Source organism: Netta rufina, assembly GCF_964035555.1.
Source record: "Netta rufina genome assembly, chromosome: 16".
Classification (NCBI taxonomy): Eukaryota; Metazoa; Chordata; class Aves; order Anseriformes; family Anatidae; genus Netta; species Netta rufina.
In genome coordinates this window covers 5,249,202-5,392,715 of record NC_140140.1, presented here as the reverse complement: position 1 = coordinate 5,392,715, position 143,514 = coordinate 5,249,202, and the positions used below count along the sequence as shown (strand labels likewise).

At 46.6% G+C, this 143,514-nt stretch overlaps 4 protein-coding genes across 7 annotated transcripts; all 4 read right to left on the bottom strand.

Annotated features, from left to right (window-relative positions):
* Positions 1–25,983: 25,983 nt before the first annotated feature.
* DHX35 (DEAH-box helicase 35) lies at positions 25,984–56,825 on the bottom strand (the record flags this gene model as incomplete). 2 transcript variants are annotated; one of them, XM_084296522.1, is made up of 22 exons in its annotated part: positions 25,984–27,796; positions 30,640–30,778; positions 33,018–33,089; positions 33,617–33,698; positions 34,417–34,546; positions 35,685–35,762; positions 36,360–36,454; positions 36,864–36,959; positions 41,171–41,225; positions 41,973–42,097; positions 44,287–44,497; positions 45,809–45,967; positions 47,067–47,163; positions 48,035–48,147; positions 49,682–49,741; positions 50,220–50,289; positions 50,880–50,941; positions 52,163–52,267; positions 54,233–54,310; positions 55,148–55,240; positions 55,592–55,725; positions 56,786–56,825. In XM_084296522.1, the coding sequence occupies 22 exons, from the start codon at positions 56,823–56,825 to the stop codon at positions 27,752–27,754; spliced, it is 2,139 nt and encodes a 712-aa protein (XP_084152648.1). In that variant the 3' UTR covers positions 25,984–27,751. The 2 variants fall into 2 exon arrangements, with proteins under 2 accessions (XP_084152648.1, XP_084152649.1); XM_084296523.1 differs by having other exon boundaries at positions 30,667–30,778.
* A 1,636-nt stretch (positions 56,826–58,461) lies between these two features.
* LOC311215426 (protein FAM83D-A-like) lies at positions 58,462–62,626 on the bottom strand (the record flags this gene model as incomplete). Its single annotated transcript, XM_084296567.1, has 4 exons — positions 58,462–59,555; positions 59,787–59,911; positions 60,512–60,679; positions 62,180–62,626. 4 exons carry the CDS (start codon positions 62,624–62,626, stop codon positions 59,165–59,167), a joined length of 1,131 nt encoding a protein of 376 aa, XP_084152693.1. The 3' UTR covers positions 58,462–59,164.
* A 2,754-nt stretch (positions 62,627–65,380) lies between these two features.
* LOC311215332 (protein FAM83D-like) lies at positions 65,381–70,908 on the bottom strand (the record flags this gene model as incomplete). The annotated part of the gene is made up of 4 exons (XM_084296436.1): positions 65,381–66,332; positions 66,690–66,814; positions 67,786–67,953; positions 70,462–70,908. 4 exons carry the CDS (start codon positions 70,906–70,908, stop codon positions 65,381–65,383), a joined length of 1,692 nt encoding a protein of 563 aa, XP_084152562.1.
* Positions 70,909–71,434: 526 nt separating this feature from the next.
* PPP1R16B (protein phosphatase 1 regulatory subunit 16B) lies at positions 71,435–129,415 on the bottom strand. Of its 3 annotated transcripts, none has more exons than XM_084296856.1 (11): positions 129,327–129,415; positions 112,907–113,309; positions 86,952–87,022; positions 84,878–85,023; positions 82,789–82,892; positions 82,397–82,521; positions 80,787–80,912; positions 80,377–80,452; positions 79,110–79,239; positions 78,223–78,391; positions 71,435–77,575 (listed from the first exon to the last, which is right to left on the bottom strand). In XM_084296856.1, exons 2-11 carry the CDS (start codon positions 113,151–113,153, stop codon positions 77,054–77,056), a joined length of 1,716 nt encoding a protein of 571 aa, XP_084152982.1. In that variant the 5' UTR covers positions 113,154–113,309; positions 129,327–129,415; the 3' UTR covers positions 71,435–77,053. The 3 variants fall into 3 exon arrangements, with proteins under 3 accessions (XP_084152982.1, XP_084152984.1, XP_084152983.1); XM_084296858.1 differs by lacking the exons at positions 112,907–113,309; positions 129,327–129,415 and adding exons at positions 97,186–97,698; positions 98,515–98,544; XM_084296857.1 differs by lacking the exons at positions 112,907–113,309; positions 129,327–129,415 and adding exons at positions 97,186–97,698; positions 98,343–98,448.
* Between the last annotated feature and the right edge of the window lie 14,099 nt (positions 129,416–143,514).

The following is a 143,514-nucleotide window of genomic DNA, read 5'->3' as shown; positions in this document are numbered from 1 at the left end:
AAAAAAGAAAAAAAAGCCAACTTAAAACAGGACTACTTCAAAACTGCATTCTTTTGCTATGCTGGCCAAGATGAGTCAGGTATAATCAGATCAGTACCAAGCTGGGGGTGCATTGCCAAAAATGTCAGGCAGCCCCTGGCAAAGATAAAGCAGCACAAGGACCAGTCTCAGCCTGGGGACAGCACATGCACGTACAGGAACATCAGTTTTAGCAGAGAGATCTGGTCACCCTCGATACCGCAGCCACCTCCTCCACTGTGGCTGCTATCTAGGGCAAGGCTAGGATTAGGATTAGGACTAGAGTGGGAGATGGTTTATGTCTTGATATTCCTCAGCCTTCCAGAGCCCAGCTTCCTCCAGGAGAAGATGCTGGATGAAGGATTTAAACTCATCCTGTTCTGCTTTGCTAGGTACATCCACACAGGCGGGCAATGCACAGTAACGTGCAATAACAGAAAAAACAGCAGCAGCAGCATGCAAGGAGTGTGCATAAAGGGAAAAAAAAAATGTGGAGACACTCATGCAGCTGAAGCTTTCCTTAACGGCATAAAGGTTCAGGTGGAGAGCTGAAAAGCAGGGGGTGTCAGAGGCTCATGAACACAAAGAGATCCAGGATCCTACAGGTCTACAAGTGGGTTCCTGGAAGTTCTAGCATTTCCCTGCACAGATCTGCAAGAAATATTTTTCCACTGAAATGGGATTTGGGATGAGTTCACACAATCCAAACATGCCTGTAGGTAACTCCCTGCAAAGTCAATCATCCAGTGAGACCCATAGCAGTGGGATAACTGAGCACGTATCCACGCAGTCATCGCAGCTCATCCGACACGAGTGACTCACTAAGCCCAGGTTACTTGGTCGCTTTAACTGATGTGAGCAGGCAAACTGATTCAGACAGGCATCATAACCATTGCTTATGTCCTGCTATCTCAAACACACTCCTCACAGTGCTATTTCACAGAACTGACACAAAAATACAAGCTGTGTGTGGTGAATAGATGGTGGATGCCCTCTCTGCATGAAGGGCCACGATGATGAAGTTGTCCCTGTTCTCTTGCATTTGGCTGCCCTTTCATCCTACCTGTCTCCTCCCTCCCCCTACCCCCCCTCCCCAAGAAGTTTCTTCTCAAATGTTATTGTATTTGCATCATTAATGTCACCATCCGAGTTCCTCAACCTGCTTACAATAGCCCTTAGATCACGATTTATTATCCAAATGCCAAGAGCCTTGTTATCACAAATGAACTTTGGGAAGCAGGAGAACTCATACATGATAGTCTAGGTTTATTTACTCAACTGACATCTTTTAACTACTAAAAAATGTTACCTCTTTAAATCATGTAGCCCCAGATATATGCATCTGCTTACAACCTGGTAACTCTGCTGACAGAAGATTTGGTGACCTTCCCCATCATAGCTGATGACCTCTGAAAACAGGACCCATTTTCTCAGGCTTTGTCTGAAATTGTTTTCATGTCCAAAAACTTGAGTTATCCCAGTCTAAGAAAAGAAAATCTGTGAAGATAAATTTCCTAAAATGCCAGGAATATATGCATATGGATATCAAGTTAAGCAAGCTGTCCCTCCTGCCTTATTTTGCTCAAAAAAGAAGAAATAAGGAATTATATGTTTTGATTAGCTAATCTTTTACACAAATTACTTAATTAATTTAATGTATGCTACTGTACAGATCATAATTCTATGACATATGATACAATTTTGTGAATAAACAGGTAAGTAGTAGCATATTGGTTGTATCACATAATAAATATAGGTTTTGGTCAAAACCTGTGAACTTAATACTTTGATTCACACATGTAAACTATTAGTTTGGGATATGGAGTATTGCTGCACACAATTTTAAACTTTATAGAAAAAAAAGCTTTCATACCATCAGGATTTTATGGTCCAAATTTTCATGGGGAGTACTTGACAAAAAGGCGTGAACACAGCTGAAACAAATTCACTTAAGATGTTACACACTTCCTTAAAACTGCATGTGTTTGAGAGTTCTGCTAGGCTACGGACCAAAACAAAAGTCACAGAAATCATTGTTATTCACTCTGAAATTTTATTTTAGCACTTCTGTTCCATACGCACACAGACTGAGTATTCTGACAGAGACCTGAAACATCAAAACTAACATCCATTGCAAAACTCTCACGTCCCATTTATGTGGTCAGACAATGCCAGCTGCTATCAGACACCCACCAGGTGGTATGATGTCCCATTTGAACAACACATTTTCAGATTCGGCCTGTTTCTCTGCAGAAATCATAAAGGCCAAAATCTGGTTTCAACTTGCTGTTTTGAAGAGCCGACTCGCATGCACAGGCAACTCAGAGTCCTGATGTGGTCTGACAACAGCCCTGATGCTCACAGACTACTGCAGCTTGCTCACCAAGAGGAGAACAGCCTTGGCTTGGCCAAATACATATACATATATATGGCATTTTTTATGATTTTTTACAACCACAGAGCTAGTCAGGACTTTTCAGATTATGATAGACATCTTTCCCTTCTTTTTTGACCTGATAAATACCCACCACCATCCAAGCCTCCTAGTGTCCCATCACCTCCTGTCCATCCCTTTAGCACCTGAAGTGCATTTCCTTGGTTCCAGTTGCAGAAGTTCCTACAGCTGCTGCCAGCTTTTCAAAGTGGAAATAAATTCACCACGAAAAGCCATTTCCACAGCCCAGGGTTCTTTCTGCTGTTTTGGCTTGCATTGGGTTTGCTGCAAGTGAAGCAACACTAGAGAAGGAGAGCAGAGCTTCAGATATTTCTTTTGCAGCTGACGGCAGCTGTTTGCCAATGCCTTACTTGGATGTGAGTTTCAGAATAATAAAAATACAAGTGAGGACTATAAACATAAGCACAAATATCTCAGGACTCAGAAAAAGCACAAAAGCAGGCAACGTTGCCACCATCCCAAAGCATTAAAAGGTATTAAAAGCTCTGGTCACTAGAGGATATAAACCAAATACTAAAGGATCTGTGACCAGAGATCTTATTACACAAATTGATTTGCTCAGCTCTAATTTTATAGATAAAGCTCAAAAAATAAATATGCCATGTAAAAGGTTATTGATCAGCTCACCTAGGGCAAGTAATCCTTGCATCGCTGGGTGCAGGTGGTGCACGAGCAGCGTGCCAGCTCGGTGTGAGCTTGGGCTGGGCTTTGTGGCTGTGAGATCCAGGCAGGTCCCGTGTTTGGCTTCAGTGGCCAAATTCAAGAAATCTGCCAGGTTTTCCTCTAAGTGCTCCAATAGAGGTCTTTCCCGACCTGAATGATTTTGTGATTCTCTAGGAAGAAATAAATAAATAAGTAAAAGGGGAAGGTGGAGAAGAAAGGGGAAGGTGAAGAGGGAAAAGTAAAAGTGGGGGGATTTAGGACAACACGGGTATCTGAGCAGGGTGTAAGGGCTTCAGCTGGGAGCTGGCACACGTGGGTTTTAGTGCCAATTGTATATTCCCATAAGATGTTACAGCAGCAGGCAGCCCCATGTGCCTCTCCTGCTGCAGGCACCTTGGGCGACCGGCCAGCTGCCCGTGCCTCCCACTGGAACTGGTTATTTACTTAGTGTGAAACAAACTAAATCTTCACATCAGCTTCCTGCAAATGGAGAGAAAGGGGCGGCGGGGATTGGGACATATCTCATAAAGTGTTGATTGCCCCTTTTGGTACAGGCTATAGGGCTAATTGCTGAGCCCTGGAATGATGGAGAACAGCCCCGATGTGTTGCTTCTCGCCACCATCAGGGATGTGCCAAGGCCAGCCCCACTCAGATAAACATAGATTCGGGTCAACCAAAGTACTTTGTGAATTGATAATTGTTTCAAATTGTTGAATTGTAAATTTAAGTGTTTCAAAAATCCAACCAATAAATTCATGGGGGAAAAAATAGGCAAGTTTCATCTTGACAGTTGCAGAATTTCACCATATTTTCATGTGAAATGAGAAAACATTTTGAAGTTGACTTTAAATGGTTTGGGTCTAAAATGGTCAAGAATAAATGGTTCTTCTGCCCTGTTTGCCAAGATTGTTGATTTATGACCAATCCAAAATTCTTTAACACCCTGTAGTGTCACAGGAAGCTTTACAATTAATTTGCAGCTCCTCACCCAGCCTTCACCCTGACTCTGACACCTCATGCACTCAGCAGAGGAGGCAAGAGCTCTTCTTGCAGCTCTAGTGTACTTTGAGGAAAAATACTTCAGAAGAATGAAGGGTCCGGGATGAGATGAAGGAGGGCAGAGCTGGAGGCACTCAGGGACACCGTGGGCTGTGCAAGGTAGAAGGGTCCTGTCCCGGAGCCCTGCAGTCTTTACGATGAGGTAGATCAAGAAACACATTGCACAAGTGCAGAGACCTTTCTTCTCACCGCTTGCTGCATTTAAACGGTATGCTGCTTAAATTTATCCTGTAAAGACAGAGCAACAAGACAAGCAATTAAACAAGGAGATAGGTCCTGTAGGAAGTTCTCTTACATCAGGTAAATGTAGAGTGAAGTCCTCTTACCTCAGTATTTCAAAGATGTGTCCAGAAAGTTTCATCCTTGGCCTCTAAAAAGAGTACAAACCTCCCCTCTCTGTGGTCCCAAATCAACAGCACTGTACAGAGGTCCCTTCCTCACCTAATCTTTCACTTAATTTCTTGAATACTTGAACTCAAACCATCTAATTACAGAAGTTTGGGAAATCAGGTAACACTTCCAGCATGCCATACTGCTGTTCTGCTACGTGTGCTGAGAACAGGAGCAGGGTGAAGTCATTGCCTAGTGAAATCCTAACTGCCTTTCCTTTCACACAGATGGCACACTCAGTAGCATTAATCACATCCTGATTAATGACTGACTTGAAAGCAGCATGCACACTTCACTAGAGGATCTCATAATGCCCTGCCACCATTAATGGATTTTACATGATTTCTCCACTTGGTTTTAAAAAGAGCAAAATCAAGCTAGGGAGATGCTGGCACTATAGGAGTGTATGAGTGAAAGAGCCTCAGCTCCCATGTCCATCCTGCATGTCAGAACTTCTAAAGCTTGGCTCGTGGCACTGGGAATAAGCAACCAACCATCGGCTTGGGTTACCCCTGTATAAACTCAGAGTGCTAAAAATAAATCTGCAAAATAAAAGCTCCCGCCTGGCGCACCAAAACACAATGGGCATCAAATTGCATTAGAATGTTTATATTGAGGAAAATTGCATCCTGCAAACTTAAATTATCTCTCTCCTCCCTCTCCCCTCCCACCTGCCATGGCCCATTTCCTATTATATTTTTCTAACAAACCAATAGATGCTTGAAATCACAGAAAGCCATAAAGAATTGGAATCAAATTAAGTCTACATTCTAACTGCATTAGGTGCTGTCAAGCATAGTTTACTCACTTTTCACAGTTCTATCTAGAGGCTAAACAATTTTGTACCCTTTCTCTACTAATCAAAACTGATTACTCTGATAATGGACCCCTGACGCTGAACACTTTATGAAGGTAAATTATGCCATATCGAACAGGAAGGGGAATGGAAAAATCACCCAGAGATAAATAGGTCTAAAGATGCATATATTGATCTCACACTCATTCTTTTTCTCTCTTTCAATGCCTGCAATGGTTAAAGGTTCAATCAATACTTTCAGTGCTGTAATGCCATCTTTTATAATACCATCATAATTGGCCGTTACCACAGCTTGCCCTTGGATTGGCTTGTGCTGGGGCCTTTTAGAGCTGAGGTCTTTTGTTTCTCCCCTTCCAGGGCACATAACTGGTGGGCAGGTTGAATGTGGCCCCAGCATTCCCCAAATTAGACCATCCTTGTACATCATGGCAAGGGGAGGAAAGAGATGCTCAGCCATCAGCTGAAGCTGCTGGGTAATTCAGCCAACAAGCACCTTCTAATTCATAGACCAAGCAACGTTCGAGCACAAGCAGATCTTATGGTCAAACATACTGATTTTTGATTGCTAGAGACAATATATCTTTACTGGAAATGAAATCCTGATTAGGTGCCTATGTAAGCTGAATTTCAATAATTTGGGGCTATTCTGTCAAAGGGCAAAAACCAAAGCTCTTTCCCATCCCCATCCCAGCAAATCCCAATTTAGGTCCCAGCATGGTGCCTTGGTGGCCTTCCCTGTGATGGATTTATGGTCCTGAGAGATGAGGGTGTTATGGGGAACACAATGTACAAATCCAGAAGATGGGGAAGCAGGAAAAGGTCTTTGAGGGGTTTTGTTGTCCTGTATTTGACTGTCAAAGCACAGGCTTCATGTTGGGTTTTGGCTACACTGGTTTACAAACACTCTCCGGAGTGACTACATGAGATACCACCAGTACTCTGAGTAGTGGCCCCTCCATTTCTGGTCCAGGCTCAGCATCTTCCTTCTCATACAAGTGAGTATCTGCAGAAAGGAGGTACTTACTGCTTCGTAATAGAACCTGAGAGCATGCTGCGTGGTGGCACATCAGCTGCTGTTTTCATCCACCACCGTCTGTGGAACACAGTACGAAGTGTTTGATGGCGATGCAAAGGCCTTGGCTTGCTGAGCGTGGCTCTACACCAGCAGTGGAAGCCTCTGCTATTACAACAGCCCCCCACAGACACAAAGAGCAATTTAAGCATGAAATTCTCCATAATCACAGCTTAGGGCATGATATGAGCTTGTTCAGAATTCAAGAGACCTCCTCTTGGGAATCAGGTGCCAAAAAATAATAATGAAGAAAAATAAAAATAAAACAAATAAGCAGCATCCAGCTTTCTGCATAGCTGCATAAAACTATATGCTCCATGGAATAGAAGTGACCCCTGATAAAAATCCTGCATTGCATCCATAAAATTCCATCATTGCATCTGTAAATACTCCATATTTAACTCCATGAAATAACAAGAGTCACATAGTACGTAGTTGAACTTTTTTGGTTCTAGATGTTTAGGTATAGCTCAAAATGAGGCAGGCAAGATTTCTTGCATCAAATACAAGCTCTGCTAGAGCAGGTACAAGCTGCTCTTTGCTATATGGTTGTAGTGAAGGAAATCCAATGGGCTTGTCAATACAGACATTTAGACTACTTGTTGCAAGTGTGCAGTGTTTAAAGAAATCACAAATGATTTTTGTAAAACATGAATAAAAGTGCTCACTTAACAGAAGTGTATTTGAACAGACATAACTGCTCTTTTTGACATATTGATATTTCTCATTTATGCACCTCTCCACAAAGTAGGAATTAATGACCCTCTCTCCACCCTCACAAAATTTTAATTTATTTCCCCACCTGTGCAAACCTCCAAGAGGCCACACTTTGCACTCCACCAAAACAGGGTAACTGATTCCAGATTAAATATATTTAAAAAAAAAATCATCAGGCGTCTATTTTCTACCCACCATTATAGCTGGCCTAGACAAGAGCCATAAAATGTCCTGCCCAAACTGTTGGGGCAACTGTGCTTTGAGGCAGTCACCACCATGCTCAAAGGTAATCTCAGATTACCTTTGGGTGAATGATCTCAAATTACCTTTGGCTCTAGGAAGAAAAATTGGCTGTTTAATCTGGTTTGATTCACTGAACTATCATGCTAAGTGGGAGATTTTAGTTGTCAAGGATGAGCACAGCAGCTTGAATCAAGATCTGAGAAGCCTTCAGTGTTTACGGCTCCTTGGACCTCCTGGAGCTGGCTCACTTTCCAAACAACTGGCTCAAGGCAAGTCTTTAGAAATCCAAACACAGATCCCAGCACCACTCTGCGACCAGAACAACACCAGGCATGGCCTCGGTGCCCACCCAGGTGCTGTCCAGCCTGTCCAGGAGAAGGGTGGGTGACACCAGGAGAAGGGTGGGTGACACTCATGCACCTGGGCACCGTGGGCTGACAGCCCGGGCTGCTCGCAGAGGTTCAGCAAGATAAATGCCCTCCTCCGCGAGACGAGATACCTATCCCACAAATCACAGCTTTCTTCCCCCTGCACCTTCCCTTCCCTCTAACCCGCTTCCATTACTCATCCCCTGGACGAAAATGCAAAGAGTAATAATAATTAGACAAGTACAAATAGCCGGACGGCGCTGCGGATGGCGTGTTCCACTAAATAAGGGGCCGTTACCATACCAACGGGCGGGCCGAGAGCAGGCCTGACGGCGCTCGCGGGCGCTCCGGCGGTGGCACCTCATCTGTTATCCCGCTCCTGGCTCCGGCCTCCCCGAGGCGTTGCCCAGGCCTTGCGCCCCATCCGTTTAAGTCAGGAGGATCTGCTGCCTCTTCCGAGGGACTGTGCCGAAAGGCTCCGTGTCTGCAGGAAATTAGGCAGCGGCGCAGCTTTGCTTCTGGAAGGACAGGGATGGAATAAGCAGGCTGAGCTCTTTCTGGGATGCTAATGCCAAAAAACTTCTAAACTTCGGTAAACTGGGAGGCCAATGTGGAGAGAGCTGGCCATGGCACGGGCATGGTATCAGCCTGCTTGGCCAGAGCACCTACTGCTACTTCTCCAAGGCTTGAGTTTGCTTTGCCGGGATAAATCCGGGCTTGTCTGAAGCACAGTCTGATAGGAACAAATAAACCAGAATCCTCAGTAGGAGCAAGGCCCTTAGGGAGCTGTTGGGCTGCAGAATCCACCCCCTGAAGTTAGGGAGGAGATGGACTTCAGGTCCAGAAGGGCACATGTAACAACCAAACTCTCACCTGCACTTCTTAACAGCAATATACAACCTGGCTAACTGGGGTCTCTCATAAAAATAATAATAAAAAATAATTTAAAAACAAAAACAAAACAAACAAACAAACAAACAAACAAACAAAAAAAACACAGAAGTTGTAACACCACTGATGAACCAGTATGGAGAAAGATGGGGAGGGAACAATGATCTTGATCCTTGTGACAGCAGGAAATCTGCTGGATTACTCACACTGCCAGTGGTAGGTCCAGCAAGGTGATTTGGGCTGAAAATCTAAAATACTTCATTATGTCACAGACACATAAGGGAGATCAGCTACAGATTCCTGGTGGAGCTCTGTGCCCTTATCAATAAGCACAGTCATCTGACGTAGCAGTATTTATAACACCAACCCAGCTGCATGAAGAGGTGGGTGCTCTAAAGGAGAGGAAAGCCTCTTTGTTTTAAGAGTAGACACAACAAGCTCTGTCTGCAATCCTGCTAGCACAGTTAACAACAAATCACATTCAGACATTTTTGGAAGAAGCCTGCTGCAGAGGAGTGATGCTTTTTGAAGGTCAGCAGCACGTACCTCTCCGTACATGTGTTGCTACAGGGCTGTCCTGGCAGGTGTTCCAGCTCCTTCACAATTTTTCCTGTCTGACCAAGTGTCTTGGCTGTTGATTTCCTAGGAAGTAAAAGTACTAAACCCAACAGGTCCAACAGATTATAAAACTAACAGTTTCTGCAAGAGGCACTTGTGCACTCAGTAGCTGCACACTCAAGATCACCAATCTTTTGAAAATCTTGATAATTGCTCCTAGTTCAGGTAATGAAATCTGTTCAGAACAAAAGGCCTGGACACACCATCAAAAAGGCACAATTGTCCCTTTCTGAAGGGCCAGAGGTACAAGAGACTGGAGGGGGGGCTCCTCCAGGGGGGCTTTGGCCACTACCTGTCCAAACCTTCAAACAGCTAACAGCAAAAGAAAAACCTCTGAAATTCTGGTTACCGGTTTTTCTATCATGCAAAAAGATGGTCAAATGGGAGAGAGGAAGAAGTCAAACATTTTGTTAAATTATTGAAACAGCATTTTTTGAACGAACAGTTGTTCCAACTCACACTCTGCAAAGGTAATCGATTTTTTCTCCCAAGTTTTTATTTAAGATTTTACTATGAGGCTTAGAGATCGCACATTGATTTAATTAAATTAATCTCCTTTTGCTTGCCGATCTGTCCTTGCTGCATGTAAAATAGTCCGTGTTCCAGCTGAAATTTGCAATATATTTCCAGTGGTAACCCTATCCATCACAACAAACACTATCTTCTGGTTTTAGGGCCTTCAAATATGAATTTAAGGTACAGATGTTTCTACTATCATACAGAAACCTCATGAAGACAGTAATTACTTTAACCTCTCCTCCTTATAGCTAATCTATATAAATCCCCTTCTCTGTCAGCTTCCTTTGCGGTCTCTTCTCTTCCCCCCACAAAACCTCCTCAGGAGGACTTGGCAGTTCCTGTGCTAAAATTATTCATGGTACACATGTTTTTAGGACAGTACATCATCATTACAACAGGGATCTCACGCATACCGTAAGTGAGCAAGTTAGCATTTGCTTCACCTTCCTTTCCTTACTCTGCAAGGGAGGTGGACAAAAGCCAGAGGGAAGACAAGCTGACAGAGCCAGCGGAAGCCATCTATCACAAAAGCCAACACGAAGGGCAGTTTTTCATTTTTCTTGCTGAGCCAAAAGGACAGCAAGTCCCATGCAACTGTGCTTTTCCAGTATTCACAATCTTAACAACCAGAGTAAAGGCAGGTAAAATAAAGTGCATGAAGGCAACAGTTTGTGTGAACAGATAATGATGCAAGTGCTAGGGTAATTTTACAATAACTCAAAATAGCTGAAACAAACCCTTCTCTGCTATTTCTGTCTAGTTCTGGGAAACTCCTGTTCCTAGACACATTGAAAATTGGAATAAAAGGGAATTTTATCAGTGAAAAGATCAAGCAGACCATTTAGTTCCTGACTTGCACTGTACCTTCTAAAGTATGTGAAACAACAAAGACTTTACTAGAGTGTACAAATCTTATACAGAAGGACTTACTCTAATTTGCTACTTCTTCAAGTAGCAAATCTTCTTCTTCAGCCCAGATGAACCTGCCATGAATTATTCATTTAAAATCCACATACCTGTAACTAGTCAGACTGGTGTCTAACCTCATTTCAATTGCTTCACTGCATTTTTCCCCACACAGTTGCTATTGCAAGTTGAAGCAAAAGATTTCCTCTCTGTTTCTCCTTTCCTCTGTTTCTGGAAGTTGCTTGGTTCCCAGCTCACTTCAGATATTTCCAGAATGCAAATATTACTGGAACACAAGCAGTGAATGAACTGCTGGGTACAGGGGGTTGAACTAGATGATCTCCAACAGTACCTTCCAGCCTCAGTCATGCTGTGAGTCTGTGACTGTGGTAATGTGCACACAGATGGGGAGTAACAAATGCAAAGCCTTCTGTCTGCTAAGGTGCAAGACAGCATGACTCTAGGGTGCAGGGAAAGTCTCAGGAGAATCAAGACAGCCACCATGAGTCTGAACATTTAAACACCCTGCAGCTGTGCAGGGAATGCGCAGTGCTTTCCAGCAGCCAATGGCCTGGAATATCAGAGTTCAAGTTTCCTGCTAGATTTTGTACCAGCAATTTGACTAAAAAACTTGCTCTAGAAAATACTATAAATTAAACTAGGGAGGTTTGATTTCAGGTGAGGCTGTACTTCAGTCTAGTTTTAGGTTAGATGTTAGGAAGAACTTCTTCACTGAAAGGGTTGTGAGGCACTGGAACAGGCTGCCCAGGGAAGTGGTGGAGTCACCATCCCTGGAAGTCTTCAAAAGACGTTTAGATGTAGAGCTTAGGGATATGGTTTAGTGGGGACTGTTAGCGTTAGGTTGGAGGTTGGACTCGATGACCTTGAGGTCTCTTCCAACCTAGAAAATTCTGTGATTCTGTGATTCTAATCTGTCAGGGGAAAAATCGTCCAGCAATGCAATTCCTAAATAATTGTTCCAAATTACATCCTTAATATCATGATTCTAAAAATTAAAAATTAAAAAATAACCATGCTCTCATATAGTAAATTAAAATCTCTCCTATACTAGGACAAAATAATTGTGGAGTACCTTGTTCTAAAACAACTGGGTTGATTGCAGAACACAGACACAGACTAGGTCGTGTTCAGGCTCTCCTGTTTTCCCTTAGCACTGTGCCTCTTGACAGCGGTTTCTGCACGTCTACTCGTTGAATTATTGGTCCCCATTTAAATGCCTGTGCCCTGTGATAGACCTGTCATTACCTGCGTCCCTCAGCCACATGGGATTAGAGGAAACTCAGCAATACAAACAGCCCTATCTTCCATATGTAAACTGATTCAAGAGCAGGTTAAGGCTCCAGCTTTGTGGGACATCACTAGCAGAAGATGAGCAATGGTACCACTGCTACAGTCAGGGAGAGGGAGCACCGCAAGGATGCTCATTTAGTTTTGCAGCTGCATTTTGGGGCATGACTGCAGTTAGATTCCTGAGCAGAGCTGGGTCAACTCCTGTGGTGTCCTGGCAGCACTTTCAGGAGCAGCCTGCAGAACTGCTGGCCCTCCCCAGCATCACTGGCTCCTTGCTTCCCTCCAGAAAATAAACCATTTGATTTGCAAAATCCCTCTTAATAACATAGCAAACCAAAGCTTTCCAGATCCCTGGCTGTGCCTCTCCATAAAGCTGCTTTGTCCCCTCTGCACTTAACAAGACAAAGAAGATGGTTAACAAGAACTTTTGCAGATACATTTTATTTTTATTTTTAAGACCTTCGCAAGCCAACTCATCTGCTCTCATGGACTTCTTGCTGATATGTCTCACTTTATTAGTGCCTTTGGCCTTGAGTGTCTCAGCTGTTTGATCAATACTGCAGGGGGTCAGTGATATTTTCTCACTTTTAGTGGCTCGCTGCCTTTAACTTTGTCACCTGATGAACAGCACTACCCCTGGAACGCTTATCTCATATCGATTTTCTCCAGGCTCCTGCTGCATTTCCAGATGTCCCACCATTTCCCCCCCTGTCACCACATGCCCATTTAATGTTAACTTATCCCCTTTCTCCTGGCTCCTCATTCTTACAGAGGCTTTCCCCCCCCTCCTCCACACTAGCAGATTGTCAAAAAAACAATTTCCTTTTTCCACCTGACTCATTGTTATCCTTCAGCCGTTTATTGTTTGTCAGCTGGGCGCCCTCAGCCCCGCACTGGGATGGGATGAGGAGAGGGGCTAAGCCAAAGCTGATTTCCAAAAGCCACTTGCAGCCCCATCCAAACCTACACCTGGTCCTACAGCCAGCCTCCTCCTGCCCCAGAGCTGCGGTGGGTACATGCTCAGGCTCGGCCGTAACGCACCAAGCAGGATGCACGTGCTCAGAGTCGTGTAGGGTTGGGAACGATGTGGCCAGGTGACAGGGACCCTCAGCCCCCACTGCTGTCGGGTGCTTCAGCCCAGCCTGGGTCTGGAGCAAGTGAGAGCCGCCTGCCGTGAGCCCCGGCAAGCAGCTTGTCATGTGCTGTGCCTCCCGATGCAGGGGAAGGGACTGACGGCTACCAAAAGCTCCATTTGTAACAGAGTGAGGGTTTTAATGCTGTTGTAACTCTGTCATACCTGATACAGACTGCTTTGCTAGTGGAAAGGACCACAAATCGAGGTGTCATCTCATCCCTGGGCTTGCACTGAGCTGCATGGCAGAGCAGGGTGCTGCAGGTTTACACCAGTAAGCTGTGGTTCTTTGCATGTTTTTTTCCTGCAACTGAAACCATTTAAAAGATCTCTATGATAACCTTACATATTCTGTCCCCTAGAGTTGCACACCTTCCCTTGGTTGGGCAAAAAGGATCATAACCAGAAAGTTTACCTTCCTCACCGAAAGTGAAACCTTTCCTCCTATCTCAGTAGCACAGAAAGCAAACCAAAATGCATTTCACATGGTATGGAAAACGAAGCAGCCCTGCCAATGGCTTCCAAATGTCTCTCCCTAAATTGATGTAGACTTAAGCTAAGCCAAAGAGGATTTGGGGAACCCTGCACACACAGGGTATTTAATCACACCACACACACGTTGCTCTAAAACAGCTAGAATGTGAACAAGCCTTTCCAGCCACATCACTGGCAGTAGGTAGCTGGTTATAAAACTAACAAGGTGTTGCCCGAGAAGAATCAGCTCACTCCATGCTCAATATCTGGGAAATACCCCAGGTACAGTAATACTCCTCCAGCCAGCCTCATTTCCAGAGCTCACCCCACACGTGCTTCCCCCTGCAGCTGGTAAGGGCAGAGTACTGCTCACGTCTCTAGCTGAGAAGTATTTTCTGTTCAGAAACAAATTTTAGACACTTTCACTTACAAATGTATCTAAATTTAAAATGAACTAAGAGCAAAGCAAAAACAAACAAACAAACAAACAACAAAAAAAACACATCTGGAATAATAAAAATATCCATACCATCCAAAACAGAATTTCTGATTTTGCATTCCAACAGAAAAATGCAAAGAAAAAGGTTTTCACCTGGTAGTTAACTTTTAAATTTTCAGCTTATCAAGAAACAAAACAAAAAGAAGTCCTCTCTCCCTCCCCCAAGACAATGACTTACACAGGTTTTTTTCAGTCCCGTTAGAGACATATCAGTGGGGGGAGTCTTTTGATTTCACTGGACCAGATCTAACAGGTTTCCCTAGTGTTCTCCTGTGACCATGACTTTTAGCCAGTAGATGTCCTGAGCCTGGGGATGCAGAGATGGTGAGAGGTGATGGCTTACCTTGTTGTACTTTTACTGTAGGTCACTGGCTTGAATTTCCCTATTTTTAGGCAAATGGTACGGTGAATTTGGGGAAAAACACTATATTAATAAGAGCAGCAAATGCTGCTGTACTGTACTACTGTGCAGAACAAAGGAAACTAAACCTGGTCCAATGGTGCAAAAGGAAGATGCTGCACTGAGCAGTGACTGAGGCCAGATCATCCCCCGCCAGGGACAAGCCAGAAGGGAGGATGTGCTATTAGACATCCAGCTGAACTCACACAAAGGAGGCTGGAGGTCGTGATGAAAGAGGTGACCACTGCTCTGCAGATGAAGCAGCAAGACTACCCCAGGATGTCAAGCAGGAGGGCCAGGGAACAATTTTTACCATTGAAGGTTTTCACAGAAGCTTCAGTTTCCCACTGGGACAAGTGAGAAAGGAATCGGAGGCAAAAAGCCCTCCGCCCAGCAGGAAAGCCAGAGTCCCAGGGGGTGGAAAAAGAGCGAAATGGCAAGTAGTGCTGAGAGGACACCTCTCCTCTCCTCTCCTCTACACAAGGATGCTTCACAGATCCTGGCCTCCCAACTTGCCTCTGCTAATGCCACTCAGTCCCAAACAGAGTTATGAACTGGTCTCTCCCAATTCTTTACTCCCGAAGCAGACTCTAGATGTTTATAGGGCTGCTGGGTGGTTTGTTCCTCTCCTGCCTGTGAGAAGCTTTGAAAACCTCCAGGTCTTGCTGTGCCTCCCTCCAAACCACTCTAGACGCTGGAGCAACATGGCACAGCCCTTCAGCATTTCCCTCAGCATTTCCCTCCAGCAGCTTTACCCATTTTCCCATCCCTCAGTTAGGTGCAGCCCTCTCTGTCTGCTGGCGTTAAACTCTGGGATTTAATATATATGTGCTCTTTTATTCATCTAACAAGTTTATTCCTTTGTCAGGTGCAGCCTCATATCAGAGGGCTGTGCCGAGATGGATACGCAGGGAATTTATTGCTATAACAGGCTTATTCTTACAGCATCTATTCATTTATGCAGACTCCCCTCTGTTTGGCATCCCTGTGCATAAACAGCAGGGGCAGCGAGCTCCCACGCAGCAGCCGCAGAGCAAGCCTGCATTGCCCTCCTGCGGCCAGCCGCTGGATCCCAGAGCCTGCACATTAATCATAGCAGCAGGAGTGTAAAATTCAATTTTACCTCTCCATTCATTCTGAGATGAGTTGAAGGCCGGCCTTGTACATATAAACCACACTTTACTTCATCAGAGCCCCGGTAACAAATGGAGTGTCTTCTTCGAGGAGTTTAACCATCAAAAAACACCGCGCCATTTAATTCCACGCGTGCCTAGGGTCAAAGAAGTAGCTCTTGGCATCAGCAAATGCTTCAGCCCTCAGCTGCGCAGTAAACTATGTTTTAGAGATTGTTCCTCAATACGAAATGATCAGTCCATTTATCTGCTAAAGCAGCCTGTCTCTTTGTTCAGTCTCCCAATATTTTTTCCGCTGACCTGATCTGGACAATAAACCAGAGTCATCTTAAGATATTCACCATTCAATTTGTTACTTGAGTGCCCCCAAGCCCGGCAGTCCCTGCTGCCAGCATCACAGGCTGCCCAGCCTTCGCCACCATGCTGAGTGCCCATGCTGTGCCCTGCATATGGTGATGGGCTCTTCTCTCTGTAACCACACAGTCCCAAGCCACTGCCGTGCCCCAAGGCCCCTGCCAAGTGTTCTTCTGTCCGCCCTCCCTTACACCAAATCCACAAGCAGTACTCACTCAAGTGCTGGCGTCTCTCTGCTCCATGGGGTGCTGCTTGCAGAGCTGCATTCACACTCCTTCCCCTAAGCTGATAAAACATTGGGTACCATCTACAAAAGAGTCTGACCTATACTAGGAGGCCCCCCTTTTCATCCTAAAACTCCCGGAGGTAGTAAGTTTTACCACCTTCTGCTGAAGGAGACTTAGAAGCACCACTGCAGGCTGCTAAGTGAATGCATCAAACACAGAGCCATCACACAGCAGGAATTTACTGCTAGTCTGTCTAATCCTATCGACACGACGAGTTTTGTAGCAGAGCATGGTGCTGAGGTACCAAGAGTTAAATCCAACAAGTCTTCCATGTCCTTAGCAAACATCAATGAAAGGTGTGACTGTGTTCATCTCCTTCGGAAGGGTCTCATAACGCATGTGCACAACTGTATCCCTGCTGGACATCAGCAAGCCACTGCTGTCCGAGTTCTGGGTTTCCAGTTTTGGAACTGGTTCATCTATGTCTACACCACCTTGCCTGCGGGATTTTAGAAACTCATTTCCAGGAGAGTTTTCAGTGTCCCGAAGAGCTGAGCTCCCAGCTGGACTACCAATACAAACTCACTTTTCCCTGGCTATCGTAGGTGGGCTCCCAATAAACAGGCTGAATGTCATGAACATTATCCTTCGGCATCAACAGTCCCTTTGCATTGCACAGAAGATTAGACACCTACACAAGGTTGTGGTGTCCACTACTGGAGCCAGATGTCCAGAATTTTGACTGCACAGATCCCTGACTCACCTCCAGAGCCCTTTCATGCGTGTAGCTGTAAATAACTAATGCAAGTTTACACTACAGTGATGGAGGGATTTAATCTTCAAAGATGTAAAAAGAGTCTCCAAACCACAGAATCATACTTGCTGCTCAGACAAGAAACTTCCTAGAAAAGCTGCTCCTCATAATCATTGTTTTTGATTCATTTGCCATTCTTCATTATGCATGTGCCACTGTGTTGTCCCACATCGGAATCCCACATTGCCTATTCAGCATGGCAAGCACCAAGATTTTAACAGCAGCCTGCTGATAGCTGGAGCTTTCTCAACGCTTCTCACCTCAGTTGCATCACACCAGCACTCAGCCAAAACAACACGGGCACAGTGAAGCAAATGAGCAATGCCTGAAGCCTCACACATGGCACTTCCATTTTGTTACAAAGGCCCAGAGAGCTGGAGCATGCACGGCACAGCCAGGGGAGAAGAAGCCTAAATGTCTGCGCAGTTGCAGAGGGGGCCATAACCCCCAATTTTCCATGGAGTCCAGCCTGCTTGCACAGAGATGTACAGATCACCTGCATCATGGGACTTGTTGGCTTCCACCAGGGTGCCTCCTGACAGTGTGATGATCCACGCTGGCTCACGAGCTGGTCAGCACAGAGGATCAGATACATGTATCTGCTTGGACTGTTTGCTAGCAGTGGCATGACTGCTCTAGGATTGACTTTTTCCATGGAAAATTCTAAAACTTTACCCATGTTTTGAATTTTCTCCCTAATTCTATTCCTTTTTCTTTTTTTTCCCCCAATGGAAAAGGATGAGGAGTATCCCTCACTTGTAAGTCTGCATCTTTCTGCCATGAGAAAGCATGAAGAAGAGAGATACACGTACATAGCAAGATGCTTTCTCCCACCTAACTACATTAGGAAAAGGGAGAGACGGAAGATTTGCTTTCTCTACTACTTTTCCTCCAGTGCCCACAAAGGAGGAATTAAAGGGTGACAAGGGACATAAATAACCCCAAAAAAATAAAATAGAAATTGAAGTGAGGGAAAAAGTGCAACTCAAATCAAGTATAGCGTTTAGAGATCAGTCAGCACTGAAGCACTGAAAAGTATTGGATGTCAGCAATCTGCTAATTCCTATTTTAGAAGGGTTTTCTCTCAAAATGTTTCAACTACCCTTGGACAGGAAACTCAAAACACACAAACCCACTTGCCAAAGACATTTCTGCATTCCAGAAAGCATCACATTTGTGGGTGTCAGTGTATCTGACAGACATTACAGTCTTGTACTGCCGTAGGAGATAAAATTTCACCCCTATTTACACTTCAGTAAAATGAAATACAAGAGGATTTCCCCAGTGAGACACAAAGTCAAGAGCTAAATTCAGATGTTCTAGTTCTGTTTCCAACTCAAAATTCATTCCAGGGAAAAAAAAAAATGGAGGGAGGAGAATGATACAAAGTGTTTATCCTTTAACTTTTGTAAAAATTCACAGAGCATCCCAAGCCAAAACAGTTCACAGGACAACTGGCCTCTGTAAAGGTTTGTCTCCCTTGAGAGCCATTGGGAAGACCTGCACCCGCAGCAGGTGCTCGTGCTGTGGCTGTCTCCACATGCTCCCGAGTGCCATCAAGGTCCTGGTCAAAGCGCTGTAACACTCAGCTCAACTCTTTTTTCCCCACACCTGATGAAGGATTTCTGGTAAAGCCTAAAGCACCTGTCTTGCCAAAAATTATTACTTCGGTACAGTGGCTCCTGAAAAGCTTCCCAGCCCTAATGGAAACTTCACTCAAATGACTAAGGGCCGAGCAGCTGGTTCACTTATATTGGATCTGCTCTTGCTACACATCTTCCCCTGCGTACCACTCCTCACAGGAGTAAGGGCCCTTAAACAGACATAAAAGGACTTGGTGACAAACAGTCTGAAATTTAGATGCATCTAGAAAAGGCTTTTGGATGGCTAGAGGGCAGGAGGCTATAGAGCAGAGTCGGAGCAGAAGATCTTATCAGCAGTGGATCTGCAGCCCTCCTCTGCCCTCCTTAGTCAGCTAACGATGAACATTTTCCACTCCGACCTCTTCTCTCATCTTTGTACGTTTTTCTTGTTGTGCAGCACATCCTCAGGAGGCCTTCAAATAGGACTTAAATTGAAAGGTGTACATGCAACGACGAACATGAATGCTCGATGTGCCTACACACATGGAACCTGCACAGTGCACGCTACGCGCGTGCTCACAAACCCTGGTCACCAAAAAGATCCAGTGATGAACTTGGGGTTCCCGAGAGGCATGAGTAGTACAATTTGCTATTTAAAGATGTCTGAGAAGTCACTTTTTTTCCCAGATGTTTTGTTTACAGGATGAGAGCCTGAACACATAGTGAGTGGAAACTCCTCCAGTTCATCTGCGTTCTCAATGAAGAGGAACATGGATCCGCCGTGACTGCATGGGCTCCCTCTGTTGTCAGGAAGGACACCCTGCTTGCCCTCCCTGCAGCAAGAGACACGCTCTGTCCGATCGAGAAGGGCACATGCAGGATTTAACAGCTGGCCTCCCACTACATGGCCTGCAGCGAGCCCTGTTGGTTATAACACACATCCAAGCCCTGGCACCATCTCTGTGGAGGTGCTCAGCCTGTCAACCAGCCAGTTATAAATGCAGGTTTTGTACCAGGACCACGAGAGGCGACCTCTGGAAGTGCTCCAGCCAGCAGGCCCCAGGCACGCAGTGGCAGGAGGCCTTCCACTGCTCTAAAGCAAGAGGCTCCAAGGCTTCTCGGATTGATCCCTTGTCACCAAAGTGCACCGCTTCCTCCTCAGTGTCTCTCCCTGCAGTGCAAAGGGTTAAACAGGCATCAGCAGACGTTTTCAAGAAGCCAAAGTGATTTTGAACAAAACGAAGCCATCCTCTTCCCTTGCTGGCCCTGACCGCCCTGCCTGCACCCCCAGGGAGCCACAAAACACCCATGTCAGTATCCTGACTGGCGTTACTGCTCCCCATGGCCACCAGGACCACACACTGCCTCAGCACACATTTCTGTGTCAGAGCAGCTGCTGTGACTGGCACCGTGCACAAAACAAGCCCGGCCTATGCCCACACAGCGGCAGGCTTCGTTCTCCTCCTATGCCCTGACATGTCCCCGTTCCTGCAGCGCCCAAAGGCACCTGCAAAGTTCTGTGCCCTGGCGTGCCAGATACCAAGCACCTGGGTGTGTAATCACACACTCAAAAACAGTCCTTGGCCTCCCAAAACTTTAAAAGACTTGGGGGAGGAGGAAAGCCTAACTCCACCTTGCAAGCAAGTCCTGTTCTTGGGAGCAGACCTGAACATTAACCCAGCTCTTCCAGGTCCCAGCATGGGGCACCACATCTGACATCATTCATTTGCTGGTCTCCAGCTTCAGCAGGGCTCGAAATCCTGGTTTCTCATCAGGTACTACAAAGAAAAACAGGAGTTCCTCAATATCCAGCCCACAAAGGACATTTCCTGGCACCAAAACACTCCCTGCCTGATGGGATTATCCTTCTGCCAGCAGGTATTTGCAATATACAACCTGGTTCTTGGCCTGCAGGCAGCCAAGAAGCCTTTGCAATTCTGTCTTCTTTGTCCTATTCCTTCTGCAAGTTTTGACTTCACCCAGCCAAGTAGCACAGGATGCACAGTTCAAGGGATCTCTTCCACCTAAGCCATTTTCCCCCACAGCACTCGGCTGGGGAGCAGCAGGCCACTGGGAGCACTGCTCAGCAAGGGTGAGAGCTGCAGTTGCAGCCATAGAAGGCGTCTCCTGCACTTACACTGCCAATGGCAAGCAAGGTTTTCCTCCTGTGCTGCTCCTTGTGCTACTGTGCACTCCAGGAGCTGCTAAAGAGGATTAAAACAAAAGTGAAATACATATTACACATACGTATTTCATATATATACATATATATGTGTGTTATATATATATATATATATATATATATACACACACACACACAAATCTTACATCATGATGATGATCCTAGAAAGGACAGTCAGGGATTTTTTTAGATGGTTTTTGATCTCTCATCATCAACATCATGGCTAACTGCAACCTCTGTACCTCGCAGACTCAAAAAACTTCAGCCCTGTGAAAGGCAATTTTGAAACAGAGCAGGCAGTCACTTTTGCTGCCTTTGTGGGAAATTGTATCTAGCATGCTGCCATGAAATGAACTGGATTTGTAGCTCTGAACTGTTGATTTTGTTTATTGCAGTAGTGGATGGAATCCAGCTCAGCTTGGAGATTTCTTTGTAGTGGATACAACTGCTGCTGCCCTGAAGTGTGGACAAAAAGGGAAGGAGATAAAGGCCAAGTGGGAGGGCAGGCTGGCTCTGCCTCACATCATGGAAACACCTACCTAAGACCTGCCACCACAGGGCATCTCAAAAACTTCATCCTGCCTCTGAGTGTAGACAGAAGCAGACACTTATGAAGAAATAGTGTGCCCGTACCCCATGTGTGCATATCTTCAAACATTTTGCTGAGCTGGCTGTATTTTGGACGTAGAGTGGTATTCTCAAAATGCCATGGACTTCTTGGTCTCTTCATCCTGCTCTGAGCCTTGTTCCTATCTCCAGAACCCATGGAGCATTCCTGTAAGAAGAACAAGCCCAGATGCATGGGCAGCCTCTCTTTAGGGTTTTCAGGTTTACAAAATTTTGCTAAAAGGAGACATATCTAGGTTGGATCTTAGGAAAAGGTTCTTCACTGAGAGGATAGCAGACCCCTGGAACATGCTCCACAGAGAAGTAGTCACAGCACCAGACCTGTCAGAGTTTAGGAAGCATTTGGACAGCACTGTCAGATATATGGGCTGAGTTTTGGGTGGCCCTGTGTGGAGCCAGGAGTTGGACTTGATCCTTGTGGGTTTCTTCCAACTCAGGATATTCTGTGACTTCGCATGTCCAATATTTCACAGAGGAAAATCAACCAGGTTAATGATGAGTTTTAACCAAGAAAGCTTCAACAATTTAAAACTAGAAGAACATTTCAGTATGCCTTAGTTACAAAAAATAATATATATGGAAAAAAAAAATGAGGAAAAGAACAGTATGGAGAAAGAAGAAAGGTCTAATAACCCAGATTTGCAGCCTTAGACTGAGACTTAGTAACATACCAGGAAATACCTTTAGTGAATATTGTCCAGCTATACAGCAGAGCTGTTCTGGTTTTGGCTGTGACAGAGTTAATTTTCTTCCTAGTAGCTAATATGGTACTGTGTTTTGGATTTAGGCTGAGAATAATGCCGATAACACACCAATATTGCAGAGCAGTGCTTGCACAGAGCCCATGGCTTCCCAGCTCCCTGTGCCGCCTTGCCAGCAAGCAGGCCTGGGGGGACACAGCCAGAGCAGCTGGCCCTAATGGCCCAAGGGACATCCCGTGGCATGGGGAACAATAAAACGGGCTGTTGGTGACACGCAGTTTGGGGACTGGCTGAGCATCAGTCAGCAAGCAATTGCATAGTGCATCCATTGTTTTGTACATTCTTTTATCATTATTTCTTTTTTTCCCTTCCTTTTCTGTCCTATTAAACTGTCTTTATCTCAACCCACCAGATTTACCTTTTCCCCCAATTCTCTCCCTCATTCCACTGGCAGAGGGAAGTGAGCAAAGGGCCCTGTGGTGCTTGGCTAACCGCAGGGTCACACCACAAGTGCTTATGTGCAGCAGTTTTCAGCTCCAAGGATTCTAGTAACTCATTATTATGAAAATATCTCTACTAGATAAGACAACTGCAAAATTTAACTTTATTTAAAATCTGAGAGCTCAAGCCAGAAGTTGCCACCAAAAAAAAAAAAAAAAAAGTGAGAAAAATTTTAAACTTCAGCTGTGGTTGGTCACTTGGGTAAGCTAAGTATAAAAGCCACTGACAAATGCCATCAATCTCCTTGACTTATTAGCACGCTCCCATCCAGCACACTCTTCCAAACCTCCAGCTATGGCCCACAATAAAAGTTGCCATTTTTATGGTTAAGAGTATAATTGAAAGAACTGCTATAGAATGTATTGACTTATGGGTTGGCTGTTGGGTTTGGTTGTTTTTAAACCAGCAGGGCACGCAGCACTGGGCTTTTTCTCTAATCTCTGCCGTTGAAATACTGACTTTCTCCCATATCCACAAGAGCGTTTCCCTTTCCCCTTCCTGCTCCCATTTATCACAAAACTGATTTAAGAAGAAAAACGTTTTAAGAATTGACCAATTATTTCTTCCCCCAGATACTACTACTCAAAACTGACGCCTGCCATCTACTGGCATTTTTCTCAAAATGCAGTCCAGCCTGGGGCAAAAATGCTCATTTCTCCAAGAAATCGTACAGAGTGGTGCAATTATTGACAGGAAAAAAACATGCAAGCTCTCGAGTACAAAAGCTCTGCAAGCCTGAGAACCAATGAGACACTGGACATAAGATCAGTTTTTCTGTATGTACTTATGTACGTCTTCCAGCTAGTTTGTTCCAAATTGTTTTTGTAAGAAAAACTTAAATCCAAACTCTTTGCCAGCTGCTGATAGTATTGCCACTTGATAAACAGCAATGAAAAATTATGGAACCACACTGATAAACAGTGATTCCAAGCTGCCTTCACTGGAGTTACTCAGAAGTGATGAACTAGTCCAGCAAAGGCCACTCACCAGAATGATGGGATGCCACCAGCTGCCGACGCATATTCATGCTCCCAAACGCGTGGGTTCTGAAAGGCTTGTGGAAAAAAGACACAACGAGTTTTCCTTGGTAAAGAAAGCAGTTGGAACATCAGGAAAGATTTTGACATTTCAGAACAGAATCACCCTTCAAAGCCAAAGGCAGTGTATGGCCTGGATGGTTTTACCCCCAGCATGGCCAGGTGGGTTATCACCTCTGCCTTCCTGCACCAGCAGCTGCAGGATGCAAACCAGCAGTGCAGGCCTCAGCTCCAGGACTGCGGGTCAGTGATCCTATCGCAAGATACAGACATCACGCAAAGGGGACAAGTGCAGTTAGGCTGCTCAGCTAATTAATTCCTAATCAGCTTCTGGAAGTTTAGGTTCCCACCAAGCAAGCCAGCAGCTCAGTAACCACTTGTTCAGCAGCAGTTGGAGGAGTAAACAGGCAAGGCACTGCACTGAGTCACTGGGTGAACCAGCGATGAAGAAATTTTGCACCTATTTGCACCTTCCCTACAGATATCTCTGCCTCTCTGCACTTTTCCCTCCTTTATTCCCTACAATGGGGGTTCCTGACAGAATCCAAGAAGCTGGCCCAGCCCTCCCTTGTGGTCAGAAATGTCTTTCCAGAATATGGCTGGAATTACCAAAACAATTCTGACGTGTTACAGCCCTGTCCTCCCTCATGTACCCTCCCCATGGTAGCATCGCTGCCCTATTTCTCCATTTGCTGGAACAGGAAACTATTCACTGCTTGCACTTGCCCACAAGCTAGAAAAGATCTGAACCACGGGATCCAGAATGAGTCACACAGTTATCTGACTCTAATAAACAACTTTTCAGATTAAAGATGCACACAACCTGACTTACTGCTTTTTTCCCATGCCCATATACCAAGTGCTTAGCATAACATACACAAAATCAATCCATCTTAAAAAAAAATCATATCTTGAAGTTTAGAGAACACTGCTCTGTGCATGCCTCAGTTATGTATTCTATTATCATATTAATAATATTATTATATCAATATCATATCAATTATGTTATTATAACTATTATAATATTATTTTATTATCATAAAGCAGAGTATTTTTTATCATAAAAAGTATTTAATCTTAAAGCACTGAGAAGTAATGGCAGATAAGTCTCCCTAAGCACTGTATTTACACCTTTAATTTTAGTCAACAAATGGTCTCTTTCCTCAAATTAAACAGACAGAGCTGTGGCTGTGTTCCTCCCATTTAGCAGAATTTATTTTTAGGCTATAAGAAATACATTTCAATTAATAATGTCTTACCTGAATTTTTATTCTGATTTAGCACCATCTTATTCCACCACTGACAACACTGAAGCCATGACATGAGCAGAAACACTGACAGCACTTCCCACTGAACTTCAGTAATTTGAAATTGATGGATTGTAGGCTTACTTCTGAAAAACATTTATCTCCTTGTCAGTGGTAGCATGACTTCTATTTCAAACAGCATTTTAATTCAAGAGTGATATTTTAACATCATTCCCTACAGGCCAGATTTTAAGTCTTAAACTGTTTCATAAACTTCCTTGCCTTCATCTTCAAATGCCTCCAACCTCCCCCACAACAGCACACCGACTGTTTATCCAGCAAAGAGCCAACAACAAGGCAGAGTTGCCCCATCTCCTTAATCAAAGTTATTTAAAGCATAGAGCTACACAGACAGCTAGCAGAGAGCTGCAGGCCACAATTTTATAAAGTAAAGACATTTTCAGTCCTTTCAAGTTTTGGGTCTCTAACTTCAAGCACCTTCAAAGAGTCCACCTTTCTTGATGAAAGCAGTGCTTTCTCTCTAAAGATACCTTAATATGGACACTAAAAACACTTACTCTTGCCTACATCTCTAGTATAAAGTCTACGTGTTCAACCCGTGTGTGCACCTCCGGCAATCCTTCCATAGTCTGTAAAACTACCTACCCACTGTGAAGACAAGTCTCCATTTCTGTTTTTGTTTATAAGACATATTACACTCGTTCTTATAGAAGTACAATTGCTTGCAGCATGTTACAAAGCTTTTACATCCCTGGCTTCTGAACTTGGCAGGAGTCACAGTCATACCAACAGAAAATTTTGCAGATGTAAAGCCAGGCTAAAGTACACCTGGAGAAGAGAGTTCAGACCCAATTCTCAAAGCAGCAAGTTCTAGTGGCCACCCTCTGCATGCCGAGCACCACCCAGACCAGCACCGTACAGCCACCCAGTATGCTGGGAAACCACCCTGTAGTCAGCCTGAAGTAATGCACTCTCAAGCTTCCTTGATTCAATGGTTTTTATTTTTTGTAAGAATATTTCCAGAGGACGGAGCGACACAGACACTTGAAAAGTCTTCATATTTAGTTCATTCTCTGATCCTTTGACAGAAAAAAACCTGCAAGTTGATTATGTTCAATAAGCGCCAGCAATGCTCTCAGCTCTGACTAGGAGACAGTCCCTGCCCCAAAGAGCTTCCATTCTAAGAAAGTAATACAAAGGTGAGGATCCCAGGGAAGACAAAGAAGGTGGCGTGGTTTGTCGTGCTGCTGGTGGCTTACGTTGAGACTGGTCCATCTTTTTGTGCTGGCAACCAGTATGGAGACACTGCACAGACAACACGTTGCACATGACAGAACATGTTCTTTCTGCAGGTGTTTGTAAAGGAGAAAGTAAAGAAGCTCTCACAGTTTTCAAGGCAGTCCTGTTATGAGGAAGGCATTTACTCTACATAGAAATTTCTGCCTATTTACATACTCTTGCTTTTTTTTTTTTAAAAAAAAAAAAAAAAATCACAGCTAATGTGCCCAAAATATTCATCACATCAATTGCCTTACAAAAATAAAGTTTTAGAACAATATGTTGTGCCTTTCTAAAATAAATATTGATAGAGTAGGAAAAAATAAATACATGTATACAAGCTATTTTATTAAAACACAAAGAATACAGTTCTTTACCGAAAAGTAGCCATGGAATTCTGGTTAAAGCAGGAAGTGTTCAGAGCATCCTTCTCTTGCAGTAACACATGCAGTCCCAGGCAGCAAAGAACAAATCCTTTTTTCTTATTTACATGTGTATATATATATATATATATATATATACACACACACACATACACATACATGTGTGTGTATACATACACACACAGTGTTCCCTTTTAGGAAAGTACAGAACATATTCATCTTTGCTGAATGAGACACTAGAAAACGTGTTCCCTGATGATATTTTCTGGGATTTCCAAGCCAAAAGAGGCTAACAGCTTTTTCTTGTTAGAAATAAGAATAATAAAAAAAACGTAAAGCCCCATCTGCAAATCTGAATAACTGTTAACAAATATATAGTTCCTTGACTGAGAAAAAGAAAATAATCCTTCTTAGAAAGGCTGAGCTGTTTCTCTTCCTCCCCCTCCTCAAATAACTATTCTCAAGTACGGAAATGAGACATTTTAGATATTATGCTACTTTCTATAGGATTGTTACAGCAAAGGAAGCAAGGGGCAGCTCAGCTTCAGGCAGGAGACTTTTACTGCTTGGGAGCACAAGCTGCACCAGTTCGGGATGGTCCAACATGAAATCAACATTTCCATGGCAGTCCCTTGTATTTCAAGGGCGACTTCCTTGCCCTGAGCTACCTGCTGTCAGGAGTCAGTCTCAGTTTGGCCGGTAGTAGTCACAGTGCTCTAGGTAATAGGAGGCAGGGTACCCTATTCCCCACTCTCATAAGGCAGCCGTACCACTCCAGGAAATCAGCTTCCCTCTTGAAGGCTTTTTTGTGGTCCTGTATGTCCTCTTACTTTTGTTTATTGTTGTTGTTGTTTGCCTATTTATTAAAAGGAGCAACATGCCTAGATTAACAACAGTGGTCAATTAGGCAAAGAATAAAATGTCCACAATGCAAGCTCTACATAGGTTTACAATGTACTGGTCATGCATAAACCCCTACAGATCCTGGCAGGCATTTAAACATTTAACTTTATGTAGGATCAAATTGGTAATGAACTAACTGCTGAATGGACTGTAGCCAGCTTCAGGTCATTGGTAGGTTCTGCATCTGCTGTCACAAGTCATGTCAAGTCAGTGGTCATCCACTTTAGCTCTTTTGGCTTTCAAGGAAAGATGCTGCAAAAAGAAAAAAAACTTCATAGCACATACACCACAAATAGAAAAAAGTTCAACTAGAATGTTTTCAGTTATTAATCATAAAATTAGATAAATCCTTAGACAAATATTACCGTTCCCAAGCCCTGCTTATTATTGACAAAGCTAAAATAAATACATGAAATCCATTAAAAAAAAAAAAAAAAAAAGAAACCCACATGCATCCCCAAATAGTATTTTGGCTCGATATAAAACAGCATCTTCTAGTACTTCTGTATTGACTGCAAGCATATGAAAATTCCCCAGCTGAAGCAACTTGCCAACATGTGAAAATGCACATAAAGATAGACGTGCTCCAAACAATGCATCTGCACAAACACCAGGAACACATACACGAAGTATAAGATTTTAACAAGCATTAAATCTGCAGCTGTAGTTTCAGTAGAGCTTTGAATCTATTTCTCTTAAAGAAAAAGGCACGCCAAAAAGCGCAATGGAAGAACACCCTCCAAAACCACTGCAAAAGTTGGAATGAAACACAATTGTCTGAAACTGTAATCAAAGTGTAGAAAAAGTCTTAGCAGAGAATCTATTCAGTTCTAATTTGTGTGGTTTTTTTTTTGTTTGTTTGAATGATGTAGGAATAAAAATCCTAAGATTTCAGAAATATTTAAGCAGAAAGATGTGTTCTTCAGTATAAGTCTGAATGACTATAATTCAGCATAAATTTTTGTGCCTTGCAATTGTTTGCATATACAAAATTTACTTCTATAATTCAAACCTTTACACAACAGATATATATCTGATTTTCAAACATTTTTATAAATACATCCAAGCCTTTTGGCTGATGAAGATAAACAGAGGCTGACCAAAGTGAATAAGTTTTTGAAAAAGTTTTCCTCAAAAATAGCACCACCTTTGGTTACTTCCATTACTTTAAGATGAATGCAATGCTTACTTCATCCTGCAAACAGATCAAATCTAAAGAATGGCAATACTAAGAGTTAGGTGATTTTATGGAGCATCTGCAACAGTGGTAATGGTGCCTTGGAAAACATGTTCTCTCAGTCAGGTAGGTAGTACAGCTCAAGACAACTCTTATTCGCTTACAAAAAGCAATTCTATGAGTCACTGAATCACATTTCCCAACACCACCTATTTAAAGTAAAACCTCACACTGAGTTTTAGCCCACAGAGAGGTCATTTCCTAATGAGATGTTGTGTTACATATGGGATGTTTCAACACGTAAATATGTGAGTCAAAAGGATGAATTATTCCAGGAGCAGATTAGATAAAACACGAACATTGGCTCATCTTTCTACACCATGCTTGCAGAATGTGTCTAACAGCAGCTAAAGACTTGAGGGACTACCCTGCAGGGTCATTACTACCTTTGTCAAATGTATTATAGAGTAAAAGGCAAAAAATACTCAGCTACTTAATAAATGTATTTATAGACGGCAAATGTCTGGATAACCAAGATGAATTCTTCAAGCTCAGCATTCATAAAAATAAGAAAAAACACCCTCTCAAGTCAATTGTATGGACAGATGCCAATTCTGGTGTACACTGAAACCACATACATATGTTCTAAGACAATCCATGCAGCACAATGTTTTTCTTTTTTTTTTTTTTTTTTTTTTTTCCAAAAAACACAAGAAGTAAAAGAAAGCAAGCCTGAGATTCTAAGAAAAAAAAAGCGTAGCAGATGTATAAATCAAACAAGCATTTTTGCAACCTGGCTGCTCATGTGCACAAACAAATCTCATTTTGCATCAGTCTGATAGGCAAGTGCATTTTTTCACTCAGCGTTTTGGAAATAGTTCACTAATTCATATGACTAATATTAATCCCAATGGGAAACTCGTATGCAAGAACAATTTGACTATCTTGCCTGTACGGTATCTACATGCAATATGGTATCAGAAGCTTTGGCATAAATAACATTTAGATAATTGTGAAAACTGGGTTGGCATTAAGTATTATCAGTGAATACGTCTTGATTGATGAATTTGCATAGGGCAGAGTAGCTAAAGAATGATAGGAAAAAGTGGTAACTTAAGAGATATCTGTGAAGAACAGGACCACACACAGGATGGTTGAGGTTGGAAGAGACCTCTGGGGTCCATCTGGTCCAACCCCCCCGCTCAAGCAGGGACACCTACTGCAGATTGCCCAGGGCCAAGTCCAAGCAGCTTTTGAAGATCTCCAAGGAGACTCCACAACTTTGGGCAACCTCTGCCAGTGCTCTGTTACACGCACAGTAAAGAAATACTTCCTGAAGGTTAGACAGAACCTCCCGTGCTCCAGTTTGTGCACACTGCCTCTTGTCCTGCCACCGGGCGTTACTGAAAAGAGCCTGGTTCTGGCTTCCCCATGCCCTCCCTTCAGGTATTGATTAAATTGATCAGATCCCCTCCTGGCCTCCTCCTCTTCTTCTTCCTCTATGTATGTATATAGTTACGTATATCACACGTTACAGAATTTAAAATAAAGGTTTGCACAAATAGCAGCTATTCTTTGACATTTCATGTTTTAACAAATCAGACCTGACTTTTGCAGCTCTGAATCATGAGCAGAAGGCCTGGGATTTGCACAAACATTTGCAAAGCATACAGAGACTTAAAACTGTGAAAAGCATGACCTCTGCCAGTCCTAGTGCTGCTCCCAGAAGTAATACCAACCACCTACATTCAAGTGTAAAATAGTTCAAGGTTTCATTTACTGGAAGAATATACTATTTTATAACTTCAAAATCATGCCTGTTGGTTGGATAATTTTTGTATCGTTACATAGATGACAGAAAAAAAAAAAAAAGCACTTAAAAGTTCAGATACAAGAGCTGTTAATACAGCAATGGTACCGTTTGGGCTTTATGCCGATTCCGTACCGTTCCTTGCTGGTAAAAATGAGGTGCCAGTTCCAAGAGCCATGCTGATTCAATGGCTGTCACATCTCTCATGTAGTATTTGGCAGTCTGTATGACTTCATTGTAGACTACCCTAGGAGAAAGAAAAGAAAAAAGAATGTACTATAAAGCAATGAGGGAGGCAGGTGTATAATGGCATATTTAAATAGTTTCTCATACAAGCTGCTAGAGGTAGTATTCACAGCACAAAGAAGTCTATAACTTGTATGGTCTCTTACCTCTTTCCTTCCAGTTGCTTGGAGTGCTCTACATGAAAACAATTTCTAGACTACCATTAAAAACAATTTCACATACTACCACGACAGACTGCTACAAGGTATAAAAATAATGGGGCCAAGGGGACTTAAAGCAAATCCTTTGGAAGACAGAATATTACTTATTCTGTAATATCAGGAGGAAGGTTGTCAAAGGCACCAAAACCCTGTGCCCGTAACAAGCTGGGCACAAATACAGCATGACTACCCCTGGTGTCTGCAAGCAAGCAAGATAAGGATTTGGAAAAGAAATCACCTTCATACCCCGATAGGAAATTCAGAAACGGTCACATGGACTCATTCATTACTGCCTCCATGAACAGAGTGTGCAACCCATTTCTGAAGATAACCTTCTGCAGGGAAAGTCAATTTTACCAAGGAAGCACAAACCCACGCTCTGAACAGTTAGTCACCAAAACCAGAAGTTATTTGCCTTCTATAAGCATAAAGCTGCCACAAGGTTTGTGGTCTCTCGTTAATTGATATTTTGCTCTCAAAGCAAATAGGAAAGAGTCCAAAATTCTCTGCCAAATGCAGCCAGACTCATGGTAACCAATCCAACTAAAGAGAAATCAAAGGAAGAGAAGCAAGAACACACTATGAACACACGTAACAGATCAAAAACTGAAGTTCTCAGCACAGGAGGTGCTCTGAGACAGAAGTAGCACTGAAAGCAGGGTTGCCAGGTAAGTTAAACCCCTGTCTTAAAAGATGTCCTTAGCGAGTAGGGTGTTGGGGTTGGCAGTGACAATACCACATGGCCTTGGAAGACAGCTCCAAGAAATTACTGCTGCCACCAAACAGCCAGTGAAGCAAACAAGAGCTTTCAGGTTTTACCAGTTAAAGCTTCCAGCTATCCACAGTTCTGATTTCTGGAAGTGCCCAAGGCTAGGATGGAGATTCTGCTCTGACCTCACTTGAAAACTGAACCCTGCAGTACTTGAGCCCTCTACTAAGAGATTGCAGAAGGTGTGTGCTGGAGCAAGGAATTCTTCCAATGCTTTTCTACTACTGGATTTTCTTTACAGATGATTTTCTTCTCAATTTATTCTTTTTACTGTCTGTCACTCTCCCGTAACAGAACCTCTTTCAGAATGTCATCTTCAGCAAGCTATAAAGTTTCAGAAGTGTATCTGAAAAGCATTCTTTTCATCATTTCAAACAGTTTGTGTCTTATTTTTAGTAGCAATGACAGGAGGTTAAAAAATAGCAAAAAAGGAAGAGGATCAGGCTGGTTTCATTGGCAAAAATTACTTTAGCTGCACTCTGCTCAACTCAGCCCTGAAGAATCGGTCCAGTTCACACCAAGTGAGAGCTGGACTCATTTCTGTTTTGTGAGCCAATGTAACCAATGGCTAAGTTCCAATCAGTTACGCTTCTGCAAACCATACGCACAAGGCGTAGGAAGCCAGTTCCAAGATAACAGATAACACAGGCCAAGTTTACCCTTCAAATTCTCACCTACAGGACAAGAGTCCAAATACATCAGGTTCATCATGTTGATCTGGCAGTTGGAAGCACATTTCTAGTTATCTGAGCATTTTTGGCATAAATGGAACTGTAATATCCCAGCTAAGAGGAAAGTAATACTATTAATGTCATCTTTTAAACAACCATATCTCATCTCAAAGGATTCTGGATCATGAAATTTATATCTAAGCCCTCTCCCAGGAATCCAAGTGCAAATACTGCAGCACCTATTTGATAAAACATTTACTTACTAGGTTTAATAAAAGCAACATAACTCTAGCCACATCTAGGTACAGCGACCACTCGGAGAACAATTTGCAGTGCAAGACATGGTGCCTATTAAAAGGGTCACTTGCCTCTCCTTTCCAACCTCTGCAAGCTTTTTGATTGTTAAACATCATTTTATTTCCCTGATTTATTTGGATACTGCCTACAAAAAGTTGCAAGGGAAACACCAACCAAATTATCTCTGTGAGAACCATGACCTGTGTTTATCTCTCTCTCCACAAAAAGTCATTCATGAAAATGTCTGGATGCTCAAAACATCTTCTAAAGATCACAAAGCAAGTGCAAGTTGCTTTAACTTACCAGCGTGGAGGTTTCTCTGCATACAAGACTGAAGTGGGGTGGATATGAAGCTCATGGTCATCACGGATAGTCCTTGAAAGCAAGATACTATTTCAGATCATGCACAGATTTATCATTTAACATTTGGTTTCTTCCATCCACAGTACAAATGTTAACAAATGGCAACAGCGAAAGAACTGGAGCAAACTAAAAACATTCACATTTAATGAACAGCTTTCAGCTGAAACCAGACTTAAATCCTGGCAAAAGGAAAAAATTATAGATTTCTTCTAGATCATTAAACTATCTATATTAAATGAAGAACTAGTGTTTCAGGCTTTTATTCAGTGCTCTGAAGCACTACAAAGACACAGTACTTGCTTGTATTAACACAAATAATTCCTATTAGTACCAGCTTCTTGCTATCAATAATTCTAATCATATTTGCCAAAAAGAAGAGAGAAGAATTGAAGTAGTTTGAACACACAAGCCTTCAAAGATGTAGTAAATCAAGTGCCATGTTTCTTACTGCAAGTGCCTAGAAGAGCACCCATTTGTTGATTTATCCAGTCAAAACTTTTAAACCAAGCAACAGTTGTAATGAAAGTACATATATTTACCTGTAAGCACCGGTAGAGTGGAATTTAGCTGCGTTAGCAAAGAATCCAGAAACTATGCATCTCAAAACAGGATCTGGATCACCTGAAGATATTGATGAATTTGACAGACAAACATTAATGTAAATTAAAAAATAAAAAAAAATAAAAAAAGTTTGATTCATCAATCAAACTTTGATAGCAAAGGCTTGAAAGAAAACCCTGCAATCTCTTCTGACTTCAATTTCACAGCAAGTCAAAATTACTGTGAAAAAAAATACTGTTGCCACCATGAAGATAGTTTCACAGTCCTTAGGGCAACCTTGTGCGACAGCAAAGCATTGAAGTCTGATTTTTCAGAGCAGTTAGAGACAAGTTTTGGGAACTAGTCATAGCACCCACATCCTCACAGCACAGCTGGAAATCAGATCCCAATGTCCATGCATTTTGAACATAGTAGAAAGAAATGTGTTTTTTGAGAAGTCAAATAGGTCACCCCATTCCTTCTTTTATGATTTTTGTAAAATCTGTCCTTTAAATATATAATCAATGGTGATAATCTCTTGCTGGAAAACTTAACTAATGAAGACTGGACTAAATTCAAATCATAAAAACTGGCTACGTTGCTCTTTTAGAGTCATTTTTATGAGAAAAATATGCTTTTAATTAATGTTATTTTTAGGCCATAGAGAAAAACAGGTTACAAGAAAAGCAAAAGGCAGACTAACAATTTGGAAACTATCCTCAAAGCGTATCGGACATGTGTTTTTTTTTTTTATTTTTATTTTTATTTTTTTTAAAAAAAAAAAAAAGCAAACTTTCACCTTCACTGGACTTCTTTGGAACTTTAAAACGTACAAGAAGCTTTTTCAGCTGCTCTCTTACAACAGAAGCTCTAACAAGACCTTTGTAGTTTAGAAAGTGCTCCTGACACCACTGAGAGCTCTTGCTGTGCTGTAGAATGAGAAGAAAAAATTACAGTGAAATACCTCCAGCAAAACAAAAAACAATCTCTCTTGGATCACGGTCTCATTCTGTTTTTCTCTCCTACAACACTATTTATTGTTCTTTTCCCTGAAAATTATCTGCCTACACAGCAACTAACATGAGTTAGTAATCAACAGTAATTACAGAACATGTTTGAAGCAACTTCTAAATGGCAGCAGAATAAACACTGTGAGGATATGTTCAAATAGCTGTTCCTCATTTCTTGACATGTGGTCAAAGAGAAAAGCATCAATTATTTAATTTTCACACACAAATGCATTATATCATAAATTAGTCTGTTTTTAATCTGAAAATGTAAACAAACTTTTCTGTTTACTGTTTTCATTAGTTCAAATGTTTTCACTACTTCTCCAGAAGCCAGCACTTACTCCAAGAATCTCTGCAACTGGCTACTTCTGAGAGAATTATGCAGGTACAAAATCTAAAAGGCAAATTTTTCGTTGGTACCTGAGCTTTGGTTAGTACCTGGGAGCTGGGGAGAGGAAAGTCACTTTTTTAAATAGTAGAGCTGTTATACTGGTTCAACTCAAGACTGTTGCAAGTATATTACAGATGTGCTTTATACCAGCAAAACATACTTCTCCCCAGCAGGTATAGTACTTCAAAACTAATAGGTAAAACCTCAGCTTACAGAAAAGTACTAAGATTGCTGTTAAACCTTAAGGTAAATACATAAAGATACTGAAAAAGAAGATGCGTTGATCAATGAGGCAACTATTTTAAAAAATTGCTAGACTTGGATGCAGTTTATCATCAGTAAAACTTGGATACGTTTATAAAAAAGATATGGTAACATGAATTTCACTGAGAATTTGAATACATGTTTTTCCTAGACCTGTTCAAAAATTCCAATGGAGACAGTTCTCCACAGACAAGAATTTTGTGCTGTACCCAAACCAGAGAATTTTTTCTATTTCCTGTTCAAGATCTATGGCAAAATACAAACAAAGCAGAACTATCATTTAATAGATTTGGCAAGTCCTCAACTTTGAGGATGCTATATCCAGAACTTCCAGAATCAGAACTGGGGGATGTTCGAGTTCCTTACATTTCTGCAAATCCACATACACTTGAATCAACTTACTTTGACAAAGGCTTCATAAACATTAAGCATAGTGAGGTGATCACCTTCTTCCACAGCAAACTTTCTGTGTTGCCTGGCCTGAAAAAGAAATATATTTTTTACAGGCAGATTGATTTTTTGCAATGATCATGTCTAATACCCTCAGTTCCCATTATCTCCACGTTGACTGTCAAAATTCTTACCATAAAGAATAGTAGTTCTAGGCAACATCAATATTCTACTAGCCCACCTACATTGAGGTGGCGTTCTAAAACTTGAATTAGAAAAGAGAACTGAAAAGGAATGCCAAAAGTATGAGAAGGATGCATTAAAATTAGGCTCTTACTACCTTTTAAGAATTTGCTACATCCTAATACTTTTGTTTGTTTGTTTCTCTCAAAAGGAAAGTGACTTGGGGAGGTTTTTAAATTTTGTTTCTTTTTAACCCATCCTTTAACAAGCCCTCATGCTGGTCAATATTGGATTATAACCCTCTGCATTTCTAATCCTCAGAAGGAGGCTTTTATCACTGACAAGGAACTCCAAAGTTCCCCCTGTTAATCAGATTCTCCTTTTGCCTATAACCAATAGGTAGAGTTTAAAACTGTTTCATTTTCATGTAAACTTGCAGTATGCAACGAGCATCAGTATAATACCTTACATATGGAACATACAAAACAACACAGTTGAACTTACAGCTTGAGATTTTTGATTTGGAGGGATCATAAAAATATTTTGAATCTGCATCATGGCAGCAATTGTTAAAATTTCCTGGGAGCAGCCAAAATTTCCTGAGGAGTAAGTGGAGATATTTAGTACATGAAATCTTCTATCATTCAACTTATCACCATACAAAATAAAGAGGAAAAGAAGCATGATGTATTTTGAAAGCATACAAAAATGCAATATCTAAACTCATGGATTTTCTTCACAAGTATGAAAATGAACGTTTTTAATGGAAAATAACAAGACAAATATGTTAGACTTAACAATTATTGACGTGTTAATTGGTTTAGACACTATCAGAGAGGACCATGAGTTTAACTACTCTTTTTACTAAGCACCACGCCAAGATGAAACACTATATTTCAAGTTTAGCAAATGTCTAATACTACTCTACAGTTACTAAAGGCAGTATTCACTACTCAACACAAGACTATGAAGAAAAGTATGAGGTGGTTTTATATTTTTTCTTCTTACCTGATTCCAGAAGCATCTTTGCAAACATAGGATTCAGAGGAAACTCTGCTATTCTTATTCCAAGAGGCTCTGTTAAACGGCAGTGCATATCCAAACCTGCAGCACATTAATAAATGTATCTGTGATACAGGCAAAAGTAGCGCAGAAAGACTTCTTTCGGAATTTTAAAGCATACAGAAGAGCAGAATTAAGAGCCAAAATATAGCAAATACACCTAGGAATGGAAACAGTTTTCTGACTTATATATGCTTAGGTCACAGAGAAAAATAATTCAATATAATCTGAACCAGAGATGCACAACTGCTGAAGATTCTCTGCAGTTTATCCTGCCTCATGCATCAGTTAGTGAACTGGCAGCCACGTTTCAACTGCAGCCTCTTTACTGGAGCTGAAGCAGTACAGGACAGAGGCATGGCAGCTTGATTTCAGCGCACAAGAGAAGCCACACAAGAAGACTAAGAGGAGTACAGGAGCAAGACTTTGGAGAACCACAGATTGCGTAAATAACCATAGAGTAGTCTGAGGAAACATAACTGCGACCCAGGCATTATATAAGCATGGTATTTGTCAGACTGCTTGGTGGCAAGAAAACCACAGCTGTACTTCAGCTGTGTTTCTGTGTTTCACAAAGAAAACCAAAACCACAAATCATTTCAAAGGAGAATAGCTCTGAAAACTTGTGTCAGCATACCTAAAGCCATAGATACCTCTATCGCAGTTACTTTCTTTTATTATTTGATATACTTTTATTGAACTTCTTATGACAATGTAGTAAGTCCCTCACCACACCCCTACACTAACACTTTGAGACATTTCACATGTCAAAATATTTTCCTCAGAAGCAGGCACAACAGTCAGCTTATGTTAAGTGATAAAGTTAATGTATTTAAACACGAAGTAAAAGAAATTGCAAAAATTAAGATATGATTAGCTATCATTTGACCAGGACAATAGAAGAGGCTTAAGTGCTACCACCATTAATACAGAATCATAGAATATCCTGAGTTGGAAGGGACCCATAAGGATCATCAAGTCCAACTCCTAGCACCACACAGGTCTACCCAAAAATCCAGACTATACGACTAAGGGCACAGTCCAAATGCTTCTTAAACTCTGACAGGCTTGGTGCTATGACTACAGCCCTGGGGAGCCCGTTGCAGTGCACGACCACCCTCTCGGTGAAGAACCTCTTCCTGATATCCAGCCTGAACCTCTCCTGCCTCAGCTTGACACCATTCCCATGGGTCCTATCACTGGTCACTAAAGAGGATTGATCAGTGCCTGCCCCTCCACTCCACCTTGCGAGGAAGCTATAGACCACGATGAGTTCTCCCCTCAGCCTCTTTTCCAGGCTGAACAGGCCCAGTGCCCTCAGCTGCTCCTCATATGTCTTCCCCTCTAGGCCCTTCACCATCTTTGTAGCCCTTCTCTGGACACTCTCCAACAGTTTCACATCCCGGTTGTAGTGACGTGCCCGGCACTGCACACAGTACTCGAGGTGAGGCCACACCAGCACAGAGTAGAGTGGGACAATCACTTCTCTCAACCAACTAGCGATGCCGTGCTTGATGCACCCCAAGGTACGGTTGGCCCTCCTGGCTGCCAGGGCACACAGCTGGCTCATATTCAACTTGCTGTCAACCACAACCCCCAGATCCCTCTCTGCAGGGCTGCTCTCCAGCGTCTTGTTGCCCAGTCTGTACGTAAAGCCAGGGTTGTCCCATCCCAGGTGCAGGACCCGGCACTTGCTCTTTTTAAACTTCATGCGGTTGGTGATTGCCCAGCTCTCCAACCTGTCCAGATCTCTCTGCAGTTTAATATCTTAGAATAAGTAGCCCTTCATTTAGAGATATTTAACTGAGTTCCCAAGTATGGAAGAGGAGAAATTAACATCTTTTCAACTTTCTACAGGTACACCAAGCCATAATCCATTGGTTTCTGCTGAATTCTATAAATCTTAAAGCAATTACGCATGAATATATACAGCTTGTGCACAGATGCTTTTGTAGCAATATGCCTGATTATAAACCAAATAAATCTGAGCTCTGCTTAAATATAAAGATATTGCTAAGATTATTATTTAATAATCTTATTCAATAGATAGTAGAAATTATTCAAGAGTCTTGTGATTAAGCTTCAAGTAACAATCAATAGTAACATGTGATGGGCTGAAGGAGACAAACAGTTATTTTAAGCTTAGCTGGAGTGGTTGTTTCTGATAGGCAATAACTTACACAAATCTTCACCAAGATCCTGGATCTGAAGTAAAGCTAAAAATTAAGTCACTTTTTGCCTACTTATCTGTATTCCCCTAAATTATACTTAAAACTTATACCAGCTGAGACCTATACTTAAAACTTATACCAACTGAGACCTTCAAAGGGGCATCAAAGAAGGCTAAGAGGTGCTCCTGATGTAATCTGTTTGCATCACTGTAAAAATAATCGGTCTGAGAACAGTGATGTGTTTATCCAACAGAACTATCTCAGCCTTAACAGCGTTTGCTCTGCACGTTTCTCTGTTGGCACTGCAGTGGCACAATAGGGTCCTGACCCTAAACTGCACATTTGCATGCTGTTACAATGCAAATGATGAAACACATGTTCATACTTGCATAAGGGATTTATTCCTGACTGCACCTGCAAACTCTTGGGCAGCTTCAACTCTGCAACTTAAAAAAAAAAAAAAATCTATAGTAAGCCACTGAAAACCTTACACTTCAGCAAAAAATTGAGAGTGAATCTATATCACGCACTACATTCCTTTCCATCTCAGACACCAACATCAGCATTTCTCTGCTTTGCTACAAAAGCTGGACAGCCAACAAAGTAACAGCTCTACACTTTCCTGTGAACCTACCACGAGCATAACACTTTTGCCAAAACATCAAACAGCTAATCAGTGAGTTTATTGACCTTTCCTCTCCATTTCCCTAAGGTGGCTTTGGCTGCAAATTCATCCTTGCAACACACTTTGGAGCCAGTGTGCAGGTACTTGTTCCAAGCTTGAAATGGCTGCCAAGAACCAAGTGCCTTGAGTGAAACCTTCCTTCACAAGATGGAAATGAATCAGCACAGAACAAAATCACAGCCAAGAGAGCTACAGTTCCATGAGAATTAGAATTGTGCTGACTGCCAAAACTTACAACATGGCATTTGTAAGTGACGTAAAACCAGCTCCAAATGTCTAGAAGCTTCCAAACTTCACAGTCTTTTTTACACTACCCTTTTCCTAGTGTTTACATTATGTAGCAAATACTCTTAACTTAGCATTTGCAGTTAATTAAAAAGTAGAGCAGACTTTCATTTTGATTACTTGTTCCTGCATCAATTTCTTGTTTTGCTTTAAGTTTGCTGCACTCAAAAAGATTAAATAGCTGTCAGAAAAGAACTGTTCTGATAAACAAAATTAGGTGACATACATTCTGCTAATCACAACAAAACAAAACTGAAAATTGTGTATAAAACTATTGCTAGGGTGTGATTTTAATGTTAGCAGTATTCAACAGGAGCGTAACAAATACAAACCAAAATGAACACGTTTAACCTCTACCGAATTTGAGAACATGCTATGAATAGTAATTTAGAAAATATTATAAAAAGATGCTCTATTAAATAACTAATAAGAAGTACTTTGAATTATATTCTCATGGTTTTCCATGTGCCTTAGCATGGTTTCCAGGAGGTTCTGTCCCATGATCTCGTCAGGCACAGAAGTAAGACTGACTGGCCTGTAGCTCCCCAGGTCTTCCTTTCTTCCCTTTTTAAAAATAGGGGTTATGTTTCCCCTCTTCCAGTCAGTGGGAACTTTCCCAGAGTAGCTCAACTTCTCAATAGTCGCATCTTCTCACAAAAGTACTAGGCAATATGCCTAGTACTTACATATACTTATAGCTACTAAGTATATAAGTACTTACTAAGTATATAAGTACTTACATATACTTATAGCTACTATATACTACTTATAGCTACTAAGTACACTTTTAAGCAACCTAAACGGTTAAATTCTAGTTTTATACTCCATTTAACCGATTTTTAGTTGCTCCCATAAAGTTACTGCTGCTTTTTGCTTGCTTACCTGTGTAGAATAACCTTACAGTAAAAGAAAGTACATTTGGAGGAGGCTGAAATACTTTTCAAGAAAATAAAAAATAAAAAAATAAATATTTCACTGGTCAAATCTGCTATTTCTCTTACTCTATTCTCAAAAGCAAACTCAATTAACATCCATCCAATCACCAAATCCAAATCAACAATGTTTTTCATAACTTCTGTAAGATAACTAAGTAAAGCAAAGTATATTCTCACCTCCTAAAGCATACAGCAATTCCAAAGCTTGTACCATTGACTGTGCAGGAGGTGGCTGTGAAGAAAAAATTGCTTAAAAGTTATCATCACAGAACACATGAATTTCCATAAAAATTCTTCCACAAGATCATTACATTTTAATTATCTACTTTCTTTCTTAAGCAAAATGAAAAGTTCTCAGACTCTTCCTGTCAGCTTTCCATTAACCACCAGTGCTGCAAGCCAAATCCATCTCAACAGGCTCATCATGATTACTATGACACTCTCAAGATCCTATCAGTATACAGAATTAGGCCAAGCTAGAAGAGGCAAACTTTCTTTATCCAGAAGTGACTGCCATAACAATTGCTTCTTAACTTTCTCTTCTAATGCTATCGTATCAGATTTAGTCATCAATATAAGAGTAGCTAGAAACTTCACAGAAATATAAAAACTGGTATTGCTCTTTTTAATGAGACAGATTTAGTTCTGTAGATATTTCTTTTCCCCCTGAAAATTTAGTGTAAAACAACTAGTTAGTATTGCAGAACCTTACAAGTGTTTTTCTTTCCAAGCTGTTCTCAGCACTTCTAAGAGCAAACTCCAGAAAACAAACAGTTATTTCCAAGTTGCCACACACATTACTCGTACTAGCTGATTTCCATAGAGCTATTTTACTGCCTGATAGTAGGCAACGAGGCATGCTTTCCAAATTAACAGGGCAATAATTACTGGTTAATGGTTCTATGGGTTACCAACAAGTCATCTCACGATATCTGTTCTCACTGAAGAAAGATGACAGACTCCATTTTCTAGGACTCACTGAAAGAAAGGGGAACCTGAGCACGTTGTCAATTCCCAAAGCCTTCAGTTGCAAGATGACGGGTGCAAGATTACTGCGCTGCATCTCAGGAACAGTGGACTTTGGCAACTTCTCAAAGTCTTCCTCTGTTGGAGGAGAAAACAAAGCCATCTGGGATTCAACTCTTACCATGGGCAAGCCAACATGATAGAACTGTACCCATTTCAAGTTCAAATTCAATTTTAAAGACCAAACAGGTGTTAAAACAACTAACTCAAAGTTGATGTTTCTCCAATTACTGTATTTAAAATTACTTTAGTGTGAAAATTCTGTTTTATCTACACTGCTGATTCTGTACTTGACCCACATTTCAATTGGAAATTTAAATTCTTCATAAAAATCTGGAAATACTTTATTTTTCTTCCCATAGTTTGATGTAATACTATAAAAAAGTTTTGATTTTAAAAAGGGGACAAGGAAAAGTTCAAAACAAACACGTTCTCAATATAAAAATACTATTTTTAGTAACTATACAAGTCAATGAGGTTTTAAAGTGTAAAAAAAAAAAAAGGCATTGTTGAGTGAATTTGTTTTTCAATCCTTAGTTGTTATTTTCAAAATAACAACTAAGGATTGAAAAAGTTGTTATTTTGAAAATAACAACTAAGGATTGAAAAACAAATTCACTCAACAATGCCTTTTTTTTTTTTTTTTTTTTTTAAAGCATACTTACTATAAATTCTAAGCATGGAAAAACACTTCATGTAAGGTCAAAACCCCCATAACCTCTCTATTCATCTCTTCTACACACACATTCCTATGCTAAACTCACCCCAAATCAAGAGAAGAAATGCATTATTTTTACCTCACTTATTTTTCATGTCCAGACAGAAACTTCCTCCATTTCTGATCTTTCTCATACCTTCACTAAGACAAAGGTAGCTTACCTTTTCTGTGCTTTGGTCCAGTCAGTGCACCTTTTATTTATTATTTTTTTCTTTAATGTTTCTTAAAACACTCATCATTAGGCCATCTCTGGGGCACACGAAAATAACTTAAATATAGTCATGTAAGAGATTATGTTGACAGGAGCACTAAAACCACAAAGGTTGACTAATCCTGGGACACAGTATCATCATGGCCACCTACAGAGTAAAAGTGCTCAGTGCCACTGCATATGTTGTAAGAGATCACAGTGGTATCACCTGAATTCTTAAACAATGCTCTATAGTTCCACATGGAAAAATGCTGCAAACCTCCATGGGAAAAGGTGCTTTGAAAGATGCAAGGACCACACATGTGAAAGACAGCTATGAAATAACTTTTTTTTTTTTTTAAATAAGATGTATCAGCAAGAAAAATGCTCTGTAGTACATCCAAACAACTACCTCATGAATTGCAAGCCGATCTCACACAGATTTATTTTAACAGTATCACCAAGACCTAATGACAAATTATTAATCTCAACAATCTACTAAGCACTTGCTTTAGTCTGCAGGCTCTTGTTCATTAAAACGTCTGCTAAATTTAAAGCTAAAGCAATTCCATTCACTCTTGTTCTTCACTGGACACACAAATTTAGGTAATAAATCACATCTTTGTTTAATGCAGCAACTGCTGGAAAGCACATGTATGTTGCAAAAAAGATATAAGCCTCAAAGCTGCAATAAAACTAGAGGGAACCTCATGCACATAAGCAACTACCATGCTCAACTGTAAAGCCTTTTCTCATTAAACAGCTGAGAATAGAGACAGTTGGATTGCAGCTTTCTGCACACTGCCAGGTGGCTGACAGATTCATTTATAACAGTTATTTTTCTACAGTGCCAGCCTAAATAATTCAGGACAGCATTTGGGGTTGGCACCTATTGCTCTGAAAAAGAAACTGCATAAAGAAGTTTTTCTCAACCATCTGATGAATCCTTTATTAAACACAGAGTCTAAAGGGAACTTTAGTCACAGAAGAGAGTGTCACATGTGAAGCAAAGCCTCAGAAACCAAAACAGGGGTAGTTTTTTTTTCTTTTTTAACCAAGAAAGGTAAACTGAGTAAACTTGTCACTCTGAAAGGTGTCAGCAAGTGCAAGCCTGAAATGTTGATGCAACCTCATTGCACTTTCCCTGCTCAGTTTGTATTTCTGTTTCATAAAAGCAATTCAGTTTCCAATGCTTAGCATATACAAACAATGCACTTTTAAATATGCCAAAGGAATAATGAAGGGAAATTTCTGTCTCTTGCTGAAAGAATAAAATGCAGTTTTGGTTCCCTTTAGCTAATGCTAAAACAAAACACAAGTCATACCAGCAGGTTCATCTTCCCTACACAAATTACTGACCTGTAAACAGTCTGTAACATTTTCCAGAGCGGTTCCGTCCGGCACGCCCTGCTCTCTGATTAGCTGACGCTTTGGACTCTGGCACCACCACAAGGCATTCAATGGCTGTTTTTGGATTATAGGCCCGAAGCTTCACAAAGCCACAATCAATTACAAACGTAATTCCATGAATTGTGATAGAAGTCTCAGCAACGTTGGTGGCTACAATCACCTGCAGATATGAACACAAGGAGGATACTGTGAGATGCCCCAATCTCCATTACACTCTCAAGCCCTACCATCAGTGCACCAGGACTGAAATACAAGCCACCATTTGAGATTGAAAGATCTCAAACATGACTGTTCCAATCAACACACTCTGCAGCATAAAAGGATACAGCAGATGCAGCAGAAATAGCTGTCAGTTTAAAGTAAGCCCAGTTTTTTGTTTTTTGTTTTTTGTTTTTTTTTTTTTACAGTTTCACAATTAATTTCTTATTCAGATTTATTCTCCCTTCATTAAAGCAGTAGAACTTGGCTGTGTTTACAAAGAAAACCATAATCTGACTGTAAATTGAATGTTACTATGTAGTGAACTAAAATATCTTCTCTCTGCTTCTCAGTTACAGTGACCTATTACTTGTAACACTGGTGCAGGGCAGGAGATAAGAGGGGGGCAGAGCTGATTCATTGTTCTACGTTCAGTATTCCTGCAGAGATGTCCCAAAATATTAAAAAATAATTGCTCCCTGCTGACAAGGGGAATTTTAATCCTTATTTCACCTGAAAATAAAAAAAAGTAAGTCTTGGCAATTAATTGACATATCCAGGAGAGAAAATAAGTACTTATCTCTCAATGTTTTCCAACATCAGATGAACAGCTTTACTCATTAGACTCCAGCAGGCACAAGAAGTATAACAACTCACCCCTGGGTAATTGTCAGCTTATCTCAGCCCCAACACAGGCTCTGCCTAAGCAGAAAGCACTAATAATTGTGACCAATTAGATGATAGTTCTGTGACGTTAAACATCCAAACAAGACTTTCAGAAGTCAAAACAAAGCATTTTCTATGTAAGCCAAGCAAGTCTTAACTTGTATCTTAAGTGAAAACAGAGGATTTACCCACTGTCATTATTTTTTCCTTTACTAATAGAAAATAGACATAGGCTGTCCACAGAAAGGAAAGAAAACAGGTGAAAGCAGAAGACTTCAGAGCGTAAGAAGCTGCAACTTGATATAAGCAAAAGCTGCAAGTGGATACAGATATATGTGGCATGTAAAAAGGCTCTTAAAAATTGAGAGCTGAAGTAGACAGGAGAGCTAGAGCTAACATACCTAGGAACGATAGAAGATGAAAAGGGAAGCCAGAGAACATGTTCTCGGTTCGCATTATGAAAATGACAGGCACTATCAGGAGATGCAAAAAAAATCTTCCTCCATAGAAGTTCACAACAGTCTTGTGATGTGAATACTATATATGGTACCTGTGAAACACAGACGCCCTTCTGGGTGGTAGAAATGAAGACAAATTACAACTGTACCTTCCTGACATTGCGAGAAACTCTCTCAAACACCTTCATTTGCTCCGGATAAGGCAGCCCAGCATACATGGGGAGAACACGGAGGTGTCTTTTCATTCCAGTACGAGAAAGGGCCCGAGCCTGTTCTATAAGCATAGAAACAACAGTCTCCACTTCCTCCTAGAACCACAGCAAGACAAAAAAGGGCATGAGGGAGTTTTCACTTTAGTATCATTCAGCTATCACCTGTAAAGAAAACGCACAAAAGTAATCCTAATATAGTTTTAGTTGTTCAAAATCCAGGACCACATGAATAGCTCCCTCAACTTTGAAATATTCTTATATTAATTGCCATTTATATGAAATACATATTTACATAAAATATTTATATCCATTTATTCAAAACAGCGTTCCTTCACAAATTCATGAGAAAAATCGCAAAGGAAGGACTGAACAAAGCTCAATAAGGAGGAAGCAGGCCTGTTTTTCTGTGCATTTCAATGCATGAGAGAGCAAATTGAGAGGCCGTATTTTGACTGTGCTGTGCATCTTGATGAGGCATGACACAGTACCAGCATTAACACCTGTCCTCACATTTTCTCCAAGATTACATTCAGAGATCAACTGTGGCATCTCACTCAAAAAAAAATACAGACAACAAGATGTTTAGACATTGCCTTATCATATATCAAATTCACTTTTTCAAAGTCGAATCAATAACGGGAATGAAAATTTTTTTGTAGAAACACGCAAGACGCTAGTGAAGCTATTCAAGGTAGCTTGCTCTGCACTGGAAGAACCATAAGCCACCTCCCATTCACTCTTCTGGGCTGCAAAGCGAGCTGACAGGCACAAACAGAGCAAAAGAGACTCGCAGATCTCATAGCAATTTGTTTTCCTGTCAAAGACTTCAGATTTTAAGCCTAACAAATGAAAATTCCATTTGCCCTATTAATGATGATTCACTGTCAATTTTAACAACTTTGTAGGTGTGACTAGCACCAAGAAACAAGCTGTTCCACATTATCAACAAGGCCATAACCATACAGCATTAAACAAGGGAAAATGTTAACCATTACTAGCTCTGATAAATTCAGACCTAATTACATTTTCTGCAAGTCCTTGGGACTGGCCTAATTCTGGTCCCACTGACCCAGAAAGGCTCACCATCTTTAACAACTGTAAAGTAAGCACAGCTAGGGGAAGATGGAGACTTTGCAAAGCCAACAATACAGCACTGTAAAGCAAAAAAAAAAAAAAAAATTGCTTTTGTCTATACCTGGCCAGTTAAAAATGCCAGTATATCACCATCATTCTCCATCTGGTGAATTTTCATTGCAGTTTCCACAGTTGATTTTACATAGTCCGGAACAGGACTGTGGGGAGAAAAAAACAGCAGAGATGTTAGTAGAAAAGTAAGTACAGATGCCTCGCTTATGTAAGAGTAGAATAAAAAGCTAGCTTTTGGACACTGTACATCACATGCACATTTAATTCAGGATGTATTCTTACAAATCAGCCTTTGACAATTCATTTGTTTCCTTGACAGCAATGTGAGTTTAAAAAAAGTCTTTCTACATGTGTTTTGCTGCTGTAAGCAACATCCCATCATTTCAAGGGCTTTTTTTTAATGCTGTGTTTCCAAGCAAATATGCAAGTGCTTACTTCAAATGTATAACAACTATGACCATGGGCCTGCTCTAAGGAAAGAAATGTAACCGTAAGGATTATCATATTTTTCATACAATCAATTTACCATTTATTAGACATGTTCCCAAACACATCCAAGAACTGGGGCATCTCCCCAGAGTGAACTGACACGATCAGAGCTGTTTGTACAAAAGTGAATTCATGTACACGAGTTAGAAGGTTCTTTTGAGAATTCTGTCTTAATGATTTCCACTTCAGGGGCTTTCAAGAAGCTATATGCATTTATTGCAAAAAGAAACTGATGGATCAAGAAAAGACCCTTCAATTCGTCCACAGCTTTCACTGTTTCATCACTTTTGTACTTATGTTCCTGTTCTTCACAAAGCCAGAAGAATCATTCAATCTGAAAACAACACTGCACTTATATCCTTAATTTCTTGGTATGAAGACTATGAAAATATTTTGAAAGAATGACTGTTTGCCAAATCAAACATTACACCTCCTTACTACTGGTTTGTGTTTCTGACCTTAGTCAAAAATGATACCACGGTCAGACACCCTCCTAATCATCACTGAGAAGATCAAAGAGAAACACACCTTTGTAAGTAAAAGATGTCCACTGGAAACGTCCTCCCCTCCACAGTAAGGATCACGCTGGTATCTTTGCTGGGGTCACCGGTGTCATTTTGATTAAAGAAGTCCCTGAATTTCTACATTAAAATAAAGACAAACACTTTCAGTTTTAAATTCAAAGAAGTGAGGGAGAAACCTCAAGACAATAAGAAGTCAAAATACTACATTACTCGACATATCACAAATTCGACAGTCTTTTGATAAAGTACTAAATTAAAAAAAAAAAAAGATTTTGTTGCTTTGTATTCTGGTTGGGATTCAGGCACTGGAAAAAGTAGATGTGTAATCTTTTTGACTGGATCTACTGAAGCTAAGTAGAACATAGAAATTATTGTTCTTACAAGTTTGAGTGAGGCTTGCACATTCTCACCTATATTTTTTGGATGAATAAGTAAATTTTACAGTTTCAACTGAAAACCAAGATCTCTCTTTGTAAAAGCAGAGTTAAGCTGATTTATGTAAGTTCTGGACTTGTGTTGTGAGACACTTCTATACATTTTAAGTTTAGCACCATGAAATATTTAAATACACAAGAGTGAAGAGTAAGAACGCAAATAATCCATCTCTAATCACAGAGATACTGCAAACTCGCTGTATTTAAACAAATGTATATAGTCACTAGTTAACGAGTAAAATTACTAATACTTTACACTCACTGCAAAGGCAGACCATTGTCATGTTCTCTAATGTAACATACAGAATACACAGTATTGTAAGTACTACCAAAGCACAGCATATTATCACTATTTACTGCATATGGTATTTGTCACTTAAGGAAGTCTCAGTACACCTGCATCATCAGTGCTAGATGCAGCTCCCACCACCACATCTCATGAAAGACACAGTGGAGTTCAGAGAAGTACAGAGAAAAGCAATGAACATGATGAAGGAGACAGAGTAGCTGTCTTATGAGGAAAGGCTGAAAAGGCTGGGACTCTGCCTGGGGAACAGAAGGCACACAGCTGAGATTGACAAAATCAAAGGTGAGAGAAAATGGTTTTTTGTTTGAAAAAATCCCATACTACTTGAACTAGGAGGCACCTGATCAACCTAGCATGTTTAAGAGTATCTCATTAAATAGTAGGTGTTCTTACTCAAAGTTACTCTGTTCTTACTCAAAGTTAAACTAATGACATTTTTAGTAAGTTAAATTCCCAGAGGCTGCAAGTCAATCACAGAGTTTATTTCTCACTGAAATAAAACCTCCTTGTCTGTCACTTATTTTTATGGTCTATGTTTGTCTCGAATTATTGCTATCAGTAAAACAGAACTAAACCAATGTCTCTTACTAGATTAGATTAAGCCAAAAGAACATCTTTTTATACAATACCATTGAGATGAAAAAAAAAGCCATGAATATATGAAAAACAAATTCATATTTAAACTTACTTCCAAAGAAGTTTGGTAATGTAATATGTAAAGCAATATGTAAAGCAAACACAGCAACCTAACTGTAGCAGATTTTTTTCCTGCATTCGTTCCCTCTTCACCCCTCAAACAGAAGCAATACTTCACAAGAAGAAAGCAACACAGAAGACAAGCTGTATATAAACAGAGGGAAAGCTGCCACTTCAGGTCACTTCATTACAAAACAAAATTTGAGAGATATACCTCTGCATCCAAGGTGGCTGAAGCTACAATCAGTCGAAGATCCCCACGCTTCTTTTGAATCTAGTATCAAAGAGAGCAAGAACATCCAGAGTAAAAATTATTTTCCGAGGTATAAGGCTAGAAGCAGGCTCCTTGAGCATCAACCAGAGAGCTGTGTGTGGAGCTTTATATAATTAAGAGTAAAAACCAACTGGGGGTATTCAGTCTGTAATCACAGTTTACTCTTAATTTCTGGTGGTAGTGAGGCCCTTAGTAGATTGAAAGTCAGCAGCTCCCTGTGAGATTACTTCACATGATCATCATCAGCAGAACCAAGATTGTCTTTTTGCTATTACCACAGAGAGAAAAGGCAGCCTTACAGGGAGGAAGAAGAGCAACCCGAGTGTCAGATGTATAATGTACAATGGGCTGTAAAATAAATGAACTAGAAACCTCCCTCTCTCAAATGGGCGCACTAATCAGCCATCAAGACCAGAGGTCTAGCAAAAACAATAGCAATGAAAAGGGTTAGAGGACACTAAAAAACAAACAAACAAACCTTTTTTAGTAGGCCGATGGCAATATCTGTATAGAGAGTCCTCTCATGGGCTTCATCCAGCATGAGCACACTGTGAATAAAGCAGAAAGATGAGATTTTAGAAATGGTTAGATTAACACCAGAATCACTGTCTTCCTATGTTCTATGAAATATCATTGTTTGAAATTTGTTGCTGGCTTATTAGTGTTTACAGCCCCTTAAAAAAATGTGGAGATAAAATAAAGAGAACAGAAGCAAAATGGGAGGGAAAAAGTAGCTAATGCATGTGGTACATACAAGATGTTTATTCAGGCTGTTTTTTGGAAAGGGGTGGAAGAAGCAAGGTTTATCTTCACTATACCGCAGAGGTTTTGTTTAGAATAAGCCTGTGGTTTTGTTTTATTAATTATTATTATAAGAAAGAAAAAAAAAATGAGTTTAAAACTAGTATATGAATCAATTCAGACTCTACAAGGTACATTTATATTTTGTTCCAAAAATCACAGCACCAAATCCTGCTGGGTTTGGCATTGCAATGATCAGTTGATTTTCTAACAGGCTTTACAACATATATCTCCTGAATAATTTTCACATCTTTTTATTTAACTTATCATACCTCAGCCTAAAAAAAAAAAAAATCAATCAAAAAAAAATCAAAAGCATCATTCCATGTTTCCTTACCTGTATCTTGTTAATAGAGGATCAGCCATCATCTCCCTCACCAGCATACCATCAGTTAGGAACTAAAAGTGAAAGCAAAGAAAAATGTTAAAAAACAAATGAACAGCACACACCCTAACAGATAGTCCTAATTACCCATGTGATTTTTTGGTATGAACAATTTTTGCCTGAAGTTTTACTTGTCTTTCATTTTCTAACGATCTATTAAGCTGATCTACTTCCAGCTACAGAAGACAAATCTATTTCTGAGTATTAGCCTGGAGATAAGCAGAGAGATTGGTATTTAATCAGTATTGAACTGTTGAAAATGAGTTGTTTTCACAATGAAAATATAATGGACTGGCAGCACTGGAACGCTGCAATAGAAGTTTCTTCACACTCGTCTGTAACATGACAATCTCTTCTACAGATAACATTCTCTGTGTCAGTCCAGCTTTGACTCTCTCAAAGCAAACTACTTAACAGCAATCAGGCATCTGACCAGAATGCAAGCCTTAACATTCCAACAAAATACATATTCGTTTAGTAATTTCTTCTTACTAGCCAGTGGAAAGAAACCAGCTTCACATAGGCATCAAGCAGAGTTTGACTGAGGACTCCAACTTTGACTTTCAATTGGGCAAGAACTTGTTGTCAAGGTAAAAATCTCCAAATTTCCAACCCCAAATGATGAATCATCATCATCAAAAATGAATAAGCATCTTTATCTCTTTCAAACTGCTCTTAGCCTCAGAAAAATAAAAATCCAAAGACTAAGTTCTCATTCACCCTCATTCCTCTTCTGATGTAACTAAAGCAAACTCTCGTCTGTACACTACACAAGCAAAATATTGCTCAGAGGGCTAAGGAACAGCTGCAAATCTCGCTATTTAATCCATATTAAATTACTCTCAGTTAGCCTGCTCATCTTCCCTTTTATTTGCACTTTTAATCAAAATCTATTTTTAGGGTGGAGAGAATACTTCAGCTTTGATTCACTGCAGCCTTTCGCTATGACTTTGAGTGGTTTATCAGGTCACACTAGCACCGCATCGATAGCTAGTGACAACTAACTTGAAAATCTCCTTTACTTTAAAAAGGTGGCTGCCAGACCAGCAGAACAGAACATATCCTAGTAAGATCTGGAGAGCCACAACCATTTAAGCACACTCTTGGGGTACCCACCTGAAAACCAGAAATGCTACCTGTTCTCTTTACTGGGCATTACAAGGTTCTCATTAATTTTGCAAAAGCATTTTAAGAGTTTCAGCTAAACTTTCCAGAGGAACCACATACTGTTTCACCTTAATTCTTGTAGCCTGGGGATCCGTGCAGTCATCAAACCGAATGCAATATCCAACTTCATGACCCAACACTGCACCCCTTTCATCAGCAACTCGGCCTGCGACCTGAGAAAAGAGATCCGCATAAACAAGAGACAACTCACAGCAAACTTCTTCACTCTATTATCGTTTTGTCTGTAGGGAATTGACATTACAACAGGAATAGAGCTACTGCTTCTGAAGAACTACTACTTGTTCTTAATGAAATGCAGAGTTCTGTTTCACACCACAATGCATACCTAATATAGAACTGGTAAACACTTTTAAGATGTTTCAATATAACTTGAATCTATTTCACACTGCTTCCACTTAGAAAAGCTACAGAAGTACTTCTTTGTGATAAGGACTCTGAGAGACCTACAAAAGCAGCTCCTCAATCAGTCACAAAGCTGGGGAAGGGCTCCATACCTGCAATTGTGGGAACACAGTTTAAGAACACCGCATGCAAAGAGGTACATAGCACACAGAAAAAAAGTCATCAGTTAAGCTGATCTGTCCCTGAACTTACTCAGACTTTTTTTTTTCTTTTACGTGAAGATGCTACTCTCCATTTCGTAATACAGAATCCCCTGTGCAGAAATCAGACAGAAAAATGGCAGAATAATTAAAAGCAACAACAATTTTTGGAACAGTAGATCTCTGAGCCAGTTTAAAGCCAAGAGCTCATTTAGCTAAATCTTGAATCACTTAGACTTATCCTACTTAATATTATGTATTATCAGATTATTATTTCAGCAAAGTGCAGAAGACATTTAAAACCTGAAAACACAATAAAAATTCAGAATGCATACATTAGTTTTCTTTAAATTCCAACAGCAAGCTACCTTCAGTCATTTGAATGACATTATAAACCATACTGGTAAGCAACGAATTCATTTTCACTTAGAATCTTTACACTCCTTCACTTTCAGGCAAACCTTCAGGATAACTGTCAGCCTGAGTTATACAAGCAGAACTTCAGGAACTTCTAAACTACATCTTGCGTCTCTGCAACTACTGCTCTTCACTTCTGACAGCCTCCATAGTCCTAGCTGAGAAAGCAGGTAAAATTTTAAAATAAAATTAAAAAAAAAAAAAAGTTTCAGTTCAAGACAAACCAATAAATCATCAATGTCTCTCATCTCCCTGCAACCGTCAAATAGCACAGGCAGTTTGCAACAACATTCTTAAAGAAAAATCCTACTGTGACTATATGCTAAGCGCTAATTGAGTAATCCTATTTTAGACTTAAAAATAACATTCTCAAAGATAAAAGGGAAAAGAGAAATAAGTTTGCCAGGGGACGTCATTGCAGTATATGCAACATCTTGTGTAGAACCATCCAATGTCAGATGAATGTCCTATGAAGGGGAAAAGGAAGGACACTGCAGGCAGAATGCCCAAAGCTCAAGAGGCAGCTCACTGCTAGGGACTGTTTCCCTAACCGCAGTGGACCTAGTCAAAGACAGCTGATGAGATGATACATCCAGGTAGACAACTGCCCAATCTTCTACATTTTTACAAGAGACATAAACTGTAACTGCAGTAAATCAGTGTAATGCCATTAACAAAAAATAGGCAAAATGAGGATTACAAAAAGGCACCTCAATTTTCTATAGAAAGAAATCAGGTATAAATTGCTAAAAAGAGGTACACAACCTCCCATTTCCTCCACTGGCAGTGTTACTGCACACAGATTTGCATCACTACTTTATTTTCAGAGAGCAGTTAGGGGTTATGCAAGCATTATTCTAGCTGAGAGTCAAACACAGCTCAACCTTGCACAGTCCTAACTCCCTGTACGGTTCTGCTGATGCAACTCAATTTTATTTCTAAGCTTTTACATCTGCAATTCTGGGATTGGAATCTTTGGCAAGACCTACTAATCAGGTTGAATTCAGCATATAGTACCAGCAATTCTGGAAGGAAGAGAAGCAGAAATGTCTATTCACTCAGGAGCTCACAGAGTTAGCAGTTTTGCTGAGAAGCAGGAATGACAAGACATCAGAGGTTACAGTGACAATGAAGTGAAAAAACTGGGGAGAAACTCACTGAAACAGCAGCTACTCGACGAGGCTGCGTCACCCCAACAACTCTTCCTTCGGCTGTCCAGCCAGCTTCTGCTAGGTACTGCAAACCAAAATGAAGGATAAGAAATGAGTCACCCATGTTGTGATTACAGCAAGGTTTTGGTTCTCCACACTTTACATTTCTTTCTGGTTCTGACACAAAGCGATGCATGACCCTAGGCAAATCGGTTACTTGGAGACTGTGCATTATTCATCTCACCATTAAAAACAATACAGTACAATATTACTTCCTAAGCACATTAGCTTCCAGAAAGCATTCTAAAAGCAGTTCTTTGGGTCTCAATTTGATTTATTTTTTTCCCTTTTCTTCTCTTTATTTTATAATCTCTTTGAGGAAAACAAAACTAGGCAGCACAACTCCAGTGGTCACACTGAAACAGATGGCATTCATCATTAGCTTGTAATTATTCAAACTAAACCCAAGAACTAACTTTTACATATTCTTGGATTTTCTTCATTCCTGTCACAACAGAGAAAGTTTTAAGAAAATACAGAAATGTACTTCAAAAATTTCCAAGAGCAAAGCTCGTTAGAAACCTGCACTTTTTTTCCTACTCAAAAACATATTCTCTACAACATTTTAAACTTCAGCTAGACAGAATAAGGACACCTCCTATAGCACAGTAACTACTATTTGTACCAGCGTAATCTTGTTTTGTGTGGTCCTTCACTGTAGCGAAAGAAGACTTTGTATTACAGATATATGGGCTCCTGCTATGTAAAATTAAGCTTTATTTTTCTCTCCTTTTGTTCACACACAGGAAAAAGCACTGGTAAATTCCCACTCTTAAAGTGCAGTTCTGGAATGCTGTTTCAACATTTCATGTAAAATTCCCTGAGGGAATACTTGATTTTACTGAGCTGAACGCACACTTACTTGTGGAATTTGCGTTGATTTCCCACATCCTGTTTCCCCAACAATCACCAGAGTTTGATAGTTCTCCACTAGATAAAGTATGTGATTTCTTAGCTGAAAAAGTGACATTTTAATCTCAAAAACAGATTTGTACAAAAATAATAAATTAACATTACAGTAGTTACATAATGGCACAGTAAATTCATTTTACAGAGTACTTACTGTCAAAAGTTAAGTCATACTTTGAAATTTAGATGCATTATACATACAACACATAGTAACTTAAATCTACAAAGCCTGTAGACTTGCATAAAGGAAATAAACTTTTGCAGGAAATTTCCTGCCTAAAGGAAACGCAACTATTGCTGTATGCTGCACAATGTTTGTATGCTTCTTTCTCAAAAGAAAACCATGAAAGCCAGTCACCACACAACAGATTTAGTGTTCCCAAAAGAACTTCTGTACCTTAAAAACGGGCAGCTTTTGTCTTTGTTGTTCAATAGAAAGGGAAGCATAAGGATTATAGATGATAGTTACACCACCGCTCTCAGCAGGACTCTGCCTCTCTTCTGAAACACTGACACCAGGACCTTCTGTGCCTAAATGACATAATTTTAATGGGAAAAACACACTTCTGTCAGCTGCGTCACAGTACTGCCAGAATCAGTATGCTCCTTACAAAGAAGAATCATGCATAGCAGCATGCATCAAAAGACCAACTTTTCTAAGAAAATAATCAAAAGCATTCAATAACACAAGCAGGAATTCTTTCAAATGAAGTATCTTTCTTGAATAAGTGTATGAATCTTTAAATGAGCCTTGTCAGGTTATGAGGTACGCCACTCACCAGCTCTGTATCTACCTTAGTAATTCAAATTTGATTTATGTCTGCTGCAAATTAACATAAAACTACTGACAACCACAAATACTGAATTATGTAAGCAAACCTGAAGCTAAAACTCATCTCAGTAAAGGAACGTATCATCTGGGGGGATGCTACGTTCCTGATGAACGTTCCTGATGAACGTATCACCAGGGCTGCACGTTCAACTGGGGAAGCCTGAGCGCAAAGAGAAGGCTCCTCCAGTTTTGTAGGATTTGCTTGTTTGGGCTTCTCCCGCTGTTTAAGAACAGTTAGTCCCTACTCAGAGCTGCCCAGCAAAATTCAGAGCCTACTGACCTAACCTGAAGAGGCGTCAGCAATGCCTCTGATTGCTATCCGCTCCCCAGCCCACCTGGGGTCCTTAGGAAGCTCAGCAGCCTCTTGTCCTGTCCCTGGGCACCACCAAGGACCTGCTCCAGCACCCCCCGCTCCCCCAGCACAGTTTGTGCACAGAGGCACACCCCGAGCCTCCCCTTCTCCAGGTGTCCCTGCCACCCCCTGCACCGGCCCCACATCACCTCAGCGACCCCTCGCAGACCCCCCCCCAGCCCGGCCCCTCCTGTGTGGTGTCAGCAGCCCACGGAGCGCCCCGAGAGGTGCCGCAGGACGGCCCGGCTCCCCTCCCGCACAGCCCCTGCTGCCGCCGGCCTCGATCCCCGCAGGGCCCCGGGGTCCGTCCAGGCCGAGGGCACGGAGCTCTCAGCGGCTGGGGGCAGCCCGGGGGAGCGGAGGAGGCCGGGGAGCCCTCCCACCAACCCAGGCCCCGCCGCCCTCACCCGGCTTCCAGAACTTCACCGGCCCCACGGGCGCCGCCATCTTGAGGCGAGAGGCGGGGACGCGCCGCCCATTGCCTCGGCCCCGCCGCCACAGCGGGGAGGCGCCGAGCGCGGCTGCTGCCCTGTGGGAACGGTGGTAGGGGCCGGGACAGAGCCGTCAAGCGGCAGTCGGAAAGATCTGTCTCCAAAACGGCATTCTGTCGTTAATTAACTACAGTTAATTGCTGCCCTCCCCGCCGTGAATGATAGCGCCTCACTGCGAACGCGAGGGACTGAAAGTGAGTACAGGGACAATGCAGGCACAGCTACTGCAACCAAAGGGAACCATTACTGAGTCACATCTAAGCTAGAGTTTGAGTTATTTAAGTATAAGCTGAAGTAAAATAATAATAATAATAGCTTCCAATAAGTAATGCTGTCAAAAATTCACACTTAAGGGAAAAAAATAACCACATTTTATATTCCTAATCGTTCTCCATAAATAACTTAACGCACAAGCAGGGCAGCTGTGGTGACAAAAGCAGAGTGCACTTTGTAACACTGTACTTCCACAGTAACTCCTGCTATGGCTCTGGATAACCTGCCCGTAAAACCCTCAGTCAGTTATAATTAAAGACATTGTTACAATTCTAGCTACTTATTTCAGTGGAGTTGTCACATAGGAAAAAAAAAGTATCAAAAGTAAACACAATTGTTACCACAGAAGTTTGTACCATCAATATATTAACAGCTGCTGAGAAAAAAGTCCTGCCGCTGAGCAGTGGAAGTAATAAGTAGTGCCCTATTAAAAGAATGAGATGAACAACAAAGTTAAAAACTTGTATTTGAGAAAACAGATATACAGACAATCATCACTGTGAAATATTGCACAAATGTTTTGCATAGAGTACAAAATTATCTTTTTTGTCTTTATGGAAAATATAGTTAAAAATAAAAATATATATTTAAAACTTTTTTACATCAGGATAAAACTTAACACTTAATCTATAAACTATCGAACATTTACAAAGTAGGAGGCAGAACTATTACAATTCCATGTTTGTAAGAGTAGAAGAAAAAGGACACACATTAGTTGTATCCTAATCAGTACATTTTTGCATTGTCAGTAAAGAACATTCCTGTACACTCTCACTTTCAATTTAATATTGTCCTACTGGCGTTTAGCATAGGCCCATACAACATGCCCCAGCTAAGTTTATAGATTCCCCTTTGAGGCCCAGAATCCACAAGAATCCACAAAGGCAAGAATATACCCAAGATTTCTGCAGCAGCAGAGCCACAAGAAAAGCTTGGGACAGGGCTACCACAGTTGGGTTAACAGGAGTTTCTGCACTGGAAGGCTGGTGGAACATCAATGCATCTAAGTACAACAGTTTGGGAGGGTGTTTTATTCATTTATTTTTCTTCTCCAGAAAACAATGGATTTTTAAAAAATTGAGCTGGCATGAAACTTTAAAATTAAATGCTTCTGACTTCCACATTATTACCTGTCAAGTGGAAGTAAGGTGGTTTTTTTTTTTTTAGAAGTAGCAGATTTCACAGATTTCAGATCTAATTAGCTTTTCCCTGTAAGAGCAGGCAGCAGTAGCAACCACAAAATAGGTATGTAATGCCAAAAAAATGTATTATTTGGCTTTGCTACATATATTAGTAGGTTCTTAGTAACATTACCCCTTGATTACAGGCATTTAAAATACATTTTTTGTGATGGTCAACAAGTATTCTTATTACCAAAAAGAAAAGGTAATTTGAAATTCAGTCATCAGAAAACTGTGATGGTCTGATGTGTTAACTTGTTTTGCCAGCTGCACAGCGTCATGTAAAGAAGATGTAACATCTGAGAACCAGGACTGGTAATCATCTAGTTTCTAGATTATGGCTACTCCAGCTCTGTCATGAAACGGTTCGTTGAACACAAGATCAAGCTTACAATGATTTCAGGAATGTACAGCAGTCCTGATATTCATCCTTAGAAACCCTTTAAGCAATATATACATATTTAAGGTATCTGGGTATAGAAAATAAAGTTTGAGCCACTTGGCCAAGACATTGCTAACCCATTAGCTTAAACCATTCAAGAACAGGTTGAAAAATGAAAAACTGACAGAACGCAGTCAATAATGGCTTTCCAGGTGCTAGGAGTTTTGTTGTCTTTGGCATTGAAGCACTTCTTAGCCTAAGAATACCATAACTGTATCTGCTGCTCAGCATTATAGAAGCGTTCAAATGAAACCACATCTCCAGTATCCCTTTCTCTCAGTTTGAGGTTGGTTTCCCAGCTGCTCGCACACACACACTCTAAGACAGTATGACATGTAAGACACGGACCATGGGACATGGTTTCGAGGTTCTGCATCTCGCTGTGAGTGAACTTGCAATTCATCTCTCTATGATCCAGTGTGGCCTCATAACTTGAGAGCCATTCCTCTTAGTCAGTGGTGGAGAAGCATGCATTGCATTATTTGACACGTAGACTGCCTCCCTTGAGGCATGCAGCCAGTTTCGTTTCCTTTTTAGATTTCCTACAAATGCTCTAAGATACAAAAACTCCATTCTCAGGAAGTTTTCTCTGGTTAAGTCTCTGGAAGCCACTGTTATCCTGACCAGCTGATCCAACACCTTACTCTTCTTGCTGCTGGAAAACTCTCTGAGGTTGACAGGTTTTGACCGTGCATAAAGAATCCGAAACTCGTGGTCAAAGTGTGCAACTGCAGGGCCTGACAGGATCAAAATGTTACTGCTGTTCAGCTTCCCGTCTGTCCATGTAAAACTAGCAAAAGAAGAATGAGAAAATTTCAAGTTAATTCAAAATGATAATAACGAATATCATTTATTTAAAGATTATTAACTGAAAATTCTCTTAATGGTGTGCCTTGTTTTAAGGCTAAATATTACAAGCTGCTTGTTAATAAGGAAAGCAGTTTTGAAATGTAACTATTCTTGTCCATTTAAAGAAAACTGAAGTTAAAACAAAAAAGAAAAAAAAGAAATTGTCACTTGCCTGTAGGAGCCCGTTGTCACTCTAATGCCATCGATTAACATGAACTTTTCACGGACTTTTCCAACAATTTTGGCACCTGACCTTGTGTAGTATGTGTTCCCAGTGATATTTCGGATTCTCATTGACTGTTAAAAAGAAAGATGTGGAAAGATTATGTAAATTTCAAAGTTAAACGATTGCATGTAAAGGAGTAACACATGATAATAAAGATCACCGACAAACCACAAAGGTTGCTGTGCAGCAGCGCAGGTTTCACCCTCCAGAAACAATTTTGTGTTGTTTTAGCAGGCAAAGAGAAAACACGCTAAGGGACAACCCCGTACACTGGCTGTGCAGAATATGATAGTAAAAAAACATTGCCTCATATCAGAGGGACATGAACTCCACGTCTTCTTGAGAACCTCCTCCATCAGCCTTTGAAAGCTCTGCAAGCCTGAGCAACTCCAGTCATCCTTTTAGAAACCAGACATTCCTTCTTCATTTTCTTGTATACTCCACTAGTATTTGTACTCAGAGAGCAACTGTGACAGCCTCTAGTAAATATTTCAGCTTTTCTATTAAGTACCTTCTTTTGCAAGAATGGTTACATCTTACAAGAGAGCTCTAGAGCTACATAAAACCCATTTTAAGTTGTCAGCAGGCAAAAAAGTGTCTTCTAACAGCTCAAAGATTACAGTTTTATTATAGGACCAACTCTCTATCCCTAGACATACTACAAGGCTTACCTTTTCCTGTTCAAGGTCAACTCCTAGATCTCTGCACATTTTCAGAAAGTGGGAAAATGAAGACTGATCCAGAAGGATATATGCTTTAACTTGCCGCTGGCTACAAGCTTCCAAGAGGTCTCTGAAGATATCGGTATCTGTGAAGGAATCCATAACCAAGGCAATCATCTGCAACAAGTTTCAGAATAAATCATTAGGCTGTTTCCACAGCATTCCAAGAGAGATGGCACGTGAGGAATTTGACTTTGAATTTAAATATTTTCCCCCTATTTTCTTCTCTTTGGTGGTTATACAACCTGGCAGTCTTCTGCTGTACAATGCATTCTTCTGTTGTTCACAGAACTGCTGAAACATTTAGGAGACGCATAAGAAATAGCAGAGAAAGGAAGAAGTAACTGACTAAAATAAAGTTACGTGATGAGGAGGGTATTTTGGTAAAGATGATTACAGACTACAGTACACTGAGGTACAGGAGATACAACATACTTCACTACACTTATTCATGTCTCTGTATAGTTAAGAAAACAGTACATACTGAACTCAAGGATGGAACCCATTGCTATTTGCCCCAGTTTTGGTGTTTAGACTCACGTATAACAGATAATACCAATTAGGATTTCTATTAACGCATTGTAGAATTTCCCTTTTTACAGTAGTTAGAGCTGTAACTTTGGTAGCGGACTTTGAAGCTTCTTTTGCCAGGATCTGTATTGGTTTGGTTCATTTGGTACATGCAAACTAGCCTGAAAGCCTGTTGTGGAGAAACACCTCTCAACTATTTTTAAAAACTGGAGTTCATCACTAACTGCCAACAATGAGAGCTCCTACACCCGTTCAGTAACACACTGCTCATGGCTTTTCATTAAGGTTGTAGTAAAGCCTTCCCCTTTTTTATTCCATAACTTCACCTTCAAGATCCAGTTACACAAATCTGAGCATTTCTGCCTCTGCCCCAACCTCTGGAGTGGTCCACAAGACACCTCAAGGCATCCAGGAGACTGACACCTCTCCAAAAACTGAGCGAGCTCATATAAAAAGAGTCCAAAAAAGAAAGACATTTTGCTGTGGGTCTTCTTTAGCTACACCGCTCCTCCAGCTACACACTGCTTGGTGTGACAGGAGCAGTGAGCTCACCGGGGGCTGTCAGGGAGTGAGAAGACCTCACACAAATCAGACCAGGGGAAAACAAATGTGTTGCTTCAGTATTTTCTTCACCCTCCCAGATGCCAAAAGAGGCGTCTGGGTAAGACAAATTTGGTCTCTGATTCCTGGATGAGAGCTCTTCTCCTGAGGACAGTCCCCTTGTTTTTAAAAGCACTCTACAAAAATTTTAAAATATGAGCTTATTTCCAAAACATAAATGGGCCGAAATCTTTCAAACTTTTCGAATAGGAAGCCAAATAGGGAAAAAAAAAACACCTGCGTCCACCCGTGGCTGCTCATCGCACCTTTTTAAGATACACCCGAGCTTCCCCTGCAGCTTACGGTTCATTTTCCCGTGACGCGCCCTCACGGCTCCCTCACGGCTCCCTCACGGCTCCCCCGGTGCTCGCAGCCCTCCCACCGCCCGCGTGCCTTCGGGGCATCCCCTGGCGGGGCACTCCTGGTGCTTTCTTCTCCTGCCGAGGCAGCGCGGGGGCAGCCCCCGGGGAGTCGCCGCGCACCCACCTGCCGCGCGGAGCGGATCTGGCGCCGCACCGCCTCCTTGCAGCCGCAGCCGCCGTCCCCGCAGCCCGGCTGGAAGTGCGCCTCCACCCGCGTCAGCCCGCGGAAGGCGCCGCCGGCGAAGCCCGGCCAGCCCAGCTCCAGCGCCGGCGGCTCCACGTCCGAGCGCTCGGGGAAGTAGGTGAGCGACGAGGCGGCCGGCGAGGCGCCGAGCGACGGCGGCTCCTCCTCGGCCGCGGCGGGCGGCACGGCGCCCCGCGCGATGGCCTGCACCTCGGGCTCCGACAGGAAGGGCGGCAGCTGCTCCCGCCGCAGGAAGGCCCGCAGCGCCTCGGGGCCGCCCGCCACCAGCTCCTCCAGCGCCAGCCGCTGCGCCTCGCTGTACAGCCCCGGCCCCGGCTCCGGCCAGCGCCCGGCGCCCTCCTCCAGGCACTGCGACGGGTTGGCCATGGCGCGGCTCGCTGCCCGCCCGGCCCGGCACGGGATGCTTTATAGCGGCCCCGCTCCCCCCCCGCGGCTCTTCCCCGCCTCACGCCCGGCCCGCCCCGGGGCGGGGAGCGGCCGCCGGCGCTGCCCCGGGCCCGGCCCCGCGCTCCCCTCAGGGGGCGCCGCGAAATGGCGGCGGGATGGGGGGGGGGGATGAGGCAGCCCTCGGAGCGTCCCGGGGAAGGGGGAGCAGCGCGGCCCCAGGGCTGAGCTGCGGCTGCCCCCCGTGAGGCGCTGTGTGAGGGCGGGCGGCTGCCTTCCCTTCTGCCTTCCCTTCATTCCGCAGCAGCCAAGCGGGCAGGGCGGCGGCCGGCGGGATGCGGAGGGACAGGTACACAGACGGCAAAACGCGGAAGGGATGCGGTGAGAAGCCCCGTGGCAAAGTAAGTTTATTTGTAAGAAAAGGTATCGTTCCTGGGAGAGCTCCAAAACAACCGTACAGGGCACTGAAGCCGAGAAGTACAGAGAACAAACGCGGTTTTCGGGTGGGTTTCGTATACATTCAAGCATTGCCGAACACGAGGCTTTTAAGAATACAGCTCTGACAGTGTCCTGAATGTGTATTGTGGCTCCCTGTTTGCAACCCCCTTTCGTCTCTGTTCCAGCTCTAGGAGCTGTGCCCCTCACCTGTTTAAGCAGGTGCAGGCAGCTTTTCCCTTCCCTGCACCTCTCCATACATCTGCCTTGCAGCTTTAGGGAAGAACTGGCTGCTTTAACCTCCAATCTATAGAAGTAGCTAAGCCTCTTTGTCAATACAGGACTCAAAGATAAAAATTCTAGTCAGTAGAATAAAAGTGCCGCTGTCTACACTTCGGTTGCAGCTCTGCGGAGTTTGGGCTGTTCCCTATTCATTCATTGCCTCTTGTGGAAATAAATAACAGCTGAAACGTGCCACCTACTGGACAGACATGCCTATAAATAAGAAGGAAATACCTCACCCAGACTCTTGATTTGACTGAAGAATACCACATCAGGTTGGTCACTAAACTATTGTCACACAGGTCTAAAGAATAATATCACAGGTCAGATTTCAGAGAGAACTCAGAAAAACTCACATACTACTAAAAAAAAAAAAAAGTGATCCATCAAGCATGGACACATGCACAGTAATACTAACAAATATTTGCGTAGTGTCTGCAGAGTGACTTAACCCAAGATTCAGTTAGTGTTGAAAGCAGAATATTTTCAAAAGCTAGAAAGGCACTTAACTCTCTTTGAAGAACGTATTAGTGGATAAAATACAGACAGAGCAGGAAACAGAATACTTCAAAAAGCACAGTTTAGGATAAAAATAAAAACCCAAAATTACTTGTAAAAGAATAAAAACAAACAATCTATAATGCTTTTGTAGTGTGTTTGAGCAGGGGCTTTGTTATGCGTCCTCAGTGATTGTTTCACCACTAGGCTGACCCCAAAGATGCCATTTACAGGTCTCTTAACAGAAGCAAGATCATGGAATCATTAAGGCTGTAAAAGCCCTCCAAGGTCATCTGGTCCAACCATCACCCTATTGCCACTGTCCCCCACTAAACCACATCCCTAAGCACCACATCCAGCCTTTCCTTGAACACCACCAGGGATGGTGACACCACCAGCTCCCTGGGCAACCCATCCCAATGCCTGACCGCCCTTTAGGAGACATTTCTTCTCATAAATTCTAACCTTAATCTCCCCTAAATGGTTCAGAAACCTCCTAGACCAAGCTAGAATACGGCTTGGTCTCAATTCTGGGAGAGACATCGAACAAAAAGCATCTTCTGAAGTTATGCCAAAAGGGGTGTACAACAGGGGCACATTGTAGTGTCAGCTATGAGACACTGAGCTCCAACTATTACCTCATCTCCTGCTCACAAGCAAGATTTGCACCCCCAAACACCTCATTAATACATTTACATTAATATCCATACAGATCCAATAGGTGCTTCTAGTATTCAAAACTAAAAGCTAGTTAAACGAGGACAAAGTTCCCCTAAAATAGGTATGGCTGTCTTGAAGTGGTAGGTTGCTACTTCCTTGACTTTTTAAAGATGCTCCTCAGAGAATGTGCACATATACACAAATGTGATACAAATGTGTATGGAGAGAGAGAGACAGACATAAGGTGATCTAACTGAATTGCTGGCTGGCTCAGTACTATTCAGTCCCTTTCAGAAAGCTTAAGCAATGGAAAGAGGATGCAGTAAGAGATACACAAGAACCTGCAACTGTTCCAATAGACCCTTCACAACTTTAATGGAAGGGTAATTTTTTTTTTTTAATCTGTGAAGTCAGAAAAAAAATAGCTTTATGATTAATTTTCCCCCCCCCTAATGCTGAGTATAAAGTAAAAGTCCCAATATTAGAAAGGGGAAAAGAGTATGTATTGATAAAGTCATTCTGAGCAAGGTCAGTTGGACTCAGATTTTTCCAAGTTTAGATAACTTAAAGCCAGAGAATTAGCAATCCTGAAGAGTAAACATATTAATGCTTTCTAAGTCAAGTATACAGAAGTGCTATACACCTCTACCACTAATGCGTATAAGAGAAACATCTAAGTGGTTACGGTATAAATAAAAACCTGTTCTTTATTACTTAAATTGCATAGTATAAAACAAAGTGCTGGCAAGGGATTTACTCTTGTTGGTATGTGTGCAAGTACCGGAAGGAATTAGAAGAATCAGCAGACAAACAAGTGCATTTTGAAACCCAAACTTCTGTGCTCTGCGTTCAGTCCAGCAATCATTTATTCAGAGAAAAGAGGGAAACATCTCGGAGGCTGCGCAGGCTGGTGCTGATGTCTCGCCTCTGATTCAGATTGCATTTGCCAGTGTAGTGGTTCATGTAGTTTTCAGGCACACGCCTCCTTCGGGACAGGATGTCCACCATGTGGCTGAACTTCGACCTGATGGTGGAGTAGTGGAATTGCCTTTCCTTATGCAGTTTCTGGAAATACTCTGCCCTGTGACTGCTGGAGTATTCGATGGAACAAATAGAAGAGAGTGAGCTGGTAGAGCTTGTAACAGAACACTGGGACGATGAAGACAGCGATCGCAGGCTAGAATTTGATACAGACTTTCCGGGTAGAAAGGATTCTTCTTTTGATGCCCTTCTGTAAAGCAGGGGTGTTTCTGCACACTCTTCCTCCTTTGTCTGTGTCACTGCAGTCTTCAGCAAAACTGAAGTCTGAGTCCCCGTCATTCTAGCAGCAACAGAAGTTTGAGTGCCAATTTCATCTGTTAGAACATTGGTCTGTGTGCCAGCATTACACACCATCACTGCAGGCTTCTCTTCCCACTGGCCAGTTTGAGTTGATGCATTCTTTCGCTCCGCTGTAGCCTCCTGATCACTGAACCACTCCACTTCGCTGATGCAAGAGTGTTCCAGGTTACAAGGTTTGCCTCTGGGAGTACCTTCAGCCAGATCTAGTCCTTTTAACATTTTTTTTGGAGTACTAGACATCCTGGCAAATTCTGCTCTCAAATTGCTTTTTACAGAGTATTCTTTAGAGGACTCTCTTCTGCTCACCAGATGATCAAACATCCCACTGTTCCTGGATCTTGACAGGCGTTTAGGGCTGATAGGGTCTGACTGGGCATAAAGAATTCTGAACTGGAGGTCAAATTGTTCAACCACTTGACCTGATAACACCAGCAAGTTACAGCTGTTCAGCTTCCCATCGGTCCATGTGAAACTATTGAAAACAAACCAAGACTCACAGTTAAATTTCAGCTCACTTCAACACGTACAGTTACAGGTAACAAGACAAGACTCAGCTTAGGACTGTTGTGCATGAGGGAGGTATCAACTTGAGTGAGTGTTCGCTCTCCTTCAGGAAAACCCCTACATAGCCATGGCCACGTTCCTTCCTAGCTGTGTAAGCCAACGCAGCTTTCCCACTGTTTTTCCAGTTTTGTGTTAGTTCCACTTGAGTCAGACAGCCCACTTTATATTTACCAGTACCAAGCAAACAGCAGAGTTAATACACCCTTCCTGCAAAACCTCCCCCTTTTCACAGCATCATCAGGCACTGATAGACCCCAATACTTGCCTGTAGGAGCCCGTTGTCACTCTGATGCCATCAATTAACATGAACTTCTCGTGGACTTTCCCAATGATTTTGGCGCCTGACCTCACGTAGTACGTGCTCCCAGTGAGAGTTCGAACTCTCATCAACTGTTTCAGGAGAGAAGGGAAAAAGTAACATCAGATTTCAATTAAAGCTTTGAGCAGTAATTCTGCACAAAAACAACTAGACACGTTATGGACGATAGGAATGAAGTGAGCTTCCTTACATTATTCAGCAAGTGAGTCTTACTAATGCTAAATTTCTGTTAGTTTAAGAGAGGCTGTAGAGTCGGCCTGGAGAAAACTGCTAATTACTTCCAGGTAATTACTGACCGCAAAGCTAGGAGTGCCTCCCCATCCAGAGAAGCTCTCACTTGGGTCAGCACAAGCCTGTCCTAGCCAGGACATGATGCAGTCATGTCAGCTTCCATTCAGAGGAATTGGGTAAGCCACCTGGGTCACACCATGCAAACCCTGAATTAGAAAGATGTTCCCAAAGCCATGCCACCCTTGAGCTTCCTGTCTTTGTTTTCCTTGGAGTCATTTTCCTTAGCAAGCTCAAGGAACCCATTCTTGGTTTAGAAAGAATAAAGCTACTTAGATCTTGCAAAATTAAGTGCTTGAAGATAGCCACTTTGTCAGGACGCTCCATCCAGCACACTGGGGAGCTGCACAGCCTGGCAGTGGCTCCTACATACTGGTAGCATAGGGTAGAAGTAAACGTGCCTTTTCTGTATGGTTTTCAATGAGTTTGTGAGCAATTTAGGAACATTGTTTAGTGGCTGATACTGGTAGTAGGGTGATGGTTGGACCAGGTGATCTTGGAGGTCTTCTCCAGCCCTCATGATTCTATGAGACTAGCCAGTATTGGGCCTTGATCTTCAGGAGCTGAGAAACATTTCAAAAACCAAAACAAGACACCACCACGCTTTTACTTCAGTTACCAGACAGACAGGATGCTTTAGTCTTCCAGGGAAGTCTGATGATTTACAGAAGGGTGTCTGTGATGTCCAAAATCATAAGCAGTAACACAAGAAGTAGAAACAAAACGCCTCCCCTCCACCATGTTTAGTACTTACACTTTCCTGCTCAGGACAGACACCTAAATTCTTGCACATTTCCAAGAAGTAGGGTAGAAAGCCCTGGTCAAGAAGGATATAGACAGGGACCTTGCGCTTGTTGTAGGCATCCTGAAGGTCACTGAAAATATCAGTATCCGTGAAGGAATCCATCACAATGGCAATTACCTGTAAAGAGAAGTGGCAACACTTGTTTAAGAGCTTTACCTTACACAAGGCAAGACCATTGCTTCCCCCATCCGTTTCCTCCTGCTGTACTGTCAAGGCCAAATACATATTTCTTTGCCCTGCTGCTTTGACCTTGGCAAGTTTTAAACAACTCCTACATTCTCCCAATGTTTCTGTAAATTCATCGTGTCCTGGTGTGCAAAGCATGAGACTGAAGAGATTTTTCCAACATCTGCTGCAGCGTTTGTGCACAGCCTGCTTTCCTACCTCACCTCCCATGAGGGGACCGTTTCTTAAAACCCATGAAGCTGACACGGCAGAGTCAGCAACCCCGACAGGCCATCCCCACTCCTGTGCTTCCCGAGTGTCAGTAGCTGCAGGAATTATGCTGAGTGAGGAACTGCCATATCCAAAGAGCAGTTCTTATAGAGTAAGAAAGAGGGAGGTTTTAAACTAAACCTTACCAGCTTGTGCCTCCTGCAAAGCATTCTCAAGACTCTCTTCTGTGGCAAACCCACTACAGACAGCTGCTTCCCCCAGGAGAATTAGCTCAAACAGCCTCTCAGTGTCACAGACAAACATCTCAGACACTCACTGCTGTCTCTTCAGGCCATGCACCCCTATGCGAATTACCCCAACAAACTAGTTCTGTGGCAACTAAATAAACTGAATACATCCCATAAGAGTCTGGAAATGACATATTCCAAGCATCCACCCAAAACCCACACAAGAAAGCCATCCAGCTGCCCAGGAGCAGATGCAGACTTGTACTAACAATTCTTTACAGCAGGCAAGTCCCAAGATGAAGATTTCCTTCCAGTGGGACAAAGACAGAATGGTCTTACATTTGCAAACAGCCTCCCCATTCAGAACAACACTGTGTGCCATTTCTGTGCTAGAAACCCAGCCCTTCAAAACTGGGAACATGCAGCCGCGTGGGTGCAGACACAAAGGATTTGGCTTCACGACTTCCCTTATTGTTCCACTAGACCGGCATCAAGGACACCAGTTGCAGAAGCGCAGCAGTGCCTGCCTGTATCAGATAGGGTGTGCGCCCTACTGCCACATGCCCAAGGCATCCATGCATGCAACACAGCTGCTGTGTGTGGCATCGCCTGTGCTCAGAGGAAGTGTTTCCCACAAGAACAGACTGAGCTTCGCATTCACACCTGTGCCCTGCTCCTCAGGGGATTGGCTATAAACAGATGATTTCTTAGTTATAAAAAACACAAACACACTGGTATTTCTACATAAAGTTATTTCACACCTGTGCTTCTTACATATCTCCTCTGGTCTTCTCCACCCTATCACTACACTAAATGCCAAATTAAGATAGAGAAAATCAAGGTACTCTGGATGAGACCAGGTGAGTAAGAAGTTAACCCCTGAAACCAGAACGAGAGGTACACAGTTCACAGTAAGCCCTTTGGAACACAGCTGCCTTCAGATGACTACTCAATTGGAAGAGCATTTGAGATCTAGTCCCAGAATTATAAACTGAAAAAAGAAATAAAGTTGTGCTCAAAGTGAGCAAGAGTACAGTGATGTGTGTAGGAGGTAGAGAAAACAGTTTTCTCCTGAGCCATTCAGGATAGCAGAGGCAAGACAGCGACAGTGCCCAAGTTAGTCTGTCAAGCCAACCGTATTTTAGCAAGCTGAGAAGGAACTACACAGCATCTGCAGCTTTCCTGTTCCTCACATTAACCCTGGGAGCTCAGCTGCGATCCCACAGCTGCTCACAGCAGCTCAAGTGACAAGGGTCAGAATTCTCCCTGTTCCACACCCACAGAGCTGCCTCCCAGGCCAGGCAGGCACGCTGCAGTGACCAGCACAGCTTGGCGGCTGTTGGCTCCATGCGAGGGAAGATGCTTTGGCCAGATGCTACAGGCAAGAACGTGACAAGCAAGAACAGCTTTTTGGAAAAACAGCCGTTTTCATGGGGTTTGCTTGAACCACCAGGCTGCTCACAGCTACCTGATACAGGCCCTTTGCCAACACATCTTTGTCTGCAACAGCTTCTGGCAAGAAGCCCATGCTCCTCTCATCCTCACATGCCCCAGGCTTCTGCTCTCGGGCAGGCTGGGACCCGGCTCCTCGCTAGCTCTGGGTGTGCCCGTGTGAGCACCTCACCCACAGCCAGGCGTTGCTTCACCTGGAGAGGAAGCTGTGCTTTAAATTCTGGCCAAGCCAATCGAGTGGCTGCAGGTGGGGAAGGAGACTCCCTCCTGGGATTGCAGTTAGAGCCTGCAAGCTCAATTAGCGCTGCGAGTTACGGAGCACAGTTACAAGTTACTCCTCAGCACGGCTTTTCCAGGCCATGCCCTGCGCCAGATCAAAGCCGCTGTGAAACGGGAGCCCCGCTACGAGCAGCTCCGCACAAAGCCTTGGGTCAAGCCGCGAGCACAACAGCAAGGAGAGGAGCTGCAGGCACTGCTGCCAGCACCGCCTCGACACGGGAGGGCTCACCGCAGCCGAGCACCCCCGGGGCCGTGCCCGCCGCGCACCCACCTGCCGCGCGGAGCGGATCTGGCGCCGCACCGCCTCCTTGCAGCCGCAGCCGCCGTCCCCGCAGCCCGGCTGGAAGTGCGCCTCCACCCGCGTCAGCCCGCGGAAGGCGCCGCCGGCGAAGCCCGGCCAGCCCAGCTCCAGCGCCGGCGGCTCCACGTCCGAGCGCTCGGGGAAGTAGGTGAGCGACGAGGCGGCCGGCGAGGCGCCGAGCGACGGCGGCTCCTCCTCGGCCGCGGCGGGCGGCACGGCGCCCCGCGCGATGGCCTGCACCTCGGGCTCCGACAGGAAGGGCGGCAGCTGCTCCCGCCGCAGGAAGGCCCGCAGCGCCTCGGGGCCGCCCGCCACCAGCTCCTCCAGCGCCAGCCGCTGCGCCTCGCTGTACAGCCCCGGCCCCGGCTCCGGCCAGCGCCCGGCGCCCTCCTCCAGGCACTGCGACGGGTTGGCCATGGCGCGGCTCGCTGCCCGCCCGGCCCGGCACGGGATGCTTTATAGCGCCTTTGAATCCAAACAGCCCCGCGCCGCCGCCGCCACTGGGGCAGCCGCGCTCCGCCTCTGCCGCCCGTTGGCTGCGGGACCCGGCGCGGCCCCGCCTGGAGGCCGGGCCCGGGCTCGGAGCCGCGCGGCCCCGCGCTCCCCTCAGGGCCGGGCTGAGGCGGCGCCGCTGCCCTCAAACGGGGAGGACCCGGCCCGCAAAGCCCCCGTCAGAGCCCCGGCCCCCAGCAAGGGCAGCCGCGGTGTGGGCCTTCCTCCCCGGCCCCATAAGGGAAGGAGAAAGTTAAAATTTGTCACACCCGCCCCTGCCCGGATTTATCCCTCCTGGCAGTAACAGCCACAGGAGCGGCAGAGTCACTCAGGGAGAGTCCCACACCGTCAACCAAATAAATGAAAACCCGCGGGCTTTTCTGTATTATTAAAAGAAATTTAATATAATTTTTAAATTAAAAAATTCAATCTCTATTAAAGACACAGGTCAGGTACTAATACTGTCAGACATACCCTTTTGGCATGGGTTTTACATACAATTTATGATTTTATGCATTGCTTCAACATGTTAAGAAACCATCTCTTCATACTTACAGTAGCAATAAAGTCAGTTCCATACAATATCAAATACCCTTTTTTTTAAAAAAAAAAAAAAGTTTTAAATATATTAGACTCTGATTGCCAAAATGCCATTTTATACACAAAGCTGCTAATACAATATACAGTTCTTACATTATTTTTTTTTTTCACATAAAATACATTTCATCAAGTTTTATTTGTACATCCTTTACTACTGATCGATGGAATTAGGAATTATTGCAGAAGGCGTGCCATCGAGTGTCACCTCCTGTACACGCAGTGGTCGCACCCAGCTGTACAGGGGCTGCCGGCGCTGCCATAGTTCCCTCGTCCCCTCTCGGGACGCCAACAGCGCGATCCACAGGCTGAACGTGCCGAGGTGGCAATGCTAAGGCTGCATTTGCACCATTTTAAAACCCGTATGTCCCGGTCAGGTGGAGACAATTGTATTGGTGTAGATTTGGAACAGGTCTCTTGAGCACTGTCTCCTCTACCACAGCTTCTGCAGTTGAAATACAGCAAAATATTCCAGGCCCTATTTTTGCCATGGCAGATGTTGCCTGAAGAACCCAGTGGTATTCGAATCATGCGGGGCCACTGACAGGTCCGTTACCAGCATGGCCAACACCAAAACAGCAGAATAAAGCTGAAGAACAACCAGGAACAACGAATTATGTTGTACAGCCACAGACAAAACTAAACTAAATTCCAAATATTAACTGTTCTGTGGTAAGATGCTAGACCTTGCTACTCAAATATCTTCTGGACTCTGTGGAGAACTGCTATAACTGAATAGGCCAACAAGATTTGTTAAATTAGAATGAAGATCCCGATCGTTTCCATTCCCTGTGTTTAGAAATGGTGATCATGAGAGAAATGAAAGAATGAAAATTTCAGTATCCTACATGCTCTGAACTGCTTTCCTCTTGCAATAAAGAACAGCACAGCGTAGTCACTGCAAACGTTCCAGAGACCAGAAACCAAATTCATTTCAGCAAGTGTGATAAGGCACAGAAATATCCAGCCATAGGGAGGACACCTTCCGGCAGGTAGACAACAGTAAATCTGTGGCTCACTACAGACCAGTGCTATTGCTTTCTCTGTTAAGATATTCCTATTTCGTGGTATTGCCAATTTTGTTTCAGCATAGATGATTTAGGTAAACAGAAGTCCAAGATTAAAGCAAAAGGACGCCGAACAGAAGTTCTGCCCGTGGGAGATTATAAATGCTTTCACCTGCAACCCCATGAAATAAGACTCGCTCAGGGTACTAGAGAACCCACTGCCTCCACTGCACATCGGACTGATTTGTTATTGCTATTGCCCTGCCATGCTCTTCTCTTCCCTACCAGGAATTCCTCAACCATGTCATTCCCCAACCATGCCTACAAGATGGTGCAGAATCGCATCAGCTGGAGTCAGTTCTTACCAAAACCAGGAGGGTTTTAAGATTCTGGAGCACCACAGAAGCGAGGCTAACTGCGATAAAATCACATCACTTGGTACATGAAGTACAGACCCGGGTCTGAAGGTCTGAAGCCAAACAGATCCCAGCAATGGTACTGGAGCCCTTAACTAATATGTCATTGCTGGGACTTTCCTGGTGGAGTTCAGTAAAGCAGATACATGATTTTGAGATACTTTTTTTGCATCTAAAATCTTTCAACATGGGAAGTAAAGCTGCTCTCACTAACTAGTTATTTTGCTATAAACACTACGACTAGCACTTTGGAAGATTTTGCAAGCAGAAGAGTTACTCCCGCGTGCAGCTTTGCCTACAGCGGGCCTGTCAGCACACCACAGTGTTCTCAGATCTTTGCGTAGCCTGCACCAACTACAACCTTCAGCTTATAGCCGATGAAAGTGGGACTCTGAGCTGACCTTCCATCTGCATGTAGAGCTTTATAGAACCTAGAGTCACTGAGCACAGTGTAAAACCCCCAGATCTTCCTCTAATAAGCCAAGTGCTTGATATCTTGCCCGTCACAATACGATTCACGGTTTCTACAGCTTTTTAGCAAAATGAAGATCCACTGAATTATCCAAGGTGCCTTCTGCTATGTACTCAAGAGCTTTCCACTGGGATGGTCTTATTAAAATGCACAGATAACTGAGAGCACCACTATGGTAACATTGCTAAATTTTACAATGAAAAGCCCTGTTCCTAGAGGTAGGCTCCTGCAATGCACGTACAAGAACATCTATGTTTTTATTGCTCCCCCCGAAGCCTGTTTGTCTCTACAGCACTTTAGAAGCAGGCTGAATGCCCGCTGTACTGAACCGCTCATCCCAGACCTCCACCCAACAGCTCTTCAGGCAGCATAAATCATCAGCTCCTTCCCTGAGCTCATTTGCCAGTGCCCCGTGGGCAGTGACTCTTACATCTGAAATGTCACCAATACAAAAGCATGAATCCATTTTAGGTCACTCTTCAACTGTCTTCCCAAGTCCCACTCTGATGCATTCTGTGCAGCGGAAGATAAATACTTGGCTTGGCTGTGAAACAAATCCTGGGATATTTATCAATTACCAATTCTCTCCTCTGAATGAGAATTGATTACATTTGATCAGACAGCACTTGACTTCAGAGAGAGTGCTAGCTTACAGTGCTAACACCACAAGAGCTGTATTATGGCCAATTTTACAATTGCAACGCAAAGTCCAATTAATGGGATGCTTTATAATCTAGAATCTGTAGCCTTTTTCTCCTGATAGTAAATCAATTGTTGTTTTACTCAAATCACAGCTAGAATAATGAATTTCTGGGCTTCACACATAACCAAAGTGAGGTACCAATGAACTCAACACTATTTGTCTAGTGTGCACTGGCGTCCTACAGCTTTGGTGTATCAGTAGCTCCCAGTGAGAGCAAGGCTCTAACTACTTAACACCATTGCATCCAGCTGCCTCCTTTTCATGTGCATGGAGCTATGCAGCGTTCAGTGCACTCATAGCACAAAATTCCTCCGAGAAGGAAAACGGCCCCACTCCTCCTGCCTCCAGGAGGGAAGGCATCAGCAGGGCCAAATCTTGCACCACTCACTACCTGGTGAGTAACAGCACCAACATTTGCTATACTGAGTCCAGAATGCTCATGGGTTTGGATGTGAGGAGGCAATCCCAGCACCATGGGAGAGCAGGGGCATCTGGAAGATCATCTTCCCCCGCTCAGTAACACCCAGGCTACGCTTGGTTTAATCCCAGATAAATTTTCTCTAGGTAAGCAGAAGACCCCCTGTTAACTACACACAGATGCTGTATGGCCTGTCCAGTTACTAAATCATCTTCTTCCTACTGGATGGTCTTATAATTTCCCTTAAGGTTAAGCACAAGGAGTATTTTCTAGTCTTATATTTACACTATGCATTCCAGTGACGGAGGGAGATCAGCTGAAGCCTGCACATTAGCCACAAACAGGGCAGCACAAGCTACTGGCTCTGTGTCAGAAAAAGCCCAACTTCTCTGTTTCAGAACAAACACAGGAACCCCTTAACTGAAGGGAGGCTGCAAAATACATAGATAAATAAATAAAAAAGCAGACTGACTGCTGCCATTTCCCAATTCATTCCTAAACAGGCCCGTGGCCCTGTGACATGACACAGCCAGCCCCAGAGAGGGGCCAGACCTCGGGGCACGCTGCCACAGCTGTGCTGGTAGCAGAGAGAGCCTTCCCTCCCTCCATGGCACTGCCCAAAACGCTGCACGTGGAGAGCGAAGGATGCTTCTGGCTGCCGGGGAGCAGAGGGTAGTGGCTTATGCTCGCTGACATCCTCAGCCAACTTTTTATGGCCTAAAAAAAGGCAAGGCTGTGGGGATTCCCAGAGGGGAAGCGTATGTGTGAGGTGTAATACTGATGTCTAACAGCTGCCAGCTAAAAGGATGACGGGTGGAGGCTGCGTTTTCTGTTGCTCGGCTGAAGCACAATTACACTGCTGCGAGCGTGATTTAACCCACCGATGGCTTACAGAGCCCTGAGCGGGTGTGTTTGCAGTCTGGGATTTCAGCTGCCCAAGATGACATACTCATAGAAATAGTTATCTGTGGGACAGCCCCTGTGCAGAAAAAGGTTTGAACATCTACAATTATTTCTGCAGATGCAACTTGTTAGCTCAGCTGTAGCCAGTTCCTCGGAGCTGGCTCCCACGGGGCACTTTCCTTTCAACCTCACCCAAGTACACAAGAAACGTGACTTGCTGAAACAGCAGGGCCAAAACCCCCTGTTACACCGTGCAGGAGTTTCTCAGGTACATCAGAGCTACATGAACTACATCAAAGCAGTGGTGTTGCTGTGCCAACCAGAGAGGCTTTGCTGAGGACGGTGTGGTGCTGGGTGCCCTGGCACACAGGGGCAGTTCAGCCCCATTCTGACAGCTACTGATGGTGATGATTTCATCACGGGAGCAGGAAAAAGCCAAAAAGTCTCCTGTCCTGCTGCAGCATTCAACTACCAAAGCAATGACTTAACAGTTATTCATCAGCCAAAGACTGCAGGTTAACCCAAGTGTTGTAACATCTAGGGAGGTTAGAAACATTTTCACATTTGTCTAGGTTAGTGCAGGCAAGCCTTCCCTCCTCTTCTCTTCCAAGCCCTGTGGTTCTGGAAATCCAGAAAAATCCGAACACAAAGCACACTGCCCCAAGTATCTGTGTTGAGCATACAGGGTAAACAGAATCAACAGGAAAGTGAGATCAGCAGAAGTCTTTTCAGTTTTAAACAAATTAAAGTCTAAATAGTACAAATAAGTGTTTTAAATTACTTATCCCAATATAGACCTTTGTCAGTATTTTATTGCAGTAAAATTCTATTGCCAGGGCCCCTTATTGCAACACCGGTTTTAAAGCCTGTCGAGTGAAGCCTGTTCCAGGAAGAGTTCTGCTTAAACCCTGACAGCAGTCTGCATGATGAGTTCACACGAGCAGAACAGGACCCAGGCAGCGCACAGTTTCTGATGGTGAGCTGGCACTGCAAGGAGACAACACCTCGCAAACTTCCTAAAGCAGGCGCAGCATCCACAGATGCAGGATCCAGCTGCAGGGAAAACAGCTCTGTCCACTCGTGCAAACCTTGTGTTGGGGCCGACCGCCCCTCCAGGACATGTGCATCACCCAAGAGTGAAAATTCAGGTCTGGACTGCCACCCTCCAGAAGCGTGGTGGCTTGCAGCAAGAGACTCAGATGCAAATATATTTTAATTCAGATCATTTCTTCTTTCCAAGCCATCCCATGACTCCTCAAGGATGGGAAAGCAGCTCATACTTTCTTCCCCAGGGGGAAAGACATGGGCATCTCTTTTGACATCATACCGATGCATATCCCTTCCTCTCCTGGGAGCCTTGCTCCACCTGCATTACTCATTCAACTTCAATGGAAGTAATTGGCAGGGTAAAGTACAATTCAAGATGAACGAGGCGACACAGTCAGGATGTCCGTAACCAGATCCTCCCCATGGAATGCCAACAACCTGGCCACAGTGATAGATCCAACCAGCCCACCCGCTTCTCGTTTCCTCTGGGGCGAGTAGCAGGTGAGACTAGGAAATTCTGCAGCACCCATGCACCTTCTCTTCCATTTCCTCCATGGGAGCTTTGAATTTCAAGAGGGGTGGCTCACCACTGGACACCGTGTAATACACCGAGGTCCCATTGGAGCTGTAGGGAGAAGTCCTGGATCCGATTAGGTGCGACTTGGCCTCGCCCCCGTTTTCGGCAACTCCCCCCATGCCGCTGCCGAAGTGGGTGCTGAGGAAGGGGTGGTTGAGGAGCTTGGCCGCAGCCCGCTGCCGCTTCAGTTCCGAGAGCGTCTGGTGGCCGTGCTCCTTGTAGGTGCCCCAGAACTGCTGCGTGTCGGGGAGCCCGGGGTTGCCGTAGGGCAGCACATGGCCCGGGCTGCCGTCGGGGTCGGCGTGCATGCTCCAGATGTCCCCGTTGGAGAAGGTGTACTGGTACGTGCTGGCCGATGCCATGAGTCCATTCTGCAGGGGGATTTCAGAGTCACACTGGGTGCTCTTGTTTGCTAACTCTGGAAGGAGGGAGGAGTTCTCCAGCACTGAATTCTGTAACAAGAAGACATTAAAGAAGAGCGTCTTCCCCTGTTCTCCACGTACAGTTCATCCCTGTGACAACTTCCTAAGCCAGCTCACACTCAGTCTGTCAGCCAGAGGTACTGCAGCAAAAACACCAAATTCACCCACCAACAGGAGCCTATGATGCTGTGAGCACCAACCAGGGGCTGCTCCCAGCCAGGAACACGGAAATGTTAGCACAGAAGGACTCAGAAAAAGAAAAATGGATTGAGTGACATGCATGTGAATAGAACATGACAATAACTCAATTAAAAACAAGTAAGTGCAAAGCAATATAGAAATTCCTTTGTGATTACCCGTTTGTTAGCTCTACAGAGAAATGCATGTGTCATAACTAACTGCTATTTTTTCTGAACACTCTGGTTCACTAGGGTCATATCTCAAACCTATTTAAGCAGCTGTAAATCCCAAACAGCCTTTCCACTGTAGTGAGACATTCCTGTTTATACTAAGTGAGAATTTGGTCTTTTGCTTAAATCCAATGGATAATAAATAATAAATAAATAATAAATGTTTACAAATTTTCCAGCCATGTCCCACCCCAGGGCACCCACTGCTATTGAGCCTGCACTACCCGCCCTCCTCTGAAACTCTTTAAGACAACTGAGATTCCTTACGGGGTCTGTGTTCTCCTGGTCAGGCCGAGTCTCCCCTATTTCCCCAATGAGACCCGAATTCCTTCCTTCTTCTGCAGCCCCCAGCTGCTGCCAGACGATGGCCTCTTTCTCGCACTCCTTCCTGTAAAGGTTTGTTCGGTCCGACAGGCTGGCCCTCCTCACCACCTTCCTGCGGGACACGGGGAAGGAGCATCAAAGCTGTGAGCAGGATACAGAACATCTTACCCTCTAACTCCTCTCACCTCCTCGTGCTTCAAGGCATCTCCCACTGGAAAGTAACGTGAATTTAGCTTCCTGGCACCCACGCGAAGCAGACAAAGGCACTAGTGTGGATATTAAAGGTGGGAGGAATTTTAAGGAGTTTTAAAGTAGTACTGCAAATGTGGGTTAGAGCTCACACAGCTCACCTGATGGATCTACTCTGCAGACAGGGGAGTAAATACAGAGGGAAAGGCCTGTGAGACGGGGGAGTTCTGTGGTCTGCAGGACTGCTTTGATGTCTAGCAAAGGTCTTATAAAGGCATTTGCAAAGTGTCTGAACACAGAATCTTGGCCATGAGAATTTATTGCTCTTCATTCCCCTTCCCCTCCACCTTCCTCATTAAAGCTGTCAAGAAGCTCAAGTTAATCCATCTGAAGCGCTGATTCTCAGTCCCAACATCCAGCGGTCCAGCAGGGGAAATCCTCACCACCTGGCTCTGTTCAGGGCAGCTCTAAAGAATCCCTCGTCAGAGGAGCTCTGCCTTCCACTGACAGCCAGCTTCTGCCTTCCAGAGTGTGCTCCAAAAGGGCAGACGGGCTCGCTCTCTGCACGCTGCCCACGGGGTGCTCACACCTTGGGGGCCAAGCAAAGGCGCTGGGTGACCTGCAGGGAACAAGGCACTCACCCCCGGCTGCCGGTGCTGGAGGTCCTTCGGCTCAGGGAGGATTTGTGCCTCATCTGCGACTTCATGATCACATCGTGCTTGTGTTTCAGCTCCAGAAGTAAGACTTTGAATTCCTCTTCCTCACAGAGATCTACGGGGCACATAAACCAGGCCATTAGTCAGACCATTCACACATGGCACCATTCACAGCATGGTACTACCTGCGTTTTCCTAGTATATACAACTCCAAATGCCAGGAGGAGGAGAAAGGAAATTTAAGAAAAACATGCTTAGACACGTTCATCTCCAAACAAACTGCAGGAGGCACAATGGTTTGGGCACCTAAGTGGGATCAGAAAACAAGAGCTGCTCACTGTGACAGTGGCTCAGCTTTGCAGTGATCCAGCTATTCAGCTAGGTTTTATCCCATCTCTAGCAGTACATTCTGCCTTTACCTGTGAAGGGGTGAAAGAAATATTGACCAGTGTCTCAACACTTCAGGGTATGAGGAATAGAAATTTCCTTAATTACCAGACTGCACCTCCCCTGGTTATAGCATTTTTACTTAAGTCTCCAGAATTTAAGACTAGACAAAGGCAGAGCAGGTCAGGGTAGAAGATGAGAACTTCCATCCTTGTAAAAAATCCTGTAGAAAAATGAGGATGCACAGATTTTGCAATTAAAAAAAACTTCATGCCAAAACCTTAATGCTCAGAAAACATTTTGCCAAAAGAAAATGTGGCACAAGATAATAATAGACATGGTCAGATGCTAACACTGGCATTTTTACTTCCAATCTGTTCAAGGACTTGTGTGTTTTCTCTTCCCTCTCCAACCCTAATAGGTCGCAGCACTTCACTGCATTAAGGCAGAACTAGAGACACACAAGTTTTAGGGCTGCACTCAGCTTTAGAAGTGGTACACCAAACCCTGCTGCTGTGGGGTAAGCCAGGTCTAAGACCATGATGCAAGAGCAAGGAGACTCGAAAGCACAGGAACAGAGAGATGACATGAGTGTGGACAGACAAGACAAAAGCTTGGTACTTGAGAAATTCATTCTCCCTTCTTTTTTTGAGCAGGAAGAAGCATTTTCAGGAGTAACAAAGTAGGCTCTTTAAAACTTCAATCCCTGTTAAAGTCCCTATAACTTTGATTCTAGACACCTGAAAAATGAAGTGTTAATGCTTCTGAAAACACCATCTGAAGACTCCAGCAGGCTTAGAGGCAAAAGCTTCTAAAGGATTTTCTTAATGACTTTGATCTCGTTATTTAAGATTAGTAAACCCACCTATTGGCATCTCATCCAAAGATGTCCTGGCACTCAAGCTAGCCCCATGGGACACAAGCAACTCAGCCATCTGCATCTAAAGAAACAGAAAGAAAACCCAGTTGACAGAGGTATTTTAGGAAATCGTTTCCCACCTCAAACTGAAAAGTTGGAAGATGACAAGAAGCAATAGGATGCCTGCTCAACTTGCCTCACATTTTTCTGGTACATGTGTGATGTTAAGCATAGTTCCCACCATTCAACTGCACAGACATTCTCTTACTGAGCTTTCTCAGCAAGAGCTTCTTTTTGGAGCCCGGTGGATCTCATCTGACACCATCCGGCAAGTCCAGCCCTAATACAGATTGCTTGTTTGTACAGGCAGAAAGAAATGTCACCCTCGTACACGAGTTTTGCAACAGAATCCTTACCTGTCCCCAGAAGGCTGCAGCATGAAGAGGCTCCCAGCCGTCCCAGTCCTTAACATCCAGGCTTGCCCCCTGGTCAAGGAGGACTTCAGCTGCATGCAGATACCCGTTGGCCGCAGCTATATGCAGCTAGGAGACAAGGAACAGAGCAAGGACCATGAACATTTTTTCACACTGAGCTTCAGTGGAATTTCCTGGATGATGTCTGACTCCAGATTTAGACACGTTGGGCACTTGGTAGATGCATTCCATCAGGTCAGAAGCAGGTTGGTCCTGTTACTGATGCTCAGCAATACTTGCATGTAATTCTGCTTGGAGAGGAAAGTGCTCAACAGTGCTTAAGATCTCTTACATATATGGCTTAAAACATAATGTTTTCAAGTTTTAAATCAAGGGCTCCTAAGTGCTTCCCAATCAGCACACAAACAGCACCATCAAAATGCAAACCTGCCACGGAGAACAGCTAAGGTGAACTCTACATCCCTCATGCCAGAAAACATCCCCTCTTCCCCACTAAGTGCTGTGGATTTTTTGATGAAACAGTCAGCATGCTTTAGTCAAGACTCCCTTTGTGCAAGTGCACTTCCATGCATTCTGTGATTGCTTTCACCATTTGAAAATCAGAAACATTTAAATCCATGGCGACTTCTAGTTAAAGAAGTCTGATTTTTCAGATACTGGCCTCAAACTATACCCATCACTTTGGAGACACGAATAATCATCTCCTGTACTCCACCATGACCCTTCATGTCTCTGAGGATTTTCATAATTGCTGTCTGCTGCTGCCTCTCTGAGCACACCATTGACCCGTACGCCATTCTGAAGGTATGAACTTCATTCAGAGCTCATCCTACTTCAGCTGTGCTAAAAAGGAGCACAAAAGCGTCTTTTCAAAATTTTCCGCATGGATTCTACCTCATGAAGTTAAAACCTCATCTGGAAATAACGTCTGATGCTTTCTGGCAGTTCAATTAATTTCTACATAAATTTTATGGCACGGGGTCATTTCCTCTAGAGGTCGTATGATTTAACAAGGTATCAGTTAATGCTCAGAAGCAGTCCGACAAGCAAATGCGAGCTTGAATCTGATGCTGAGAGTTGTTAAAACAGTTACCAGTTTTCCAGGACTGGAAGGCAGTTTCATAGCTAGACCCTCTACGAGCAAGGTGGGGGTGATACAGAAAGGGAAGCCAATACACCTGTTTTTTTTTTTAAATATATAAGCCATTTAACAAGTATTATATGTATAAATTTATATCCTCATTGCAGGATATTCTGAACCTTTCTGTGGAAACTGCTGGTACCAACCACTGTCAGATGCGACACAGGGTCTCAGCAGCCTTACTGTAGGACCTGACCCGTGGGGCAAGTGGCGGAGGTCACAGCAACAAGGGATTTGCTTCAGAAAGCTCAGGGTTAGGCACTAAGTTATGTCAGCTGTACTTATGGACAGAGCCTGCTCCTACGTGACGATACTAAAACAGAGGAAAAGATCCAGACAGCTTCCTCCCTCCTTGTACGTGTTGATTTTGTATAACCTCCTGCCACGGGGCAGGTTTCATAACCCGCAGGCTAAAGGAAGGCAGAAGCGAAGCCGTGGCAGTTTCACTCACCAGTGTAGCACCCTGGGCATCAGTCCTGTTCAGGTCTTGTCCAGTCGCAAGTATGTCATGAATGTCACAGATCATGACCTGCTCCGGGGCAGCCCGCATCTCATTGATTTTTTCCTGTGTAATTCCTGTTAAAATTCCAATTGAGGAGAAGAGTCAGAAAGGATCTTTGTCTCCACTGGTTGAGGACAATTATACTCATGATATGGCCTCACATTCTTTCCAGAGGCTGAGGGGACTTCATAATTTAGGAATCAGAGAAACTAAACAGTTCCAAAACATCACACCAGGCAGCAGCTCTCTGCTTCTCTCAGGAGGCAAATCAAGAGCTGAGAAGGTCATTTAAAGTACTACATGGCCCCCTTTTGAATTCTACATGTTCTCGGCCTCCTTACCCTGATAGGCCATGCAAGTCTCGATGACATCCAGGGTTGGCTCGTCTTCACAGAGGTCGTACGGCATGTTGCCATCCGCGTTTACTGCCAGCAGGTCTGCTCCACTGCAAGGGGAAAAGGTCACACGAGAAAGGATTCCCATATTATCCTAGAGCAGACAGTGCCAAACACTGGGATAATGTTTGGCAAAAAGCAGCGGGGGTTTCACAGTTGCCCAAATGTCACCAAGATTTGTTTGAGAATTTAGATTTAAAACAAAGCCATGGAGCTACGAGTGGGGAAGAAGACAAATTCCAAAAGCAGATGAAAGGCAGCCCCTCCTTTGTGGGCTGTGGGGGACACAAGCCACTGAGCCGTTCCTGTCCTCTCCTGGACCTACCACTTGTCCTGGCACTGTACAGACCAGCAGCTTCTCAGGGATAGAAGTGATTTATTTGCTGAATTTCTGGATATCAAAGCCAAGCAACTACCAGGTGCTTGTTATTTGGGCACTTGGCAGCCCTTGAACAAAAAGTTCACGAGGACCGGAGAAGTTGTGGGAGATAGAGGCTGAGTGGTGGAGGGAGCCTTCCACCTAACCAAGGGCACACTGGCAAAAATAAAAAATAAAATAGTAACCATACAAATTTCTGGCAACTGCTGAATTTTTCCATCTGATTTTCCAAAAGCACTCCTCTAAGCCACTGTATCACCTCCAGGAGGTACTATTTGGAATGAAAATAGTCAGTTTTATTGTTCACTAGCCTCATATTCTCACATGGTAAAAGAATTTCCTGCACCTTCTGAGCTTTGCCATTTGAGCTAGCTGTTAAGAAGTCCTCAGCTGACTTCTGCTCTACCTTGGCGAGATGGCAGACAACATCCACTTGCATTTACATTCCTGTTCCTTTACTTTTTTTCTCCTCTCTCTGCCCGAGCAGAGCAAACTGCACTGAAAATCACACCTGCAATGTTCCTGTGTTAGTTTAATCAGCAAATAAAAAAGTAAGGAACTGAACATCTCATGTGGGCTGCCACCTCTGATGGTCTCCTGGGGCTCCAGATGCCACCACCAGTACCACTGCCTTCCCTGGCAGTGTTTAATCGGCCATTTGGTGTGTGAGACCTGCTCCAAAGGACAACTTTCATCATAGCAAACACATCACCCATTCCTCAAAAGTCCAGTGGAAGACTCTTTCTGAGCATGACACCAAGCCTGCATCCTCTGCCTCACCTCCTTCATTTTAAGTCAAGAAAGAAGGGCAAAAATTCCCATGCTAGTGTCCCAGATGGCAGCACTGCAGGGAGAAGAGGCCCTCAGGGAGAGGTGACAGGCTCTGCTGTGCAAAGCAGCACGGTAAAACCCCAAAACACATTTTGCCCTCTCCACCGTCACCCCGGCAAATGGAGGAGAGGCCTCCGTTTGCAGTCAGGACTGTCTGCTCCAGCAGGTGCTCATTAACAGCTGCACGTGGTATGGCTCAAAACGCATCCTTCCTCTTCCTCCTTGCCAACAAGCCCAGGGAAGACACGAGCTTTGTGGCCCTTGAAAAGGCAAGGGGGAGGTCCAGGGTGAGCGCCCTGTGTCACACGGCTGGGGAACAAACGCATTGTGAGCAGCTATCTGGTTACTAATTAAGAGCCAGTAAGGCAGGTCAAAAAGTTCAGCCAAGTATTCAAGCCATACGAATCTGCTGTCCTCCTGCATCGGTGTCTGACTGTGGCTGGAAGATCTGAAGCTGTGTTTAAAAGCCTGAGAGTAGGTCATGCTGGCTGCTCCTATTCCTACCCATCCAGCAAGCGCAGTTCAACGAGCACAAACACAGGCACCTACACACCAGAACACAAGGCAAAATGGGCAAATTTCAGCCCAGTCCTGAGCAGCTTCCTGAAACTGAGCCAGGCCACCTGGGATTTTATTGCATCTCCTCAACCTTTCTGCTCTTCCTCCTCCACCTCCTCGTCCCCCATGCAGGAAGGAGTCCCACGAACGGCCTGTGAGCAGGCAGCAACCACCACCGAGAGGTACCAAGCAGCCCCAGTGCCCACCCGCAGAAGCTGCGGGTTAACTCAGACTTGCAGAAAGGGGCAGACACAAGAAGCCACCTACTGCTGGATGAGGATCTTCACCAGGTTGATATGACCACACGTAGCTGCTGCGTGCAAGGGAGTCCACAGCTCGTTGTCCTTGGCGTTGACATTGGCCCCGTGGTTGAGGAGAAGCTTGACTATCTCTTCGTAGTTGTCTATGCAGCACTGGTGAGGAAGAGATGTAGACAAATTGTTTCGGTTTGCTTTTTGCTTTGGGAAGGTGAGGGCTCACACCTGCTCAGTTGTACCACGGTACCTGGACACGGGGACCTACTTTATGCTGTGGTATTTGACAACAAGCCTCGCCAACAGTGTCAAACACCAAGTTCAACACAACCAGGCCAGAAAGACACCGTGCAGAACACCCACATGGTGGACTGAGGGTCACTGGTGTTCTGCAGGGCCTTCTGGTTTGGGGCTTGAGCAGGAGGGGAACATCAGTAAATATGCACACAGCTGCTGCCTCACTGGCTCTTCCATATTCAAGAGCAAACAGAGCAGAAATTCAAGGTAAGCAGCACAGCTGCATACCAAGGGAGGAGCTGACAAGCTGACATTCCCTTTTCTTAGGGAAAATCCCACGCGCTGGCATGCGATGAATAAAAAACTTCTAAGCAGCTCATGCTACCTACCACAGTTATCTGAAGAGATGCAAGCTGGATTTCCAACAATATGAAGTGCTTCACGGGGCATCTTTCGTTTCCTGGAAAAATTGGCATCCCCCATGCACTCACACCAAGAGGGGCCTCGACTGCTTCCTTTGGGGAAGGTGGAATTTGCTCTTTGACCCACCTTGTGCTCAATTTTTAATATGAACGTGCGTGTGGGACACTAAAATAAGATCGGTCCTTGTGCAGAAAGCCCGTTTGTGGTCTGCCCACGCTGGAGCCTCGTGGCCCAGTGCTGCAGTGGAGGCTTGTACAGGGGCCGGAGCACACCCACAGCAAGCATCTCGGCAGCCGAGCGACAAGGACCCTTTGTGTATTTCTATTTCTGTTTACTATTTATATGTGGAAGTGAGGCTAAAATCATGCCTGTCAGACCGCCAAGTTATCCCAGAAGCATAAGCCGCATCCTTCACGGGAAGCCACTGCCAATGGGCATTTGTGTCCATCTGGCAGCTCCTCTCTGTTCAGGGATACAATTAATTCTCGTGAAGTCAAAGCTTCCACCTCAGCCCCCAAATGCACCTTTACAAAAACTGATCCTTTAGTGGGCAAAGCCTTTCACAGCTCCAGCAGCTGGCGGTGGAAGCACAGAGGCTGCCAGCAGCACCAGCTGCCTGCGTTTCTGTGTGCAGAACAGCATCGCTTTGGAGAGGAGGTGGCAGGAGCTTTTGCTCTTCGAGGAGCCGCTTTGCCTTTTCAAGCAAGCATCCACCCAGCTTTAAAGACAGAAAGCGACTCGCAGAGGAATCCAAAATGCCAAGTCAATGGGAGCATTTACAGCGGGGACAAATGGAGAGAAAGCCGCGTGTCCCCGTTCCACCCTCGGAGTGAGCTCCACAACTACGCTGTTGTTTTTGGTGGAGGCGGTGGCTGCCAGGCACGGGGAGCCCCACGGGACTGCCATGGGGACTGTCCTGAGGCTTTGGCACCGAGCATCTGGGCTCACGAGGTGGGGTGGGGATGGGGCCGTGGGAAGAACAAAAAACCCTGGCAGCACGGAGGCTCTGAGGAAGGACACAGGCTGGCACCCCAGGACAGCAGCCCTGTGTTTTCCTACAGATCTGCTGCTGCCCCTCACACCGACCATGAAGTCACACAGCCTACGGAGAGCTCTTCAGACACCTTGGGCATCATTTATCTAAGCCCCTTCCAAACCTTGTAAGGTTGCCATAGTCTCAGGGTGAGTTAACCAGCTTGAAGAGTTTACCGCCCAGCCCCATAAAGATTATAGAGTGTGAGCAATGTTGGTGCTGGTGCCTGAAACCCAGCCCCAATTCCTGAGCCCTTACCAGCGTGGAACAAAGCCTCATGTACAGCACGAGACGGGTTTTATCTCGGCTCGCTCCCAGCACAACGTGGCAAAGCTTCCCTGTTTTATCTGAGCGAGGGAATGAGGCACGGAGCGCTCTCCGTGCTGTGCCTCACCTGATGCAGTGCGGTCAGTCCGTCTTCATTGCACAGGTCGGGGCTGATGTTGCTCTTCAGCAGGTAGCACACTGCAAGGGAGGAAGAGAGGAGAGGGCGGTCAGAGCGGGCACCTCCTGTGCACAACCCCAGGCAGCGGTGTCAGCGGAGCAGCCCTGCTGGCTTTATCCAGCAGGGAGCAGCAGCACACAGCTCTCCCCCCTGCCTCCTTCCAAAGGAGGCTTTATGACAGCCATCATTTCCACACAGCAGTGCTGGAGCAATTCACGTTTTCTTCTTTTGCTTAAGAGACAACCGGGAGCGACCTCTGCACGCTGCAGCCCAGGAGAGCTCCGAGGCGATCGGTGACTTTTGAGTCCTGAGCTACAGCCATAGGAGACACCACAGAGTCACAGAACCATCTAGGTTGGAAGAGACCTCTAAGATCACCCAGTCCAACCTCTGAGATCTCACTCTGGGAAGATGAGGTCTTGCCTCAAGAAGTTATCAGCATGGTACTGGAAGCCCAATACGTTCGTGGCACATCTAAAATACACCAGGTTTGCCTTGGACACTCCATATGGATGGGTGGGTGTTTGAGGAAAGCTTTCCAGAGGCTTAACTTTTAAATTGCTGCTTTGAGGGGGAAAGGGTAGGTTTTATTCCATTAAAATGCAAATTTGGAGAACACATGAAAAGTCTCCAGGTAAAAGTTGAAGTTTGCTCTGGGGTGCAGCTCTTCCATGGGGTAATAGCAATAAGGCTGGCAGAGGGAGCAACCGAATAGCAATAGCAGGAACTTGCAATCCAATGAAATCAAATTCACTGACAGGTCTCAGTGATCCATACCTGTCTGCTGGTGCTTGCTTTCTCCTTCCCTGCTTTTTCTGCAGATGTTTTCCTACCTAATGCTTTTCCCACCCCAGCTGTCGCTGCCAGCGCAGGCATAAGCCAGAGGTTCGCAGTCATTTCCTTGGGGCCAGCGCAGCAACATGTTCCAGCCCCACCTGATCTGTTGGCAAGGATACAACCACTGAGCGAAACCAGAGCTGCAAAACAAGGAGCAGTAACGAAGCTAAACAGGCAATAAACGTCAGAGCTGGCAGTCAGGAACGGCTGCAGGGCCGGCTGCACCCAGAGCACCCGTGGTGCTGATGCCCACCGTGGGCAGAGGGAGCTCCCTCCCAGTACAACTGGGGGAAACTGGGAGCAGGGCAGCTCCTGGCAGCCAGCGTGGGGCCTGGGGGACTTCCTCGCTGGAAAACAGGGCCAGGAGCACACTGATGCTGATTTACAAAGCTTTGTTCAAGAGAGGTGGAAAGCACACTTGTAAGAAAGTCAAACTGGAAGCGAAGTGGGATTTTGTTTGGACACCACTGGCCTGATGTCAGCAAAAAGGGAGGCAAACGTGGACAAAAGTGGAGTAAGGCGCTTCCCATCACGGCACCGTTTCACCAAACTCTGGCGTTTCCCTCAGCTGGAAAAAACCTGCAGGCATTGACACCTGCTGGGTAAAACCGGTACAAAAAAGGGAAAGACAGCGAAGAACAAAACTCGCCCCACACCACGGCAAAACCCCCTCACCACGGCGAGTCCAAGGCATGCCGGTTTGTTTCCAGCTCGGAGGCCAGCGCAGGAAGCCTGCAGCTCCTCCAGCTCCCCCGGCACTCGCCTGCATGCCTGCATCGAGGCGCTGAGCTCCCTCCGGGCAGCACGCCCACCACAATCACCACGCTCCTGCTGCCCGGCCGGAGCTCTGCTCTGCTCATCGGGGCTGGCTGAGAGGCACGTCAGCCCCAGCGGATCTGCTCGCCTGTTATTTACTCTGGATGCTCTGCCATTAAGGCTTTAATTCAATCTGGGCCATTTAAGAGCCATTGTGTCCTAACGACAAGCAGCTCCATAATCACGTTTCGCCTGATTATGGAGATTTGGACAAGTAGATGCTGGCGGATCGACCTTGCGAGTGCTGTCCCTCCATGGGGAAGATGCAAAAGCATAAATCCCGGCTCATTAGGGTGTTCGGGTTTTTGTGCTGAAGGCTTTGTGGTCACGGCTTGACAGAGCTCGTGGGAGTCCTTAAAGGGTTAAGAATCAGCCAAGGATTTGTCTTACCCTAAAGCAGCTTTGAATTCTCCGCTGACCCCTGCAGCAGCCCTCGTCTTGGCTGTACACCACGGCTCCCACCTGCCCGCGGGACCTGCTCACCACTGCCTGCAAAACATTTCCCTCTACACCCCGACACACCAGAGACTGATGGCCACGAGACACCAAAAAAAGCCCCACAAGGTAATAAAGCCAGTCATGGATGGGGTGCCAATGAATTCATGAGGACACTGCTCGGGTAAGAGGCCAGACTCCTTGCCAACTCGCCCTAAAGTAAAGTTGGCATCGAGAGGCACAGCAGTGGGAGCACAAAGCTGGGCAGCAGCGAGTCCTGGCTCCTTCCTGCAAAGCCAGAGGGACGTCACTTTGAGTGCTCGCCCACTGCCTGTGCTCCAGACAGGCTGCAGAGGGACACGGAGGGAGGCCATGGACATCTTCAGCCCCCTGCCAACCACCCTACAGTGACCTGGCTTAAAAACATCCCTCCCGTGTGACTGGTGACACCAAACCCGGCTGTAGGAGCAATGTGCATTTGCGGGTTTTCCAGCACCTGAAGAAAGGGGAGCACAGCTGTGGAGCTTTGCAGTGCTGGAAGACAACCCAGCACTTCCAGCGCTGCCCCCGATCCCCTCCGTTGTCTGCAGCACGGTGCGAGAGGCAGGGACCTGAGCGAGCAAAGCGCTTCTCTTCGAGGCTGCCGGTGCCACACGCCTGGCTGTGAAGCTCAACTCCCACCACAGCACCAGCGAGGCCATACAGGGAGGAAGGATACGCTCCAGGGATGCAGAGCGATCGCAAAGAGCAGCCGATTGCCTTCTGCTGGTAAAGCCTCAGCACACCACTCGCAGGGACACTGCTGAACTCCGGCAGCGCAGCAGGAAGGGCTTCAGGGGTTAGCAGCCAAATCGCTGCCAGCTTAAAGGGTCGAGGTGACTGCAGCCTGCAAAATGGGCTTTTATGGGTCACATCTGAGCGATCAGCAGGCAGCAGCCTCCACTTCAGCACTTCTGATTAACTCCACTCTGACACTTCTGATTAACTTCTTAAAGAGAGCTCAGTGCCTGCGATGCTGAGCTCTTTCAAATCTGCCCTTTGTGGCGTGTAGGCGGGGGGAGGTGGGGAGAAGGGGCTGGGTGCGTGGATATACTTCATTACAAGTTGTGGGAAGCAGTTCCAAACGCAGAGCAAATGAAGGAACGAAAATTATTACAATAAGAGTGGGGGTGAACAAATTGTTGTGAATAATTCATTGCAAATGATATTAACTGAACAATCACTCAAACATATTTTCCATTATTCTGCTTGCTCTGCCTATAATTGAACCTTTCACACGCCAAGATGCTGTACATTAATCTTCGATTTATATTTTATCATTCACATCTGCGCTGAGTTAAATGGAAAATGCTCTCACAAAAGCTGTGAAAATAGATCCCCAAAGCAGCAGGTTTTAAGTCACCCTCTGCCTCAGGTCCTGGGGCAGCCCCACGCAGATCCTCCTCCCCGCACACCTCAAACCCACTGCCAGCAGCTCCCAAGCCTCGTTTCTCCTCCCCCTAACCTACAAATCAAGGGGAAGACAAAGAAGCCACTGCAGAGGCCCTAAGGAAAATTCAGCGTGGGGTAATCAGCTCTCTCACCTGAAGAGACAGGACAGCGCTATCATTTTACATTTATTTTACTTCCCACAGAGGTTATACGAGAAACAAATGTTCCAGGAAGGTTCCTGAACCAGATGGAGACTTCTCCGTGGAGAAAAATGCCTTCATCAGTGCAGTTCCCCCAGAGTCAATAAACTACACCATAAAATTCTGGATAATATCACACTCCCATCTATACCTGGCTTCTGCATACTTCAAGTATTACTAATCCATCACAGACAAAGCCAGCTGATACTGGGGAGAAAAATGAACAAGACAACAAACAAACAAAACACCTTCCCAATTGGAGGTCCCCAAAACACCTTTCTGATAGCAGCTCCCAAAAATATACATTGGCAATTTGTCCAGACTGGCAAGCAGGCTTCCCTGTGTGCTCCGAGTTTACACACACGCACGGAGTTTTTGCAGGTCCAGGTTTACGTACAACCTTTGCACTCAGCGACTTCTTTTTGAAAGTGATGTTTAAACTCTTCTGTTTCACTGTCTGGTTCTCCTCTCCTGAAGGACACTTAGAAGCTGCTCTTGCAGTGAGGTTTCTAAGGCAGTGGAAGGATTCTCCGACATTTATACACGATTTCACACAAGTTTCAGCTGGGTTACAATGCACACGCAGTGATGTACGGGTGGTGCCTGCACCAACACGTGTGCCAGCAAAGGTCTCAGCAGCCTGACCCCCGGCCGGGCACGGCTCTCTGGATGTGCTCAGCTACTTCATGATGGGCTTCTCCTGCTACGGTTTTGCAGGGATGTTTATAACTTAGGAGAAACTTTGCCAGAAAAATGCTATTGAGGCTACGAGTGCTTTGCCAGCATCACATCTAGCTGCCTAACACCGCATGCCATGATATTCATATTTAAGAGCCCAACTAAACCCTGAGCAATCCCAGGAGGAACGTACTTGGCCCTGTCCTCTGCTCCTGCACCGCACCACTGAGAGCCCACCCTGGCCCACTGACAAACTCTGCAGCTCCCAGGAGCTTTCTGAAAGACAAAACAAGCCGCGGAAAACAAAAACCATGCTCAGCTCAAACACTGAGCACGCCTAAAAATAAATATGGCCCGTTTTGCCTGCTGAGCTAGCAAGCGAGACATCCCACCCTGCTTGATGGCTGAGCTTTCTCAGGCAGGATCAAAGCCTGCGAAGACACCTCCCACCTCGTTTATGGCTGGGCACACACGTCCCTCCTACCATACCCACCAAATCTGGGAGGTTTGGAAAGAGGCCAGCAGAGTCCCATCTGCTTTGTGCCACGTGCACGAGGGCAGGGAACATTTCATTTCATACTCAGCCCAGGCGCTCGCAAGGAAAGCCTATTTCGAACTGTGACACTTCTCGCCCATCGGAGCGCACCCGTGGCCACCCGCGGAGCCGGCCGTAGCACTGTCTGGTGACTGCTGCCTACAGAGAAAATGCTCTTTGGTCAGTGGGCACAGCCAGGTGCCCGAGCCCTGCCGCATCCCACGTTTCCCATGTTTTGTGTCTAGGTTCACATATAATCCACTTAGCGCTAGCGATGCCAAAGCGTCTTTCTTTTATGGCTGCCATCCACCTGGGATTGCTCTGACCAGTAACACTGTGCAAGCTGCCCATCTGCAACCAGCAGTGCTCAAAGGACATGGGAGAAGCAAAGCCAGATTTGTTTCAATAGACAAAATTAAAATTATAGGAAGCTGCCATCTGACGAGCCCTCCTAAGGATGCAGCGTCCCATTAAAAAGCACCCTCACCCTCTCCTCCTGCTCAGGCTAACAGTGAAATTGGCCCACTCAGGAGATACTAAATACATAAAAGAAAGCTCAGGTCAGAGACTAGTTTTTCAGTTTCCTATTCCTCACCTGCTATTGGAAGAATAAATAAATCATTTTGGTATGGTCTTTAAACAGACGATGGGCTTGAAGGGCTGAGTGTTTTATGTAACCTGCGGGCTCAGCTGCCTTCAGCAGGATCGCTGTGGGCAGGGAGCCAGGGAAGCAAATTCCCCAATATCATCGTGACAGTGACACCTGGGCTGCCAAAGAGCCTCTTCTCTCTTTAAGAGGCACTTTGGAGTAGGTATTTGTGAATTGTGCCTATTTGGAGAGGGCCAAAAAATATTTCTGTCAGATTTACAGAGCTGTGATCAAGGAGACCGGGGCCAAGGTCCCCAGGGTGACCCAGGAGCTGTAGCCACGAGCAGAGCAACGCCAGCTTTTGGGGTGCCGTGGTGCTGGGCAGAAGTCCCTGCACAACGTGCAGAGGGACTTGCCTGCTGTCTTCAGAGCCCTGTGAGGCAGCAGCCTCAGCAGGGAGGTCCAAGAGAAATGAGGGCTGGAGGACAGCCACATCCTATGGAGCGGCTCGATAGGAACCTGCACCCTCAGCCCCTCAGCCAGCTCCTCACACGCGGGGTCGGGTGCGTGCAAGCAGGTCAGCAGCACACCTCGCTCCTTGGTGTCTCAGGCAGAGCCAGATGAAGGGCACCTCCAGGATCAATAACTGCTGACCAGGACCTCCTCTTCTCCTACTGCTCTGGCCTCTTCCAGCTTTCTTCCCACAAAAAGTTCTTCCTGGAAGTCGTGAGAACACCTTCAAACCCATTCAGACATCACAACATCAAAGCCTTTTATCCGAGTAGCACAGAAGATCCCACTTAAATACCTGTTCAAAGACTGCTTTTGATCTGCAGGACCAAAACCTACCTACTGACACATGCCGCCGCAGCAGTCACCGTCTGTGAAGTCGATCCTAAGCCTATTAGAAAATAAACCTTTCAGAGCACTGGAAAGAAAAGGCAGGGGAAAAAAATAATTGGCTTTAATAGAAATCTAAACACTTCTTCAGCTGTAATAAAAGGGAGCAGCGGTGTCAGGAGGTAAATTTCTCCAGCTACCCGAGTATGGGAGAGCTCCCCCCGTTACCCCGCTGCGGTCGTGCAGCAGGTGAGCGGTGCCTGGGGAGCAGCATTGCTCCGTGCAGGGCCAGCCTGGCAGTATTTGCAACAGGATACTCGAATACGCTCTGTATAGCAGGAAATAGTTCGTATTGCCATTTTAAAGTGTTACTTGGTTCCAGAGTCAACAGCCTCTGCCCCGGCTCGTATTTCAGGCATTTATGGGCTCAGCTCGGCAGCTGTACGTTGACCTGAACACCACGAAGGCTTTTAAGAGCCTCAATTATAAAACAGGAAACTTTCTATTTAGAGTAACGGAAAAGAGGTTTTGCTAGAGGGGTGGGCAAATGTCTACTTGCTTTTCAAGCTGCCCTGCATTAACACCAAATGATCCCCTTCAGGCAGAGCCTGCGGGCTGCAGCCTCGCTCCTGCTGCCCAGCCCCAGCTCTGATGGGCAGCTCCCACCTTGCTGCTCTCCTTGGAGGAGCTCCTGCTGCTTTGGATCTTTCGGTCCCTTCTCCACCCTCTGCAGCACCCCCTGTGACCTTGATCAGCACGTTGAGTTTTTTTTTTTTCTTCCTGTGAATTTGTCTCCATGTAGTACAGGATGAGTACATACGGGATGAAGATCTTCAAGAGACGAAAGACCAAATCTCGTAGGGAGGTCTGAACGCTGCACTCATGAAGCAGGCTTGAAGCAGGCTCCTACCCACCTAAACACTCGAGAGCACAGTGTGCCAGGACACGCTCTGTGACAGAGCCCTATAAAACCCCTCCTGGTGTGAAACAGCACCCGCAGGAGCCAGTGGCAGCCCCCAGGTCACCCCGACCACACCACTGCCCCGCACGGGAGACCCTGGGGGCACAGCAGGAGTTAAAGCATAATCTGCTAAATCATCACCCCCTGCTCGACAGCACGGCTTCTTACTGGAAACTCCGCACTGCGAAGCGGTGCCGGAAGGGAAATGTCTATCAAGGAGAAAGTCCCCGTCCCCCCCCCACGCCTCTTTTTTCTTTGTTAATAAAAAAAGATTGTGGTTTCCTTTTAAAAAGCAAACGCTACAGAAATAAAACTTTCACACAAGTTTAGCAGCACCCTGCACTGTACCAGGGAAACACCGGCTGGTCCTCCGCAGCCCTCCCGCTTCAGCAGCCTGCAGTTATTTGGCAGCAAGTTGTCAGCGATGCCGAGATCTGAATTTCAGCACAGCCTCGCAGGCAGAGATCTCTGCAAGCCCTGCTGCCATCAGCAAAGCAGCTCCAGGCTCTCTCCTGGGATTTTACAGCCGGCATTCGCCTCATTTCACAGATGTGACATCTCAGCCTGAGTTAGACCAAAGGCTCTGGAGGCTCGGGTTTCTTCACCAAGGTCACAGCGACAGTTGCTGGCACGGCTGTGACGGTGCTGGGAGTCCCAGCTCCACACACAGGAGAACATTTCTCTTCTCTTCTCCTCTCCTCTCCTCAGCTCCCAGAGGAGCTGAGCCAAGGAGCTGAATTCTCAACGCTAAAGGCTCCCATCTGGCAAGGCGAACCTTATTTTTGACAGAATTGGATAATTATGTGTATGGGTATTGTAAAAAGAAAACCTAAAGCCGTTGTTCAGCGGCAGCAGCTCTGCCTGGTGCCCCCTCGAGAAGGTCCCCACATGGAGCAGACACGGGGCTGTCCGTCCGTCTGTCTGTCCGTCCATCCGTCTGTACACTGCGCTGGGGAGCCAGGCCAGGAAAGGAGCACGGGGACACGGCGCAGAGCGGGGACAGCAGGTCAGCACGCTGAGCTTCGTCCCGAGCCAGGAACACTGCCACGGCTGAGGCAGAGAGCGAAGCACGTCTGGTCACCAGGCCTACCTTCTACAAACATCCCTGAGCTCCACCAGCAACCCAGCCGGCCCAGCTTCTTTTTTACGGTGTTCTTTTTAAGTCTCCCCTCCCACAAGCCTGAGAAGCTTGCAGGTTTTCAGTCCGTATTTGGCTGCCTATCACACAAAGACAAATCGCACAGCTGAGAGCCTTGGTTTTGGTATCAAGGAAGAAGCACGTTTCATTTGCTCTCCAGGCCAAACACCTCCGATCTCAGGGACTGCCCCGGCTCGAACATCATCCCCAGGCAGCTGCTGCTCACGGTGCCTGCGGCAAACCCATCACAAACTGATTGCCTGCAACACCAACACGCTGCTGGGGAACAAGCAGCCAGGGGGTGAGAGCCACGGGACTTCTCTCGCAGCTTTTGGCAAGCACCAAACCATTGTCAGAGCAGTCGGAGATGAAAAACGTCAATGAAGGCACAGAGCGCTGCGTGGAAACTGATTTTTTGCCTCGTGGAGCTGAACCTGATCCCACTGAGGATGCTCTGCTCGGTAAAGACCACAACATAAACTTGCTTCAGGTTGCTACTCCCACAGATCCACCTTTAAGCCCCATTATCTCAAGCATCCAAGTTAAAGAAAATAAAAAAGGCCCCATTATGAAGAACACGACAAACACTTCATTCCCTAATTTCACGGCAGAAGCTCTGAAATCCCCCACCACGACTCCTCAGAGACTGCACAAAGACAAAAGACCTTTAGGTTAGGTGAAAGCAAGTGACTCTAAGTGGTCCCTAAGTGACCAGAAAGTGCTCTGCATCCAGACCAACTCGTTCCAACACTCGTGCTACCTGCCCCATCACACAGAGCTGAGCCTCTCCCCTTCTTTCCCAAGTTTTACGCGATTTCTGCTCTCCACAAGGGCACCCAGTAGAAGCTGAGCGCTCCCAGCCCGGATGATGCACTACAGGCAGGAGGAGAGCCCACGAGGAAGCAACCTCAGAGCCTGACGTGCCACTTGGACTATTTTAGGGGTAAAAAAAATAGCCCAGCTGGTTGCCTTCGCCCTCAGCCAGCTGAAGGCTTTCACCTGCAAAAATTGAGTTGAATTCAGCAAAAGCATTCAGAGCAGAGCTGGGGAGCGAGCCAGCTCCCCTTCACAGAAAGGGAAGGGAAGGGAAGTCTGGGGTCCAAGTGCATGGGCACGTCTCAGACCAGGACTCTCAACAGTTACAGGAGAGCTTGAACAGGTTTAGGGTCAGTCTAGGGTTCTCTGGGCTCTCTAGTGAATGTTTAACGTAAAGTGGAAAGGAGACAGCTGAAATTCTCCTCCACAACTTGCTTTGGCTTGGTGCTTCACACGGGGTCACCCGTGGCTCAGATTCAGGGCAGCACATCTCTCCCAGCTGCTGAGGGGAGTGCGTCAGTCTCAGCAATGGTTTTGTTGGGTTTTTTACTTAGTTTTTCACCTCATGAGCTTGCTAACAAAAGTTACAGTTTAAACAACCAAATAATAAAGAAATAAGTAAACATAATTCCTACAGTCCTTAGGCAGGTGATTAACCTGTGTTTAAAGCATCCCGTTTCTCAGAGCAGTGTCACTGAACACTGAGGACGTAACTCCTCGATGCTGGGAGCAAGGAACTGCACGTAACAGCAGGGAGCAGAGAGCACGATGTGTCCTGCTTCCCTCCCTTCATCCCTCCGACAGGTCTCCTGACCTGGGATGAAATACATTGTCCAACTTGGCATTAGCTCTGCAAGTCCATGCCTCCCACTCTCTCTTCAGCAAAGAGTGAGCTCAGAGGAATTACCATTTGCCTTTCTGCAACAGTGGAGAAAAGCCTCAGTTTGCCAAAGTATATTGCATTTCCCGAGAAGAACAATTTTCAAAATAATTGAGTCATTAAAATCTCCCATTAGGCTACACCATTAGCAGTGGCAGGACCATTTTCCTCTCCACGGTGGTGGCAGAACTCCGCTAACTTCTGTATTAAAACAGCTTTTTTAATGAACCATTTTATTCTGTCCTGTTTGCTTAGCAAAGGGTTCCTTCCCCAGCAGATTCCCCACGTCGGGGAGTTTTTCGTTACGCATTTCATGCTACAGGAACCCCGCCATCGTGGGCCACAGCCGGGTGTCTCTCAGCTGTCACAGCACAGGAGAGGTGACATCCATCCTCAGCGCCTGCATGGCAGGTTGCCCTCACTGCCTGCATCCCTCACGCCCAGGTAGCAGCAAACAGGGCAGAGATGAGAGCTTCCCCGTGCTCCCCTCCGTGCCGTGGCTGGTTCTGCACCACCACTGAGGAAAGAACGGGTGGTTCCCTACAAAATAATACAAAAAAAAAAGCTCAAAATTAAAAGAGAAGGAAAGACAGGCTCAAGCTTGGCATCACCTCCCACCAATTCCACAATCTCGTATGTTGACTTTAAGGTTATAGTAATAACAGAATGCTTTAGGAGCTAAACCCACCTCAGTAAGTTCATTAAAGCAATTAATGCTGCCTGAATGCTCACCCCGCTCTGCTGACAGCGCTGACAAGCGGCTGCGGGGGTGGATGCCAGCGCTGGGGGCTCACACGCGGTGCTGGGAGGGGTTGCAGCCCCTCCCAGCACCCACCACCACCTTTCCCTACTGAATTTTATTTGGCTTTTAGCACCTCCAGCACGGAGCGTAGCTGAGCACCTTTGGCAGAAGACCACGCTCAGAGCATCCTGAGGACAGGACTCAAGGGGCACGGGTTGCTGGGGACACCAGGGGCCATTTCATCACTCGCAAAGTGACCCAGCAGGGGGGAGCTGTCGCCCCCACACACTGCAGCAGGGCTCCAGCCTCCCCCCTGCCAGCAGAGCTGTCCTCCCAGCACGTGCAGCCACCCAGGTGGAGGCCTGAGCCTCACCACCAGGTCTGCGGTCAATCACAGAATCCCTCCCTCCTTTGGTCCTCCCGCCTTTGGTCCCACCTTCACCTGGCAAAAGCAGCCTTTAAAAGAATAAATAAAGAAGTTTCCAAGCAGCTGTTTGTGACAAAGGCTTCTGAGGTGCTTCCCGCAGCTTGCAAAGAGTGAAGCAAACCCATTCCAAGGCCCCGCTCCCAGCCCAGGCAGTGCTGCAGCAGAGAAGCCCCATTTCTCTCTGTACCTCTCCTCCCAAGGCGTTATTCCCGGGGCCAGCAGCCAGCCAGACCAGGAGCAGCCAGCGAGGCCCGCGTGTCACGCGAGCAGCTGAAAGCAGCACGGTTGTGTAATGGAAACCTGATCTACGAACCTCGAACCAAATTCCAGCTATTCCCCCTTGAAAAGAGAGCAGCTGGAGCTGACCCCGCACACCTCTCCGGCCCCGGCTGCTGTCAGCGATTTCAGCTGGGACCCCCCCGTGGCTCCCAGCCCCCCGGGAGCATCACCTCTGCTGCACGGAAACCTGCAAAGCAGGGGATTGCCAGCAAAAAGCAAGTGAGGGCGGGCCCGGCTGCATGAGCGAAATTTGTGCAACCTGTTAGCAGGGGACGGGGCGCCTTGTGCCGGCCACCATCTCCTCCCAGCACCGCGTGTTTGTGGCTGAAGGATGCAAGGAGGAAAAGCAGACTGCAGCGCTGCCTCTCCCAGCACGCCGGGGAGCACTGAAGCCGCCTTAACGAGGTCCCTACACTGTGAAGAGGTCCCTACGCTGCCAGCAGTTGGGAAATGCTTTGCAACCACCCGATCCATCCCTCTTTCACCCCCAGTGGTACTAAAATCAATGAGTTTCTTCAGAGACTGGACTGAATTTGAAAGATATTCCCCAATTCCTTGGCTAGCAATCCCTTCCTATGCTCCCTCTGCTGCTTCACCACATCCCTTCCAATATTCTCGCAGGAGATGAGAAGTTTGCTGCTGATGCACGTCCCCTGAGCACACCAGCTCCACTGCTCCCATTACCGCCACGCAGGGCGATGCGTCTCCCCCGCCAGCTGACCCCTGCACGACAAAAAGGGTTTTATCCCAACTGCTGACCCCTCTGCTTATCCCATGAGACAAATGAAAGCGGGAGGCAGGGAACAGCCACGCGAGCCTCGCTGGAAGATGCCCACGTTGGTGCTAGAGACGACAGGAGCACGGTGAGACGTATTTTAGACATCACACGTGACTACACTGGAGGATAACTCGTTAAAAACCTGATTTCCTTAACAAACATCGCAGCAACTTTTCTGCAGGCGAGTGGCTTCACAGGAAGCCGGTGCCCCGCTGCCGCTCTGAGTCACGGGAAGCGCAGCTCGGCAGCCGAGCCCCGCAGCGAGACCGGAACATCTCCGCTTCCCCGAACCGCTCTTATCTTGTCTCGCAGTAACTCCAGGCTTGTTCTCAAAACCAGGCCCGTGCAAAGCAAACAAACAAAGCACGGCGTTCACTGCACCCTGCTGCGTCTGGGAAAACACAGCACATCACGGGTGCAGGCAGGATTTACGTGCAGAGGTGACGAGGAACGTGTATTGGTGAGGACTCCACAGCACACCAGCAGGTTTTTGTGCTCCTAAAAACAGGCACACCAGCACAGGTCACATTTGTGTGCTCTTAAAAACAGGTGACTTAAATCTGGGGCTGTCAGAGGTTTTTATCCGGAGCTAGTTATTTCCTCTTCTATGCCCAAACGTAAGTCACCATCATCCAGAGGGCAGAACTCACCGAGATAAATTTTCCTGAAGACTGTCAGAGTATGAGGGAGCGATGCTCTGCACGGCAAAGCAGTTCAATCACTGCCCAATAAAGCAAAGATCGATAATTAGCGATTTGGTGTGTTCCTTCTGACAGCCAGCAGCAAATGCCCTCTCCTTAAAGCTAGTGCACTCGCCAACTTAAAACGAATCGGTCTGAAAATGAAACGAAACTTCTGGAAAAATAAAAATCCCAGTGAATATTAGCTAAGATTGACAAAGTGATAATTCTGCTGCAGCGTGAGACAATGCAGCCATAATTAAGGTAGAGCTGAGATGGCCTCGTGTAAAGAGCCACCGGATGAATGGAAAATGGATGGGAATAAAGCTGCATCAGTTTGGGTTTCTCTTAACAGGGACAGATCAAAGGAAAACTAACCTGATTAGGAAGGAGAGGGAGGCTGGTCCAGATTCATCTGGCAAAGCAGATCAGCTCTAAAGTGACATTTATGGTTATTATTATGGTCGGACAAAGCAGCCAGCATGTACCAGCAGATCTGGCCCAGATTTACAGGCCAGGGGTAGACTCTTTGAAATAAGGGCAGCTTCCTTCCCTGTAGCTTACTTTCCCAGTCCAAATGAAATAGGCCATAAAAAAAAAGCCTGGAAAATAAAATTAATTAGTGTAAGTGATGCTCACTGCCTGCTGGCAGTGTCCCCCTGCCTTTGCTGGGCTGTCCCGCTCGCCGGCAGGTCGAAGCTGTGCTGCTAAGCTCAGCCTGTCCCCAGCAGCGGGCAGGAGGTGGCTCAGGTGCTGGCATCCCGCTCCCAGGAACTCTTTCCTACTGCTTTCTGCAGCTGTGCCCATGCCAGGGGATGCACCGGCCCAGGTGGATGTCCTCTTCCTTGCTCCCTGCATGCTGAAAATCATGCCAAATCTCAAGAGACTTCTGGTCCTCCAGGAGGCTGTCCTGGAGCTGGGGCAGGCTGCACCCCAAACGTCTCTGCAGGGCCACCAGCCGTGCTGGGTGCCCTGCCCACCCTCCTCCTGCAGCTCCACGCCAACCACGCTCACCCCAGCGCTGCTCCAGGTTCCCCACTCTCCTCCTGCAAGGCCTCCATCAGCTTCTTCCTCATCCCTGCTAAATGAGACTTTCACCCAAGGCTTCTCATGCTGTCCAGGAGACCTCCGGCCTCGGGTTGGAGCCGAGCGGCATTGGGTTGGACACTGTTAGGTACTAGGACAAAAAAAGCCCAGCATGTGCTCAGGCCCCTTTTGGTTCCTGTTGTTTAATGCCAAGAACACACGTACTAACCTGGGGGGATCTCTGGCCCACACAGCCCCTGTTTGGGGCAGGACTGTCTCCTGCAGCCCAACCCAAGCACGGTCTGGTGGTGATCACCAGCTGCTCAGCTCCCACTACATCTCCCCCACGGGGATTTGAAGCACCAAAGCTCCAGCGTCCCCACCCCAGCATCTCAGGACCCCCAGGCACGATGCTGCAGGGATCAGCTCCTTCCAGCGGGCACAGGGAGCCGAGGCAGCTGGCGCCCGTGGCGCTGCCGCCGTGACATTGCAAAGCCAAATCTGCAGTCAATGGCAGCAGCTCAGCGGGCAGCTGGCGGCATCCCCTGCGTTTTTCCTGTTCCTGGGGAAATGCTCCTCCCTGCAGCAAGGAGAGAAGGCATTTCCACTGCTGCTGGGAGCTCCTGGGGCTGATCGGGGCAATCCCCGAAACACCACAGCGGTATTTTAATGCCCCAGGACAGGAACACCTAGCTGGGGCTCTGCACGCCCTCCTCCAGAAGGGAGCTGAATATTCAGCAGACAGACTCTGTGTTCGGCAGGAGAACAAAGGCACGAGGTGACCAACACAAACGGACTTGAGTGGAACTTAAAATACCCCAGTATCTTCACAAGACCTGGGCCAAAATGCTCCAGGGCACACAAGAAGCTAATGGCAGCTGACTGTGCTCCTACCAGAGCTCGGTCCAGGAGCAGTGTGCTTCTGGAGGCTTTCAGGATGAAGAGAATAACAGAAGGATCAAGCAGACAGCCAGACCTCTGCCTCGTCACCACCACACTGCTCAGGGCACAGCTCCTGCACCTCCAGCTGCAGCCCAAGCTGCCAGCCCCACCTCGCAGGAGTGATGAGTCGGCCGGCACTGCCCTGCGGCTGCCAGGAAAGTCTCCAGGTGCAAGTGAAACGAGAAATATTCCCTGCTCTCGTTCCCCTTAGGGTAACTGCACAGACCAACACCACGAATGTTCCCATCACGAAGTGCACGGGAAATCCTACAGCACTGACAACGCGACGATGACCCAAATTTTGAACCCATGGCACAGCTTCGGCACCGACCGGTCCTCGAGTGACAGCTTTCCTTGCTCTGAGGAGGGATGGAAAATTGTCACAGAGCAGAATGATTTGGGCCAGGGGGCAGAGTGGCTGCTCGTTCATGGCTACTTCGCAACTGCGTGGTTCAAGTTCTTGAAGAATAAATTTACCCTGAAAGCAGACAGGGAATCCCTTTGGGTTGCCTTTTATCAGGAAGTTTTAACGCCGCCGGCCTTTCTAGCAGGAGCAAGGCGCTCTGTGAGCATCTCTCCAGGACCTGCTGTCACCGACCAGCACAGACACGCTGCCACTTCGGCACAGCACCCAGCAAGAGGTTGGAAGTTGACTGCTTACAGCCTGTGCTGGAGCCCCGTATCACATCCAGGGCTAACATCATTGTTTTGACAGCATCGCTGTTAGGAAGGAAGAAAACCTCTGCTCAACAGCTGACGGCCACGAGAATGTCCCCGTGTGCGTCCATGGGGACCGTCCTCCTTTGGGGGAGCTTGGCCCTTCCTAAAGGCTGCTATTTCGGGCTACCAAACCAGAGCTGGAATTAAAAGACGAGTCCCATTTAGTGCCTGTGGAGCCCTGCTGTGGCCTAACAGTTTGCTAATTAGAGATGAACCAACAGAATCTGAAATGGAAAAATAAACCAGGTCGGAAAAGTTCGAAAGTCACAGAAAGAGTCTGAGCTAAGTAGGTTGAAACTCGGGGTCTGTGGGAGCCCCACGTGTCATTTCTCAGCCAGGAGCTGGTCCCTGTGGGGCTGACAGACTTTCCTGGGGCTTGAGCACAGCCCTCCAGCTCAGACCTCTTTTGTCTCTGTGGGCAGTACAGGGGACACAAACCTCACCCAGGCAGACAGACGCAGCAAGTGCTCTTCTCTCCACATCCCTAACACGAGCGAAATGTCTGTCTTCTGCTGCAGGGCATTGCTCCTTCCCCCCTCCAGAGGCTGAGGGCTGGCAGGCATTGCCAGGGGATTTCCTCACCCCAAGGCAGGGGCAGAGGGTAGGCGTCCCGCCGCGGTGACACCTCAGCACAGGAAGGCTGCTGTATCCCTCTGCAAGGGCTTCACGTTTTCATCCAGGAGTATTGTCTGGGTCAAATTTTGCTTTCATTAAAGCTGATATTTTTGACAGAGAGGATCTTTCAGACTGGAAAATGCAAAGGACTTTGCTTGACTACACCAAGACATTCTGCCTCACTCTGTGGTCGAGCGGTATCGTTTCAGCTGGCACCGGGCAGCTATCAGCACTCGATCTCCATCCTTTGCTGTTCTGAACCAGACCAACGTGGAAATACTTTGAAGGTGCCAGAATCCCCACCCACTCGAGACGTGGAGGTTTGCAGACAGATGTGGGTGTCACACAACCAGGACAAGATGCAAGCTGCATGCAAGCAGCTTCACCACGCAAAGCATCAGCTGCCAGCCAGGTTAGAAGAGGGCTGGAGAAGCCAATGAAGGCTGCGTGCGAGCACAGTTTACTAATAAGATCTCTCTCATCAGCCCAGGTGAAGGCACACAAATTGAAATGAGTCTTTCAGAAGTTCCCTGTAGCAATGAAGAGCTTGGTGCTCAAGGCAGGGCCGGGCAGAGCAGGGCAGCCCACCAGGAAAAAGGGGAACCACGATGGAGCTCAAAATCCTTGGCCAAACCGATGGATGCTGCAAACTGTTACAAAATGCACATTGAGCATGAGAACAACGGAGCAACTTGAGGCATTTTCCTACACAAATAACGTTTACAGCCAGTCCGCTTCGTGCTATCTAGGGAACGCAGAGGCCAAATTCAGCACTAAGCGGTTGCAAATTGCAGGGACCTCAGTGGAAACTGCATCTGCTTGCTAGGAGCTGCACATGGGCTCTTGTTCCCCGAATTAAAAGGAGTGCAGGGTGCTTGATTGCATCTCAGCTCTTGATTACAAAGGCATCAGCAGACAGCATTAAACAGTGTGCTTCCTGTCCTATTTAGCATCCTCCGGGTGACGGCTCAGAGAGCAGGCGAGGCTTAGGACATTTTTAATAGTGGTGCCAGAATCTGATTTTTTTTTTCTTTTGTCAACTGCAGATGATAAGGTTTCCCAAAGATCTGGCCAGGCTCCAGAGGAAAAACCAAGCAGTGAATGTGTATGTAAAAGCAGCTCTGCACTAGGTTATGAGGCACCGCCTGAACCAGCTGCCATAGCAACTGCTATTAGAGGAAGAATTAGAGCATTCTTCATGGAAGTAGGAAAACTCAGTCAATAAGCATAAGGATGGGATGCAAAGAAGAAAAAAAAAAAGAAAAAAAAGAGGATGAATAGGATAAATATAAGCAAGTGGGAAGAATGCACAGAACTGAAGGAGAAGCTGGACTGTTTGCACAGGTAATATGTGCTCTCGTGTGGTGGAGGTGCCTATAAATACACTAAGATACCTAACTCCAGCCTCATTAGCAAGCATTTTAGATACAGTTGATCCCGCCTTGGGGCAAGAGGTGGATTACATGACCTCCCAGGGCCCGCTCAACCTCTATTTTCCATGATTCTAGGAGGAAGAAACCTACACCAGCTGAGCAGGGCTGGCCTCAATCCAGCAAGGAAGGAATTTAAATCTGGAAAAAATAGATTTAATCCACCTTTAAAGTTCTCCTCGGCCAGGAGAGGGGGCAAAAAGCAGAGCCTGCAGCCATGCACTGCCACAGCTTGCAGCCAGGTTCCTCCTGTGCAGGCACGACACCCAAACACCGTGTCCTCAGGTACACGAGGGTAAAGCAGAACTGCACAACTTGGTCCTGCAAGAGGGCTTCACCTCCAGAAATCTCCAGAAATATTCATTTCTCCACCACTATTCATTTACAAAGAGTTGGTCGTGGAACCATGCCTCCTTTTTTTTTCTTTTTTTTTTTTTTTTTTTTAATGTACGTATACAAACAAAACCCACTTGTAAACACAATGATGCTGCAAAATGCCAGTAACAGTGAGTGCTTACGAGCAACCGGGCCGACACCTTCCCTACCCCTGGCAGAACTGGGTGAGCTGTCACAGCACAGCGCTGCGCTAAGGCAGAGCCTTGGCTGGGGAGATCACTGCCAGCGTGGGCACAGAGCTGATATTTCACTCCGGGTTGCTGCTGTTTATTACGCAGAAAATACCCGGGGTCCCTGACTGAGCTGGTATTCACGCTCTTGTTGCTCATTATTGGAGTGGGACAAGAGCACAGTTATCTGAGCGTAGGAAAGAGCACATACCTGGAAGGCGGCCAGGCAGGCAAGAAGCACAGCGAGTGCAAGAAACCCCATGTCACAGCCCCTCGGAGCGAGGAGCTGCAGCATCAGCCCTCCAGCCTTATCCCACCGAGCAGGCAGCCAGGCAAACTGCTTGGTCCCACCCATACCAGCACCATCGCTTCCCTTCCGTGCCTTAGTCCCCCTCATCCAGACAGCAGGCAGCAGTTCCCCCTGGGGAAACCACAAGGACAACCAAGCTGGGAAGTCACTGGCTCGAAACGCCAGCAATAAATCAGCAAACATTATCGGGCAGAGATTTGGAAGTTCTGACTTTGACATTTGACAGCCCACAGATAAGAAGAAGAACAACAAAAAGCAGCCACTCAAGGCTGCCCCAAAATCACTGGGAGCAGAGCAGCCAGGACGGAGGACGGAGAGGTTCAACGCGAGGCATTTAGCACTTTGCTGTACACATGAGCATTGCCGAGCACTGCCGAGCACCCGGCTGAATTGCAGCAGCAGCAGCAACCCGCCTTCGGCTGACAGAAGCCCCGAGGCTCCCAGCAGAGGCAGCCACAGCGCCCGAGCCCTCCCTGCTGCGATTTGGCCGGGCAGGGTTTGAGAGCAGATGGTGACCTGACGTATCCTACCTGCTGCACCATGCCAAGAGCTTCAGCCTCTGCTGCCCACTGCCTCCATCCCCTTCTGAACGCTCCCTTCTTACGGGTGCATGAGGAAGAGACCATCGACAGCACAAATACATTGTGCAGGATTTAAACATGAAGCCCATGCACCCTTGTCTGCGCAGCATCCCTGATGCACAGCAACAGCAGATAGGAGCCATTCACTGCCAGGAAACTCAACTTTTTAGCGTGTTTTTCTAAAAAACGAGAACTATGTGTAGACAGCTCAGGTTTTTTAATGCAGCTGAGCAGATGGTTCCTGACTTTCACTTCCACAATATATTGTAGGCAAATTTTAGAAGCAAATTAAGGTGATTTAAGTCTCTTTTAGTAAGAAACAAAACCTGGGAGTGGCAACAGCCTTTGACCAATCCCTCTTTAATTTAATACATCTTGAGTCCAAACAGAACCACCATCCAGAGGGACGAGCAGTTTGGATCCAACATTTAGTGTTTATTTGCTATGATTATTACAAGATACACAAAAAATTACTTCCAGTAGTATGAGAAATGGTAGAAACTGGCACACATAAAAGCCAGAAAGTGAAGCAACATGAAACCAACCCATTGCCATGGCGCGAGCTGACAGCATGCACTGCTGAAATACAGCACAAATGGGAAGATGTGCCCAGGGAGGTGTGGGTGGGCACACGGGCATCCAAACATTTGGAGGTTTCATTTCAGTTAAAAAAATCCTATCCAGGATCCCTGTATTTCTGTGTCTTAGCAAGGACAGCCAGGATTACAGTGTGCATTTGCAGCTTGTTTTAGCCAGGAAAAGCACTTGCTCGCTGGGTGCAATGCTACAAGCCTTACTAGGAACTGAGAGACTCCACAGATGCAGAGTTTCTGGTGCATACACTTGGGAAAATCCCACTTCTCAACTCACATCTCGAAACTCAGCACACCCAGCAGCCAGCACCCAGCGAGCAGGCACCCCGGCTCTCCTGCAAAATGACCGTCATGAAGAGGCTCAACCCGCTGAAACCAATGCTCCTCCACAATGGCTTGTGCAACATTAAAAAAAAAAATAGTTAAGGGAATATTTCGTTTTGATATTTAAAACAAACAAACAAACAAACAAACATGCGTTTCTGGTCATGTCTTAAAACTTGTTGAAAAAGAGTTGGAAACAAAAACGTTTCAGTTGACTCAAATCTGGGGAGGTCGATCTGAGATGGACTTTCAGCAGTAATTTCCAAAAAGGAAAGTTTGCATTTCAAGCTCTTATGGAAATAATGTTCCCACTTCACTGAAACTCCAGCAAGTCAGGGGGAAAAAAAAATTACTTGTTATGACAACAGAGAAAGTTGCATATTCAATATTGCTTGTGCTCCCAGCTGACATCTTGTTAGCTGTCATATGCGAGCTACCCCGCCTTGGCATCAGGTTCAGATTGTGTGAAAAAAAGCCAAGTTAAATCTGGCCAAGTGCGTGAATCTGCTTTTGGAAGACATACCAACTGCCATTAACAAAATTAACAAAATCCGTCACTGCCAAGAGCTCCCACATGTAGCTTCTTCAAGAGAAGGGGTTTCATTTCCACACCAACGGAGTTTAAAAACCCGAGAAATGCTTTTGTTATTGAGCTGAAACTCTTTGCTTCTGACTCAAGTCATTCCCCAAAAGCACAGGTATACACTCAGACTGCTGGCAATAAAAGACACTTTCTTTCAGAGCCCTTCAAAGGGCACAAAACCCAGGAGAAAAATCTTCTGAAACAGATAAATGCACTTGCTCATAGACTTGGACACAGGAACTCTATGTAAAAAGCTTCAGGAGACTAATAATGTGGGTGGAAAATTAAGGCACCTCATAAAAGGTTTTTAGTAACAAGGGAACAGATCACATCAGCTAGGAAAGGTTAACGAAAGCAATTTATAGACACTAATTAGGGCCTCTCTTTAAAGTGCCTTTGCAAATGACAAAGTTGGTTTTATTCCAAAAAGTGGAAAGAAGCTGCCCGGGGAGGGTTGTGCTTCTTGCACACAAGGGCTTCTCACCCTCCGTATTACCAAGCATTTAGGATTTAAGGGTCATTATGAAGGGAAATTTGGGGGACGTGCTTGTATGAATAAGCTGTGCAATACTTACACTCCTGTGGTGGAAATCTTCTCAACAAGATAAAAGGCCACCTCAGCTCGCCCTGCACTACCCCATACAGAGTGTGCAAGGTGGTGGGGTGGGGGCACGGGCCCAGCAAACCCCAAGCTGCTCACAGGAACAAGTCTGCTGGATGCCAGGTCCAACACTGAGTTTTCGTTCCCCTTTTGGCACAGCAACCATTAGGATCTGCGTGTTTGAATTCCTCCAGAAATAGTTTTACGTAACTCTCTGGCCCTGACAAAGTTTTGCTCACAGGAGGTGGGGGCTGAAGGACTTTGCTGTGTGCAGTGATGCTGCTGGAGCTCTGCCCATAGGGATGGGAACCCATAGGGATGGAGCAGGAGAAACCAGGGCACTTTCAGCACTGTGGGAAGGTGAGTCAGTCCTTCAGCTTTATTTCTCTGATGGTTTCCTGAAAGGAGCACAGCTCACCCAATAGCTGAGGTGAACCCTCCAGCCTCTGCCATTGGGGTAGCAGCTCCACCTGCAACTTGGCCAGGCACTCAGAGGCACTTCCAGGCAGAAAATGCCATGCATCCTTGCAGGTGGCCACTGAGAGCTTTTTTTTTTTTTTTTTTTTTCCATTTACAGGATGCCAGCCTCTCTCCCAGCTCCCCAGAACTGCTCTTACGGCAGCTCAGTGATGCAGAAAGCCCCAGACTCGACAGCCCGACAGCAGACACCACCCTGGGACCAGCCTCCTGCCAACAGCATCCGCCTGCCACCTCGCAGCCTTCGGCAGCCCTTGTAATTTCTCGGAAATTAGTACAGTAGCTATACAGTTTTTTATAAAGCAAATCTCCTTCCTAACTGTTAGAACCGAGGTTAAATACAACACCACTATACCACAGCTAGCCTGGGGTGCTTCCTCCTAGCTTTACCGCAGTGCCCATCCGTCTCCTATCCCACAGCAGATGCACTTCACAACAAGCACAGAGCTGCCATTCTCTGTTTTCCCTCCTCTCATCCCCTGTAAGTGCATCCCCTGGTCCAGCAGACACAACGGAGAGATCTCCTTTCCAGATCTCCCAGTGACTCCCTCACCCACCCAACGCATCTACAGCATCATCCTGCAGCCAGCTCAGGTTGTGCCTAGAGCTGGGCTTGGGGCTTCAGTAGATTTTCATTTAGATTAACTACTTGGCATGATGCTCCTCCAGAGCGTGGCCTTCCCAGCTCCTCCATGGGGGAGGATGGAGTGGGTCCTGTCTGGCACCTGGGAGCCCGCCACTCTCCCCTCAGGGCTGTCTGTAGGCACTTCAGCTCCAAACCGCAAGTCCCAGCCACCACTCTGCAGCCGAGGGGGGCGGCTGGCCCAGGCCTGGTTCTGTCAGCAGAGATCTCAGCGAGCATTTCGCAGCAGCTTGTTTGCTAAGCCGAGGACATTTTGACAGATCCGTTGCAGGAGATGCACACAGCTCCTGCCCACATGCCCCATCAGAGCCATCTCCTTCAGCCCCATTTCACTGCCTCGCTATCCAAAGACGGGAAGCTGTGGTGGCTTGGCCTTTGGCTGAAAGGAGCAGGGGCGATGTGAACCCATCGTAGTGCCTGTCATTGACAAGCCATGTCCCACAGAGACCTACAAGGCTCCACAGAGATAACTCTTTCTCCAAAAATCCCCTCACATGACCACACCACATCCCCAGTGCCACCAGCTCTGGCCCTGGGCTGCACACGTGGCAGCAGGGCCAAGCAGCTCCGCTGTCACCTCTCCTCCTCTCCTCACGCCTGAGCTGCTCTCAGCATCTCCGCCCTCCAAGCAAACACTTCCCAGGCTGACACGGGATTTTGAAAGCAAAATGTTGTTTTTTGAGCAAAACAAGTGCTGCTATTTCGATCATACCCGTGTGAGATGCAGGAAGCAGCAGACGCAGTCAGCACGGCCAGGCCCCGGGGGACACAGAGCTCTGAAGGGCAGGGTCAGGTTCCTGCCCTGCTGCTGCCATCTCGTGGGACTTGGCCCACCTCCATCAGGAGGTCACGCCACAGCACAACACGCCTTCCAGAGAAAAAGCTAACTTGCTCTTCACCTCCGCTCATTCCTAATTTCATTGCATGGCACCTACTGTCATCCCTTCTTCCAACTCAGGAGTGAGAATGTTAAAAAAAAAATAGAGAAAACTAATAAAGGATGGAAATTGCACGCCCGCTCAGAGGTAGTTCAGAGATGACGAGTGCTAACGGCACCCCCAGCCCTAACTTTCCTCACAAAAACTTCTCAACTTTTTAATAATGTATATTTCTCCTCCCCCTTCACTTCCCACATGGAAACAAAAGATGATTCATATGCTGAAATCATCCCCTGGGACCTTCAAAAGGCCATTAATTCACTCACTTTGGCCTAGGGCTCTTGATAAGCAATTTTCCCAGTTTGGCATCTGGGATCGATACCATCCCTTCCTTCCCTTTATACTGGTGCCACACCACAAAAGGAGAGACCCTGTCTGCAGGTTATTTTTAGGACTTAATTGACCACCAAAACCATCAGGTTTAAGAAACTTGAGGCATCTGAGAAACCCAGCTATGCAGGTGAAGCACTCATGGTTCAGGCCTGCAGTCGCGACCTGGGCTCACCAAGAGAAAGAGGCCAACACGATGACAGCCCCAGCGCTGAGCGGATGCACCACCGCTGCGTGAAGAGGGGGACGATGAGGTGCTTACTGCCCACCCCAGCACTGTGACCACCTGCAGCTGTGCCCAAAATCCCACTACATGCCACCAAGTGTCTGTCAGTACAGGCATGGGTGATAAATGCCATATATCTGTCATTTCAGCTGATGCTAGCAGATATAATTTCACGGCATGGCTCTAGTTGGCTTTGTTGATGGGGCTTTCCGAGAAGACCAGAACTGCTCAGAGTGAGAAACACAGGCTCAGTGGAGCAGAGAGCTGGAAGCAATTGTTAAACCTTTAAAGCAAGGAAGAAAGAAAGAAAAGCCTGCAGGTTGCTACGCATTATCACAGGTCTGCTCTCCCATGGGGAGATAACAAATGAATGCACAGACACAGACACAAAGCAGGACTTGGAAATGCTTGTAACCACGTGGGCAGAAACGCACTACACCACCAAATCCCTCTGTTTCCAAACAGCATGAAACGTGCACTGGTGAGATGTGAGGGCAAGCAGTGGTGTATGAAAGGACTTCTCAGAAACAGGAACGTAACTCTGGGGAGGTTCCTTACAAGACAAGGTTCTTGCTTTCCACACACATACACTGCTTCTTGCAGAAGATGCTGGGAACCAGAGCAACATTCACTAGCAGAGATGCAACCCAACCGGTCAGGTTTCCTAGGCATCTTCCTTTGTCTCTGCAACACCAATGGATGATGAAGATCACACCAATTTCACTACCTGGCAGAGCAGCAACCCCAAAGACTGCTCCAGGTCTCCTCAGAGAAATATTTTACATCTCTGAGGAGCATTTGTCCTTATTTCCTAGTAGAGCCCTCGATCTTGACTTAGACTTTTTGAGCAGTGGTTCATGGTGACTGGTAGGAAATGAGGCAAAGATGGAGGGAGAGGTGAGGCAGACAGATTTCTGTCTCTAAAAGGTATCTTCAGAAATGGCAAACCAGGTGTTTGCCCACTGCTTTTAGTGGCAGGACTGGGAAAACAGGTGACCCAAGCTCTCTTCCCAGAGAGGATTTCTCATTAAAAATGTTACTGTGTTGGAAGAGAAAAGTTCTGCATTTCATTTATAGAACTCACAGGAGAATTGCAGTGGCCACTGTAGGAACAAAGCCCCAATTCTCTCATTTGGCAGAGTAACAGAGGCCTCTTTCGTTGTCCCTTCAACAGGGCTGAGGAGCACTCCGACCCAGCAGCAGTGTTGCTGAAAGCACCAGAGCTCAGCCCAGCTGTCCCATTTCCAAACCACTGCCAGAGCCCTGGCTTCCCGGAGCTTACAGGTTTTTCCCATTTCATTACTAAGGCTAATTTGGATTGATTTTTAGACATTTTTTTCCCTTCATTTTAAACAAAAGCAAAGGATTTTGACCCACTTTGAAACGGAGCAATTAAACTGATTTCTGAACAATTTGGAGTCTTCTCTTCTATGGGAAAAATTAAGCACAGAAGTGAATTTCAGTATTCTAAATGGGGAAAATTCATACATCCAGGTAGCTCTCAATCCATCCCCCAAGCAGAAAAGCTGAAAAGATTTACACTGACATGTAAATCCCTGTGGCAGACTTCTAAAAAACCTCTAAAATAGGCACACCCAAAAGGCGAAGGAGTGTTTCTCACCTTCTGTAAATGGGAAGTGTGAAAAGGAAAGAGATGAAAGCTGTCTTCCTTTTCCCAAATCTTGCTGTTAACTCCTGCCCCATCCTGTCACTTGTGCACCCACTCCTGGTGTCATTCTAGGTAACGATGGTGTCTTACCATGCTTTCAGCACCCCAACCCTACAGCTATACCAGAGATGGCAACACTCTAGAGATCAACACATGCCAAGGGTAGTCTTGTCCATGGATGTCAATGCAGACGCCTCTGCAAGCCAAGGAGCTACATGGACCTCAGCAGGCAGCCAAAAAAATAAATTATCAGATACAAACATCCTACCTTCCTCCAAGTCATTCCTCAGAGAAGCCTCCAGCAGAGCAACACTGGCTTCAAAAGACACTTTCTTCTGGTTAACAGCATTTCTCTTCTTTTCATGCTTCCGCTTCTTGTGCTGCATCTCCTTCTCATACTGTGCCCACTTCTTCAGCTGCTGAGCCCTCCGCTTCTGGGCTGCCCGCAGCCTCTCCAGCGTGGGCACCTTGTCCAGCAGCTGCAGCTCTGTCAGGAGGTCCACGTGGGCATCCATCGCCTCTGCCAGGAAAGAGGAGGTGAAGGATGTCCCAGCTGGATGTGATGTCCTTCCACAGGTCCTCAAGATCACGGTGGCCTCGTGCTATACCAGCATCTTGGGGCTGAGCTGGGAAGGGCCCATCGCAGAGAGTGGTAGGAATGTGGTGGAAGCCTGAAATGAAGAGGAAAGCGTGAGGGATCAAGTCACATCCACGTATACAAATGATTAAGACCAGCCCACTGGAAAACTCAGCAGGCAACACCTACCATCTCAAAAGACGGCTCTTTTCATTGCATTTTAATTGCTTGGCTCTTCTCACTGGCCTTTGTGATTCCACCTCTCACCCACTTCAAACACCCAAGCAAAACCCTCTTGACTAGGTAGCAGTTTTAGCAAGCAATTCCTTCATGTTTACAGTTCAAGGTAGCCTTCTTTTATCAGCAGAAAAAAGTCTGAGTGAGCTAACAAAGATCTTACTTAGTCTTTCACAAATGTCACTCAGACAACCTGTGAGAGAGATACCAAGACACATCCTCAGGCAGGTTTCTACCTTCCACGAGCATCACCTGTGCTCCACTTCTTCATCCATCACCCCTTATTACTCCAGTCTAGCCGAGGGCAGATGGGTTGGACATCTCCCAGAGAGGCATTAGCAACACTTTAACCCCCTCAGCTGCATAAAAACACAATGTTTTGTGTTCATTTCACTTCTCCCCAGATATTCTTTTCAGCACACAGTGGGCCATTCTGGTTTTGCTGTACAGGCTCTGTGCTCAGAGCAAGGAGCACAGTTAAATCAGAGCTGGACTTGTGGTGTGACCACAACACCAGCCAGCAGCCCGCAGCAGCACCCACAGAGCGGCCAGCCCGGAGGCCCACGGGCAGCCGCCCCATCACCCGCTGCACAGCAGAAGGAAACGCGCCCCAGATTCAAGGAGCTGCTCGACCTGGAAAGATGCACATGAAATAAAGTCAGTGCCGCAAGCAAACCAAGCAAATCCATTCCAAACAGACCCATGTGTAGCACGTCGAATGGCAAGGCTAGCGTGCCAAATCAGGGTAAGCTGCAAATAACCACACACAGGACCAGAGCTCTGAGGAGCTGCTGGGAGATGTCCAAGCCGTGCTGCACGCCTGCAGCATCCCAACAAGTTGCACAAGGCAGAAACATCCACTCCTTTCAAACATTGCCACAGCCCTGCCACCGGGGTTTGACCTCACCTATAAATACCTCGGCAGACTGACAGCGAGGCATGTCCTTTCCTCTGCGAGATAATTGGGTTGAAAACTGAAAACAAACAAACTCAGCCAGAGTACACAGGCAGCTCCTGGGCAGTTGCTTTATCCAGCAAGGGGCCAGCAGAGGCCAAGGGCAGCTTCAGCAGCACCTGCAAACCTTATTTTGAGGGTTTCAGAACAGATCTGAACACAAAAAAATCTGTTTCAGTCCCATGAGAACTCAGGATCGCAAAAGTAAAGACTGTATAAGTAAATAAATTATTAATAATATTGATAATAGTAATCAAATATTCTGTTCATATTCAGTAATAATCATTTTCAGTAATATTTCAGTTCATATTCAGTAATAATTAAATATTTCAGTTCCACATAGGTACAAAACCAAATCCTTGCAAACTTTTTTATCAGAAAGACGCCACCAAGAAATTGAAGTACTTGCTCTAGCTGACCTCCACCAGCAGCTCTGCGAGGTTGGCACCAACGCAGACCTCTTCCCCAAATGGTTTTGTTTTGGGACCAACGCCTTTCCCAAGCACAGGCATTTTGCTGGGAAGCTCTTCCCCACCTCCCATGGCTCCTGCCCCGCGCAGGCGTTCCTGTGCAGGTATCTCTTTTGGCGATCTCCGCTGCAGTAACACAGGCTGCAGATCTGAAGCCCGCTGACAATACCTCGAGTGGCGGAGATAAGGGCAGGAAATGCCTCTCAGCATACCACGCCTGCACTCCCACCCGGCGCCTTTCCCACCCCGCTTCCACCATTGTTTGCTGAAAGATGAACAAATATTTCCCAAAATACACCTGAAGCAGAAATGACGGCCGAATTCTGCAGGTTTTTGAAAGCATGTAAACTATTTCAGTGCTCCTGTTTACCCCAGAAAGCTGGGAGCTTTCCTCGTGGACGACACCTTGGAAAGACACGAGGCGAGGAGAAGCGTGGCTTGCTCTGCTCCCCATGTTCCAGCTCTCCTGGCTTTCCTGCTCTCACAACAGCAAAAACAGGGAGGGGTGAGCTGCCTTCACAGGGGAATAAATGAAATGGCAACGAGGGATGCATGAACACCAGGAGACATCTGCTGCTCCCGTGGGGATCAAGCTGCCCTGGCACCAAAACATGCCCGTCCCCAAACCACCCAGTGAACCTCTAAAGGAGCAGAGAGGACCCCTGGAGAGGACTTCTTGAAGCGGATACAGGTCAGCTGCTTAGGCACAAGTCCCCTAGCACCCTCCGCAGACCCCAAAAGCCTCACGAAGACTTTAGCTCCATCACTCCAGCTACCTGGTTTCCAGCAGCCTGGTTTCTCTGTACCGAAAGATGGCATGTTGCCTTCTGGTCACACAAACCAGCCGGTGTCATTACAGCAGAGGTACAGGCCCAAGCGTTTGTTTACCTGCAAAGTGACACAGGAGCTGGCTGTGTGGGTGTCTGTGGTTTGCAAGGCATCGCATTTTGGTTTCTGTTTTATTTAAAGAAATGAAAAAAAGCTCCGTTCCTTGCACTCAGTTTCCATGAGCTCAGCAGATCTGAGCCCCGGAGCTGAGCACATCCTGTGAGGCAGAGGGACAGCGAGTGCTGCTGTGTCGGGGCCAGGAGGGAGGCGAGGAGCTCGCTGGCGGGTTGTGCTCCTGGCTTTTGGCAGAGAAGGACCCGCTCCAACAGTGCCAGAGAGCAGGCCCTGCACAGGGCGTGCAAGCGTTGGCAAACACAACCTTTAAAGAACTTCGTATTTCCTACATACTTTGCCTCACCTTAACACAAGATAGGTCTGGCTAAGCTCAGAGGGACTCTTTCAGGGCATTGGTTACTCACTTGCACTACCAGAGACCCCGATTCTGTGCATGTAGTGAATCCCTGGCTGCAACAAGCTGCTGCAGTGCAGGGACTGGCGGGGGCCTTCATCTCCTGTACACACACTTTTTCCGCATCAGATTTAGTGGTTAGTAGAGGAAAACACCGAGTGCATCTGTTTTCCTGTTCCAGCAAGCACTCAGGGCTGCCCCCCAGGCCTTCCTACCAAGCACTCCACTTGCAGCCACTTTGCCACAGCGTCGCTGAGAATGGAGCTGGATCCGTTCAATCAGCACCGCTGCTGGGTGATGCCGGAGAGCACTCTGCTCCCCCCGTCGGAGCTAAGACCTGCAAATCCTCTGCCACATCTCCTCAAGGAGCTACTTAAAGCACAGCACGACACCAAAGCAGAGCACACACACTTGCAAGAGTCATTTGCTTAAGTATCATTAAGTGATTTAATTTTTATTCCACTTTTAAAAAAAATAAAAACAAATGAAAAAAAAAAAACACACACACAAACTCTGGCAGAGCAACCTTTGAATGGGACACACTGAAACAAAATAGTTTGGCAAACAAATAATTCCTTTAAGTTGTGCACCTTTCAAGCAAAAGTAAAATTCAAGGCCTGTGTACACGAGCAGACTGCTGAAGTGAAGGAGATCGTTTCTCTTCCCTGGGATCATTTCTGGGAAGACACCTGTAGGACTGGGCCCAGCTGACTGGATGAAGTGTCTGAGTTTGCAGCATGAACTCAAGCCAGTGGCATGAAAAGCGACAGAAATAGCCCACTCCTCCCCACCTCACGTTAATCTTCTCTCGGCTGGAATTGGAAACCAAGCGCAAAAGCCTATAGCAGGGATCTGAGCACATAAGCAGCCTGCAGCAGAGGTGGCTGCCCGATTTATTTATTTCCTTAGCATTGGCTGCTGCACCACAGCAAGGTGAGGAGTTTCCAAACTTACCCCTGGTCCTTCTCAGCAGGACCCAGGCTCACCCATGCTATTCTGGATGACCAGCCTGTTGCAGTCCTGAACCCATCCTCCAGCAACGAGCACCACTGATGAATTCACAGGCTCCTTTTTCAAGCAGTACCCTCAGCACTGTCACTGCTCACTGATACAAGACGTACTGCACCATGACCTGGGTGACCAGCCAGGATCTCTCTCCCCAAGGCCTGGAGAAAGCAGCTCTTCATCGTTTTCTCCCCAGCATGTGCACAAGCTCCCCGGCAGCACAGCAACACGGTGAGGGGACAGCCAGAGAGGTGCCAGAAAGCCACCAGGAGCGGGAGGTGACAGACTGTGGGACGGGCAGGAGGAGGCAGGCACGGGAGCTCAGCTGTCCCCAGGGAAAACCAAGGCAGGAGGCAGGCGGGGTTGCCATTCGCACAACGCCATGTGATGAGGACGGCAGCAGCGTCCCCCTCACACACAACAAGCTCTGAGTCATTTCCTAACTGGTGTCACTGCTGGGGTCTTCAGGAAGAAGATCCACTTCCAGATCTTCAGGAAGACGAGAAAGCAAACCCCTCTCCTGGCTTGAGGCCAAGCGTTACTGCCCAAATGCCCAAACCTCCTCCGCCTCACACTCCTGGAACCGAGGGCTCAGCTGCTGGGCCTGCCAAATGCAAAAGGACAGAGCACCAGGCACCAGAGGCCACACAGGCAACTGGGAAGGGATGTTCAAATCACCCAGAGCTTGCACAGAGATGTGCCTGCCTCGCCAAGGAAGCCCAAACACCAATTTCCCCCCACAGTGCCACAGGAAAGCCACATTTCCTATAAACCCCAGGGGAGGGGGATGCCAGAATGCCCGTGCTGAAAGGCCACAACGCCGTGTTTCCCAGCCTCGTGAAGTGTTTCCCTCCTCCTTGAAACCAAAATGTGCATTTCCCCAGTCCCACACCGTGGCGGGCAGGTTGCACCCTCATCTTCAGCTGGATCTCCAAGCGACGAGGGTGCCGCTGGCTGTCACCTCCTCCAGGACGGCCCGGCCAGCAGCAGAGCTGAAGGCAGAAACCTGCAGCTGGTAACACACAGACCGCGAATGCAGCCCAAGGCAGCGCGTCAAACAACCCATTAACACACACCTGAGCCAGTGCTTTCAAGATAAAAAGCAGCAAACCTTTCTGCGGGGGTCAGGAGCCTGCACAGACAGGCAGGGGGAAGCAGAACAAGGTCACCTGCCTGGCTGCGGGCTGCAAGCTCACTGCGAGAGCCCCCTCGGGACTATTATTGCTGGCTCTGTGCTGCACAAGGTATCGGTGAAACCCTGCTCGTCCCCCAGTGCCACATTGACAGCTCTGACCGTGGCTTCTGGTTGCAAATTATTCTTGCAGGCACCATGCAACGCTTCCTGCGCCCTGCTGCAAGCCCCACAGCACCTGCAGGTTAACCACACGGAGGAGTGAAAATTCAGAGAGTCGCTGCCATGTGACTCGATGTCACTGCTATCTCAGAAGCAAACAGCTCCTTCCCTTGCTCAGCTTCTGCAGCATTTCGAGCAGCACACATGCAGCACGACTGAACGAAAGGAAAGAAGGTCAAAGTGGCAAGGAATGTAACTTGAAAAAAGAAAATTAAACACAAGATTTCAGCCAAGACCCCTCAGGGAACGCTACTCCTACAGGCTGCCGTGGCGTGCTGGGGGGGGGAGAGAGGGTACAGAAGTCTTCTGGGTGAGAGATCTCATCAGAAACTAGGGGTTTGGGGAGAGATTCTTGGCTTTCCCACAGGTTTCTTGTATGCAAAGTAAGTAACTTAATCTGTGCCCCAATTACCTTCTTAAAGTGAAGGTACCGCTTCACCTGGCTGCCACAAAGGAGGCTCCATCGCTGGTAAAGGTTAATTCGGTGGGGAAGGTGCTCCAGTGGAAGTTGTATTCCTCACTGGATGGAAAGCTCGAAATGTAAAGCTAGGCTCTTCCCCAAAGAATTGAAAACATTTTGCTTTGGCTGCGTTAGCTCTGGTTTCAGATAATCTCTCCCTCTTCAGTGAGCTCTTTCCTAGCGGTGGGAATGAAATTTGAGTAAGAAGGAAAAGGAAAAAAGTGAAACAGCAAGTCCAAAGAATTCCTTGGAGCTGATGCTGGTAGGAGAAAAATGTAAGTGCCTCATTCTTTTCTCCTCCCAACTGTTCCACTCTTAACAATATTGGCACTTGTTTGAGGAAAGCCCCTCAGTATTTTCACCGTGTATTTCCTGTAAACACCCAGCACAGCACAATATACTTTCTTTTTCCCAGCAGTATTTCAGCATGGGCTTACTTTCCTTGCTTCCTTAAAAAAAAGCCCTCCCCTGCCAAGCAGTCCTCCCCCACATGTTGGGAACCACCCTGCTCCTCCACGACAAGCAAAACAAAGCCAGCGGTGGTCCCCAGGCGTGTGCACGCTGCCCTCGAAGCTCCTGCAAACAAGGGGAGAGCTGCACCTTCAGGGCCAGCCTTCACCACCAGCTTTGTTTTAGGACACGAGTGGGATGCGGGATGCAAGTCTGCTACGGCACCAGAGCCGGGCCGGCTCCTGTTGAACAGCAGCAGTTTCACCACACAACACTTGTGTCCCTCCGAGTGGGTTGTGGGCAAAGTCACTCTTTGAACCCGATTCCCATTGCAAGGCAGCAGGACTTTGGGGCGTTTTATAAAACCTCAAGCTAGAGAAGAACATCTGCTGTGCAGAGCTCCTGCCTCTGGTCACCGCAGCACTCTCGAGGCTGCTGCCCTGCTGCATTAAGCAGCCCCCTTTGGCTTTCCAGGCACGAAAATGCAGTTTTGCCTTTTGCTTCCAGGTCAACCTGGGCTCTTGGTCATCAGCTTCCAATCTGGAGAAGGGAGAGGGACATTTCAATCAGCTTGAACGTGGAAAAAAATCAAATTACGGTTTTGAATCAAGTCCAAATTATAACTGAGTTTGGGGCTCAGTTTCAAACTGTACACCAAATGAGTCTTGTGCAATACAGAAAACTGCTCAACAGCCCACAGATCTGCAGAGACCGCGCACCAACTGCACCAATTCCTCTTTTTCCTTCAATTAGGGCCGTATGCTTTAAACCAGGAATGAAGTCCCCACTGTGCCCCGCTGCCTGTCCCCGAGCCAGCGCAGACACCGGCTCAAGGGCAGCACTGAACGACTCCAGAGAAGATGGTGCTCGAAGACAAGGAAATTTTATTCCTTCAAGAATCCATTACACACCACTCCCCTCTCCCCTTTGCTCTCCCAAAGAAGAGTATCTGCTAACAAAATTTATCTCCAGCATCAGAGGAGCAGCAGGATCCCTGCCCTTAGGCAAAGAAAGGAAGATCAGAGCAGGATTTCTGTGCAAACATGAACTGAATCCCAGCTTCCCTCGCACGGGAGCAGGCCCATCCTCTGAGCCAAGCAGCTAAATAGTGAAGGAAAAGCATGCAGCAGCGCCGATTATGTGGAACAAAAATTAATTGAGGGCATAAGTCTCCGATTCGGCTCTCCATTTATTTTTCCACAGCAAGTTATATGTGAGTGCAGGTTGCAACGCAGACACCTGCAGGGAAAGCATCCCGACCCGACTGTGACAGTGAGATTACCTCCTTTTATTTGTTTTTCAGGGTAAAGCTTCCATTTTTTATCAGACCTGCAACAGGCAAACGTACACGATCTTTCAGCCCTGCATCCCCCTTCCTGACGTTTTGAACTACATGCGTGGAGATCCTGAATGTGAAAAACACCAACAAATGCCTGCAAAACAGGCTTTAAAGTAAGAGACAGAGGGGAAAAATAGCTAATTTCCAACAGAACCTCCAAAACACCGCTGCAAAGCCCACACCCTTCCCGTACGATACCAGCCGGAGCCCTGTTTGCCTGCACACCGCTTTTTGACTGAAGTCCTTTCATTGTGCAAAGCCACCCGCACGCACTGTGGCACATGGAAAAAACACGGGGAACAGCCCTGCTCCGGCCCAGCAGCCAGCTCGATAAGGGAGCGGATTTTCCATTTGCAGCTCTGCAGTACCTGCGGCCGTGCCAGCCCTGGGACGTTTCAGCAACACCAACATCAGCGCCGAGAGCCCACCGAGAGACACCCAGCCCTCGGCACCGGGTGGGCCCAGCAGGATCCAGCCCAAGAAGAAGGTAGGAGAGGTCCTCACACCACGAGGCTGCAGGGCAAACATCGTGGAGCCCGTCAGCTGCAGGCCATGGCACAGATGTCACCTGGGCAGTGACAAAGGCACACGGTGGGAGGAGAGGGGTTGAGAGCCTGGGAAGCAGCTGTGCCGTCGGGGTGGTGTGCTGCTTTCGGCGTGGAAATGACTGACAGGACCTGAAAGCGGCTGCTGCACACCTGACAGAAGGGATATTGATTTCTGTGGGAGATGCAGGAGAGGATGCTCATCCCCATCATCTGATTCATTCCTTTTAAATAGCAGTTGTGTTTAATTATTGCTAACCACATGCCTTCAGCACTAATGCTTGCAGACATTACTGAGCTCATCCATAAGCATTCCAGTGATCCTCGAGAGATCTTAAGCAAGTAACACACAAAGGTGCCCGCACATCTCCCGTCTGTCAGGGAGCCCCCACGTCTGCCCAGCAGGGAGCCTGAAGGCCCTGCAGGAGAGGAAAGAGGTGAGACCTTGGGAAAAACAATTTATCCACGCTACAGCGCATGAAATTTTGCTCCATACAGCTCAGACATCTGGATTTCTGTCCGAGGCACTGCCCTTATTCCCTGGTGAACCCCACAATGCCTTATTGATTCTGCTGCTAAGCCACGCACACGCTGCCCCTCCACACCAAAAAATTCACCCCCTTGTCTGCCTCTCCCCCAGGCTGAGGCCAGCCACGAGCAAGCACGAAGGGGGCATGAGGCTGCAGAGGGTCAGGCTTCCCTGCAGCATGAAACAGTTGCTCTAGGGTATGGCTATCAGCCCATTCGCAACAGCAGCAAGGTCCAGCATCACCAGATATTGTTACTGCAGGGCAATCACCAAGATTTGTGTCTCTTGAATCCCACAGGAGTACCTGAAGTGCGTTTTCCAGAAAGCTGCCCCCTAACATTTCAAGAGCAGACCAGCAGATGCCCTGCACGGGATGCCGTTTGCTGCCAGCTGGGCTTGGCGAAGGAAAAGCATCCCCACCAAACAGCCCCACCACTGCAACTCACTTCCACCTCAGCCCGAGCACAGCTCGAGAGCAACTTGTCTTATCTTAGCTGCAAGCCGTCAAATCTAAACAGACACACAGCCTTCTGCAGCGCTAACATCACCAGCTTCAGTCTTAAATCAAACACGCAGAGCAGCTTGCCACTGCCTTGCTTGCGAGGCAGATTTTGTGTTTCTAAAGTACCTTATTTTTAGGCGCAGCTATCAACCCGTACGTCACCATCCATGTCCTACTTTTCATGTTTTCTGCATCTACGCTTGGCCACAGCCAGCGATGGCATGGTGGCTTCCCTTGCTGCTCTCACCACACGGTTGCCCTTACATTCGGTTTCAGACCTTTACCATTTATTGCTTTGCAAACATGATTTAGGATATTTCACGCAGACTTGATTACCAACACAGCATCAGAACTGCAGGTCCTTCTCTCCTCCTCGGCAGTTACTTTGCTTCTGCAGCTATGAGCAGCAGGGCTCCCCGGCCACAGGTTCCTCTCCTTGTCTACCCACAAGCACAAGGCTTGGCCTTCCTTCTCTGCTGCCTGGATGTGCAGCTCTGCCTGGATTTGCAGACAACACACAGACTGGCCCAGGGGAGAAAGACTTCCCCAAAATACTGAGATTTAAGGGTCAGACCTCAGCCAGGAAGAACGGCTGCTCTCAAGGGAGACTTTCTGGAGTTTTCCAGGCACGGGTACCCAGCTCGCCATTCTCGACCTGCCTCAGCTGAGCACTGCTCTGAGAAGCTGCTCTAGTTGGGTGGCAGAAAGTTGTTCTGGTTGTGAAAGTCATATTCAGGTCACATCTTAAAGCCAAAAACCCAACCCCGCAGGTGGTGGAGGTGGCCCTCCCGTATCCCACTGCCACATCTAAAGCACGGCTCCCTCCAGTTGCTTTGGTGGCTCAAACAGGTCAGCAAGCACAGCCCACCCAGGACAAAGCCCCTCTTACTTTCACATACCAGCTGGATGCTGCTTGCTCAGGACCTCGGGAATAAAAAGCCAAGCCCTACACAAATACCTAAATCTCACCTTAGCGCCAGGCAGCAGAGCACGATGGTGGATCTCATTAGACACTTCACAGCCAGCACAGGGCTCACGTCATCCTTGGTCTTTCTCTGATGGGTATTTGACCTCTGAGCTGCTCAGCAAGCAGCTCCGCAGAGCGCATGGCTGTGCAATGCTGCCAGCATCCAGTATTGCTGCATGGAGCTGCTGCAATGCCTCGTCCTCAGGGTTTTCCCATCAAAGGTGCCATCACTGTACCACGAGGTCACACGTGGCAGCTGGGACAAAATTAAGGCAGCTGGGACAGGTAAGTGAAACTGTGCATCTCCAGCCCTCCCTACTAGCTGCCCCCTCTTGTCCTTCCTAAAAATGCTGGACCTGCAGCTCCCGCCCCCTCCAGCTCGAGGGCAAAGCCCCAGGGCACAGGGTGCTGAGCAGCCCCTCACCTGCAGTGAGGAGGCAAGAGCTAACGAGCCAACTCACAGGGGAGGTCTCTTGGCAACACGGGGTGAGAGAAAAGGAGGGGAAAATTGCTGCCAGCTTGTTTGTGTGCACTTAGGGTGGCATTTCCAACCCTGTAATTGTTGCATAATGAATTTAGCAATGGAGTTCAAGAGCTATGATTCATTCAGGCCAAAAAAACATGAGTCAGCCCCCGAAGAATCATGAGATGTTAAAATTATATACATTTAACTTGAGCCTGACAAATCCGAGGGAGCAGCGTAGCAGCAGAGTGTCTCAGCACAACTCAAAACATCATGCAAATACCCCACAAGGCGAGCACCGGGCAGAGCAGCGAGGCGCGCCGGCAGCGCAAATAATTTACGGCCGGCACCTGAAGGCGGCTCAGGTGATCAGCCCCAGCTGAGATCCGGGCACCTGATGCTGTGTCTTACCTGGCACTCAAATCGCCTCCTGGGTTAAAGGGAATGAGGTCCCGTCCAGCCGGGCACAAGGGCGTTGTGCCACCTCCCTGCGGAGAGGAGCACTCGAGATGCTCGCTGCTGCGTGCGAGCAGCACAAAGGCCGGACAGACGACAGGGGAGGAGAGGAGAGGTTGCTACGGGGAGCTGGCACTCCGGATGTTAAAACAAACCACAGCGTGGGGCTGGAGAGGGAGTGCGGATCTCTGCAGGGGACAGAGCAAGAAAGAGGGCAGATTCATTATGGCAAAGGATGCCTACGTTCAGGAGCGTGTGCGGATCGCCAGGAGGCAATGCGGAGAAGACCTCGGGAAAAATAAGATTTTTTTCCTAGCTCTGTTGGGTGAACTTGCTTAAATCATGCCCTGTATTCTGTGCTTACGGAGCTTATGTGAAAAGAAACATTATTCTGAACCAAGATAGGGTGCAAATTCAAAGCAGAGCAACTATTCTGGGTTAACTCCCCAGGTGGCTGCTTACTCTAGAGTGGCAGTACCTTCTTCTAGTTTAATTCACTTTAAAAATAGATTAGGCCAATGGTTCTGATCCGCAAGGCCATCATAGCTGGCCTGCTGCTTTTAGAGCACCCTTAATTAGAGCCTGGATATGGGGACCTGTGGGGCTCCGGGATACAGCTCTGATGGTCCCAGTTTGGCAGCGCTGGGTTAACCCCATGGGAAGGCACGAGCTGCCTGCAGGAGGGTCTGCACGGAGCCCCCCTGGCCGGGAGCTGCTGCCCAACAGCCATCCCACACGGACACGTGCTCCCTTCTCCTCCCTCTCTGTACGACAGGGGACAGCCGGCACCACGCACTCTGCCCAACCCGAGCCAGGCAGCGCTGCAATGAGCCTGCAATCCGTGCCGGGCACGCAAGCAAAAGCTGCCTTACACAGCCGTTTTTGTTTAATGTTCATTCGAGTTTACCATTTATCGAAGTTCTATTTAGCCTCATTAATCACAGCCTATCAAGCTCTTTCGAAGGCAAACAGAAAGGAGCACCCAACAACTGCACTTCGTGCTTTATCCTTCTCCTCCTGGAATCGTGGAAAGCCACGAAGCAGGAATGCCCACCCACCTGCCTCCTGCTTTCCAACCACTTCCCATGGGATTAAATCAGCTGACTATTCTGGAAAATAAAAATTGTATCTCTTTCGAGCAATATCCCAGGAGAGCAAACAGTGTGTTGTGCTGGAGGACGAGCAGAGGGAAGGCAGATACACCGCTCCCAGCTCTCGGCAGCACCGGTACCTGCATCGGGACTCGGGTGCGGTGTCTGAAGGCAGGGATGGCCAAGCCACCTTTGTCAGAGGCTTTGTCATTTCCTACCCGGGCCTCTAGAGCTGGAAACCCTGCAGCTCGCCGAATCCACATCAAATATACAGCATTTGTTTGCTTCATACCGGTATCGAAGCTTTGTGTTCCTAAAGCTATTTGTTTTTTTCTAGGTGTGGACGGGGCTCAGTTAACCACAGTATTTACACACTTCTGTGAGGCCTTGAAGGAGAAGGTTCATCAGAAGAACCGCATTACTCTGGAAGCTGTACTTGCCCCTGCAAGGAGGTGACACCGAGTTCAGGCTCACACCGAGCAGCCCAGCAGGACCCGGCACAGCAGCAGGCTCTGGGCTGCTCACCTCCACCCCAGCCAGCAAAGCAGCAGCATCACCTTAGAAATAATTCATTATTACTAGAAATATAGAAATATAAACATAGAGAGAAAGAAAAACATGTCAGGGAGCAAAAAGCAACAGGCTGCAAAGGAACATGCCCAAAGCAGGAGCACTTGGGCGAGCCACAGGCAGTGCCGACGGGCAGCAGAGCCGGCAGCACGGCGCTGTCGGGATGAATGTGCGAGGGAGCACGTGGAGAGGAGCTGAGGAGAGACGAGCAGATTAACAGAAGACAACAGATTTCTAGTAAGATTGCGATAAGCCTCTTTAAACATCCCTGAAGGATGAGCCAGCTGGCAAGGCCGTCCTCCGAGGTGGTGTAACTCAACTCGGAGCCTTGCTAAAAGCGAGCAGCTGACCCCTTTCACACATCCCGGCTCGCTCCTGCAGCTCTTTAGGCAACGTGGCCGAACGTGCGGTGCCTGGATGCTTCTGCACCCGCCAGCAGCCTGCAATTACAGCCTCCCAGCAGAGAGGAAGCCAGCCCTGAACTATTTTCAATGAGCAAACAAGACGCGAGGTCGGGCTGATCGTTAGTGCCGGTGGAGCGCACCGTTCCCCCGGCCTGGCCAGGCAGCACAGAAGGAAATGTGTTGTGTGTGCGGGCTGAGCCCGAGCCACGTCCCCAGCACGAGGCCGTGCCGCTGCCCCACGCGTGCCAGCAGGGCTGGGGGCAAAGGCACGTCGCTCCTGGAAAGGGCTTTGCCAAAGCAGTGATGGCAAGGTGAAGAGGGGGGCCCCGCTATGGTGCTCTCCCCTCCTTCCAAAATTCAGCTCTGCTGGGCTCGGGGCAGAGCCGAGTTCCCCCTCTTGGGCACACCACATCCCCGTGAGCGGTGCCACCTTCTGAGGAGGAAGAGGAGGGGAAGCAGGGGAAGGCAAGCTGCAACGTTACCATTCTGATGCTTTTTTAAGGGACGACACCTGCAAAACCTCCTGAAGCTGGAGTGGACCCCTCACAGGTATGGCTACGGGAAGAGTTTGTCCTGTCCCTTTTCCAGCACCCCAACAAAAACCCACAAGTATTAGAAACCAGAGGGATCACCTGCAGCAGGAGAGGGCTTCAGAACGAAGAACAGCAGCAGCGGGTTTGTTTGATATCAGGCAAGATCTTCTCCGGCCAATTAGCTGGTGATACAATTTGCCCACTCGGGTCACTGAACCCCCATTTAGCAGCTTCGAACGAGCCCAACTGCGGCCAATCTTCCCCCTCCAGCAAAACGAGGGATTCAAAGTGCAGCTAATGACAGAGGTTCAGGAGGATCTGGCCGAGGATTTGGCCTGCTGCTTTGAGAGGGCCATTTATTGCCCAAAAAGAGACCGACCTCTTTCAAGCCAAAGAAGTTAATCCTGTGAAGACAACGGACCTGAATTCCCTATCTTAATTCACAACCAACAGTACCAGAGAGCTGCCAAACTCGAGGCAGATGCAGGTAAAAGAATAAATAAATAAATAAATAAATAAATAAGAGAGAATCACATCCAAAATCAGGTTAAGGAAGGTCACAGTTAAACCCCCTTTCATCACCAGAGAGCAAGAGACATTTTTAAGGATGAAAATAAGAAAGGACTAACGTCTCCTGAAGACTTTTTAGCACAAACCCTGCTTTTTCACTAATTTACATAAGACAAAAATGAGACATCCCCTCACCCACAAAGGCTTCATTATTTGTCAGCCTCAGACTCTGTAACCATTATTCCAGCAAACATTGGTTGATGTTTTTCTTCTTACTGGATGAAATGTGCCTAGAGGCAACAGGCATTTTATAAATTATTAAACCAAGGGAAAATGAGGTCCTAACAAAGTAGCTGCAGAAGCGATGCAGAAGCACCAAGGAGCCGGTACAATTGGTACCAGCACACTCACACAGGGTCATTTTTCCAGCACTGAAGGACTCAACAACAAGACATTGTCTGAAATGGGCAGCCTGCTCACACGAGAAAGAAAAAGTTGTATCTCAGTGCTTCATCACATCCAGCAGACATCAGAAGTTCAACACTTTAAAGCTTATTTTTTGTTATGAAATCCCCATATGCGTCTTCCAGCTCGAAGGAAAATAAGCTTTTTAACCTCACAAGAGATCTCAGAAGATGAAGCAAAACCCACAAAAATAATGTAATGAGAGTACTTTCTAATGTAAGAAGTGTTTTCAGGATCACGCAGAGTTTTTGAGCAAACCCTTAGCACAGAGGTGAAGCCAGGAAAGCATAAATGAAAAGGTGCTCTTCCTAGTCAGGATTTAGCACGTCTTTCACAAGAACAACACAACCCCTCCAGTTTCGTTTGGCTCCAGACTGGAAAGCCCGTTCTGCTTTCTGCCCGACGGGCACCGGGCCCCTCTCCATCAGGAGCAGGGCACCCGGCGGCAGCGGCCAGCTCAGGGCAGCCGAGCCGAGGCAGCCAGGGTCAAGGTGAGCACTAGGGCAGCCCCTGGGCTGCTCCTCCCCAGGCTCCCCGAGCTCTCCGGGAACACCAAGGGCTCAAACCGAGATCATCGGCTTCCAGGTTTGCGACCCTCGTGCTTTCCTCCACCATGGCGAGAAGCCACCTTCTCTTCTCCTCCCCTTAGCTTGAGACACCCTCCTCCAGCAGAGTTAGCCCAGCGCAGGAAGGACCTTCCCACGATAACGTAGTGGGGTTAGGAGCAAGAACTTCTTTTCTTGCCAGCAGAGCCAACCGAGAGCATCCCCAACGCCGCAACCCCGGCGCTGCGGAGTTTGGGCTGCGCTCAGCCCTGCTGCCGGCGCCTGGAGGAGCCGCTCCCCACGCGGGACCTTCAGCGCCTCGCACGCAGCCCAGCTGCAGTCCCGGTGCCCCTGCAGGAATTACGGCTGCTTATCTTTATGCTGCCTCAGGTCCGTCTCTTTCACAGCACGGTTATGCCAAAGGGGAGAGGGTTTCTAAAGGAAACCAGCAAAACCCCTCGGTGAAGCGAGGGAAGATTTCCCCCTTGGGTTCCTTGGGCTCCGGGCCATGACCCACGGCCCAAGGGTGTCCTCAAACACCAAACGCAGCCTTTGGCCAGGGGAGCAGGGTGCCTTAAGGACCTAATTCCGTCCTCAGCGCTAGATACGTCCGAGATAAGGTCGGACACATTTATTGTGGGATTACCCGGGTGCCTTGAGCCACCGGGGGCGGGCAGCGGGCTGCATTATTTAAGCGGCTCTCACCAGCCCTGGCTAGGATTGCACAGGGCTGGAGTTACCGAAACTCCGTGATTGCAGCCACCCGGGAGAGGCGACAAGGACCCCGGGGGGAGGTGGTGGAGGGGGGGGGGGGGGGGGGACACCCCCACGGCCCTCCCCTCTCCCAAACCCACCCTCCTCGGGCGACGAGCTCTGCAGGGGCTGTCGCGCCCCCGAAGGGGTCATCGCCCCCGAAGCCCCTTCCCCGGCCCCCCGCTCTCCATCCCCGCTGCCCCTCACTCACCCGATGCGCAGCGGGGCCCGGCCGCCGAGCTCCCAGCGCCCCGGCTCCGGCTCCGGCTCCTCCGGCGGCGGCGGCTGCTCCGCCCCGAGGTGGGGCCGCGGCTTTCGGAGGCGCGGCCGCGGAGCTGGAGGCGGCGGGGGGGCCGTGCGGGGCTGTGCGGGGCCGTGCGGGGCTGCCCGGCCCTGCAGGTGGCCGCCCGAGCATCCTCCGCACCAGCCCCTCTCGCAGCATCCCCCGGGGATGCTCCGCAACATCCCCGGGGGATGCTGCGGGAGGGGCTGGTGCGAGCACTCAGCAGCTAGACTGGGTGAGAGTGTAATAAATTTAATGACAAAAAATGGAAATCGACACATCCATCGCCTTTCTGTCGCAGCCACCGGCCGCGGCGAGGCTGCTGGCTGCGGCTCTAGGTGCGGGTTGGGCTCGCAGCGCGCTGAGCCGGAGTTGGAAGGTCTGGGGAGGAAATCCGGGTGAGCAGCCTCGCTGCCCTTTATTTTCAGCACGCACAGCCGAGGCCGGTGGCAGGTTCCTGTTTGTCACAGAGCGGAGTAACAAACGGGGGAAGGGGGCTCTCGGGGAGCATTTAGGGGAAACTGCGAGCCAGCCCCGACGCCTCGCCGCGCTCACATCAAGCTTGCAAAACACGGCGATGCCGAAACCAAACGGCATGCCCGAAGTATGCCTCATGCCCATTGCACAGGCCGACAAAGCGAGGCAGATAAGAGGCTTTGCCCGGAGCCCAAATCAGTCACCAAGGCTGGGAGCACAGCCAGGAAGCTCCAGGGAGCTCACACTCACCCCACAGGGCTGGGGAGCACCGCCGAGGGGATGCTTCACGCTGCTGTCAGATCCTGCCTCCGTGCTTGTCCCAGGGTGAGATAGGTTTCGGTAGGGTTGGAGGATTAATCACCTCCCGCCCCGTTTCCTTTTGGGAAAAGGCCTCCACACAGGCTCCGGATAACAGCAACGGGGAGGCGGCTCTGACCATCGAGCTGTGGGATTTCCTTAAAATGTTCTGGCTCTACAAAGAGCTGTCGGCTGGGGTCACAAATTGCTCCTTTGAACTGGAAGTGCTTAGGGGTAACAAACCTGGATCTTTGCAGTTGTATCTGGGTGTGAAAGGGCATCCATAGCATAAAAGTCTTTAAGGTGGGAGTCTCCTCCGGTGTGTCTCAGGACATCTATCCAGAACTCACGTACAGCACAGCAAAAATGGGTTTCAACAGTCACCAAGTTCCTTAACCATACAAACTTGTCTTACTGATGGATTTATAAATGATCAGGTCTGGACAACAAAGCTGATGAGAAGGAATTACGGCCACGTCCTCCTCCTGATTGGATCCACAAAGGTGTGGGTTGGGGACAGAAGAAATAAGAAAAAGTTTAGCCAAGGTAAAGGTTAGTTACAGAGCTGGGACCAGACTCAGATCCTCACCAGCCAGAGGCCTCGGTGGCCCCAAGGCTCCCAGGGAGGCTCTCCAAACCTGGCAGCTGCAGCCCTAGCCCAGGGCGCAGGAGAGCCGAGCGACTTAGGATCATCCTCTGAAGTCCATAATTTAGTTTGTTTATTGAAGAAGTGTTATAAGCACAGCTGCTTTCTGAGGCACGTATGGTAATGAGGGGGGGAACCATATAAATAAACTGGCTCCGTGCCAGAGCAGTGAGTCAGCGCGGAGAGCTGAAATGCATCCGAACAGTTACAGGAGCAAAATAAAATAAAATAAAATAAGGCTCGCTTTCTGTTCAGGCTGGGGTATGAGCATTGCAAGCAGGACAAGAAGCCAGCTCCCACGTCTGCAGGCCCTTGCCATGCCCAGAGCCCAGCAACGGAGAAGGTGGAGAGCTCCAGGGCCGAGGGAGGACCCGCAGGCATCTGCATGTCCTCCTCCTTGCTGGCAGATCAAAGCTCTCGATTCAGTTGCCAACTCAAAGATTTGGAGATAGAATAGAAATACAGCTTGTTTGTTTTCTAATGCAGTCAAAATTCCCTGGTCAGGTTTTCATGGTTTTCTTTGGTACAAATTATTAAAAATAATAATAAAAATAAAAAGAATGCAAAGATTTAGGTTTAAAACAAACAAACAAAAGCTATTTCAAACCTAAAGTTCCACGAAAAGCACTCCTAAAGCACGCAGCATGTTCAAAGACCCAGTTCCTAGCATCTCTTTCCTCATCCAGACTTCAATCCAATTTCACAGCTAGTTTTGGTCCCTCGGGTTCCTTTCTTTAAGTTCACTCTTTGCTGGAAAGATTTCACCTGGGTCTAAGAAGAGGATTTTTCTCTGGTGCTTTCCCAACATGCAAGTTACTCAGCGTGCAGACCAGGCACTGACAACCAACCCAGTCTTCCAGAGAAAAAAAACAAGTGGGAAGCTGCAGCGATTGCAGCAGCTCGTGCGCACAGAAGGAGCTGCCAGTCTTGTGCTGGGGATAAAAAATGCAGAAGTGTGGGGATGGCAGAAACCGAGCCCCTGCTCTTCATGTGTGCAGGGCTTGTGTGCTTGGCATCGCTGCATCGTACGTGTGTGGGGACCGCTCGTCTCAGCAGGGACCAGCCCGGCACCAGCTGAGCGCCCTGGGAGCCGCACAAGTCACCCCACGCACCAGCCGAACCCACTGCCTTGTTTTCCTTCTCCTCCTTATTTCATGCTTCCCAAGATTTCTTTTCAAGGTCTCACGATGTATGTTCTTCCAGCTGATGGTAAAGTTTCTTTTTTTAAAGGCCTCAAATGGCCCTGAGCAGCCCCTGTCTGTGCTGAAACCTGCCCCAAATGAACACAAGCCCCTGTGAAGCACAGGAGCAGCCCAGGCTCCAGCATCTGCTCTGCTGGGCAAGGCTCACAGGAGACATTTGGCAGCACCACCATGACTGGGGGAAGAAACGAGCCACAAGATAAGAACTGAAGGCAGATGTTGGTCACAGCAATGGGCTGCTTTGAGCACTGGGGCTGGCCCAGGGCAAGAGGTAAAGTGAGCTGGGCAGGGACAGAGGGGTGGGAGAGATGGGGACAGAAAAGGGGGAAATCTTGCAGGTTTAACGATGAGGATAAGAGGCTCTGAACACAGATGGTGGGAGGGAATGAGCAGTGCAAGGGGAGGAGTGACCTGGCTGTGGGGCCTGGCTTGTTGAGGAGGAAGCTGCCAGGGACAAGACAAGGAGACAGGGCTGAGATGGGGCTGAGATGGGTGCTGCCGTGGTGAGACCACAGCTGAGAGAAAGGTGCTCCAGCACAAGCACTGGTGTTGGTAATTCTCTGTGAAAAATAAACTCATTCAAGGGCTTGGGAAGCGCTGAAGTTATGGGACTGCTCTCAGTGCCTTGCAGATAGTTACATGGCATAACCAGGGTGCGACTGGAAAAGGAGAGCTGGAGGAAGGAAATCAGCAGCGAGGAGGCAGGAGGGCACCCAGGGAAGGCTGAAAGTGGCAGCAGAACCATGGGACTAAAGAGGCAGAGGGACAGATCAGCTGCCTGGCACCCGTCCCTCCTCCTCCCTGTGGGCATGGAGGCCAGCTCACCACAGGTAACACGTGTCACACCAGCTCCAGCAGCAACACAGCATTAACATCCAGGCCTTACCCAGGGGAAGGACCATTTGTAGGCACAAAACCAGGAGTAGGCTTAGAGCAAACCTCTCCAAAAGCTGGAGAGAGTCGGGGCCAGGCTGACCTGTGCACGTACTGCAAGAGTTCACACCCTTGGCAAGAAAGAAACGTTGCAGACCGATGGGCAGAGATCCATGGCCTGCAGGGTTCCTGGTTAAAGTCCCTGTGGTCAGGAGCTGGCCACCTGCCCGGTGCCGAGCGTGAAGCTGAGCTCTCCTTTCTATCCCCATCCTCCTCTCCACCCTCGAGTGCCTCGCCTGGGGCACTGGGTGCTCAGCTCCCAGTTCAGGGCTGCCGAGCGCCCAGCACTGACACCTGGGGCTGGTTTCCACCTCCCAGCACTGCACCAGAGTCGAGTCCACCTCAAGCACCAGCCCTTAGCAATAGTGGCTTTAATCTGCTAATTAATCCCTACGTCTTTGCTAATGCCCGAGTCCCCTGTGCAGCCTCTGTCCTGCATGGGGCAAGCACTGTCCCAGGCAGTTTCTGGGGGAAGCCCACCTGGACAACACTGCTGCGGTCTTCTTCTGCCTCCAGTGTGGTTTGTGGGCTGAAAACCTCTTATGCTATCACAGCTCTGCATCTTACTCCTCTCCTCCAATCCCCGAACCGCAGTTAATGCCTGTTACTTACCTTCTTCACAGCAGGGTGTGGAGATTAATTAGAAAGATTGTCTCAAGGTGCAAACTTTGCATCTGGCTGGAAATTTTGAAGGTCAGAAGTAAGCTGGTCTAACCCAGTGTTTGCAAGCCTCCAAGAAACTCTGATGGAAAGACTTTAAGGGCCAGACACAACTTAGAGTCAAGACATAAGGGCACGGCACACTCCTGGTGCTGCACGAAGTCGCTGTGCTAACATTAGCACAGGTGCTGCCACTGGGGAATTTGAAATGACAGCTCAAAGCCACCCTCCTGTGCCAAAAGGGCTTTGAATCAGAAGCAAGAGCTTCTGGCTACCTGAAAACAGACACCCCTGGGCAGCCCAAGGGTCAGTGCTGAAGAGTTTTGGTATGAGAAGTTGGTCAAAGCAAGGCACTCCCAAAGCACCTGGATGCTAGACCTTAATGAAGGGTGGCTTAGCTTTCAGATAACACAACGTTATTTTATTTTCAGCTCTGCCCACTCCCCTCCTCTAACTGAAATAAACCATTGCCCCAGGTAATGGTCTTGAATTTTAGAGAAAGACTGGCACGGAAAGCCAGCCAAGAAGTGGCTCCATCCATGCCTCGCAAAGAGCAGAGCCTGCCCCACAGGAGCGAGGTGGGAGCCACCAGGAGGCTGCAGCTCAGCCCCTGCCCTTCCCCTTCCTTCTAGGCCATGGCTCAAACTGGATCAAGACCCGTCCTCAGAGGCAAGCAGGTTAGTCACAGCAGTCGTGCCCATAATTTGCTTTGATATTTCCTACCCTACCATTAAAAGCCCTTCTACCTTCAGCCGGACACCTATCGATTGGCAGTTTATGACATTATCTCCGTGCACTGCACTAGAAACTCATCAGTGCTTTGTTCTCATCCGCGAGCTTTCTCCCCAGAATAAGCAAATACTGTCCGATAAGCTGGTTTGCACAGCGCACAGAGTGTTTAGCCATAAAATCCCCTGTGGCATTCAGGTATTTAACAAGCTGAAGTGTTTAAGGGTGTGTCTGACATTTGTTTAATATACAATTATTTAATGTATTCTTGAATCCAATCTGAGAGAAACTTGGCCTCGCAACCTTTGGGAACAGAAAAAACGCAAAGGGGGTTCCTGAATCCCAACCCAAACCCTCGGTTTCTGTGGGCATTTTTGTCCTGGAAGCCCTCAGATGAAGCAGCCCTGCCATGTCCCCACCTGCCGTTTGAGGAGCTTCACCTTCCAGGTGCCAGGTGAGGCTTTTCCATGGAGCTGTCTCTGCTGCCAGGGCTCTGCTGCCACACTCAGGTCCCTCTCCCAGGAGCATCCCCACACTGCTCTCGCCCTGGAGCAGAGCCCCAGGAGGACATTTCCTCCGGACTCCAAGCCCATCCTTACATCAAGGCACCGATGGCTCTGCCTGGCCAGTCTGGCTCAGACACTCAGAGCTCATCAGCTCCTGACCACAGGAGAGGAGCCCACGGAGAATTTCAGTGCTGCAGCCCCCACCCAGACCCAAGCAGCCCTCGCCAGCCCGCCAGGAAACAGAGATGCCACAGGCCATGCATCTTTAATGCTGCTGCTCGGTGGAGCACACATCTGATAGCCGGAGGCATAAAAGCCTCACCAGGAGCAGGCGTGTCAGAAGTCTTTGTCCATCTTTTAGGGCCAGATCTGGTTTCTGCAGTTAATGAAAGTCACCCCAGTAGTTTTTGCAGGATTTGAATCAGGGCCTGAGCAGCCACATGCAAGAAAGCTACAGCCAGGACACAGCACTGCAAGAACCAGGGAGCAGGTCACAGGGATGTAAATGCCTGCTCCATGCTTATGACTTTCTCCTTCCTAAAAATGGTGGCCTTACCACTCAGGTCCACTGACAGTTTTACATAAGCAGCAAAGAGCCAGTACGTGGATGGCTGTTGCAACACAAGAGGCACTCCTGCCACCAGCTCTAGGTTTATTCTGCAGCAGCCCAGACTTTCCCCACTCACTGAGCTTTCAGAAAAAGCAGAAAGTTATCTCCTTTCTCACTGCATTCAGCATACAGCCTGGATACAGCTCTACAATTACTACAGGTCTAGTGTTTTTCCCCCTAAATTGTTTTCATATGTAATCGTTAACTAGGTTAATGATATAGAGGAAAGGAAAGGCCATCTTTTCATTCAGATTCCAATGAGTAAACAAAGCTAAAAAACAGCTGTAACAAGAAAAAAGTGCTAATGACAACACACACCACACTATAGTGGTTACAATAAGAAAAAAAAAATGTTTCTAATCAATACTAATTGGAAGTTTCCTGCTTTGAGAGCTTGTTAAGCATCTGTCTCCCCGTTGTACCAGCTAGTCTGATAGCGGACAAGGTTCTCCTGCTGTTTGCCAAATTCATCCTTCTGTCTAAGTATATTTCACAAGAAAGATAAATACCAAAAGAAAAGGAAAAAAAGAGCAAGATGACAGCTCTCTCAGGTGAGGTTGTTCACATATCCCTCATTTTCATAAGAAAAAACCTCTTACCAGAGGTTCTAACCAGGAGACTTGCTGAATAACCTGGAAGGGCTTCACATGTTCACTGACGCTCTGCATCTCCTCTTTCCTGCAGGGAACTACCACTGCTCAACTAACTATGATGGGGTTTAATCATGCAGTTATCCGGCTGCTATAAAGGTGACTGCACACATGAAAACTCACACCACCAGGGATGAATTTATCAAAAATGAGCCTCTGCCACTGATGTTACATAAGCATCTGCAACATACGAATGCCTATTTCATTCTGAAAGCATTAGAGGTGTTGACTCATTAGCAAGGAGATGAACAGAGGTACTGAACTGTTCAGCTTCCCAGGAAAATATGAGGGCAGTAGGGAAGTCAGCATTACAAAAATACAAAAGACTTTAGGTAAGTTATCACAAAGCACGTGAGATGCTTCTGAATTTTGATAACTGCTTTGCACGTAAGTTCTCTTTTAATTTTAATTCCACCCACAGACAAAAGAATAAAAGCCCAGTTTTAGAAACAAGTCACCCCCTAAACTCCCAGTGCAGAATCCTAACCAAGTCACCACTGTGATGACTCAGTGCACGTTGCCAGCAGGACTTCAACTTGAGATGTGCAGCACTGAAGGCAAGGGGGTGTCTTGCCACCCCTGCAAGCCTGACCCAACCACACAACCAGGGTTTTTAACAGGGGTTGTTCTGGAAAGGAAGGCTAAAAGGGGGATTTGCAATGCTTAACCTGAGTAGTCTTAATTTCTCAAGGAGTCATAATGTTTTCGTATTACCACACCCAAGAAATATAAAACTCCACAGCTTCTCCACATAGAGGGAGTTTAGGAAGACTTTAGCACTCCAGCCTCTCCCACTAACTTACAGCAGGCTGACTTACAGCACACGGAGCTCCTCCATCTGTTAAGATGCTTTGACATCAGCATTTAATTATTTCCAAGGGGGTTCTTGCAGGAGCTGAAGCCTGAGACATTGGTCTGCCTCATGCTGACAGACCTCTACATCCAGCTTGGACAAAGGCTCTCAAAACAAAACAAACAACAACAACAAAAAACAGCCCCTCAAGCTCCCAAAGTGTGTCGATTTAGCTACCTAGCTCTTCCTCAGAAGCCCTTGCTCAGCATTTCAGGACCCTAACACAGAGCACAAAATAGTACAGCTAAGCTTCTTTGGTAAGGTCTTAAATTTTCTTGGTAATGGTGTTTTAGAGGCACATGGAAAAGTTGAAAGGCATCAGCGAAGCCACCAGAAATATGTAAGTCTGGCAGCTGTAGCAACTGCTCTCAGTAGAAGTGATTTTCCTTGCCATGCCTTAAATCACACTCCAAGAAAAAGCAATGATATGTGGACTAGGGGAATCTGATGTTAAAATACTGGTACCTTGCATCAACCCCATCCCTGACCATAAAGTCATCCCCGTAAGCACCAGGACTATGGTGGGAGGTGTGCTGCTATCCATTAGGAGGTATAGCAAGGGGTATGGGAGAACTCCTACCGTGTCTTTTCTCTAATTCCAGCAGGCAGCTCTCGGCCCCATTCTAAAGACAAAAGCTGGAGTTAACGGGACAAAACCACAGAGCAGCACTGAATGAGAAATGCCAGTGCTGTTTCCTCCAGCTATCATGCATCAATGGCGCTCCACACTGTGGCCTGAGGGAGGCCTCAGTTGGGAGACCCAGCACAGAGACAAACAAGAGCTCTTGCCAATGTTACAACAAGAAGGGCAGAAGGTACCTGGAGGTGCAGGAGCAGCACAGTGAGCAGGCCAAGAGCTCAGGTGAGGACAAGCAGTACACGACCAGTACATAACCCCTGGGACACAGCCTTATTTATACCCTGATCATTTCAACCCTGTGCTCCAGGAAACCTGTTTGCTGTGAATTTAAAAACAACCCAGAAGTCCACCCTTCAAGGCTCTGAGTGCCCCAGCACTGCCCAGAACAATAATCAGGTCTCAGCAGCCTTACCTCCGCAACAGCTCTGGCTACACCTCTCTGTCTCTTCTTTCCCATGGGTGTCATTTGCTTTCAATCCTTTCAAAGTCCAAGGCCTTTCTGTACTGTGCTGAGGTCACCAAACCAGATTTGTGATTTGAAGTGTTAGCCCCTTCTGTGCCTCTTCATCCAGGGTCAGGGTCTTCATCCTGGGTCAGGGTCTTCATCCTGGGAGTGACGTGGGGCACCGTAAGCCTCTGACCAGACACCTCGCTCTCAGTGTGTCTTAAAAAACACAGCCAGACGCATCCATGTAGATCAAGCCAGTGTCCAAACCACAGACCAATGCCAGCAGAAGGAAAAAAAATGCTTGAATAGTTCATTTGTGTCCTCTCCAGCATTACCCTTCACGTGCACTCATGCAAGACGACAGCCCCTTTCCTCTGGCAGCATCCACAGGGCCAACGTGGCCGCTGCCAAGCTGGAGCTCAGCCAGTCCCCACGGGTCCATGGAGCCGAGGGGTCGCTCCTCGGCCTCACTCACACCTGGCTGAGCTCCTCCAGCCCCAGCACCTTGCCCCAGCTTCCACACAGCCCCAGCAGCGCTCGCAGAACAGACCTGAGCCGGCCTGCGCCACCTGGCACCAGCCCTCGAGCAGCCACACACCGTTGTGGAGGGGACGTTCGTTGTGGGAGGCCCACCAGGCCTCAGAGCTGCTGTCCGTACTGCCACAGACACTTCAAAGCACAGGAGAAAGCAGAGCTGCAGCAGCTTTTTGGTTTTTCTTCCATTTATCCTCCCTGGCCACCCCCAGCATTCAGCCCAGACTCACACAGCTACACCACAGTAGGGTTCACAGGGCAAAAGTTAACAGCAACAGCACCGGCAGGAGCACTGCAAATTTTATTTTTATTTCTTTTAATTACCTAATGTGAGCATCTTCCAAGCAAGGCAGAGGTAGGCTGCAGCCACAGGAACCCCACAGCTCTGTGAGGCCAGAGACCACAAGTGGGGACACTGCTTGGCAAAAGCACCTTCTGAGCCCCGTGCTGGGGCAGCTGCATGTCCCACAGGGCTTACCCCAAGCAAAGAACTAGCGCAGGAGTTTAACAGGAGCAAGAGTACCTGTTAACACCCAACTTGGTACTGCACCACACAGCAACCCCAACACAGAAGGAAAGCAGCACCTGACAAATAGGACCCATACCATCCCACACATAGCCCACCTCCTACACCCACCTCCCTAGAAGTAGACTTCAATGAGTGAAAGCCAGCAGACACAGAGCTTCTAGAACCCCAGATCAGCACCAAAGCCCTATAAAGTAATACACATTACCTAGCACAAGCCCCCGGCACGCCCACCCCTTTTCCCCACCTAAAACCCCCAGCCCAAGGGCAGCCAGGCACAGCTGGGCAGCATCCCCTCCACTCTGCAAGGATTAGCGATGCTCCAATCAAGCTGACCATCTAATTACTGTCGTTACCAAGCAAGGTGGAGGGGTGAGTGGTTCCTGCTGCCATGCTCAATTGCAGGTGATTAGTTAAGTTGTAGGATTTTTTTCCCCCTCCTTCTTCTGTGGAAAATTCAATTTGCCTTAAGGCAGTCTCAAGAGCTGATACCGACCTAATCCCTCAGCAGCCCAGGCCTGACCTGCTGCAAATTTCTGTGTCTGTCAATAGTGCAAAACCACATTCCTCTCCTGAACAATACAATGGCACAAGGATCCACTTACCTTCAAGCCCTGCTTAAAACCTGTGTTGCAGAGCACTTTATATAATCATGAATCAAAAGTCAAATCCATGTGAACCAGCAGGTGAAAATGCATTTTGCTTGTTTGGCAAGCCCTAAAAAGCATTGTTAAATATTTTCTATAGTCCTTTCTTTAAAGGCTTACAGTCTTTCCTTCTCCTCCCTTCCCTGCTATGGGCTTAAATCCTTCCTGCTCAGCAAACATTAATTTTCCTTTGTCCCAAAGCGCTAAAATTGACATCTCTGTTACTCCTACCTCCTCACTTCCCCACACAACTAATTGACCATTACTGCTAATAATGTCAGCAGAGATCTGGGAGGGATGCTTAGTGTTGAAGTACTACTAAGGGAGTAATACAGGCAAAAATAAGTGCGTGTTTCTCCTTTCAGCCCTGCAGAAACAGCTAGCTGAAGTACACTCTCCTCCCCCTGCATTCAGAAGTTTAAACAAATAATTCGGAGGTCAAGTTTGAGATCACAAGTTATTTCAACACCCTCTTGACGACTCCCTGGTCAGATGTATCCTCCCAAGGGTGAAATGTGAGTGTAAGAGCAGCCTTTTCCCCTGGCTGGGCTGATAAAGGGGTATCGCTGTGGGTAGAGGGAACGGGTGTGAGCGTATTTGCACCAAAACCTGGGGGTTGTGGCTGTGCCCCGAGGCAGACCAGCAACGTGAGGACAAGGGTGAAGCACACGGCATTGGAGTGCAGGTGAAGCAAGCTCCAGTCACCTAGCTGTGCTCCTGCTGAAGCCATCGACACTGAATTACCTTCATGAGAAGATAAAAGCTGCCAGGCTGAAGGGCTGGACAGGACAGCAGAGGACGTGCTGCACAGGAGACAGAGGGGTGCCTACCAGGGATGCCGGCATGTCGAACCTTGTGGGATGCATCAGAGCAGTGCAGGGATGGGCACAGCGCTGTGCTTGCTTCACCCTGGGGCATGAGGATGCCCCTGTGCTGTAGGGGTGTGCGTTACAAAGGTGCAGCAGCGTGCCCTGACAGTGCAGGGGGCCGCACCACCACGCTTGGTGCTGACATGCACGTACCTGGAGGCACGTGGAAACGCCTCCCTGCATGCAGGTTTCGCAAGCACCCGCTGAAACGGTGCAGGTGCATCAGCTATGAGCTATTCCAAAACCAAGCCTCCAACGCTGATTCAAAGCTTGGCAGAGCAGGGCTGAGTTAAAAGCCAGGTGCTGTGGTCACAGCGGGGAGCAGGGGCTGGGCAGCGCAGGCCCATGAGCAGCACAACCCCACTCAGCCCCAGCTGTCAGGCACCACCCCTAGGGGCTGGATAGGACAGCAGGGTGGTTGGTAGTTCTGCATGCATTTGCTGCTTCCAGAAAATGGCTGGTAGACATACATTAGGCAAAAATGGGAGATAGAAATTAAAAAATTAGTATTTCCAGAGAGCTCTTTTCACTCTGGGTATGCCATGGGATGGCACTGGGAAGAGGAAAAGGGAGGGCTCCAGGGGACATCTCGCTGCACCCTGATCCTGGCTGGGAAAGGGGAGAACAGAGGAAGGGTCACCAGGATTCGCTCCCCGTCTCTGAAACAAAGCACTTTGCATGTTTTGTCCTGCTTCAGTCCTATCTACTAACAGCTTGAACTTCTTTTTCCAAAAGCTAAATTGTTAGAAAAATCTTTCAGTTTAGTCCTGTGAGGAGGCTCTCTTTTCTCTGGAGAGATTATTCTATCTTTATGCTCAGTAGGGAAGAAACTTAAACATGATCATATTAATTACGGTTCCTCGTTTAACATAAAGCTATAATCAAATGACTTATACGTCTAAACAGTTGTGGCACTGGTATTAAGAAATTATGACATTAAAGGCTTACACTTACATTCAAAATGTTCAAATTATACATCTCGGAAGAAGCTGATGCCACATTTAGAGAATTACAAGCTTTTTATTTTCAAGTACAAACACGAATCTGAAGGAGCAAAACACTTTCAAAATAAACATATTTTCAACTTAATTTCAAGAAAGTCCTTAGGATGTCAATGAAACAAAACTAGATTTATTTATTTTTATTTCTTTTGCCTAGATTTATAACACAGCACCTTCTTTAAAAAGAAAGGGATACCCTGGCAAAAACCTGCTGAGGACATGAAGTCTGCAGAGCAGGAACTACCAAAATTGTCATGTTTGGCAGGACTTCATTCACTTGGCTTCTGCCAGCCTGACGGGGACTTCTGGTGTCTGTGGCCCCAGAGGAGCCAGCCTTGGGCCCGAAGAACGACTTCCTGAGCCAGAAAACCCTGGAGCACTTCTGTCCACATTTCAGGAAAGGACTTCCTTCAATTCAGGAGCTGGGGCAGCTCAAACACCCTCCTACAAAGAATAAAAATAGAAAGCGGTCAGCCCATCTTCTGCTGAGAACAAGGCCTGGGAGGGTCTTTCTGTGGAAAATACTGAAATTAGAACAGTGGGATTTTGGGGTGGGGGGGGGTTAGTGTTGTGCTAGGTCTTTGTGTGTGTGTGGTTTTGGGGGGATATTTTTTATTTCTTTCTTAATCTCCACTTCTTGCAGCATAGAGACAGTCATTTTTGACCCAGGCCTGCTTCCCACAGGACCCTGCATCAGCGCTGCCGATGGGCTGTGCAACTGGGTAGGGGAGAGAGCTGAAAGCCAGAGGTCTGGTTGTTGTAGGGACAGCACATGGAGCCGCCCCACAGCTGACATGGGGACAGCACACCAAGACATCCCACAAAGCCCAGGCTAGCAGCAAAACTTGCTCTGGCCCCACCTCTGATACCCTATAAAAACACACCTTCCTGAGGGCTGGCTCCTGCTGAGATGGGGTTTGTTTGCAGAATCTGCCATTCATAGCTCATTGGATTTGTAATCAAAGACCCATTTCAGGCCTGCGTAAGGCACACGGCACAACCAGGGCTTGCATTTGTATTTCAGATCCCAGCACGCAAAATAGCTGAGGAGATTGAAGGGTGATATAATACTGTAAGTGCATTTTGAGTTGTGTAAACACACTTTAGGGTTTTAGAGCTCCTGGGAATTGCCTTGTCTGGTGCCTGGAGAATCTGTTGTGTTGCGAAGAAACAGCATTCACTGGGAACTTTAAACTGCACTTGAGAGAAGGAACTAAGAGCCATGAACGTGAGCCATCTCACCATGAACGTGAGCTATCTCCTCCAGGTTTGAGCATTGTCTCCAAGCCATCATGGACAGCAGGATGCTGGGGACAGGGGCCTGGACACAGCCCAGAGAGGTGATGGGTGGTGGGTATCTCCTGACGCCTGCAGCTGTAGATCCTGTGTGGTGGACATCTACTGACTGCTGCAGGTGCATCTCTGCAGCTTCAACACAGCACAGAAGCTCTGCAACATCTTAGTTCTTTTATTCATAGAAAAACACCACAAATTCCCATAAAAGCCATCTGCTTCCTTGCATCTTACCTCTCCACCCACTGGCAGTGCAATGCCATCAGCTGCTCCCACCTGAGCTTGAGCTCTTGCCGTGCCCGCTGCTCCCCTGGCAGGCTGTGGTCACAGGGAAGGGCAGGTGCTGGGCACAAGTCATCACCCTGGGGACAGCCCCTGGTAGCACACAACTGTCTTCCCCGCGAGATGGAGAGACCCATCTCTGCCAGGCTGCAGCGTGCTGTGGGCAGCCAGGCTCAGCTCTTCCTGGCTGGAGCTGGATATCAAAGGCCTGCTGCAAACAACATCAGCGAGCGCATAAACAAAGCCAAAGCAGAGGTCACAGCGGCTCCACAACCAGAAGTCACCAGCGCCTAACAAAGGATAAAAGCAAACC

What these genes read in the sequence shown, in the direction of transcription:
- PPP1R16B (XM_084296856.1), bottom strand. Translation starts at nt 113,153, where the DNA reads ATGGATGCCCACGTGGACCTCCTGACAGAGCTGCAGCTGCTGGACAAG. An exon ending in ATGCCCAGGGTGCTACACTG is followed by an intron (nt 80,913 to 82,396) that starts GTGAGTGAAACT and finishes CTTGTCTCCTAG; the next exon opens with CTGCATATAGCTGCGGCCAA. An exon ending in TTTGGATGAGATGCCAATAG is followed by an intron (nt 79,240 to 80,376) that starts GTGGGTTTACTA and finishes TGTGCCCCGTAG; the next exon opens with ATCTCTGTGAGGAAGAGGAA.